This window comes from Colius striatus, chromosome 8, assembly GCF_028858725.1.
Source record: "Colius striatus isolate bColStr4 chromosome 8, bColStr4.1.hap1, whole genome shotgun sequence".
Classification (NCBI taxonomy): Eukaryota; Metazoa; Chordata; class Aves; order Coliiformes; family Coliidae; genus Colius; species Colius striatus.
The window spans coordinates 35,971,459-36,106,615 of NC_084766.1; the positions used below are offsets into that span (position 1 = coordinate 35,971,459).

Here is a 135,157-nt window from a genome sequence, read left to right on the forward strand (position 1 = left end):
CATACCCAGCGGTTTTGCTGTAGCAAAGCAGGCAGTGGATAAGGGCCGTGGCCGTTCTGCTCCCTGTATGGTCTCCTGCTCCAGGCAACTGCCTCATTTGCCTGAGCCTAGAGGGGAATGTAGCTCGGTGTTATTTTCAAGATGTCATAAAAATAATTTATTCAATACCAAAATGCTGCTCAGTCTGATCAGACTGACAGACATTAGAGCATGGTATACTCCACTGCTTAAGTTGCCCTGGTAGAAAGCCAGATAAATGATGCTCAAATAACTGAAGTGCTATGGATTGCACTAATGAAACATAGTAGAACTTGATTCTGTAATTTGCCATGGATAAACGAGCTTTTTTTCCCATTCATACCACATCTTTGTCAACCCTACATTTTTTGAGAGCTGAATCTCCATAACTATAGGTGAAAGAGATGAATTTAACTCATGGAATGTAACATTTGAAAAAGCATGTGTATAACAACGTGGTTATCCAGACTCAATATATGTATTGATGGCTTGATTTTTCTACATTATCTTTCTTGGGTTTAGAGGGAAAAATAAGAAATGCAGAGCAAAAGTGAACTTGTTTGTGTCCTGCAGTGAGCACACACAGGGGAGAGTACAGCTCACTTCTCTTTTCTGTGGCTCCAGAGCCATCCTGTCCTCACTTTTCTGCCCTTTTCTCCCCAAATCCTGTTGAAGTTTCTTTCTCGACTTTGCAACAGCTGCTTTTTTTTTTTTTTGGAGTATGAATTCTAGGACTAGGACTCCATCCACCCATAAGAAATCTTTCTTTCTGTGACTGACTTCTACCAGATACCAGAATATTTGCAGTGAGCAGGACATAGAGAAAATTGTGGTATGGCCTCACTACCAGGGGCTATTGTCTCTCGCACTTCAGGGTAGTCTCAGATCTCCCTGAAGGCATGTTCAGTGGAGAAACCAAACATGGTTTAGAGTTGGTTTTTAAATGGTTTAGGGTGCTTTTTTAAATTTTAAGCTTTTAATTGTATTAATATTCATATTATCTATGTTAAAAGTTTTCTATTTCTGCTTTATTGCACTACACCCCTATTTTGGAATCTCAGACACCTCTAGTGTGCAAATTAAATCCATTTTAAAGTTGGGAGAGAGGAATTATATGCCATTTGCTGGAACAGGTTTCACACCAAAATGGGAGTGTGGAACATGCTTCTTCCTCATAATTACCATGGAATTTGTGCAGAAGGAATCTGACACAATCAACAAAAATATGAACGAGAAGAAATGTGTGTTAATGAAATATCACGTACTTGGAATCGATACAAAGATCACGACAACTCCGAGGAAGAACACACATTTCTGGGAGCTGGAAACTCCAGCTGCAATCATGCTGAAATGGCCCTATCACTGAGGCAAATGGCATGGTACAAAGTGCTAATCTACTGAATTAAGACAACTTTTGGAAAGTGATACTAGGGGTTCTTTTCCTAAATGGATAGTCATGTTTAATTAGGCTTAAGAGAAAATATGGCAAGGGATCCTCACACAACAGAGCAGAGTGCTGTTAACTTTGGCTGCTTCCTGAATTTTCAATGAGTTTTCTACTAGAAAAACTAGAAAAATGTTGAAAACGTTACAGAAAAATTACCTTACTGATCAAAGAAGGCCCCTGTTTGGAACATCCCTCCAGGTAGGCCATTAGGTACTGCATCAAGGCAGCTCTGAGCACCACAGTCAGGGAATAAGTCTTTTTTTTCCTGCTTGGAAGATCTTGCTGTGATTAAAAATGGAGTTTACTTCATGCTCTAACTCATAGACATATTACACACGCAGCCTAACGTTAACCAGTACTATTTAGCATCTGGCAGCCTATCGGTGCTCCAAGCCAGTTGTTTGTGTCATTTGCTTTTCCTGACCAATTTTATAATTCATTTCTAACTATATTGATTTTCAGCATGGCATGAGCTTCATTTCAAAAGCAGCAGCTACTAAAAGTTAATGATCCAAAAATGTTACTATTTTAAGCTTTTGTTGGACCAACCAATCATTTCTAACCACAGAGTTAAGGGTTTTGCTCACAGCCTTGTGAGAACACAAAATCTGAAGGCTGCAGCAGTCACATTTCCCCAACCTCACTTCCCCAACCTCTCCATGCTCCACTTGAGCAACACTACCTAGCTGTACTTGGTACTTGACAAGTTACCCCTCACATGTGAAATACAGGCTCACTTCAATCCCAGCTAAGTAATACCTGCCTTTCCTCAAGGGCTATCACAAGGAATTTACCCAGGATCTACACATAAAATCTAACAGATTTTTGCAGCTTGAAGGCAATACACACATGTGCTTTGTAAACGGGTGAAAAGTCAAGGAGGACCACAGGCACCCACACATCCTGGACTCTCCAAACAGCTCTGCAGCTCCCATACCATGTCTCTAACGTTCTCTGACTCCACTGCCACAGACACTGCAGGAGGAGCAAAGGGAGTTGTTCTGCTCCATTCAGGATCTTTGCAAGTAGGTGCCAGTCCCTTTTTTTCTCTACTCTATCTCCAGTTTCCATTAGAGAAGAGATGGGAGCTTCCTCCTCCCAGTCTAGGACAAGGTATTTCTCAGTGGAACAATTGTTCAATGAGAGGGGAGCGTAGCAAGGAGGGGGCACTGGCAATCATCTCTGGCCTTTATGAGGGTGAGAGTGACTGACAGATGAGCCAGAACTAAATCTCTGAAGACAAATCTTGGGGCTTTGACCTTTAAACAATATAAAATCCCTCAGAAAAAAAAAAAAAACCAAACCCAAAACAACAAAACCTTAAATTCAGGGCTTAAACTTCTGAGGAGCTCCTTAGACCATTTCAGATCCAAGGGTCCAATTTAACAGCAATTCATTTCAGCAACATTTTGTTTCTGCTGGGAAAAAGAAAAAAAATCGAGACACTACTTTTAGACAGAGAGTTAAGAATAGGAAGCAATATGGGCACATTCTAGCAGCTGGAAAAATTATGCCTAGAATTAAACAATATAAGCGGACAACATAAAGCAGGGCTGTTCTGTCTCATTTGCTTTTCTTTTTACAGCACCACATTCCACCTCGAGCCATGGATGTCCAATTGCATCTCTTAAGAAATACTGCTGAAACACATTAACGCTGGAATTAAGTAACTGGCACTATTTGTTGCCCTTGATTTTTGAATTCTCATTGGCTTTTATTGTTTTCGCTCCCTCCCCTCGACAGAACAAGATAATTAGACAGAAGCAAATAAGATGTACAGAGCTAGAAAACAGAAGAGGCTGACATGTGTAGTACATGCTGTCAGCCATATGGCATTCTATATATATTGTTACAGATGAAAATTGTACCACACACCGCGCTGTACGTTAACACTGGAATGGTATACAGTAATTCATGTGCAGAAACTGATACTATCCGCTGTGTTGGCTAATAGATTTTTGAAGTTTTCTCCATAGCATTTTATTTTAAATGACAGTGTTTTCCATTAATGGGTGGGCACTGGCAGTTTGTTGACCCCGGTCGGGAAGGATGTCTTTTTGTTCAAATGGCAGCCATCATTTCTGTGAAGTGATGCATGTAAAAAAGCCAGTAAATGCAATTCACCTCACACGCGGCTGTCACTCAATTTGACATCTACATGTTGGAGTATTTTCTCAAAGTTTTCTCCATGTGACCCGCAAGTTAAAGATCAGGGAGGTTACCTTCATCCAGCCCATCCATGTGTCAATCATCCCTACCTAAAAATGAAAGTTACAAATAAACTGTGGCTACTATTTATACTCTGCTGCCTGTCCCATCTTTTTCACGTCAATCTTGCCGTTTCTCATTATGGCTCCATCACGCTCCCCCCTCCCAGCTTCTTCTTTGTGTATCCCAGATTAAGTTTCTTTGTTTTTCTGCTGCTGTCCTCCTGAGCGTGTAAAGTCTTTAATGCCTTAACTCTCTTTTTTTCTCCCCTTTATAACTTTGAAAAGAAGCTTAGAAAGATGTTAGTGGTCTCTTTAAAGCGATGCGTGGCTACAAATCACATACAAACTCCTTCCTCCACAGGGACTCACAAGATGCCAAGGAAGGAAATACAGCTCTGCAGTCACCTGAAGCTGAACCATCCTTTCAGTGTGAAGGGTGCAAAGGCTGTTAGAGGAAGCTGAGAGATCTGCCAAAATGCAGAGCCAGAGATGCTGCATGGACCATCCGTGGGGCTCTCACACTGCAGCATCCCTCTGCCTGGGTCAGTGAGGATGGACCACCTACTCACACATTGAGTAGCTTAGTAGCTTCTCCTGCTCCCTTGCAGGTCCTCACACCAAGGTTTTGTGTGCAAGAGAAGGAAAAGGTTTATTGGTATACTGGGAGGGATAAGATTAAATTTGACCCTAATTGGGAAAACAGACAGATCAACAGTTCAACAGTTCAAGATTCCTGAGACTTAGAACTGCATTTCAAGATGCTAAATGAAAAAGGTGTTTTCCAGTGTCTATAGTGTAGTATTTCATTGTCCATTGGAGATGAGGCATTTTGCACGTGCTGAAAGTTGAGTTGAACAGAATTACGCCAAGGAACAGAAAATATTACTGAAAAATAAAACTGAAAGTACTCCCTGTACCTTGAAATATTGCTTCATAAAATTATGGCCTAAGTAACATGGTCAACTCTGTTCTCCAATCCCTGAACACTGAACTGAAGAATAACCCAGAAACTGCCCAAGAAATCCTGAATAACTTCAGCTAAAATAAAACTCAATGGGAAGATAAGAGGATGCTCCTCCACACCCAGCAGCTTGGCATCAAGCTCCTTGTGTTAATCCCACAATCAGGCGAGAAAGAGCTTGGGAACAGCTTCCTCTCAATTACAGAGCAGGACCATTTAATTCTTTATTTTACTTATGTTTCGTTACAGAATATCTAGCTTGAGTTTCAATGTTTTCCTTGTTTCCCCGGTTAAATCCTGGTACATGCTGGAAGATAAGGTGATCAGGGTGAGGCAGACAAATGCAGAGCTTCCTTTCCATGCAGGCAGCAAGCTGACTCACAACCCTGTTCAGATATGGTGCATGAGGTTTTCCAGCCTTGAACATGTCCAGGGAATCCAGAGACAGGAGAATTTTTTTTGCCTGTCTCCAAAGGAGCATATTTACAAACACTATCTTGTGGGAAGTCCCTTATTTGTCAGACAAAAATAAGCCACTGTAGTGCAAAGAGCAGAAAATACTTTTTGGCTTGAAACATTACACCAGAGAGTCACTCTCACAGTCTCTCTCTTCTGCTCCATCAATATTTGAGTACTTCCTAAAAAGTAGAACTGGCTTAACAAAAAAGACCCATGGCAAATACACAAAAATATCTCCATATAGGCTAACACAGCTCCACATCTCAGTACTTGGGTTATTTTCCTTGATGGTGAGAACCGCAGCTTCCAGTCTTCTCTGGCAAAAGGGGATGTTGCTTCATTTTAGACTAGCAGTCTGACTCTTGAATGTAAGCAGGTTGGGACCATCATTTACTTCTGTGCTGTCAAAGATTTCATTTGAAAAGGGGGAAAAAAGCCAATTAAAAAAAAAAAAAGAAAAGAAAAAGAAAAAAGGTTTGATCAAACCTAATATTTCCCAACATCATTTCAGTCTGGCTGCCAAATTTGGGGTGGATGAGGAGGTCACCCAGCCAGAAGCACAATATGTTCAGTTTGCAGAGCAGCTCTGCTGCAGGCTCCCAGTGGATATGCTTCTTTGGACCTGACAGATGGAGCTTTGCACCCTCCACTGAAGACCCTCATCCCATATGCCAGGACTTACCCTGTAGCTGTACACGGCCCCAGTTCTGCTCTTAATAATAATCAACGGCAATATTTTCATCCTTTATGCCAGAGCACCCCTACAGAAGTAGTTCTAACCTGCTTCATACCCTAGAGCAAGAAATGTTGCCCAGACTTTTTCTGTTCCTCTGACTTGTCATATTCTGCATGAAGTTGAATTTTTTCTCTCAGACTTGCTGACTCTGTAGAAGTTTAGCAAGACTTCATCACCTCATTGACATGGCATGGTTGCCTTGCTGGTTTACAAGCACTTCTCCAGCCGTGCCAAAAGACAGATAGTCCTTTGTAAATCATGTTCCCATGGCCACACTATGCAGTAATAAACTGACTAGATCAAGCCATCATTCACTCTTTGGTCACTCTCACCTAATTGAATGGTCTACAACTTGCAAAGCAGCCCCAAAACCCAGCTGTCCTGAAGAGCTTCCAGCTATTATGAGCTATCTTTCTGGAGTAAGTGCACACCCAGTGTCTGCTGAACTGTCTCAGCTCCTCTCTGGTACAGCCTGCTCCTAGAAATCCAGAGGGGAGGTAAAATGTCCACTGCTTCAGCTTGTCTCTCTTGAGGGCAAATCTTCTGGGCTAAGCTACAAAATGTGAGGAATTCCTTCTGCTTTCTGACACAGCTAACCAGTGAGGAGGTATTTGCACAAGGTGGGTTGTAGGAACCGTCACTGTATTAAATTACATATTTTACAGCTATTTTGACCACACTGCTGTTTACATTTCAGACTTTCAAACTTACATGAAGTGGTCTGAGTTTACCATTTAATTGAAGAATGGCCCCTGGAAATTTTGATTTAGGAGTCTCAGCATTTGAGCTCACATTTGCAGCCCATGCTCACTGCCCAAGGAGGTCTGTGCTCCCCTCTGTTCACAGGAGGGTTCAGGCACAAAACTCCCTGGCATGGTGACTACCCTCATCATTTTCTTGTGTCTCAGCTGGAGCACAGAGGAATGGACTGAGAAACAGGAGGAGTAAAATATTGCAGTGAACTTTTAAACTAAAATAGCAATAGAGAGTTAGATAATTAAATGGGAAACCAGACCCAAATGTCAAATAAGGAGGGAGACATCAAAGAGAAACAGCAATCTCTGATAAAGATCAAGAGAGAAAACTAAAATTTTTATGGCATATGCTGACAAATGGCTGAAGTAAAATATAACAAAGTAACTTGGTTTAGCAATATTTCTACAGATTGTCTGAACTACAGTGCTGCAGAGATCAAAGGATAGAGCTGGAAACAAAATACCAAAAGAAATGACACACTCCTACCTCCTCACCACTCCCCCCGCCTTTCCATTCATATTGCAAAACTAAGACTTAGAGGTTGGAAATTTGTAAGTTTCTGGAAAGGTCACTCCATCAACTGAACAAGTGGGAACTTTTTATTTGAAATGTCTTTTTAGTTTTGGGGCTTTTTTTCCCATTAGGTGTTTAGAAGGCAGGTCTGACCTGTCTCTAGCTCGGATCTTCTCTCAGCTGAGTACCAGATTGCTCTCTGGGTTGCACAGTTCTCCTCTGCATTTCTGTGTCTGACTCAGTCACATGTTTGCAGCAGATGGGTTTTCTGCATTTTCCCCAACAATGCTCCCACTGTCATTATTGAAACTTTTCCTCCTGCTTTGAGCCTAGTCCTCATTATGTGCAGATTAATCTGCTGGTTCTGATGACTGTTCTTCTCTATCAACAGTTGCAATTCACGTGCATCCTCTACAAAGGGAATGCTCTCTTCTTTTTTGCTTGCTTTGTTGACTTGCTCATCATTTTATCATACACTCTAGTTAAATATATTTGTCAAGTGAGGCATTTTGAACATTTTGTTAATAAAAAAGCCATCTGTAATGTATTTAAAGTTTATTTGCAGTGATCACAAATGCATGACCTCCTCCAATTATTTTTTGTTCATTTTTTCCAATTACTTCAAAATTAAAAAGTGAAGTTTCACGAGGAAAAAAAAGAATCTCTGATTTTTCCATCCTACTTGAAAGCCAGCTCTCGAGATTGAGCTTCTTTTCTGTAATATCAAGAGACCGAGAGACAAAGATTATCTCTGACTATATTCTCCTCCTACATGAGAACAAAGACTGTTTTAATAAATGGAATTTAGATTCTTCCTCCTTGATGAAAAATGACTGCACTCAAAAATAAGATAGCCAGGTGAAATCCTGGGTTATACATTAGATGCAAGACTAAACTAGATATAAGGACCCTTTCAGACTTCACTGTAGTAACAGACTTGCCAGAAGTAGCCTATGGGCCATCCATTTTCTGCAAATGCCTGATAGCTAAAGGGAAATTGCAAATACATTGGAGGGCAAGGTTTAACCATTTGACAGGAGGCACAAATGTTGACAGATAAAGTGGTTTAGTCAGTTTAAAATGTCTACTTAGTTTAAATACAGAATTACTCTTCAGTCACTTCTTGAAAGCTAGAATAGAGTAAAACACCATTCTGTACCATAAAATGCATGTAAAATGCTGTACTGGTGGAGCTTTTGTAATTTTCTGCCGCATCTCAGTGTTTCACCTCATCTGCAGAGTTAGGAAATACCAATTGCCATGGCCAGCTACCCAAGGGTAAGACAGCTACAAGCTCAAGATAGATCACGGGGCCAAACTCTTGATAGCAGGAAGAGGATAGTTATTGTTATCCAAAGCATCTTTATTTGCAAAAGAGATTGACTATATGTAACTCAGCTTAATATTTAAACAAAATCTTGGTCACATTGAGGGGGTTGTTGAGAATCACGACTGTTAATTGCTATGGTTAGAAAACGTACGTAGGTGAAAGAAGAGGTGATGAACTGAACCGGTGGAAACTCACCATAAATTCACCAACTCAATCTTTATTATCAGATGCTAGCAGAGATAAAGTGCATTCTAACTCTTTCATCCTTTAGCTTACATGTTTGCAATGAACCAAGTTCAGCAAAATAAACTGTTGATTTTTAAGCACTGTTTGTCTCCTGTGTATAATAGATGCTGACGTTTCCTTCCTGTTAAATCATCTTTTGCCATTCATTATACTCATCCACTATGTCTTTCCTCTGATGTCCTTATATTTGTAGTTCTGTGGTTTTTTGCCTCTTAGGACTGTGGAGACAAAAAACAACCGAGGTGCCAGAAGAGATAACCGTGACTGGATTTTTCTGGGACTTCCTAAATTGTTTCTTAAACATCTTGGTATAAATCCTTATCTCAGCGGAGTAGCGTGAACCTGGGTGGATACAAGATACATAGGAGAGGAAACTTTGGAAACCTACTGTGTGATCACAAAACCATGGAATGTTGAGGGACTTTCTGAGGTGATTTGGTTCATCCCAAGCCACAAAAAGGATCATGACAGCTAATGACTTCAGAGGCCAACCTGCTTCCACAGATGGAGACACCACAGCCTCTCTATAAGATCCCTTCCAAAGCTTTGCACATCTCCTATCCAATAGAACCCTTCTAGAGTTAAAATGACTTAAAATAAAGCTTCAAGTGAAGATCTTCATTCCAAAATACACAAAACTCCTACTAATTATAAAAGAAAAATGAGGGGAAAAGAGGGAAAGAAAGAAAATTACCAAAAAAAGGGGAAAAATCTGGTCTGTGTACAAACTCTTCATTCATGGTTGTGCACTGGCAGAGATTTTCAAACTCTAAGAGCAAGCAAAACATCTATTTTTGCTGATGACAAGCAATAAGCATTCTTTGTTACACAATAAAGCCTTTTTACTTTAATTCCCTGTGAATTCAAGACAGCGTATCAAGTGTTTTTGGTTTCACACTTCACTGCCATAGTTTGTTTGGAAACAGAAAAGGCAGCATACAACAATGCCCGGTATTACAAGATACTTCTAACAAACAGAAAAATCCAAAATACCTGTCTGAAACTATGGAAAGTTTTCTACTTAATTTCTACATTGAGCAGGGAGTTTAGTAAGTGCATTGTGTTAGGGAAGGATAAATGGTGGGAAATTGTTTCTCAGTGGTAGTAATTAAGTTTCAAGATTATAAGGCAAGTGATAATGAAGTGTTGATTGTTGCAGGTGAAAGAATGAGTATAGCACTGTATCTAACTGGGACTTTGGTTAACTGAAGCTCTAACAAGCTCAAAACTTCTTTTCCTTTTTTTTTTTCTGCCTAAAACAATTGGAAGAAACCCAACCAAGTTGAAACAGATATTGATCTCAGTTAATACAAAGTGAAATCATTTTCATACAGTTTAAAGCAGCATCAATACTGTGCAGACTGGTCATGAGGCCAGTTTTCTGACCAAATTAATCACCAATGCCCGTCCATCTACACACTTCCTCATTCAATTCAACAGTGATAACACCACAGTCTCCCCTCTGTTTTAACCAAAAATTTTAGGCCGAAAAAAGGATTTTTCAAGCAGCTATGTTTCACATGCTGGCTATTCTTTGGCTAGAAAAGAATTTGTGATTCCTTTTACTGTCCTTCAATACTCAAGATTATATTTGCAAGAACTGTATGACGTTTCAGAAAGAAAAAGTAGCCAAAATTGATCAACTTTAAGTAGTTTATGGGGAAAAAACAGAGAAGGGAGAAAGGAAGAGAGGAGAGAAAAACAATACATTGAATTTTGGTGATTCCAGTAGATCTCATCTAGGGCTTAGGTGTTGTCTAGAGTCACAGTCCATCTGTCTGTGTTCAAAGTTCGCCTGGGAACTTCCAATGCAATGGAGCTGACCCCACCTGTAACCAGCTATGCCAAGTTGCATTGCCAGCTTGCTTTTTTCCCACAGAACATGTTAAGCCTCAACATATTCAGGATACAAGCAAAGGCAGTTTGGAGGCAGGAACTGTGACCCCTACACAAAGGGTCCTATCCAGAGATCACCTCCCCAGCCTGAAGGAGGGCTGGACACAGAGCAGGGCAGAGCAGAGAGCAGAGGCTCAGCAGCATGCTTTGGAGCATAACCTCTGTGAGCTGCCTCCAGGGGCAGGAGAGAAAGGATCTAATGGCTGCACTGTATCATATACACGAATGCACAAACGTAACCTACCACTCTGGCTGCTATGTGACCCTTCTGCTGTTTAATGTGCTGCCACTTCAGGATTGCTTTTCTCGTATTACGTGCATCCATCAGCGATGCACAGACGGAGACGGGAAGAAGAAAAATAATGCATGGCAAATGTTCCATTTCAGTTTAGGCAATGCTTTTTCTGGTTACTTGTTGTTTTTAGCACTGGCATGTATGATAGTCACCCACTCACAGCAGAGTGCAGTGAAGGGCTGGCTCACTGTGACACGCCCCACTGTTCCCCAGCATCTTATTACGCGCAGAGGCAGATTGCCTCTGCAGAGGGCCCTCCTGCCCCAGGTCAGGCACACAAGCAAGTGAGGGTGGGGGACTCCTCTACCTTTTATAGAGCTTGTGTGCATTCAAATCAACATAATAAGAAGTATTCACTCTCATGCTCCAGGCTGTAAGATGATTGCCGACAGGTCTCGGAGGAGAATTTTCCCACACAGCCATGCCCAGAGCTGGTGAATAGTTTGTGCACACTGTGGTTTGCTTCTGGTCTCTCTTCTCCAATTTGAGATGTAAGCTGCAGGTAGGGATTGATTAGCACACTACAGTCCATTCAGTACAGGCATCAAAGACATACATTAAAGTTGGGGGTCACAATTATGTAAGCTATTAAAAAAACCCTCTGTGCAAGAAGCCACAGAAGAGCTGTGACTTATTAATTACTGATTTGATAAATTCAGTATGTCAGGAAATCAGCATACACAGGCACTAGAGAGTTATAATTAATCTCCAGCAACTATTATCAGAACCACTAACCACTGAACAGTTTAGCACAGAGGACTTCAATGAACTTGTTCACCCATGGCAAAAGAGGAAAAGCCTTTGCAAACACCTACGTGTGCATGTGCACAATGTCCCTTTTAATCACAAGCCACTGTAAACCAAATGTGAAGCTATTAAGCTAGGAGTATTCAAAACTTCTAAATCAGGTCTGCAAAAACACTGGACTGAATCTGGAGTTCTTTCCTTTTTCTCTGGTTTATATGACTTCATGGTAGACCTCTCTCCCCAGTCACAAAGACTTTATTTCCTCTCATTTTATTAAATAAAAGCTGAGACTCACAGAAATAAAGAAGGAATCTAAAAATCTGGAATGTGAGCAGTGCAGCAAATAGAGCAAGGCTTGCAATGAAATGTGTAAGTGCTGCCAGTGCTGTGTCTTTGAAAACATAAAGCCAAGCTGCTGTGCAATGAAGAGGGCACTGAGGCAAACTCAAAGCATGTTCCTTGAGTCAGAAAAACCCACTCAAAAAGTAACAATATCAATTTTAGGTCAAGAATTGGATCTAAAAATACAGAAAATAGTTCATAAGGAGAAAAAACCTAAGAGATATTAAGAGAAAATCTACAGAGGAATGCAGTCTATAGTAGGATTATAGGCTTTTGACTCCAATTCTCACCATGAGTAAGGATTAGCTTTGATTACACAACGGCTCTGTTACTATTAGTGACTTGCTCACTTGCCAGTGGCAAGAAAAGCAATGCAAAATATATTTAGCTAATTTTGACACCAGAAATGCAGCCACAGGGCAGTTATTTAACCACAATTTTGGGAAAGGAGTCCCAGTTTCTGTTATCTTCCAGAAGCAGTTCAGTTTGTACTAAAATCAACATCTTTATGCACATATTGCCATTCCTTATAAAACCTCCCCTATCTTTACCCCACATAAATAAAACCAACCAACTCTCTAACCTCAATCTCTCAAGCAATGCTTCCAAAGCACATTTGCTCTTAAAAAAAAAAAAAAAAAACCACTGTTCAGATTGAACCAAACTTTCTTTAAGCAGAATCAACCCAAACTATTTCTGTACATGCACTTCTCACATGGTTTTGCCTGAAACTTTAGATTTCCATCTGTCTGCTGTCCTGGTAGGTGTCTAATTCGGCTACAGTGCAAATGCTTACACACACAAGAACAGAAAGTTAACCTACAGCATTCATTCTGTCCAAGGGCTTGCTGTATTCTTAGTCAGATGATATCACCACAGAGGGCACTAAAAAGACAGAGCTCTACACTGATGCACAAGTTGTGATCCCTCAATAAATTACGTTAAGGTCTTAATAATAAATTATGTTTAGGTCTAATAGGATTTCATAACTTCCTAGAGACAGAGCAACCTAATATATAACAGATTTTAGGCTGTTTTTAGAGCATCTCTCCTCTGTATGTCAAGCCAAAGAGTTATTAGATTTAAGACAGATACCATCCAGCTCTTTCCCTTTCAAAATGAGTACCCTGTGTACTGGGCTGTGGACTCCTGTTCCTATGACTGTTCACTAAACTAATGAATTTTGAACAGGAAAAATTAGTAGTGCTCCTGCCTCATCCATCTGTAACTCAAATACTTCACTTGAGAGATGAGATTTGAATTTCTCTATTCAAAGAAGGAAATCAAACATTCATCTCTATTTATACAAGTCAATGTAATGTGTTGCATAAGTACTCTGATCACAGTTATTTGCAAGACATTTTGGTGTTCAGATCACTTCCCTCCTTCTGCTGTCCTTTCATCCATCCCCAGCTACAGCTCTGAATCTTTTTTTGGATCAAGTTTGAGTTACGCTTGGAGCTCTTCACTTGGTCTTGTCAAAGCTGATAGATCAAAGAGGATTCTCAGGCAGTTAGCCAACATGGGTAAGGAACAGAAGCATTTAAAGACTTGAGCAGCTTCAGGTATACACGAAGTTAAAAGTTTTTGGAAACTCCATTTTTTATTTAGCCAGTAAATTTCACTTCATGTTTCAGTGCCTATGGGTACAGTGTGGCAGCCAGCTGAAGCCTCCTTAAGGTGATCCTGACTTTCTTTTCATCCTGAGTGCACATCTCCAGTGCTTCTTCTCTTTCGGATTTAGCAGTTCATGCAAGATACTAAACTCAGATATATGTACTTTCAGTTGCATCATCTTGTTCATCTGAGTATCTGTATAATTACTCTAACATTCCTGTCAGTGCTAGACAGACCAGTACCATGAATCTGAGAACCAGGAGAAAGCCCAGACCCTCCTTTTGGCAGAATTAAATCATTTATATTTGATTAAATCATTTTAACTCAGTTGCAAAATGCATTCTGATCCAACCAAAGATAACCAGGAAGACAAACACACTGGCTCTGCCTATCAATGAGTGTTATTCCGTGTGGGCAGGTTTCTGTTCCCAGGTCTCGATGCCATTCCACACAAACTTTTCCGCTCCCAAAGGAATGACCGTAGAACTCTAAATCAGGAAGATGAAAGTGAAAACAGGACTGCAGATTTTGCTTTTTACTTAGTAGCCCTTATTGCAATAGGCATTTCAGCAGAGAGGTGAAAGTCCAACTCAGTTCCTGATAGGAGGTTTGTTCAAAGTGAGGTACAATGGGGCCTTAGCTGTATTCATTTAAAAGTAGCATATCATGCTAACTTTATCTACAGTAAGTCTGATGCAGGCAATACTTTAATCTATTACTAATCTTCTAACTGATAAATACTTCCCTGGTTCAAATCCAAATTCTCTGGGGGCTCTAGAAGGAACAGGATTCTGCTGATTAAGGACTGTGTTAACACCTCCATTGACTATCCTGGTTTTTAAGAGAAAGGTTCAGATATTGAATCCAAAGTTTAACTCTTTTAAGAGCACTTTCCTTCCTCATTATTTGTGTGGCCAAGATGGAAGTTTTCCATTAACATTTTCAGAGAAAAAGCATTCAGGAACTTACCTATTTGTCTTTCTAGATCATTATCTTTACAGAAATCAGACAAAAGGATTGTTAAGTACAGATATCCTTCAAGCCCTCTACTGGACTTTTTTTCTACACCACATTATAAAGATTTTCTGGTACTATAACCAAGTGAAAGGGAGCATGCATAGTGCCTTCTCTCTTTTTTTGTGGTACACTACTACACGTTTATTAATTGTTTGCTTCAATTGATTCAGTTCCTTTTTTGGCTGGTAAATGAAGTCTCTTTCTTTCAAGGCATCAAGGCTGACATCTTTCTGATCTTAAACGCTGGAGCTGGTCTATTGCTCAGTAAGTTTTTGCGTTGCCTTATTTATTAATTGGCACACATAGCTGTGGTTATGGAGCTCAAAGCACACTATGCTGTGTCAAGGCAGCTATTTTTCCTGATGTTTTTTCAGGTGGAAAGGCCTCCTTGAGGACTTCGTGTTGAACATCCATGCCCTAAGACGATGCATAGACACGCACAAACTGCCCTCTTTTGTATCTCCCGAGTCCGAGTCGTGTGTTGTTATGCAAAAGTTTCCAGCAGCACCATCTGCCGGAGAGCCCTTCCTGCTGCGCCGCGCTGCCGGCCCCTCCTGCGCGCCCGGCAGCCGAGAAAGCAAACCTGTGACAGCAGCTTCAAGTGGTAGACATTGTCCAGTGTTGTATGTGATGCTCAGAGGGCTCCTTGTGAAGTCAGCGCTACTTAAAGATCTCTCTTCTTAGGCTGTGGCACACCATTGGATGCTCTCTTGGCTCTTCATGTTACTGGAAAGGAAGAGACAGGAAACACGGTCTCCATTCCCTGCAGAGCGGAGCAGACGCAGTCCTGGCTTTAATGGTGGCCTGATGCAGTGGAGGTATGTGTATGTTCGTGAGTGGACACGAGAAAGTGTGGCTGCATCAGATGGTGTGGAAACATCTGCCCAGCTCTTGGCATTAGCTGAAGGTTTGGTTCTTTAAGCCTACTTGTGCTGTGGCTTCCCTTTTGTTAAACACTATATCCACTTTTCTTCCTGTAATACTTGTAAAACTCCATGAGATCACAGATTTTTAAAAAACCAACAAACAAACAGTAAAACCCCACAGCTCTATGGAGAGGCCTTGGGAATGAGCCACAGACTTTGATTCTTCTCTGGCTCCCCTAAAGACATTGTTTTAAAACATCTCAGAAAAAACACTGAAATTACATGCCTAAAAAAATGTTTAATGTGAAAGAGCAAAGGCAGTAGGACAAAGGAGTAGATCTCCAAACACTGCTCGTTGTAGCTTTGTCACATAAACCAGGTTACTAACAGGCTCTTATTCCAAAGGATCAGTCTAAGAATTAAGATAGACCAAGGAATGCGAGTTGGAGATGTATTAAAAATTCTTACAGTGTATACCTATAAATGTATCACTAACATATAACCTAAGGGATCTAATTCTGCTGAAAATCAGCTTGCATTCTTCTAGGACAAACTGTCCTCCATCTAAAGCTCTACCATTAAATTCAAAGGCAGGAAGGCTGCTCTTTAATGACATTCATCTATTTATAACTTGGTTCTTAAATAACTGTAGAAATCCCTTTATTGTGTGAATAGGAGCAGACTACAGAATATTTGTAAATGCATGCAAGCAATACAATGCATAATTTTGTCATATGCTTCCTAGAAGTGCCATCCTCTCAGGTGGAATTATCGGGATTAATTTAAGGACCATTAAAGGACAAAGCTCTTCTTAAAAATGGAACCAAACCAATTTATGTCTGGGTTGCCAAGAAATGCATTTAGGCAAAATCAGCTACTTTGCATTTAGAACATGAGATAATTTAGTAATGTCAACATCCAGAAAAATGGACTGAAGCACTAAAGTGACTACTGCCACGGTGTAATTAAGGCTGGTGTCTCAAAGGTTATACAGCAAGTATACCTGTATTCCACTGGGCTTGACTCCACCACACTGCCTAATTATTCCTTAAGAACAATGGCAAACCATGCCAGACATCTTGCTGCTGATTTAATAATATTAAGCTACTAGGAGACAACCTCTCTTTCAGTTAAATGTGAAATAGCAAATGGGACATTTAAAGAAAGAACAAATTCCAGCTATTCACCTTTCCTCACACAAATACCTCAAAGCATATCACACAATCTACAAAACATCAAAGAATTCAATTTTGAGAAGTTGAAATACACACACACACAGGAAAGCACCATCAAAACTTTTAGTAAATTTGCAAGGTTTTAGCTCAGTTATGTTGAAGGCTTTTGGTTTACATCAGTTTATTATTCACCATCCAAATTCCTTGGGGTAGTTTTTTTTCCCCATCAGTCTAACGATATATGTTAAGCTCTCCCATTTCCTCTAAATCTATTCTAATACAGGATGATCAGAATCAAGCAAAGCAATTCAGGTAATGCTGTGTGTAGAATTGATACAAGACATTATAACAGTTCAGTTTTGTGCCTTTCTGAAAAGAGCCTTATATTTAACTACTGGAAGTTACACATCTGAAAGACTATCCATTAATCTTCTCCCAGAGACTTCTGGATCTTTTTTCCTGAGGGCTTGGAATGAATTTAGAAACTATCTGTGTAATACCTGTGTGGTTAGTTATAATGATTCTTTTAAATATGCTTTAATGCAACTTTAACACCTAATTTCATTCCTTTCATGATGTCCAAACATCAATGTATATTGGCTCCCTCAAAGATTCATCAGCTCCTCTAGTCTTCAGTAAGTGGCTGATTTGATTCACCTGTAACATTTTAGCATCATTCTCTTCACATTGGATATTGGATGTTAAGATGCTAAATGAGATATATGGTTATATGAATCCTTGGGATACGTTCCTGCTAATTTCTGTGTCCAGATTTAAAAACTGAAGAAAAATTAGCACTCTCCCTGACAGTTTAGTTCTTCTACCAGCTTCTTCAAATAGACATTTGAAAGTCCAAATTTATTATCTTAACTAGTTAATTGTAACAAAAAGAAAACTCTCCTAGACCAGAAAGGCATCATTTCAAAGCAGCCATGGTTTCCCCAAGTGTCTTACAGTGCAGTTATGGGATCTGGTTGGAAACAGGAATATCCTCCAAGAATTTCTTTCATTTTTTCTAAAGACAGAAATATGGACTTTTCATCTAAAACCCCCAAAAAATCCATTTTCAGCAAATAGGATCTTGACAGTGCTATTAGGAAGGCTGGCAAGAGTTGAAGTTTTCCAACAGAGAACAAACTGCTTCAGCACACATACAGACAAGACCTTCTCAAAGAAGAGAAGGAGGCAATTCTTCATTAACAGAAAATTTTACATTGCTCCTGCTCATCATTTCAAGTGACATCTTTATACCCAAGACAGGCTTACCAAATCATTTGGGTGTTTACTCACAGGTGCACAGAACTTTTACTGAATGCCCATGATGTAGCATTGTACCCAGCAGGCAGGAGAGGCTGCGTATTTTAGGTAATAGTTCAAACGTTTAAATGTTGAAGTCCATCTAGCTTAGCTTAGCTGTTCTTTTTCTGGTTTTTTGTTTCTTTCAGCTCTGTCACTTTTTGACATACCAATATCCAGCACTGCCTTTGTCGTTTACTCCCTGCCACTCTTGCTTTTGGTATATTTGAAATAATTTCTTGTTTATCTTGCTGTCTTCAGTTGTTGGCTCTCCAATTTCCTTCTGAGTCTTCCTTAATTTTCCCTGTAACAGTTTATTCCTTCTTTTGGATCCATTTGGCAGGACTTCTGTTTTTTCTTTCTGTTTGGCTTCAATAACCTCTTACACTTTACTAGCAGAGGAAAAATCTGCTGCTTTGATTGAGCAATTAAGATTCTTTATGTATGTTAATGAAAGGATACTGACAAGTGACTGAGCTATATAATCATGGCCTTTTAGAGAGAAGTGTCACCAGAAAACCAGTAAAATACATTCACTAATACTAGATCTTTTAAACCCCATTAGAGAGCAGAGACTATGAGACAGCCTGAACACATCAGGTCATCCAGGTTCTTTTCTGGTTGTATCTTCATGATGAGTATCTCATTGCCATATGTGAACTTTCCAGATGAGATTCACTCATCTGGTTATTTCCCTGGAGGATGAGAAGAGTACAGCCCTAATTAGCAATCTACTTTGATATGGAATAAATATTAATTGCCTTTTTTAATCTGAAGGTGTCTACAACCTTTGTTTTATACTAATAACAAAAACAACGCTCTTTTACTCTTTTTTTCTTTTTTCAAACCCAAGATGCTTGTTTTCCTTTTACTACTCAATAGGCCTTAAACTTAGCCAGGCAATAGCTCATAGTTAATTGTGTTGTTATTGAAAAAGCACTGTGGTTTTAGTTCCTTTCACGGCAGTTTCAATGTGACGGTGCAATACTGTGTCTCAGACTATACAATCAGGCATTAGATTGGTTTTTTATGTCTTCCTTACCTATTATGCTTTCTATGTTGCCATTAAAGAGAGAGAGTTTTTCTAGCAATGATAAATGCTCTGCTGAAAAACAGATGCAAAGCTAGGAAGCATTCAGACTGGAGGCATCCCTCAATCTACCATTCTGATCAGCAATTCAGGATCCAAAGTTCATCACACACTTCATGGTCTACTCTCAGTACACAGTATGTGGTTTATTTGCCTGGTGAGTATATTTTGGGGGGAAGGGGAAGTTCTTAATTAAGGCTGTACCAATCCAAAGTATGAAGTGCATAAACAGATCTCCATAAAAAGACACGTGAAAACTACTGCAGATGTCAATTATGTCACTTAAATAGTGACTTGAAAACACTCAGACACTGGTAATTCCTATGATCTAAACTTCACCAATACACAAAAAATCAAATTGTCTGTCTGTCTTAGACAATATTTTAAACTAACATTTTGTGGTGGATATCTGTTACTTGCTATCAAAAAGGAAAGGAAACCTGGCATCTCTCTAACCAATAAAGCTTTCTTCCTTCTTCTGTCTGGTTTGAAATAAAACTGTAACATGGGATGATATTAATCCTGTATTTTTCAATATTCTGCTTTCTAGAAAAATGTGTAAGATTTTATTTCTAAAATAACAACCAAACTCACTTAAATTCCTTAAAAGTAGATAAACAAGAGTAGATATTAGATAAACTATCTAATTTTTACAGTATCTTCAAATATTTTAAAAATGTTTAAGAAATATGGAGTGATGCCTATAAAATCTATATCTGGAATCGATCTAACAAGTGACTGTTACTATTGCTCAACATTTAAGGGATAAGGCAACACTTAGCAGGAAGGCAGAGAGATGGCTTTCTAAGAAAGCAATTGGAAGTTATCAGTGCAGGAGAACGGTTTCTGTTAAGGACAGGAAATGGGGCATGGGACTCCTTGTTTTCCTTTTAAAAGCGGTAGTTTCCTTACAGAACATCCATAAAAATCATCTTCCCATAAGACACCTCAGGAATACAATGCTGGCTCTTCAGCAACTTCTCTTCTGGCAGAAATAAGAGGCAGGCATGAAAGCCTAGGGAGGATTTTTTACATTGTTATCACACTTTCACATCTGAAATAATGCCAGGATTCCAGCCAAGATCTTTGACATAAGTATTTGTAATGTTGAGCTAAAATACCAAACCAAAATGCAGTCAGGCTCTATTTCCTAACTCAGAAATCCTCCTGTGGAGTTTCTAGTTTTACCCATTTACAGGGAATCAAAGAAAAACAGAAATCCAGAAGTTTTCCTGACTGATACAGCTTCAGGATTAAGGGTGATCTGTAGACAGAACATTTTGCAAGGCTTTTTATCTCTGACATGGCAGCCATTTCACTTCAGTGTTCTGTTTCTGTAGCCACAAGGGACTTTAAAGTTTGCTAAACCAGCTGAACACATCCTTAAAAACAATACAGTGGGTCTTTCTTGTGAAAGCAAAGCTAATCAAATACAGCAACCTGTGCTATTGATGTCAGCCAGCAAGCCGCTCACAGCACCACTAGATTCTCTGCTTTTAGGCCAACGGGCATATTATGGACTGTTTTCTCCATCTGTTCTCTAAGCAAATGCCAAGATGGTCAAGGTGTCAGAACATCCCACTGAAAACCGGATCAAAGAATTGACCTGAGCTGCTGTGCCAGGACTGGAGTCATTGCAGAGACAAAATCTGTAGAAATAAAATGCAACAACACACCTCGAAAATATTGATAAACTAATTCAACAGGAACAATCCTGGATGGACTTTGAGGCATTCAGCAGAGTTTACAACCCAAATGAATCAATTAAAACAAACAGTGGAAAGAACTGATCTTTTTACAAGGCAAACTTAAAAAGAGAAATGGTGTGCTTATCAGAGATGATAAGCAAACTTGAGCTCTTAAAATACATCTGTAGAGCTGGTGTTGGCCTGCTGCAGAGGCAGCACGTGGCCTCAGTGAAGACAGAAGCTGAATACCGTATTGAAAACAGCATCAGACAACCACCTGTGGCATAGTCCCATCTAAACCCCCAAAGTCCTATCCCAATATACTAGGTTAAGGAAACGCATATGTGACCCAAGAGCACTGGTTATTGCTTTGAGAAGTCTGTTAGCCTCCCATATGGCTACAGTCACCTCTTTCCAACCCAGCATTAAAGATTTTCTCATTACAGAAAGAAAGAAGAAAGCTGTAAGGAGAGATATAAACAGGATGGGTAAATGAGGTAGCTCAGACCTTGAGAGGCTGGAAGAAGAGTAAAGCAGAGGAATGATGAACTGAACTCTCGGCACTGAGAGCTCGTGCTTCCATCTGATCTGTTACCTCTAAGAACTTGGGCACTGAGCATATCCTGGCTAAGTTTTGCCTTCCTAGGGAGCCCAGCCAGCTCAGATGAAGCTATCAGAACAGTTCCTATCTTCCCCTGAGTCCAGGTGTCTGGTGCAGCTGCCTGACAAAAATGTCCATGGCTTAGCCAGCTTTACTGATCGAAACTTCATTGCTATGGAAAGAGGCATCTGAACAGAAGTGGCAGCTACCAGAGGAGGCCACTTTCTTTTTAGCAAAAGCAGACACCACATCACTCCCACTCCACCAAAGATGGCAAGAACACCAAATCCAAACTTCTAGGGCTCTCCATTTCTCTCTCCTTGCTTCCTTTCACTCCCCTTACTGTAGCTGGAGGGGCCAGCCTCTGTTACCTCATCAGAGATCACAACATTCAGCTGCTGAGAGACCTGAAGGAGTTCTGGACTTCTATGGCCAGAAATAAATTTAAACTGGTTGCAAAGTCTAGATCATTCAAGGAAGCACTGAAGTTTTCAGTGAGTTTTCATCTATAGCAGTAATCAGAAAATGCTTCTGGATTCAAAGCTTCCACTTAAATGTGAAGCACTGCATTTCCCTGAATGACCAGAATAGGCTATTACGATTTGTGTATTAAAGCCTTGTATTTTCCACCTATCGAGTGCATAAACAACAGTTTAACCTTTATCCCAAGGCAGGTACACCCTTCTACTCCTAGAAAAATGAATTCATGTTTAGCAGTCAAATCAGTATCAACCTGACCTTTAAACACATCAGTGTTTCTTGGAAAAATATTATGGCTGAGATGCCTACTGCGGTAAACAATATTAGTGGCTCCAACCCATTGTTGAGCCATGCTGTGCAGAGCCTTATCAAAATAAGGGGGTGGAAACCAGCAGGGACCACAGATCCTCTGACAAACTCCACAGGATATGAAGAACAATGTAAATGTAACGGTACTGGCAGATATATTTCTATATTACTGTTCCAGAGATAACAGCTAAGGTGAATCATTTCCCACCACCTACAGTACTGAATTATTTCAAATTCTGAAGGGACCATATTTATTTCATTGGTAGGTAGCAATTTACTTAGCTGAAGATCATTATATTTATGTGTCTGTGAAATCCTCACAATAATTATATATTTGAGCTGTCTCAGAAGTGCTATATATATTCTCATTAGTCATGTACTTCCAAGGATATTATCATTTTTTTTTCCCTTCAACAACCTTTGCAATTGGAGTGTGAAGTACTGCACTGCATATGAACCTCAATTCTTATAGTTTTCTTAAACTCCAGTTTAATCAAACAGCAGGGTGGCCTATATTCAAATGCAAATGCTAAGCGTGCTACGAAATATCTTCATTTCCTTAAATGACTGCACTGTAGAGCTTATTTAAAACAGACCACACTGCAGCAAGACAGAGGAGGACATGGAGAAAAAAAATCCCTCTCTTTGAGGACTTTTCCCAAAACTTTTCCAAAAAAGGTCATGCAAATGTTTAGAGCAGGGCAAGGAGATAAAGGCGAGGGGGTTTCTTTGGTTCCAATCTTGTCTTTGCCAAGTAGTTAATGATACCTCTCCAGGGTGGAGAGTGATCCATTTATTCTCTTGAATGCACTTCAGAAGTCTCATGTGAAAAATACTTTCAAAACACAAAACATTGTATGAGCCTAAATGCACATGGTAGCTCCAGATTTATAAACCCACTGAGTATCACTCCTTTGAGCTACAGCATACTCTGGTACAACCCTCAGGCCTGGAGGAGATCATGCTTTCCCCTGCCCCACAGCTTGTTACCCTCTGCAATGTTCCTGCAAAATCACCAGGTAATTTTTTTTATTCCTTTCTTTTCCAATGCAACAACGGGAAGAGGGGCCAGGCTGACAGTCCTGGAGAGTGAAGGTCCTTGCCTGCAATTTATGATAATACTCCACCTTTTTGCAGAAAGTTCAAGCCAAAGAAATCCGTAAGCTTGACAAATATTAATCACTCCCATCACCGCTTTCATTCTGTCTAGTTTCTTATTTATTTGAATACCTTCCCCAAGCAATAAGGAAATGGCCTCAGTTGTATTTTCCTCTACCATCCTTGCCAAAACCAGATAGACTTTGTAGTTTGTTTCTCCTGGTTTGGCTGATGGGTTTTTCTTAAAATAACTGAGTACAAAAAGACATAATGTAGAACTTGTGTGCAAGGTACAGCAGGTCATAACAATTATGCATTAGCTTTAAATCTATTGAAATGACAAATTACAGTTAAAATAAACAACAAGCATATGTAGAAGGCTCAACATTATACCTCATGCATTCAATGTAGTAAGTGGTGGTGGAAAAAGCCAACACAGCCACTGTAAGCTTGTTATAGTCCAGTAGCAACACACTACAATTACTAAAATCAGGAAGGAAAAGGTTAGAGGTTAAGTTCTGCCTCAGACTGTATGAGCAAAGGTTGAAACAAAGATAAACAGTTCTCACTCCTTTTACTGGTTTGGGAAATGAGTAGTGAGGGAGATACTGAAGAATATCTCGCCACATTCTCTGAAACATTGCTAGAGTACATAGTTATCCTGGCTGAGCGCACTGCTGCCAGAGATCACCCTCCTCTGAAAAGCAGCATGGTTAAGGCACAGAGAGGTAGACAAATACATACCAAGCACTATCAAACACTATGCAGCTGCAGTAAAGCAACGTAAGTGAAGAACATCAAGAGATGTTCTGGCTTGAAACATCAGTTCCTCTTGATCATCAACCCATCCCTGCAGTAACCTTTCTGCTTCCCCTAAACAAATACCTTCCTTAGTGCAGGCACTTGCCAGGAAAATTAAAACTGTATCCTATTTTTAAAGAAATGTTTCAGACCAGATCATTAAAGAATCAATTTAAAGACACACAACGTGAATATATAGAGGGATACACATGATCCTGTTGACCTTGGGGGGTTGTTTCCCTAAATAAAAAGTGCAGTCACTCAGAGGATCTACCACTTCTCTTCAGGTGAGCACCTGTTTCCACCAAAGGCAGGGGAAATTCTTATGTATTTATTTAATTTACACACTATGGTTGTGAAAAAAAGCATTGAACAGATGTAAATAAGCATGACTTGGCAAATAGACATACTCATTGTGAAACTCATCCACAGCAAATTAATAAGCCTAAAAGACTCTCACAGTTTGAAACTGTGCTTCCTAATCTATGATCACTGCCACATTTATTTTATTAGGATATAAAATAAACATCACACCTTTAAACTTTTCACATTGCTAATAAATCAGCTCGGAGGGGATGACTCTCACGAGAGGACCGTGCCATGGTTAACAGAGTCCCACAGATACACAAGAGATGCAATTATGCTGGAATAGCCAATTCTCCAGCTCTGACATGGCTTATTATTTGACTAGCAAACAAGGAACTTTTTCAACTTAATTGCAGCCTGGCTTTTCTACCACTGATCTTTTTCATCCTTCTTTTCCTTTAACTTTGGCTTTCACAGAATTTCGCTTTATTTTAATCCTACAGTTGATGATCTGCCCACTTCTTGGATCTGTGTTCTGTACTCGCTACGGATGTGCACAGCTTGAGAACGAGGTGAGCAGCACTTGCTGGTAAGATTTAACCCGTCACAGCGCACTTGTTAGAAATGTGTAATTCAGACTAAAGGAATTTGCAGCATTAATTCTGCGCTACAGGGAGCAGGTCGAGGGAGGTTCTCCTCCCCCTCTACTCTGCCCTGGTGAGGCCTCATCTGGAGTCCTGTGTCCAGTTCTGGGCTCCTCAGCTCAAGAGGGACAGAGAACTTCTGGAGAGAGTCCAAAGCAGGGCCACCAAGATGATCAGGGGACTAGAGCATCTTCCTTATGAGGAAAGGCTGTGGGACCTGAGGCTATTCAGTCTGGAGAGAAGATGACTGAGAGGGGGATCTCGTTAATACTTACAAGTATATAAATGGTGGGTGTCAGAAGGCTGGGACATCCCTTTTTTCTATTGCATCTAGCAACAGGACAAGGGGTGATGGGATGAAGCTGGAACACAAAAAGTTCAATTTAAACATAAGAAAAAACTATTCTACTATGAGGGTGAGGAAGCCCTGGCTCAGGCTGCCCAGAGGAGTTGTGGAGTCACCTTCCTTGGAGGTCTTCAAGACCCTCCTGTACGTGTTCCTGTGTGACCTGATCTAGGGGAACCTGCTTCTGCAGGGGGGGTGGACTGGCTGATCTCTATAGGTTCCTTCCAACCCCTGCCATTCTGTGATTCTATAATTCCAGCCATGTGCTGACAGAGGTTCTTGACTGTAGTGGTGCAATGCTCCTGAAACCTACATTATTGAGGTTCTTGTGGAAGAGTTTATTTCTGATGTATGTTTGGATGGTAACGTTCCTTGCGTCATAACGTCCATATGTTTGACAAAGAATTTAAAACTGGGAGGGCAGCACTAAAGGCAGATCAGTAAGGAAGTGCCTGCTCTGCTGGCGTGGGAGGAGAGCCGAGCTCCCATCACTGTTAGAAGCAGAGCTCATGCCCCCAGAACAGAGTCCTCACTCTGTGGAGCTGCCAGTGCTGATCACTATCTTAGACACACACCAAGGACACGAACTTGTCTTGAGTGAGCAATGTTTCTGTCCCCTGTAACATAACACTTCGGGTGCCCTACACGTAAGGAACAACTGATTTTCACTAATTAACAAATGGCCCTGGCAGAGGGCCCAGGGACCCGGCTGCCTGTGCTCAGGTACTGACCAGCAAGTGCATGGCAGAGAAACTGCTTCTGCAGAATTAGGCCTTTAAAGGTCAAGTAATTACCAGCCTTTTGGAAGCATAAACCACCTTTAAAGTCAACAAAGTAAACAAAAACTATTAGAGGATTCATCCAACATTTATCTTTTGACTCGTTATCCCCAATATATGAACTCATTCTTACACTGTTTGCATTGAAAGGCATAAAATATTAAAATTAAAAGGCTCAGGGACTTCTAAGAGAAAAAAAAAAAAGAGTGAAACTGGTTTAGATTCAGAAATATTTCATCAATATGTAGTGTATTTGCATACTGGAATCAGAGACTCCTGATTATGCATGTTTATTGATTTTGGCTTTGTTTTGATTAATGATCAAACTGCTCTACGTCTTGCGAGGTTGGAAGGCTTGAGGGAGCTTAACACAATACAAATGGTTTGTATTTGAAGAAATCCTATTTATGCAAATAAGAGGACATTCACATGCATTTTGTTCAACCATGGTTGTAACAAAGCTCTAAAAACATTCTCTTTTATACTCTGGATAATTTGGGGAGGCATGTTTAATACAAAAATGCTGCATAACAATTACTTTTTTCTTCATTATGAATGACTTCTATTATATCACCTTGGACAAAAGAACAAGCTTAAATTCCCACTGCATCTAATTTATTATTACTGCTGAAGATATTGTTTTGTGTCAGAGTGCATATAATATTTCTAGAAATGTATTGCAAAAACCCTACTGGGGAGAGTTAAAGGGGAGAGGGGAGAAGTAGGGAAGAAATAGCAAAACATAGCTGGCTGTAAAAGTTTTTGCGTCTTTGTAGAAGAGCAATGTTGTCAAGTGAACCTACTGTCAGGAAAAGGGAGAGAGGGTTTCACTATACTAAGAAAGCTGTAGATACTCAATATTAGAGTGCAAAGAAAATGCGAAGACAGACTTTCTATGTGTAGTGTACTAAGGACATCAATAGTTGTGACAACTAGATACCAGCATTTAAACCATACACTGGGCACTGGGCTGAGATTCTGCTGAATTTATCCAACAGGACATCTGCACACCAAGATAAATAAAATTATCAGATGGCCTGTGTTCTGACACATGAATTATTCTTACAGATTTCAGCAGGATCTTTGCCTATGTGACAGCTGCCATATTAGCTTCTGATATCCACTTTGGCAGTAAGATCAGAATCTAGATAGTTTAAATATAGGAACAACCAGAGAAAAAGGGAGAGAATGGAGATGAGGAAGTTCTTCCTCCTTAAATTATCACTCCAAACCAACTTGATAGTCCAAAGCTGTGTTGTAGAAGGATATGTAACAAAAGTGTCCACTTTTGTGACCTATCAGCTTGCAACAACTTATTTTAAAGAACACAGTGGATTTGCCTTCTGTGTCCCGTTGGGGCTGGGGACAACAGAACACCTCTTTTCCGCATCAGCCTCCTGTGATCTAAGAATATTTACTTCTGCAGCAACTTAGAGCTGCCTCATGCTGTAGGAAGTGTGGTTGAATTCCTTCTGCAGGTGCCAGTCTGAGGGAAGAAGTGGGGTCGGTTGAATGGCAAGAAGGGTCAGGCTGTCACACGGTCATTCCTGCATCTGAAGGACTGGATTTGTCTCAGAAATTGTGCCTCTTAATGCCTTCACTGCATAACAAGCCCTCTTCTACTTCAGGGACTTCATTATGTGAGATGGATGAAATGTTCATCTTCCTCTTTCAGGTCAAGATGCTGGAAATTTTTTCTCCACTTTCATAAGAAATAGCATTGCCCATAAAAAGCCTTCATTCTCCAGTCATTACAGGAATGGAGGACTCCCAGGTTTCAGGACAGCCTCTGCTTAACTCAGCAGGAATCTCCCTTTTGCGATGCTTAGGGGTTGGGAACCACAGAACCAAATACAGACTGGGGAGATGACAGCTATTTTCCAAGATGGTGTTTCTGAATGTAATCTCGTGGTGAGGACCTCGGCGCAAGCTCAGTGTGTAGGAACACATCACAGTGGTGAGGTCCCTCCAAAGTACTCTTGCAAGATGGGATCATCTAAGCCATGAAAGTACACACACACATTTCTTCCTCTAACAAAAGAGGCTTCATTCATTTTTCCACTTAACTTGAAAAAGGCAAATATAGGTTGAACGGAATTTCAGATTTCATAAGGAGTTATTTAACCCAGAGGCTAAAGCTCTTTTATATTTAAGCCTGAATTTAACTTGAGGCATAAAGAAAAATTGTAGCATACATTACTACATATTGAAAACCTGACACTACAAAAATAAGAAGTTGATTTAAATCTAAGCAGTAAACTAAAAAACTAGTTTTGTTAATTTGATGGATATTGTCAGGGATTAAATAAGTAACTGTGGTCAGATTATAGACTTTGAAAGGCAAAACAAAGTAACTGTGGATTGAAAAATCTTTGAACTTTGTAAGCATCAAAATGAGCAACTGGAAAAAGATATTTAAATCCATAAACCCCATGAGACTTACATGTTTCCATTTGTGTCTGAATCCAGTGGTTGCATTTCTCTGACGCGATTGAGAGCTCACTGGTACCAGTATAAATCCAATAATTCAACTCACTATGGTAGATCTTGCACTAATGTTAACACATATCGAAATAGAGCTGTTCTACACATCTGCCCTCTTATGGCGCCTGGCTGTACTGCAGCTTACAAAATATTTTTACAATTGAACGTGAATTCTATTCCAAACGATTCTAAGGTTATTTTAAAATGAAAATTTAAGCCACGCTTGCACGGAAAACCTTCACTGTAATTCTTAAAAGCTAAAAATGTACAATTTAAAACCAGCAACAAAAATAGGATTAGGCATTTTTGATGGAAAATATTCTGTTTCTGTATCAACAGTCTTCTCCCCACCAGTCCTCTTTTTTTTTAATAAGTCTTTAAACCTGGTACTTAACTCCATCCATGAAATATTGTGCAATATGTTGATCATGCTGGTTTTTAATTTCAACTCAACTGAAGAAGCATTGTTAAAAAGAATCACTATATCCCAGGGGAATCAGGAAATTAAACTTTATTTATTGGGTTTTGACTTTCCCATAAGTAGATACAGCCATATACCATCTGATTACCATCTGAGGGGAGGCACAGCTTGAAAAAGAGCACTGCCAATGTGCCACTGGGCCATTGATTAATTAAGCAATAAGATGAGAAGGTCTGTCGCTTAGGGTCATTAATGCATGCCTAAAATGCCATTTGAGGCATGAATGTCTGGTTAGTATTATGGAGCCTGAGCCCACAAGAATTTACATCTAAGCACTGTACTTGATACTTCTGTTGGCCTGTTTGCATAGCAGGCAATGCCATTTGTAGGTATACTGGACAATCTAAACATGATCTTAGTCGGGGGAGGAGTAGTGAGAGCAGAGAGCTGATGTTCATTTGAAATTTAAAAAAAGGCATCCATTTCAGAAATAGAATGGTTTGAGTTACAAAATTTGTCTCTCATTCTACAGCATATTAAAAGGGATCATAAACACATATATACCCCCATTAGTTTCTTACAATAATACACCGGCAGGCAAGAAAGTCTCTAATGAAGCTCTAAATACTCTACAGTGAATCTATCCACGGGAAAAGAAGAGCTGGTTACAGCAGAAGTCTAGGAGTCAGGGCTCCACATCCATGGCTTTGCTGCTGACTGAGCAATCACCCTCATGCCACTATGAAGTCATCTGCAAAATGTATACTACTACTTAAATACTTCAGGGGGTTACTACAAGATTAATTCATTGCTATTAGAGAAGTGTTTCATGATCATCATATCGCTATTTCTAGACATCCCACAGCAAGGAAAACTAAAAAGCACCAGTATTCCTAAGATTCTTCTGATAGTAGTCTGGAGAAACAACCACTTTGTACCCCTTCTGCCAGACCTGCTACTGTACGAAACAGTTAAACATTGGACTTGAAAGCAAGCACAGGGCTTTCTCTAGTTCAGTGGTCTGAGCACTCATCTGTGAGCAGACAGACCTGCGCCCTTGCTTCAATTAATATTTACTTCAAAATTAACAGTCATACAAGGACCTTGATCTGGGCAGCCTGGTCATGTCCTAACCCCTGGGCTAGAACATCATGCTCACTCATGTATACATGTGAAATTCTTTTGCCGATTTAATGACCATTTGAATATTCTATGCACGAGACAGCTTCAGGAAGAGGAAAGAAAAGAAAACTTGCACCACTGAGTAATAAACCATAACCCTCTCCCTGAAACAATACAAGAACAGAATCTATTTCAAATGTATATTGTAATAATTAAGCTTATACACAGAGACATAATAGCTGCTCTTCATATACCCTTTGTAGAACACGATCTAGCAAAAAGTAGGATGCTCAGAGGCAGATGACTTGTGAGGAGAGGCTGAGGAAAATGGTTTTTCCTGGTGTGATGAGGCTAAGGTCAGTCTGTGACTACTTGAGGGACAGTTACAAAGGTGATGCAGCCAACCTTTTTGCTATGCCCGACGAAGCACTGAGAGGCAGCAGTCTCAGGGCAGACTGGGAGGTTCAGGATGGATATTAGGAAAATGTGCTCAAGAACTGCACTGTAGTGCTGGCACTGGCCACCTGGAGAGGTTGTGCAAGCTCTCTCTTTGGAGGCTTTCTAGACTCAGATCAACTAAGCCACAGCTGAGCCAATCCTATGCTGACAAGGATCTGGCCTGAGCAGAAAGCTGGACCAGGTGTGTCCCAGAGTTGCCCTCTGAGTGGCATGTCTTTGATTCTCTTTGGCTGTAATTTACATATTTCAAACTGTGTCACCTTAAGAAAAAAATAATCTGAGATATTTCGCTTTGAGGTGAGTATACTGAAGTATAACAAACTATGATCAAACAACAGAGAAGGCTGGTATCACACTTATTCATGAATGCTACACAACTGCCTGCCTGAATCATAAAACGAGTGCTTTAATGGTTCACTCACTATTGCCATACATCCAAATGAAGGTCACTTAGGATTACTTCCCTGTTGAACAGACTTCAATTTAATTAGGTATTCCAGAACTAATGTTTTAATATCTTGTTATTTTATTACTTTGTTTGGGAAGCAGGCATAAACCAAGAAATTTGGGATAAGGCAGCTCTGTCTGCTCCTTTCCCATTCCAGAGTGGAATGAGTCTCTCTACTTGCCATCTACTACTCATTAGATAACACAACAACAGCAGGGAGGTTAAGGAATATTTCAAGTGTCTACTTTGGAGCTCAGAAATTCTGTTTCTTGTCAACCAGCATGGCCACTGGATCAAATGTGTTTCTATTAAATACAGGCCTATACGTCCAGTTAAACCTTGGCACCATCACAATTGTACCAACTTTTTGCTCAGCTAGGGAAAAATTAATCCAGTACAAGAAAACTGATAAAACCTTAAGATTATCCACACTTGAACCATATCACTGTAATCAAGTCAGCACCAGTTTTGGGTTTAAACAGATCAACAACAGTGTTGGTACTGTGGAATCATGCAGCCCCGCAAGTGGTTCATCATCAGTGCAATATTTATACCAAGTTACTTCACTCAGACTAGCCTTGAGAGTCCATGCTAAGAAACAACATTTCAGCTATACAGAGTGATTCAGTTATGAACACAGAATGATTAGATTAGGAGCAGATGACAGCAGAAGTCAAGTTGCTGCATCTCCATTGAATTGCTAGCTCCACTAGCAGCAGCATTCTTCCTTCCATCCAACTCTCCACACAGGCTGAGCAGTTCAGGCTTTATGCATCTCTAATTTAGACACCAAGTCAACAAAAGACAATATTTAAATCTTGCCTCCTATTTCACCAAACTGAATCCGCTATCATACAACATCAACAGTTTGTCTATCTGGCTCAAAATTACTACTAAAAGCATTTCATAAGTTGCATCATTTCATAAATGAAACATATAAAAGCTGACATCCAACTTACCAGGAGGCCACATGCTCCAAGAGACAGCAGCTTTGGGTGATGTCGTGTTCTCAGATCTAGTTATCAGCAACCAGGGCAAAGAAAAAAAAAAAAGAAACAGATTTTAAGCAAGTGAACATCACCATGCAAACACAAGCACAAGACAATGCACTTCAATGCAGTTGTACCGTTGCAATCTGAGATGCAAGCTATCTTCAACCGAGGCATGGAAAGTTCAGTGACAAAGCTGCTGCTTTCAGCTTAGCCACACTAATCACCAAGCTCAGCTTGTTATGGGGTCCAGCTGATGAGTATCAACTCCTTAAACCAAAGGAACTTTTAGCCACCTGCGCAGACCCTTAGTTTAACATTTTTTCATCAATTTAGCTTGAGTTCTGTGACTTTAGCTAACATACTGAAAACACTTTTAAATTAACACAAAAAAAGTTTGTTAAGGAAGCTGTATAGACAGTCCCTAAACTGATGTAGGCTCAGGATTAAAAACAGAGGGCACTGATACCTGCTCATTCAAAAGGATTACAGTATGAAGCCTGTTGTTTCTGTGAAGTGGTTTTGGCTGTGTTCAAGGTGTTGATAACAATGTTCTGGGAAATTTTGCAACAAAATCTCCTGGAGTTTCTATTTTTTTATTTTATTTTTATATTTTGGGGTTTTTATTGACAAATCAAGGTACAAAAAAAGTCCATATTTATCAGCACTGCCTAGAGCACACTCTCTATGCCTCCAGAGCAGTATTTGGCTGAGTTAACCCATAGTACGTTCATTCTACCAGGCCTCCCTACAGCCATCTGACCCCAACTACTGACCAGCTGGAAGCACCTTCCTGCACTGACTGGGAAACCTTTCTGGGAGTTACCAGCTCTCCTCCCCTCTCTTCCATCTGCCAAGCAGCAAAAAAATGCCTTACTGCAAAAATATTTTAACTCAGTAGAGCACTCTTCTCAGAGACATTACCACAAGATTAAGCAAAACTGATGGTTTCTATCCAAAGTATGCAAGGCTATGACTTTCTGGAACTTAATCTGGGGCATTTGTCATTCATTTGGATATTCAGTGTATTGTATCTCATGTCATTTATCCAAGAAACCCAGTCAGAGCATGGGAGATGTGGGAATCACCTGTTTTGTTTAACCCATGGTGTGTTTCAGTTTGTATAGAGGTTTCACAATCTCTCCAGTTTCTCCTCTGGAATCTTTATCACAATAGAATTGAAAACATGTTTAATCCACAGTTCATTAAAAAAAAAAATCCATGGTTGGGTCCAAATGTGAAGGGGGGAAAAAAGAGGGAAAAAAAGAAATCTGGAATCTTTCTGTCTGTGTTTTAGGGCATAACAAACTACAGCAATTTATTTTGCCATATCCAGTTGTAATGCTAAACCACAGATAAACATTACTAATGGAGCAAGAATGTGTTTCTTACTTCTGATGAAGGTCCAAGATTGCCCTCTTGAGTATGCCAAACAGCATGGGGTACTTCATTTACCATGTGATTGGCACACACTTTAGTTTTGACTCAGTTTGGAGATGAAATTGTTGGCTAAAGCTCTGGAAATTCTGACTCTAGAGTTGTCAGGCAAGCTGCCTTTACTTTGAGAAAATAGAATTCTTTTTAATAACACTATGTTACTTGGCTTTTTATCTGTTTTTACATTGTTCATTAGTGTTTTGCATTTCTATGGGTTGTGTAGCACCCCAAGAACTTCAGTAGGGGGAACTTTGTTTATTATTTCAGCATGTGCTAATAAAATTGCTACACGTTTGGGGAAATATTCAAATTCAATCTGTTTTGATGGCACACGCCATCACATTCAGCCATTGCATGCTAACCTAAAAAAAAGTCTATCTGTTCACTGACAAGCTGAAAGCATTTCTGAACACAGCTCATTTTTAAGGCATCTCTTGCAGTGCAGGGAATTTTAAGGTTTATTTTTCCATTTATCTTGTAAACAAAGGAAATTACCTCATAAACTTATGGTTAAATTTTTTTAGTCAGCATTATTTTACACAGCAACAAACTTATTTCTAGTATATTTTAAGACACACAATTTGGTTTAGTATTTTATTCATGTTGATGGAAATGATCCATTTTACATCATTTGGAGGTCTGACTCTAATGCCTTCCATACCCAAAGGCCAGTAAGTGTTCTGGGAGTGCTTGGATGACTGGTTCTGAACTCATTTCCTTAGGAATACAAGTTCCTAGGAAGTACAGGAGTACTTTGCAGATCCAGTCCACCTCAAACTCAAACCTTCACGCAGCCTTCCACTTCCACTTGAGCTTTTTTTATCCCTTACTGCCATGAATGACATCTCATATTTTGTGAAAGCACACACAGGCATGCAAACACTGTTTACCATTTCCTTTCTTTCTTTACTTTTGCAGCTGCTGTGCTATAACCAAACATTACAGTTACTTGGCACAGCAATCTAAAGTGCAGCTTCTGTTTTATCTAATTTCTCTAATGGCTACTAACCTGCCTTCATAAACATGAAACTTTTTAGAAAAGCTATCCTCTTACCCATTTGGCTCCCTGTTGTGGTAAATCCCCATGGATCCAGTTCCATTATATACTTCTGTCAACACAGATGCCTGAGGTGCAGCCGTAACACTGACCCTGAAGCTGAAGGAGCTTTTGTATTGAGATGAGGGTTGACTAGTATCAAATAACACAAGTACAATCACTACCTCTGTTCCTCTAATAGAGGTATTCCTAATGTACAATCATGCTTTTCCTTACAATGTTCCTCTTCATTAAAGCTTTTATAGTAATGGATGTCTTCAGAGTAACAGGTGATTGTTGATTTCAATGAACTCTCCGCTGTACTACCACATTCACTTCACACAAATGTTTATTTCATCTTCCATTTGAGCAACAAGTAGTTCAGATCTCAGGAAAAGGCTCTGATGATGACAAGTCAGTGCTACAGAGGTGTTTTTATCATTAAGATTACTTGTCTGGCTGCAGGGTTTTTTCATTCTCAGGAACCAGTTTTGCAGTGCAACATTTTTTCTGAGTGGTGTTTTGGATACCGCCTGAAAAATGTGCTCTTGGTATTTTGATCTTTCACAAATGATGTCTGATAAATGGTTAAGCCATCCTTGCTGCTAGGAACTGATTCATGAGCCCATAGGAAGAAGTTCTGCGAGTTCTGTTGCTGTCTCTCTGGTTCCACCTTCCTCAGTCCCAAACCCTAGAAAAAAGAAAGAAATATTCATAGGACTTGCAAGCCCAGTTTCACAGATGCCCCACTGGGAAGCTGAGGAAGCTGTTACCACAGTGATTTCAAGAACTCATGGTTGATCTTTAGCAAGTTAAAAATAATATTATGAGGCTTGCCTCTATGAACGTTTCTGGCTGCATATGTAACAGGAAATCTGTTCACCTTTCACCTCTTAGTACTAATAAACCACTTAGCATACTATATACTTGAGGCTGTTTAGCTATACTTGGCTAAATTAATCGTCAGAGTAACCCAAAGAGATAGGTTAATGATTTTACATTTAGGCTGAATAAAGAAACTGAGACAGACCATGAAATCTTCAAAGCTATCTGATGTGCATCCAAACACAGAGAGAGAACCAGCCAGATTTTCACACTCCATAGCTTGCAGGAAATTTGTTTGAAACTATGGTTGATTGGTATCTCTAAAACTATGAGACACTGCCCACGGTACACAGAAATGAAGGCTACTCAGTGAATAATGAATACCAAAAAAGGGAGCCCAAAGTCAGACAAACTTTCAATACCACAAGTTGCTGCTTCCTCCTCTTCTCATTAGCTCATAAACCGCGCTATTTGTTTTGCTGCCCCGAAAGATGGCAACATTCGAAGTGTTAAAACGTGACATTGTTGCATGTACAGAGAAGCCCAAAACAATTTATATTCTAGTCAAAGTTGTGGTTTCTGCAACATATATTTAAATAGGTTTATTAGAAAGTGATGTGGGTTGGAAAATATATTCTGGAGATACATAGTGGGTGTCCCATAGCTTTTGGTTAAATTTATGATAAAGATGAGTCTGAATCAAACATGTGGGACTGTGAATTATGAGTGGCTCAGAGCCCTACTAAAAGTTCATCACAAAGCCAATCTCTTTTAGCAAAGCAATAGAACATGTAACTGAGTACAAAACCACATTAAGACATAAAAATCAGGACCACTAGGAAATGCCAGTTACAGACTCAAATCATGGAGTTTTTTTCTCCTTGAATCCTGTCACTCTCAATGACCATGTGTGCTGTTGTGTACATCTGCCAGTCCCAGAGAAGTCCCAGCCCTATACTAATAAATGTTAGGGGGTGTTCTTTGCTGTTTACATTTTTGTCTTCTCACAGTTTTTAACACCTATAATTTTTGCAGGACAAAGAACAGGTACTGTGTTTAATCTCCATCAGACTGAGATACGAACTTGCTTAATTTTTCTCAGTGCTGGGTACTTACAAAATCAAAATACTCTCCTACGTTCTGTAGACAATGTCTGTTATCATGAGAGGAAAAGGGGAAATTGTTGTTCGTTGCTTTCTGAAAAACAGAAATTACAGCAAAAAACCCATGAATTTTCACATACCTTCTTTGTAGTCTACTAGTCTTATTTCTTATATTCTGACAGATGCTGAAATTACAGCTGCCTCTGTCGTAACAAAGAAGTCATACTTGTGTGTTAAATCTCCAACTGCACATCATTTTATAAGGAATAGTGTGGACCCCCTGTATTTTAATTTCTTTTTAACAAAATCAAGAGGATTTGCATTCCCTCAACTTGCTGAATGTACACATGATTAATATAAAGGTGTTAAATATCAAAAAAGAAATTATCCATTCTGTGTGCAAGCAGTAAAATTCTAGACACATCAGGATTGCCTTGTTTGATTCACTAGTAAGCCTAAAGCTAATTAAAATGAACTACAAAAGGGACCTCAAAACTGAATTAATCTATGATTTATGTACTGAATGTCGTGTACGCTGCTTGTTGCAGGGGAAGTAGAGGAGGTATTAATTGCATAACTAATTTATAATCTCATTTAACACAATGTTCATACAGTCTCCAAAATGGAACTAGAGTTTTAGAAGAAAAAAGGACAACTGTAAAAGAACTATTTTAAATGTAATTTAACTGTTTGGGGGGTTTTTAAGTTTGTTTATATATAATTGCAGTATTATTAAAATAGCTGAAAACTGAAACACCGAAAACTCTTTTGGACTACTAGATTGCCTCTGTTCCTCCCAGGCATTATTTTCCTGCCTCATGCTGGGAACTTTATGGTTTTTCTTCTGTGAATGCTCTGGCAATTTTGACTTTTAACATGGTGGAATATGTTTTTAATTTCATCTACAATATCCACCTCCAAACAGAAAAGCAAGTTTTAACGTAACACAGTTTTCAAAACATGTATCAAGAGTAAGTGAACCTGAATCAGTTCTAAAGAGGAATGTCCATCAAGAAGAGCCACGACATGCAAAATTTATCTGCATGGAGTCAGCTGCATCATCACGTCTCAGGGTATTTGGTACACTCGGCAGATTCTCTACATCCTCTACCTTGTTTTCTCATACAGATTCCACCAGACTGTAGTCCAATGGATAAGTAAATTCAATGTATACCTTCTCATGCATGTATTTTTAGAAATAAGCACCTTCTAAGTCAGTAAAATGAAAGACTTACTAAAACATCCTACTGCAGGTACATGTCAATCTTAGCCTAAATGTATCTTCATACTCTCACTGCTGACCTCATTGCAATCCTTGATTTATGACAGGAATTCCACTAAGTTAACAGCTAAGGGCTGATGAATATAAGCCATGAATCATTAGGTGAAAAGTCATACTAGCGTTGATTAAAGGTCCATTCTAACCTGGTTCTCCTTTTCAGACAGAAGCTCCACAGAAAGGAATATGTAATATCCACATAAGGTCTACTCATGTTACAGTAGAACCTTCTCCTTTTTACTAGTCCCCAGCTTTTCTATTAAATGTTCCTAGACCATTTCTGTTCTTCATTATAGCAAAATCTATGAAATGAACTCAATATAACTGCTACACTTATACAAAATGAAAACAGAAAAGGTTTTGAGCACAAAGTGGGTAGATAAAGCAAAGCTCAGTGTGATGATAAAATATGGACATCAAAATGCACTTATAAAAATGTAACATTTTAAATACTTCTATTTACTGTATTTTACTTGTTTCTAAAATTGTCTCAAATCTTCTCATTTTTAAGCAAGCCTTAAAAATGTGTCAAATGGGAAGCTTCTAATTTTTTAATGACCAAAAAAATAGTCCTTTGCCTGAATACCTAGAATATCTGACATTCAATTCAAAACAGATTATTAAATTTCAGTGAAACATTCTTACGAGGCTTTACACACAGGTTTTGGACTGACATTGATTATCATATATTCTGACACATAAACATATCTCAAATGGTTATGGTAGATAAGAAAAAGAAAAAGTAACTGATACTGGAAATCAGCAGTAATTACAGCAGGACTTTAAGTATCCAAAACTATAACTGAATAAAAGTGAAATATGTTTCTTCCTCAGCACAGCTAACAATTTTACTCCCCAAGGCACAAAGTCTGCCAGTCTGCTCCAACTGCTAAGTGTAAGTGCTATTCTTACTCTATAGCTCAGCAAGTGATATCTTGCAAAAAAGAGCTCTGTGAATTGACTGCATTGCCACAGTAACTCACCTGTTCCCGAGTTCTGTATGCTAGTGGCAATTCATCTTTGAGATGCTGAGCTGCTCCCCAGCTCTGGACTTGTTTTAGTGCAGAGCTTGTAGTTGACATCAGTTGACCCTGGTGTACTCCAACATGGACAAACTAGAAAGGAATGAAAATTGAAACCCATTAAAAAAATAGCCAAGAAGAAGAAAATAGATCAGAAATGTGGTCAAAATTGTTGTTTTCCCAGTCATTTTTTATTATTTGGATTGCAGCAGCATCTAGTGGCCGCTGGAGAAATCAGACGCCTCCTCCACACAACTCCTACCATAAAGACCTCCTGATGTAGATTAGCAAAACAGGTACGAATATTATTTCTCCAGGAACTTTCTGAAAATTGTTTATACAGTGATAATAACCATCTACCAAAACCACTTCTGATTTAACTTTTTTTCCCCCCCCATGCTGCTTCTGCTGTAGTAAAACTGGGGAAAAAAAGCCTGCCAGAGTTTGCTTTAGCACACTTCATCTCAATATGAAAGGCTCTTTTTCCTCATAAACATCAAGAATGGAAAACTTTTTTTTCTGGCTGAAGGACGAAGTCCCCCTTAGAACTGTGCTATTTTGAGAGCTGAAGGACAAAAAAGCCCCATGGGGACACTGGGGCTCCCACCAGACCCTGACCCAGATGCCAGCGTGCTGCTCGCTGGGGTGGGACCCCCTGCCCTTGCGCATGGCTCCAGGCCACAGTCACCCCTGCACCTCTGCCTGGCAAACCCAGGCACCCTGGTTGCCATGGTGGCCACTTGTCCCACCCTGACTGTGTGCCTAAGTGATTCTGGTGTTTCACTAAAATCCAGACCAGCAAAGGCAACATTGCTAAAAGCAATCGATTTCAGAGAAGAAAAAAAAAAGTAAAAGTCTTGAATACTATCTCACAATGTGAGAGAAATGGAGTTCTGCTTAAAAAATAATTAGTTCTGCACAATTAATTCAATGACACTTTACAATCCAAAGGGTAGTATCTGAAGAAAGGAGGGTCATTTTTTAAGAATAAACAAGGGCACTAGGTGTATTATTTTTAAGATGTAACTCCATGCTCTTTTTAAAATCAGTTTACACATACCCACATCTTAGTTACATACACAAACAATATTTGTTAAAAAACAAAACCTGACAGCAACTTAAGGATAATTTTGCCTTCAAGTTTGAGCATTGACCTGTAAATATCTAAGCTATTTAACTGTCAGCACACCCTGCCAGCAAGCACTACTCAGGCAGGGATTCAGGGTAACATACCAGGGACTGTGTCCCTCAGGGAACTGGGAGGTGGCTGCCCTGCTGGGTAGCAGGCACCACTAGAGCATGGATGCCATCTGCACCAGGAAACTTGTGTGCTGGCCAGGAAAGTCCCCAGTCTGTTCATTTATACTACAGACAATCCCTAAGATGGATGGGGTAGACTTTTTTTTAATGTATAACATGACTTTTGTTTAATGTGTAACATTCTGTAACGTGTTTTTATGGCTGGGGAAGTGAAGAAACAATGAAAATGTAAGGGTTATTTCACAAAGGCCTCCTTTACTGTGAAAGAAGCCCGAGGCTGAGCTGTAGACAAGGCAGAACTTCTCACTAAACCAAGCACAAACCAAGACTTTGCCTCCCAAGTCTCAACAGGCTGTAAAGAACAGGATACTTCTAAGTTGCTTTTTTGATATTCAAGGCTAACCTATGTGAGAATTTGACACCATGGTTGGCAAATGGAACAAGAACAGTTCTTGCATCAGTTAGATAGGAATGATTCAGAAATAGCCATTTACAAAGGGCAATTACGAAGTTCCTGTGGGAAAATCTTGTTTTCCATTTTACTATGGGACCTAGGTAGTGATATTTGGGAATACTAACTGCCATCAAGGAGTTTTCTGAGGCTTTCTTCTAAATGACCTACTTTGTGTAAGTGTCTTTAAGTTGAGCTTTTGACAATATAGAGAAGAGTGATGATTTGGAATTTGTTATTATGAATGATGCCAGGCTGCAAGTTACTTTTAAGAACAAAAATGAGTAAATGGCTTTTGTGATAATTTACAGCAACTCATGTAAACCTTGTTTATGAAAAATAAGTTGTTCCAGATAATGAAATTTCAGTTAAAGAAAAAAAACCCAACACAACTACCAGTTGTAAACAAGCTGTAAGAGCAACATGTTTTGAAACACTTTTATGACTGTATTGTCATCTCAGCCTTGACTGTAATGAACTGCACTGATGTCTGAGTGTGCCAGGATCAGAGTGCTTGTGGAGATAACTCATGCTATTTTTAAGACTGAGTAAGCCAGTGACAGAAACAACTGGAGAAGAATAAAGAGTGTGACAGGCAGAGGAACTTGTAGTTTGTTTTCATTTCCTTCTACTTGTTTTCAGATTCAGTAACTTGGGGTCTGTTATTGCAAACTCAACCACCACTCTGGCTTTTCAAGTATTACTGCATTAGAATCTTTTCTTTTCTTTCTCTAAAGGGCTGGAACAAGTTTATTTGCTGCTGTTTTCCAGTGAGACATGGGTAAAGCTGGAAAGGTTAAAGAATGAAATTTAAGAGTCTCTTCCTAACACCACAATATGATTCTAAAGGAACATGGGTAATTAAGGAGTTGTGTCAGTCTGCAATGGCAGTCAGCATAGGACCAATATAAGTTGGTTTAAGGCTGCTTTAAAAAGCTATCTTAAATAATTGTGTTTCTCACATGGATTCTATGTGTACTTTCATACCAAAGTCTATTGTAGTATTTATAATATTGTTACTGCTAAAAGACATGTTTTGTGCTAGTAAAAATATGCAAAACTGGAGTATTTTAGCTTGGTTTACAACAGGAACAAGGCTTATGCAACTAGACTTTCTGTCTTTGAGATCCTGTAATAATTTTCAAATCTTCAGGCTATTTTTTATCAACTTTGACAGAGGAAATTTCAGAAATGGCCAGGATCACGCACCTCCATGAGGATTGGTGGCAGGATAGAAAAGTATCCTTGTAAAGAAAGGCAGGCCCTGATTCAGTTGCTATATATATTGTCTAGAATGATGACAGGCAGCTAATATTTATAGGTCCTGACCAGACACAAATTGTACTGTGTACTTAGATGATAATGAATATCATCTAAGAGGGAAATAATATTATAAATCCTCTGGGTATTACTGAAAGCCCCATTTGCTTGCTTAGGCTATCACAGCTCAGCTTTTGTCAGCTGTGTATAAGCAGCGCCCAGCACACAACTTTTGATACCCTCACACTCTTGAGGTGCCCCATCACTAAGTCTTCACTGGTTTCCCTAAGGTTACAGTTACTCAGCATGTCTGGGTACGAAATCAATAAACCTTGCTGGCCCATTATCTTACCTAAGCTATCTAACTCGGCAGTGTGCCAGCCATTTCTCAGAACAGGGCTGGGACAACGCCGGCCAGCTGGGCCTGGGAGCGGGAGCCATGAGCAGACCCCAAAGGCTCAGCAGCTCCCCGACACACAGCAAGGTGCCTGGGACACCGCAGCACCTCGCTCTGCTGGTATGAAGCGCTGCGGCCTGCCTGTCTGCCGATAGCGCTGCCCCATCACAGCCCCCCGCTTCAGCTCAGCATCCCTGAGGGCGAGAAGCCGCTCAAGAAGCTCAAATAAGCACCTAAACCGGCCACTCCCCAACTAACAACCCCAGACACACCCCTCGCTACCACCCGCCCCTTCGCTACTTCACTCCGCCCCTCACGACCCCGCTCCGCCCCTCACTACTCCGCTCCGCCCCTCACTACTCCGCTCCGCCCCTCACTACTCCACTCCGCCCCTCACGATCCCACTCCGCCCCTCACTACACCGCTCCGCCCCTCACGACGCCACTCCGCCCCTCACTACTCCACTCCGCCCCTCACTACTCCACTCCGCCCCTCACGATCCCACTCCGCCCCTCACTACACCGCTCCGCCCCTCACGACGCCACTCCGCCCCTCACGATCCCACTCCGCCCCTCACTACTCCACTCCGCCCCTCACGACTCCACCCCGCCCCTCACGATCCCACTCCGCCCCTCACCCCGCTCCGCCCCTCACGATCCCACTCCCCCCCTCACGACCCCACTCCGCCCCTCACTACTCCACTCCGCCCCTCACGACTCCGCTCCGCCCCTCACGACCTCACTCCGCCCCTCACGAGCCCACTCCGCCCCTCACGACCCCGCCCTCCCGCGCTCTCCTATTGGCCAGAGCGCACCCTTCCCGCCCCCGGCGCCTCCTGGGACTTCCCGAGAAGCTGCGCGAGACGTGGCCGTTGCCGCGTCCCCGGCCGCGGGCGCTGAGGGCGGCCTCCAGCCGCCGCGCGACGGAGCGCTCCCGCCTCGGCTCGCCCCAGCCCCGGCGCGCCCCAGCCCGCCCGGCGCCGGAAGGCGAGCGGAAAATGGAGGAGCTGTGCGCTGCCGGCGCTGCTGCCCCTCCGAGGGCAGACGCGGAGGAGCCCAAGCAGGTAACGGCTCCGCGAGGGGACGCGGCCGTATCCGGAGAGGGTTCCCGCGGCTGAGGCGCTGGCCCGCAGCTCTCTCCGGAGGGGCAGCCCCCGCCTCAGCCCGCCGTGTGGGGCGGGTGATGGGCAGGCGGAGGGGCGGGAGGCCGCGGGGCTGTAAACACAGCCCACAGTAATGTTTCAAGTTGCCTCATAGGCGTGGATCCTCCTTCCAGTTTGGCCAGTAAGGGAATGCTATTGTGAGGGCTGGAGCACAGTAGGGAGCGTACTAATTATGATTAATTGTAAGCAATGTTTCAGTTGTTACGCGTAAGTGCGGTGTGCTGCATTGTATTTACATAAATAGTGTCCTGTGGATCTGTTTTTTTTCCCCTTAACATGTATCGGTTCAGAGCTTTTAACACAAGTGTGTCGGCGGATCTGCCTTTCCCTTAACACGTATTAATTCAGAGCTCTCAACACAAGTGTGACAGCTGCATGTTCTGCTGTGTTGTGAAAGAAATACAGTCATAATGCTCGCTTACTGAGGCAGAAACGTGTTTTGCTGTAGAAGTTATATTTGTTAATGAGCATTTTGCAAACTTCTGTGGTGTTTACAGTAGTTACACTTTAGTTCTGGCCTTTCAGAGTAACTTCACGTTCTGTGGGGAGCTGACCTTAATAGCATTTCAGCTTTATAACTCACAAAGTGGAGCGTACACTTGGCACAAGTGGTGAAATCAGGATGACTGAGATACTTGTGAGTGTATGCAGGAGAATGTTGTAAGTGGAGGCAGGACAGGGCTTTGGTTGCTTACCATTAAAAAGAGCTTATTGAAGAGCAAGTCTGATAGAGTTAATTGCTATTGCTTTATAAGTGAGAGACTAATTCCTTTTTGAAAACCAGGGCTCGATGTTGTTTCTTGGAGGCAATGAAGTGAAAAGCAGTGCTGTGGTGAAATACTCCTCTGCCCCACCACAAGCAGCATTTGCCCGTCTTCAGGAGAAAACAGACTTGAAACTTCCACCTGCCAACTGGTTACGTGAAAGTGCGAAGCTGGGACCAGCAGGTACAACCATTCTTGGCAACAGCAAAAAGAGCAAACCATTTTCAAGGTAAATAACAGCAGGCTCTATTTTTTTCCAGGCCTTTAGGAATAATTCTAACAGTGAACTTGGACCCTCTGTAATTTGAAGTGTAGGGACTTTACCATAGCAACTAGCTATTGCTGTTTCTTAACCATTCTGCCTGTGCTTTTTTTATCCTTAGTTCTTGTGCGTGTGCTAGAATTGTGTCTGCTTTGTAAGTGACTTGATGCTGGTGTTGCTGTTGATTGTTATTTTTTATTAAATGCCTGTGGACACCTTTCCTGAGACAATCAGACTGACTTCACCTTCTTCTCTGGTTGGCTGTTGTTCGTTGGTCAAAATCAGACTTGACTGGTTCAGTCAGCCATTCTGCTTTTGATAACAAGTGGAAATAGAACAAATGTAGTTCCCCTTGAAAGTTGTGGAGCCAATTTATAGCTCATCAGGATCTTCAGAAACTGGAACGGGCTAACTCATTGTAAAAGAAACATCATAGTCATGCTGAGAGTGAACACAGGTGAAAAATAAGGGGCAAAACCAAAAAGCAATGTTACTGTCAATGTAGGTGTTTAATAAATAGTTGAATGAGTTGAGTTCAGAGTGTTTATAACAGGAGGCTTAAATCCTGTGCTGAACAAGCAAATTTGTGCTCAGTCAGCTAGTCTGTGAAATTTAACAGTTTGCAAATGGTCTGTGTTTAAATCTTCATAATCTGTGGTAGGAGTTGTACACTTTTGAGCAGAGTTAACGTGTTTCTAAGGGCTTTGAATTTCTTGAGGTTATTTTAGTAATTATATTTATCAAATGGATGCTGACAGTTTAATCTCTCAATCTCTAGTGTCAGTATTACAAAGCAAAAGTGTAACTCCAGACACTTGCACATCATGTATTTGTTTGGGCTACAATAATGCCTGTTTTAATTTTAAAGGACAATCTGTAGGTTAGAATATTCTAACTTAAATATTTTGTCATTTAGAGAGGTCTTAATGAGAGTGGTTGAAGATACAAGGACACTGTCTTTAAAACATGAAGGCCAGTCTTAGAAAACATAAAGAAGTAGTAAAATGAAATGAAAGTTGCTAAAATGAAAGTAATTAACATTCTTAATGCCTTATAAAGAAACCCTTTGAGAAATCTCTTTTTTTGGTGTTGAAAAAAGACTCCAACTAACTTCATATAGCTGTTTTAAACAATTCAAATGTACTTTATTTCAAAAGAATTTAAACTACCTTTTAGACTGTCTTGAAATTGGATCAGAGCACTTCCATTAGTATCTTTGGAAAACTTGTGGAATGTCAGAATGATTTAGTTGATTAACTTTAGATCTCATTACATGTGGTAATGTTTAGTTAGATTCTTTGATAAAGAAAAAACTTTCAAAGATTTAATAAGCCATGGAGAAAAAAAAAAATCTATATTTACTGTCATGCTGCATTTGTCTTAATTTGGTATATTTTCTAAATAGCTTTGGGATGGCATATGACTTCATTGACTCGGTTGGAAATGATGTCGATGTCGTGTCTGATTCAGAGGTATGTAGGACTCCAAGTTCCATGATTCAAACTCTTATGTTGTATAATCCTTATTTTAAGATACTGTCATGACTTCTGTCAGCATCTTGCCCTTTGAGGAAAAGTAAAGGTTGCCTGGTGAAACACAGAAAAGATCACCTAGCTTTTGCTCTGGCATTTGATGGACTGTGATCACAGAATAAGAAATACAGAGATAAAATAATTTCTACAAATAATCTTCAGATAAAACATGCAGTTAATGCAGCACATCAGTCTTGCAATGTAGTTGTGTGTTTGAAATTAATCATTTACATGAAAGTAACCACTCTCAGGATTATTTTGGTTTTTTCTTCTTATCCTGAAATGGTAGCTCCCCTCAACCATCTTCTTTGCTCTGATTTTTGCCACCTTTTTTGGTGCTGGTACTGTCTGTAGAAGACTGCTGAGAAGGGGAAACATACATACTCACTTACTGTCTCAGTGTTGATGTTTGGCAGATTCTTGTTCAGACTTGGGTACCTGTCCGAATGCCTTTGGATATCTGGATAAGTCTTGGTATTCCTGTGAGAATGATAAAACTTTTAAAATCCAAACCTTTCTCTTCTTTTTCTCTTTTTTTGGTCACTTTTGACAATATCTGATTGTGATGATCCAAAGAGATCATGTTTAAGCTGTGTATATGCCTGGTACTGACTTTTTGGTCTCTTCATCACCATCATTCGTGTTCTCTGGCCTCAACAAGGGCAACTTCTTGTGGAATGGCCTTAAAATCACTGGTGCTGTGAGGTTCTATCTGCCTGCCTGTGATTCTCCAGTGTTTGTAGTGTATTCTTTGTGTACAAGCTTCCTAAGGATGTCTTACAATGCAGTATAATATCTGTTTTCTTTTTTTTTTCTGCTAGAACATTAAAAAACTTCTGAAGATACCTTACAGCAAGTCCCACGTGAGCATGGCGGTACATCGCATCGGGCGGACACTCTTGTTGGATGAGCTGGATATTCAAGAACTCTTCATGAGATCATCTCAGGTTAACCCTTTGGTTTTTAAGTATGTCATATGGTCAGAATGCATTAGGTCAAGACTAGTGTAGCAATCAGGAAAGCATTTATGTATCAGAATTCCTGAGAACCACATGCGAGTACAGAAGGTCTACGTGAAGCATATGCTGCTATTCTGCAGCAGTTGGCTTAGCCACAGACTGCATCTGATGTTCATATGGTATTATAGATTTTTTTCTGTAATTACTTCAGTATTGCTATGCTATTTTGATTAATTTTATTAATAACTACTTGTTACTGTGTATTCTCTTACCGTGTATCTGACTTTCTAATGAAATCACCTTTCCAATAAGAACATAACTTGTGTAGAAGGTACCTTTTCAACAAATGACCGGTTCAAAACTTTAGCTGTAAATTTGTTTTGTATTTCTTCTTTTTTTTTTTGTTGTGGATGAATATTCATAAGTTAATAAGGCACTTGGTTTACTTTTCAGATGCATCTTGATATTAATTTTGTGTTTATGATATTGCCCAGACAGGAGACTGGACGTGGCTGAAAGAGTTTTATCAAAGGCTGATCGATCAGAAGTGGCAACGAAAAAAGAAGAGTAAAGAACACTGGTACCAGAAGGCCATACTGTCTAAATTTTTGTATTACAGGTAACTTTGTCTTCATAAATCTTGAATTCTGTACCTCTTGCTTTTGCTTGTTTTAATGTTTTGAAGTCAATTTTAAATGCTATTATGATCCATCTTGATTATCTACTGACTTAGAGTAAATTGGGGGATGAAATAAAGAAACTAGATGTAAGTGTTTCTGACAGAAACTAAGGTATTTAAAAGTAAAGAGATAAAGTATAAAATAAACCGTGACTTAATCAGCTGCATATCTTGGTATTCTTTGTGAAAATTTGGTTTGAGGGAAGAACAGCTCACCATATGCAAAATAGAATTTGACACCTGCTGCGATATTGTAAGAGTTTGAGGAACTTGTCAGTATTGTGATCTTCTGGCTTATTGGCACAGTCCTTCTTTGAGAACAGTGCATCAAATGTAACGATTCTAAAAGGGATTCTGTTTGCATATTGTCAATGGAAATTTTGTATATTACTTTATCAGCATTAATGGTGATGGAGCTGCCCAACCTGTTCCTTCCACTTCAAAAGAGCACCAGGAGGGTCCTGTTTCAGGTGAGAGTGATGATGCAGGAAGGGCCTCCTGGCCAGCTCCTTTTGAAATGCCCTCTTCATTGTCTGAAGACCCAGGTGCCTCCAACCAGGTTAGTGTATATAATATTTTAAGTGGCACCTTATTTTTTGCAGATACTGGAAGATTTTCAGAGGTGCTGCTGCAGTATTCTTTGCTGAAGGAAATTAACTAAGGCATTAGAAGGCCATGGCAGCCTCTGTGGTTTGTGCCAGTGTTTCAGAGCTCCAAATTTCAGATATCTTTAGTAGTACAGCAACAGAAGAAAACCCCCCATATTTATCTATACATTTTTTAGAGACAAAATGTTTGGCTAGGAGTAGTCTTCAATGACTTTATCTAAAAGTAGGAAAATCTGTTATTCAGAAGGTGTGTATGGAAGCCTGAGGCTCTGGCCTTACTTTTTAGATCTGCCATTAAAGTGAATCTGTTGTTGCCCTGAATGTATTAGGTAAAGAGGAAAATGCAGGTCTAGGAGGATGTTTGCAGAACAGTTAAGCAATATTTACAAATAACTTGCTGTGAGATTACACAAGTGGAAGGGGGAGATGTTTATAGTAATTATGCAACCAACTATGATTGGTATGAGGCCTCAGTCCAGGGTTTCAGTGTGTGGCTAAACTCATTTATGAAAACTGCAAGTTTCTCTGGGTTTTGAATAATGGAATACAGGAATTGATTAAATTTTCGAGAAGTTGAAAGGTCTGTTGTATTCCATCTACGTTCATATCATAATGGTGCTACAGTTATGCTTACACACTATTGCCAAATGACTCATCAGTTAATTTATGAAGGTTTTAACCTATGCTGTCCATGAAATCTAACTGCCTGTGGTATGTAGGAATGTTCTAAAATGGAGAAATATTTCAGTACTTGAAAGATGTTGGAAAAAGGACTACTCTCTTCTACCTTCTTGAGCAGCTATTGCCCAATACAGCAAACTGTCATTAAGAAGCTGTATTGCAGTTGCTGGCCCTGGGGTAATAGAGTTTCTATAAAAACTTTGTGATTTCTTTCCAATGCCTCTGAGAGTATAAAGTGCTGGTACTAGCTGTAGAAAAGAAGCTTTTTAGTCACAGGCTAGAGGCTTTTTGTAGTTTAATACACATTAATATACCAGAGGTGAAGGTTTTTCCCTTCCATGCCTTTGTTCAGATGTTTTCTCCAATGGCCTAACGTTACCTCAGCAGCAGAATCACTCCTTATCTGTGTGCTTTTCACAGGGAAGTGTGCCTCTTGAACCCTCATATGTAGTGGGGCATGTGGCCTCAGCCCCCAAAGAACAAAACCTGACTACTTTGTTCAATGACGGGGAAAACAGTCAGGTATGCTATATGTGAAATTTGAGCTCAAACACTGAACCTCCAATTTAATCACACATTTTAAAATTTGGTCTGAATTGGAACTGAGAGAAGAGAAACTTCAGTCCCCTGTAGAAGTAGCTTCTGTGGCATCTGTGGTCTTGGTCTTTTTAAGTTAACGTGAACGCGTAGCGTAGTTCATCCTGTGCTGTCTTTTATTTGCTGCTTTTGCTTCTCACTTTCTCATAATTCCACAGAATGTCACAGAGAACCAGTTTTATACTAGTGATTTATGGACCATTGTTTTTTTCCTCAATGAAGGGCCTTAAAAATGACTTTGTTCGTAATATCCTGTGGACCTTTGAGGATATCCACATGTTAGTAGGATCAAATATGCCCATATTTGGAGGTGGGAGATACCCTGCAGTGAGCTTGCGTCTCAGGTGAGTTTTGAAGTGCGGATATGTGTGCCAGCCTTGACTGATTTGTTGCTTTGCTTCCTGTTTAGCTACCTGCATCTTATTCAATTGACTCTTTAATTTTTATGTGTAGTTTCGAGAGTAAAAATCATGTCTCAGACTGAAAAGGGTGATTGCATTGTAAAGTGCAGAACAGAAACAGCCCTGGTGCTGTGCCCCTGCACTGGGATTTGAAATGCTCTGCTGATTTTTCAGGCTTTGTAACTTTATCTTAATTTGCAAGTACTGGCAGCTTGCAGCCTTTCCTGACTGTGGTGTGTAAAAGACTTCTGTACATCTTTCCTTAACTTCACTCTACTGCTCTTTTTATAAATGAGGGCACTAATATTTCTCCCACTGGGATTCTGAATTTCAATAACTCCTTGTTGAGCACAAGTACTTAAAATTCGTGACTGTAGTAATCTGACTGTCTGAACAGTAAGTTCACGGATACTTTAGGTCAATCCCTTGATTAGCAGCCCTTCTGCTCCTGCCTATATGTAAGAAAAGAGTGAGCAAAAACTTGAAACTTGCTTGGTGTATTTGTCATCGTGAAGACACATCTAAGAGTTAACAGTACCCTGCTTTGCAAGGAATTTTGGAAGGTGTGATAGAAGGCTTATGCTATAATTAGTTTCAGCTAGTGCTGCTGCGCCTTTAGAATGCCTGAAGTACTTACTAACTTGGTAATAGTGTGACATCTGAAAGTGTGGGCAAAAACTCAAAATTGCTGAGGGAACGTGAGTGTATTCCATTGGAGATCAGTACATCTGCTTTGTTTAATGTTTACCCCTTTATAACGATTTGTAAGTAATTACTTCGGTATCCATCCACTCTCAGGTGTCTTAAGTCTCAATCCAATGAGTAAGCATCCTTAGTATTTTCTGAAGAATAAATAAAGACTTCAATAACACAAGAAATCTTTGGTTTCAGGGATAACAACAAGCCAATAAATGTGCTAACAGGAATTGACTATTGGTTGGACAACTTAATATGCAATGTACCAGAGCTTGTGATGTGCTTTCATGTTAATGGAATTGTTCAGGTAAGTCTGACTCTTCACATTATGCCTAGTTAATCTCTTCTTCAGTATCTGAAGTTGCTCCAGTTGTAACAGATCTGTTTCTAATCGTACTGTTCTGGCAAATATTACAGAAGCATCTGCACACTTGTAACAGTCATCCAAAAATAAGGTGTTCTCTTTTTTCTCCCTTTTGTGCAAGATTCCTCCTTCCCTTCATGTGGAGTGAAGGCAAAACCAAAAAAACCAGCAGAAATACATCATTTACTTGCCTCTTAAAGTTTGTGGTGTTTATGTGCCAACATAGATGTGTGCTATTTAAACTCTTACTTGTTTTTACTGTCTTATAGTAGATCACATACTATCTGAGTTTCTGTTGTACCTGGTAGCATACACTTGCTTACTAGGCAGGCTAGGTTTCATTGACATAATAGTTAGGTGTTGCATCTTCACCACCTTTTGTTCTCTATGTACCATGTTTGTCACAGAATTGAATCCTCTTTAAAGTTTGTATTGAGTAGTGTAGTCAAGATCTGTTTTCTTTAAAGTAAACCGTAGAGATGAGTTCAATTTATCACAATGCTCTGTTGCAATAGTGTTCTTTGTTTCTTTCAGCATTTCACAGAGACATTGATGTATAGATTTTGGGGAGGTGGGTAGCATAAAATTCTCCTAATCTTGTGTTTTAACATCTGTTCCTTGCAGAAATATGAAATGATCAAGACTGAAGATATCCCAAATTTGGAAAACTCCAATTTTTCTACCAAAGTGATAAAAGATATTGCTCAAAATATCTTGTCTTTTCTGAAATCAAACTGCACCAAAGAAGGACATACTTACTGGTTATTTAAAGGTAAGGAGTTTTTGATCAATTTGAAAATATTTATATTAATGTCATGTTGATTAATGAAAGGTCTTGCCTTGCAGCAAGTGGGAGTGATATAGTAAAGCTTTATGACCTAACTACCCTTTGTGAAGAGACAGAAGACAAATACCAAAACCCTTTTACAATGCCAGTGGCAATTCTTCTATACAAGTAAGTTTGTATCCTATTTGTAATCCTTAGTTTGCATCATAAAGTTTGAGCTGTACATTTCATTAGTATAAGCTTTTTGTTCTAGCAAAAAGAAACCATCCAGAGTTTTACTATATTGCTCAACTTTCTTCTAGAGTTGCTTGCAATATGATGCTGAAGAAAAACCAGAACAAGAAACACTATGGTACTATCAGAACATTGCTCCTTAATTGTCTTAAGTTACTGGACAATGGCAGACATCCTCAAGTAAGAATTACTTGCTTTCTTTTAGCTTTGTGTAGATATAATAGAAATGCTGTCATTGTAATACACCTGACAATATTTTGTGTGGTACTTTTTCTTCCCTCTTCACTCTGCATTTGCCTGAAGCCCTGCATGTGTCTGAATGGAAGTCTTTTGACAGGCAGATCCTTCTTAAGGTGCCTAAATTCAAAAGTTCAACCCTTAATGCTATTACTTTGTGTTTGCATAATGGTGGGGCTTCACAAGAGTCAGTAATTTAAGGTAGGACTTAAGCACTCAGTATAAAATTGTTCATTCCAATTTGAGGACCAGGTGCCCAAGAACAGGTCACTGTAAGGCATTTGTACGTGCTGTGTGTTTGTTTTGGTCTTGAAGTAGATCTCATCTAAACTTCTTTGCAGATTTGACTTGTCTCTTGTCTCAGAATTCCTTGTGATAGGAATGAGAGAGCTGTCTGAGAGAGTTCAGTCTTCTAGTAAGCCTGAGGTAGAAAGCTCTCTTGGGCTTGGGAGGCCAATATTCCCAGTTTTAATTGGAGGTGAAGCCAAGAGTGGGCAAGCTTGATTGCAGGGGCTGTATTACAATCTCTAGTGATTTGTTTGTGAAATACTGGTAAAAGTTTAGTACTCAAACATGTGGTCTTATAGTGTGTGTATGTGTGTACAGGCTATATTTGCAGGTTATCCAGTATCTATTTGCATGTGCTGTTTACTTCTTACTCTAAAACAAATTATATTGGGTTTGCTTCTCAAAATAATGACTTGAAAATAAATCTCTGGGTTTTTTTTCTCTTCTTTGAAAAGATCATTGCTTCAGCCAACTACATGTTATCAGAGCTCTTCCAGTTGGATGAACCTAAAAAAGAAGACAGTACAGACTTCCCTATAAATGGAAACTCTGATGAAAGTTATAGTGAAGAAGAGGAAGAAATGCCAGACAGTGATGAAAACGGCTCGTACAGTAACAGTTCTGATCCCCCAGATGACAATAAAGCTGTGGCTATAATCAAATCTGTCGGAGAGTTATCAGTACCAGAAAAATACAAGTCAGTTCCTCGAATACGTGTAAGTGAGGCTGGGGAATTTTTGAGGGTTTTCTTCAGAGATTCAGTTCACTCAGTAGCAAGGTTTGCTATAGAAATTCAATTACCTGAATATCTATGTACCTGTTAGTTTTCTCTTCAGGTTAACTGAAGCATGAGGCAGTAGGGAAGAAAGTTCTGTGAGCTCCCCATAAAATCTGAGGTTTTTGAGTTCTACAGCATAGCAGGTTTAATGTAGCTTTTCCCCTGCCATCTCGCACCTGTCCTTCATGGTGTGGTTCTGCATAGCTGGCTACAGAAAAACTGTTCCTCTGATAGCAGCTGGGAAATTATTGCCAACTGAGGCCATGGGTAAGTGTGTGTGGATACTGAGATTATCTTACTTTTAGGTTTCTTTTCTGGAGCAACATCAACATTTGTGTTGGGTTTTCTTTTTTTCTGGGACCATCAGCTACTTCATATCCACACAGTTAGTCTTTGATTTGTCTCTTTGATTTCTCTTTGAGGTAACTGGCCAGAATATGGCAATTTGATTTCCTTGAAATTGTAGTTAGAGCTGGAGCTTTACTCTGCACAAGGATGTGTTGTGTTCCAAGGGGACAGCTGGGTGCATAACTGTAGGATTCCTGAAACTTCATTGATGTAGATGTGCTTCATCACACTTCTGCCTTCTCTGTGCATAATTATTGAAAGAAAACAGGAATATTTAGAGATATTTTGAGAAACTGGGAAGATCAGCAAAGAAACTGTTCATAGCAGTTTACTTCTGATGTTTTGCTGGTCCTGTATAGGGGTAGGATTATGAAATGACTCTCACTGGTCAAAGCTAAACCTTTTCTCTAATGTCTGTGCTGAGTAGCAAAGAACAAGACATCCAGAAAAACCACAGCTGTTATTACTGCCCTAATTTCTAACACTTGTATAGGTGCAGAAGCACTCAATTTCCCCTTTCTTCTCCTTCTGCTTTCTCTCAGGAGAAAATAAAAAATCTCCTCTTCCAAAAAAACCCAAGACATTGAAAAGTTCACAGGTGATGAAAGTGTAACTGACACATAGGCTGAGGAAATTGTTTCTATGTAGTGAGTCTACTTATCTTCCTGGGTCTGCATTGGGACCATTTGTGGATGCTTTTGTAATTACTGATTCAGAATAGTCATCTCTTCTCTTTGCATTAGCTTTGGGATTACCAGGAGAGCCCAAGTGTAGATGACAAGGTACATAAATTGCTCAGGAGAGAAATACGGTGACACTTGCTAACTTAAGAGTTCAGATGTTCTATTAACAGGTTTTCTTAATGCTATCTCTCATTTGCATCTTCCAGACAACAATTTTGACATTTCATGTGTTAAATATTTATTCTCTTCTTATTCCTTCCCTGCTGCCCCCTCAATGAAGCCCAGCTGTACATTTCCTGTCTGCCACGGCACTGAGGAGCGCTGCAGGCTAGTGCTCAACTATGTCCTGGAGGTAGGTTTATCATCAACTTTCTAATGGTGTTTCACCTAGTACTCAATTCTTGATGTCTCTATTGTCTTCAAGGTGAACTAAATGATTTCTTCTTGCAGGGCTTGAAGTCTGTTGACAGCAGTGTTAAAAAGGAGGGTGACCTTCCTGCAGCTGACCCCAGCACACCGATCCCACTGAAATACGAAGATGAATCCACCAGTGGTGGTCCTGAGTGTCTGGAGAAGCAAATGGCACTGTTTTTAGACAAAAGTAAGTTGCACTGTTGTGCAAATAAGACCTTTCCTGTGCCAACTGCTGCTACTTTACTTTGATTGTAAAAGCAGTGTACTTGTAATTACACTATTGCATAAGCAGAGGTAGTATACCAAAAATTGCAAAACAGTCTATTCCTTTTTAACTATGAAAAGACTAGCTCATTTGGGATCATTTGCATATCAAAGCATCTCTTACTAGTAAACACATAATTTTACTGCACCCTTTTAGATGTGGCTTGCAGATGACTTCCATAAGGGATTAGTATTTTGAGGTTTAGTGTGTGGAGCACTGGAAGCTGTGTGGGCTGTTTTGAAACCAATCTTCATTTTTTTATTAGTGAGTTAAAATTTTGAGGAATAACTTACTTGTGGGTGTGTTTTCCTACATTATGCTTGCTGCTAATTGCATATAAAATGTTAACTAGGATTTTGTTTTTTCCTACCTCTGCAGTTGCAGAAGGAAGCAGCAAATAAAGGATGTTTAGTTTGCTTATGTACTCAAATTCCAGAAGTTTCAGACTGTAGTCTGTCTGTTTTACTTTTCTCTGGAGCACCATAAAAGGATATAGGGAAGACTCTTCTGAAAGCATTAAGAGTTCTTTACAGGGCAAGAAGCCCTGTAAGCATAACCCAGAGAAACAATTAAGTCTTGCATATTTTTGCAGTTCCTTTTGTTTCCCTTATCCTCCCTTCTCCCTTTAAAAATCTCCAAATAAGAGGCAAGTTCAATTTCGAGTTACTCATTTAAGTGTTGTCTGTCTACCAGTTTCATGCTGGTCTGTTGAATGTCAATGACCTGGAGGTGTATGCATACTTTCTTAGTTTTATCAGATATACGACTACAGACTTGAACACCTCTATCAAAGTTACATTGTGTTGAGCTTGCATATTTTGAGGACAGTACTGTTAATATGGACTCTGAGGTTATTTTTCACCAAGATCTACAGAGAGATCTTACCTAGGTCAACTCAGCAAGCACAGTGTGCTTATTTCAGCTCTCCTGCAGCCAGGCTTTTGCCTTCACAATTTGGAACTGATGACACATTGCAGCTGTTTGCCAGCTGGCAGGGAGAGCTCCTGCATGTTGACTTCTGCTGTTTGGAAACAAGTGTTTCCTGCAGGATATGAGAGAGAAGTGTTGCACAGCTCAACCCAAACTTTAGTTGATTTCTGGAGCTGTGCTGGAGTTATCCCGTGAAGTAGCAAAGGTGTTTCTTGTTTAGGTCATAAGGGTTGAATTTAACCTAGAGAAAAATAGTACAGACATAAGGAAGAAGCTTTTGTTTTGCTGGTATGTGGATTGGTTTGTTTCCTCTGATGCAAATTATATTGCTTGCTGCTACATGTGTATCTTTACCTACAGAAAGGAGAAGTGCTCTTGATTCTCAGAGAACTACCTCCTGAGCATTGCATAGAGACAGTATCTCTGCATTCTGTGTCTTTACCTGCATGAGGTGTTACTGTATTTGTCGTTGTCTGAACATAAACATGTAGTTCTCATAGAATTTGTTGAAGATAGTGGATTTGCAAGTCAGGTCTTGTAGATCCACCTGTAAGAGACTCATTTTTGTGTGCAGATACTGTCAGGACAAAATTCTGTCCTTTGGTATAACTGAAGTCAGTGGCCTGTTCTTCCTGTGGTTCCATAACTGCTGCAATATCAAAGAAGGAACCTTCATCATCTTCTGTTGAGGATGGCTTGGAATGGGCACGAGACCTTGGTTTCTCCTTGTGAGAAGTATCAGGTCATCCAGTTCCTTCTGTGCTGGAAACTAGACTCACAAATGGAGGCTTTCTCACTTTAAGGCTGTTCATACAGAAAGAGAGCTTAGGATTTGTTGGAGAACATGACAAACTGTGTCTGTCTTGTTTTCTACTGATGCCTAAGGAAATAGTCTTGGCAACAGCACCTGTATTTCAAAAGCTGTTCTTAAGATGTTAGCTGCATTGTCGCTGTGCTCGCTGCATTTCAGCATCCCACTCTCAGGTAGAGTACATGGAAAAGTTGCAGTTGTTGGGTCCATGCTGACAGCCGAGTTGGTGTACCTAGGCTTGTGCAGAGCTGCAAGAAGGCACTTTGCATTCCGCCTGTACACTGATTAAACTGTGTCTGACCTCTGGTGTGTGTTCCAGAGGTGAGATTCACTGACGAGGTTCTGTTTGTGTTGCAGTGGGCTCGTTTCAGAAGGGTAAGCATTCCAGTCAGTCAGGAATGATTCCTGGATCCTGGCAGTATAAAATGAAGCTCCAACTCATTCTGAAATCTTCAAAGGCTTATTATGTCCTGTCTGATGCTGCTATGGTTCTGCAAAAATATGGGAGAGCACTACGGTACATCAAGTTGGCTTTACAGTGCCATGGTAAGTTGTTGGAATGGATTTGCCACCTGTGCCACTGCCTATCTCTGCCTTCCACAATATCCAGTACATCTCTGTGTGTAGGATTAATCCTAGTATTGTGCAGTGACAAGTCTGCCAACCATGTGTTTAGTTAAACTGTCTAGCTCATTATTCAGGAGGGACCTCTGTAGCAAGAACTGCTTCTGCTGCTGTCAGGGAGAAAGGTGCTCCCATTTTGACAAACTAGGAAAGCAGATTTGGAGCTTCAGAGCAGTTGTGGTTGGGAGACTCAGCCTCAGTGCCAAGATCAAGACAGTATTCTGTGGTTTAAGTGCCATCACTGCAGGCAGATTTTTGTTTTCCCTGGAAAGGCTTGGTGATTCCCATTTCATTTAAATGTTCCCGACTCTCAGAAATACCCAATTTGCTTATCAGCTGACTTGGATACTCCTCTAAATACATCTTCAGGAGGTAAAATGAGGCTGTTTAGCATATGACTACCATAATGAGGAACTAATTGGAAAATGCCATTAGCTTAATACTGGTTTGCTGCTGTTTTGCTTCCATATTTGTAGAGTGTGAGGTGGCATATAAAGCAAGAAGACTTGATCTTCACAGAAAGCATCAATATGCTTATCTATAACTCAAAGCATTCTTCAGCTTTCAGCCTCTTAAAAGCTTGAGAGTTGAGTACAAAGTGTACCTTTTAGAAGTGAATTTCTCAGGCTATATCTTATTTGAGTTAATCTGTAGAAAGTCAGTTTCCCATTAGTCAAATCTAAGGTTGGTATTTGAAATTAGCAGATTCACTGCTCACCTTGGATGACATAATTGCTCTTTTGAAACTGTCAGCTGTGTAGAGCAACTACAGTTTTGATATAGGTTAGTTCTTCTTAGAACATGTGTTGTCTGCACAGAGTGTGTGTGACAGGTAACATGAGAACCAATTATATTGTCAGTCTGTGTCAAACCTCTTGACATTTAATTCTTTTCTTCCTCCCTCCCTCACACATGGGATTGGTGTTTTTTCCTCACAGATACCTACTGCTGCCTCTGTGCCAGCATGCTCCCTGAGGTGTTGGGATTCCTCTGCCAGTGTTTAACCCTTTGTGGAGACATACAGCTAATGCTTGCTCAAAATGCAAACAACAGAGCAGCATATCTTGAAGAATATAATTACCAGACTAAAGAAGATCAGGAAATACTGCACAGTCTTCACAGAGAGTCCAGGTGCCAAGGTACGATAGCGATACAAAATCACAGCCATGGCTCGCTTATGTGGCAGACAGGAGCCATCCCCTAGCAACGTTTCTGGAGGAAAGCTTATTACACTTCAGTTCTGCTTCCTTCAGAGAAAGCTCATTGTGCCTGCCATACATAAGGAGCTTGCCAAGATACTATATGACATGCTTGAAGCTGTAAAATCACTGAAGACAGCAATTGTTTAAGTAATGGGTAAATCTTGCTTACCTGTAGAAACTGTGGGATTGTTCTGACGTGCGTCCTACGCTTGGTCATCTTGTGGGGCATCTCCTAGGGTACCACAGATTGAAGCTTGTCTGGAAATACTGTTTGACATGAGGCTTTGCATTGTTCTGTTTTGCTTTTTCTAGTGTTTGCCTGGGCCACAGACTTGTCTACAGACTTGGAATGCCAACTCTCTGTCAGCTGTAAATGTTATGAGGCAGCTTATGAAATTTTACTTTTCAGTAACTTAAAAAATCAAAACCCAGAGCAGCATATCCAGGTCATAAAGAGGATGGGTAATATCAGGAACGAGATTGGAGTCTTTTACATGAACCAGGCTGCTGCAGTGCAGACAGAGAGAGTGGGCAAGTATTCTTTTTTCCCTTTGTCAGTATTTCATGGAGCTGCAATAATGGTGTTCACTAATGGAAGTCTTGAGTGTTTCTGATAAAGCCAACATTTGAAGAAGTTCCTAGCAAATATTCTTCTGTAACAGATGATATGCAACTTCATTGTTCATTATAGATATCTATTTACAATAGATTACTGTAGTTTGTCCCTTGTACTTAACTGAGCCTAAACTGAATGGTGGAATCCAGAGTTTTGGAGAAATTCTTCTAAAATATGTAGAATATCCTCAAACATGGTGGAAGCTTAAACCAACTTGGTTGTAGAAGGGAGGGCACATTGTGTTCTTGATGTGTTTAGCGTAGCCCATCACGAAGAAGCATAAAATTAAACATAAGAAGAGTTTCAGTGAAGTCAGTCTACAAATTTTCTGGTAAATCAAACTCTGGAGCATTTGCTTTATCTTTGGGTGGTTTTTTTCTTTTATGAGGAAATGGAGGTTGCCTAAAACCTCCTGAGCTTCCTTGTAGGGTGTTTGGTGGGCCTTAGTTTCTTGAAAGCAAAACCATTGATGTCTTGTCTGCAAGGAAGAGTTACAGAAAAACTGGATGCCAGTGGCTCATTGTAAAGATTGCAATTTTTCATAATCTCTGCTTTTGCAGAACTGTTTAGCTGAAGTCAAATCCAAATAGTGAATTTCCCTTGTCTCTGAAAGTCACTCTTTACTTGTTTCATCCTTTAAGTTCATAGAAGTAATTACAATACCCTGGGTATTGTGGGGGTGGAAGTCTGTGTTTTCTTCTGTTAATTTCCCCTGGATTTTGTGTACCACACTATCACAGCCTTTTGAAAGTATGTGTAACAGTGCACTTCAGATAATAAGGTTTTCATACATTTGAAGTTTTACTAGAAGTGTTGTCATGAATTGGGTGTTCAGAATTATTTGCCACCCATTAAAAAGTCATAAGATTAAAGATGATACAGTGGAAATGTTTGTTCAGTATCTTTCAAGGATTTGAATGAGATGCTAAGCCTTGTGTCTTAACCCTAGTGAGTAAAAACGTATCGGTGACAGAGCAGCAGCTATGGAAGAAAAGCTTCTCTTGCTTTGAGGAAGGGATTCAGAACTTTGAGTCAATTGATGATGCCACCAATGCTGCTCTTCTGCTGTGCAACACGGGGAGACTGATGCGAATTTGTGCTCAAGCACACTGTGCAGCTGAAGGTGACTTCAAAAGGGAGTTTTCCCCAGAAGAGGCCCTTTATTATAATAAGGTAACATCTAATTGCCTTTTGCTGTGGAATATTTGTAAATACCAATTGTAAATATCTGTAAATGTGGCTGTAATGACTTTGGGTACCTCTTCTGCTTTCATGTTACCCTAATCCTCAGTGTATAGGCTTCAGGATAATTGCTGAGGTTTGATTTCACTGCTCTGATACATAAAATGCAGCCATGTTCAGATCTGGATGTTTAACACATTGCAATAACCATGCACCAGGGAGATAAAAATCTGTGGTCAGGATTAACATCATGACCAAAGCAAGTGTAAGGAAAATACTGCACAAGACTGCTGGGAATGCTGCTTTGAGAATGAGTAACAGGGAGTTAATTTCTATTTGTAAGGGACTTAAGCAGTAACTAAGTGTGTGTGTGTTGGCTTACAATGTGTAGGCTATTGACTACTACCTGAAGGCCCTGCGGTCGCTGGGTAAGAGGGATGTGCATCCAGCTGTCTGGGATTCTGTCAACTGGGAGCTCTCTACCACCTATTTCACCATGGCAACTCTGCAGCAGGACTATGCTCCGCTGTCTCGGAAGGCTCAGGAGCAGGTAAAAAAGAGCACTTGTGACAACATCTGGTAAAACAGGCTGTTGTCTTCCTGAAAAGCTAAACAGTGAGCAAAATTGGTGTGGGGATCACTTGTAAACCTTCATCAGACTGAGGAATTTTTGTGAGGCAGTTCTTGCAAATCATCAGCTGTTTAGTCACTTGTGTTTTTAAGGTTTTGCTCAATGGGGGAAAAAAGTGCTGCAAATAGAGATTCAACCCTTACCCATGCACTTAATGGTGTTCCAGTCTCAAAGTAATCACACTAGATCGTTTTGGTTTGTTTTGTAGATAGAGAAGGAAGTTAGTGAAGCCATGATGAAGTCCTTGAAATACTGTGATGTTGATACAGTGTCTGCACGACAGCCTCTGTGCCAGTATCGGGCTGCAACCATCCACCACAGGCTGGCTTCAATGTACCACAGTTGCCTGAGAAACCAGGTATTGGTACAGACTAGTTTGGGCTTCTGTGCAGGTTCCATACTGAGCATGTCCCATGTGTGCAGAGATTGGAATGTACCCCTCTACCTCTTGTTGGGGTGTCGTTTCTTGAAATGATTTAACCAAAGAAATATGATGTGGTTTATCTCCAAATCCCTGTGAAATACAATGTTGCCTTGAAGAGCAGTTTCTCCTTTATGGAGTGTGTTGAGCTTTGCCATTCTGCCTCTTCTCAGTAGTTCTGTGCTCTCAGAAGCCATTGATGAAAAATACTTTCTTTGGCTTGGTTTTTGCACCCAAGCCACTCTTCTGACACTTAGGCAGGCAGCCTTCTGCACAACATTGTTTCATTCATTAAAGCCTTAGTGTACAGTTGCATGTTGCCTTCTGATTTTTTTTTTCCAAAGTAGTATTCTTTATGATTTAACTTGTTCCTAGTTGGTGGGGATGTTAGCACTAGCTATGAGATTACAGAAGCTTCAAAGATGGGAGGCTGGTGATGTGTTCTATAAACACACAGACCTCTAGATGAACTCATTATGATCTGGGGAATGGTGGTTGGGGAGTTCTTGTAGTTGGGTCCACAAGCTGCTATTCATTAAGTTACCTCACGAGCATACAAACTGTGGGATTTACTGTGTACCCTCCTCTGAGTGCAGGTTGGGGATGAACACCTGAGGAAACAACACCGTGTGCTTGCTGATCTGCATTACAGTAAAGCAGTGCGACTGTTCCAGCTGCTGAAGGATGCACCCTGTGAGCTGCTCCGTGTGCAGCTGGAGAGAGTGGCCTTTGCAGAATTCCAGATGGCCAGTAAGTCTTCCTGCAATTGCTTTCCAAACTATCTTTACCTGTTAAATTTCACTTTTAGATTCTTCCTGCTCTTGTATACAAAGTTACCTGCTTCACAGAATAGAACCTTCCTCCAGAGAGAAGAGAACTCTTGAAGTCCTTGACAGGAAGAAAAAGTACAATGAGTGATATGACCCATCTGTCTCTTTTACCTTTTTATTTTTAGGTCAGAACAGCAGTGCTGGGAAACTAAAGACTTTGTTTGGGGCCCTAGATATAATGGTGAAAACCAAGGGTGCATTCCAGCTCATCAGAAAGGAGCTCATGGCAGAAAGTGAGCAGGTAAGAGGAAGAAGTGGTGGGATTATCTGCCCTGTTTTACTACTTGCATCCAGGTATAATAGGTCATTTGTCAGTTCAGATACTCCTTGGTTGCTTTTCTGTAGGGCTGTCTGGCTGCTTAAGCAGAGTGGATGGGGTTTGAACCTGTTTCAGTGACCTTCTGGCCTTTTAAGTTGAAGTGGATTAAAAAACCCAAAAGGAATAAACCTTTAATCTGGAGATGGGGTAAAAGATGTTTCCATATGAGTGGTTACTGACTGACTTAGGGTGTGGGGCTCTGTGCAACTGTGTGTTAGCCCTTAAAAGTCATCTTGAGAACTTGTGTGTGTATATGGCATAAATGATCATCCTCACAATATAGTAGATTTGATACTGAACTATTAAAATGTGGAAGGTTGTGTGTAGCTGGTGTTAACAGGTTCTTGATGCTTAAATGAGTAAGTGCAAGATGTGCTGATGAGTGTTCATCCCTTGCTGGTAATTTGAGCAACAGATGGAGTAGCCAAGTCCCTGTTTTGCTGTTACTTTTCTAACTAAATACTCCAGTAGATTGGTACAGCGTGGGTGGCTCTGCCCCTGGGCAACTGCCCTGTGTTGCTGGAGGTGAGTGAGTGAGTGACAAGGGGTTGGGTTTCTCCTCTCCTAGATAAGCAAGGAGAACAGTCATGCTGAGAATGTGTCACCTAATGAATCCTCCCCTGGGCTCAACAAAGAGGAAGTATTGAAGCTGCTTAGTATTTTTGAATCCAGAATGTCATTCCTCCTCCTCCAGTCCATTAAATTGTTAACTTCAACCAAGAAAAAAATTGGGTAAGTGGAACCTTGGTGAGGGTGTTGTAGATGTGATTCTCACTCATAAATCCATCCAACTGTGCACTCTTGAGTGCGCAAGGAAGTGGGATTCTTGTTTTTCTTTGTGAAGGTGACTCTTCTGTATGGAGCATGAGCTGAGATACCCCTTCATTATCTGTATTGTGCATGTTGTCTGTGGCTTTGCATATAGTTGAGAGGCAGGCTAGTTCAGCAAGCAGGCACAGCAATAATGCTGTAAATAGAAAAGTCTTAAAAGAATCTTCTCAAGCCCAGTGGAGGGCACTGAAGAAACATTCTGCCTTGCCCTTGGATTCAGAACAAGTGTGGCTTCTCCTGGGTGTGTTGGTGGGATTAGGTGTGGCAGTGCACTGTTGCTTCTGGGGGTGTCACTTGAATGTGTGGGGAATTGCTTTGGGGAACCAGAAGATACTTTCTATTCCCTCAGCAGCAAATGTGTTTGGTGGCAGAAGCTACAGCCATGTACTATTGCCATTTCTAATGTTCTACAGAATTGTTTCAGTTGGAAAAGACCTTTAAAATCCTCAGAGTTAGTTTATGAAACTGTCATTAGTTCTTATCTGTAGTTCTAGAGAGTTCTTGGGAGGTTGTTGATAGCTTTTCAGGTGGAAGCAGTGCTGCTGCAAGTGCTGTTGTGCTAAAAGGCAACTGAAATGAATTTGTTCTGCACAGTAAATTGGGTGCTGATAGCAAAGAGGGGTCAAAAGGAAATCCTGAGACAAGGAGGCAGCCTGTTGGGTGCTTCCACAAGGTGGCAATCAGAAGGTGTGAAGCAGAGGGTGACAGCACAACTGGTGTGTGACCAGGAGTCGCCCCAGTAACAGCCACAGAGCTCAGGAGTCTGCATGTGGCCAGATCCTGCCTTAGAGGCTGACTTAGAAGTGCAGGGCTTTGGCCGAGAGCCCTGGATTCAGAGGCTTTGTGGTGTGACTTGGGATTACAAGTTAATAAAATGACCACACAGGAGAGGAATAAAAACTGGAGCAGCTTCTCCTTCTGTCAGGACAGAGAGCGGTGCTGGCTGCAGCCCTGTGATGTGGTGGGAAGGGCAGGAGGAGACTCACCTTGGGGATTTTGCAGGGATAGTCATTGATGTTCTCACTTCACAGTTGTTTTGACAACTTGCACAAGAAGATCCTGTGGTCAGGTTAATGGTTTGTACTATCTGCTTTCTTTCCAGAGGTATTAATGAGGAAGAAGCCGTTCTTCAAACCAACAAGCACGTGTACTCCCTGCTGCTGCGTGCCACCGCTAACAAAGGCGTGCCCCTGGCCCAGCGAGTGGAGCTGATGGCCAGTCTGCTGGAGCAGCTGGCCCAGGCTCTCCCAGCCTCACATGGAGGAACAGCCTGAGGGAGCAGGGCCCTGCACTGCCTGAGGTCAGTGGTGTCTGTCCCCAGGGGCTGTTTCTGCTCATTGAAGGGCACTGAGATGGTCTCATCACCACACTGCACGCCTGGGAAGGAGCAGGGGGTCCTGTTAGCCCAGGGGCCTCAGAGGTTGGGTGTTCAGGCTTCTGAGTAGAAACAGAACAACTTTCCACATAAGAGAAACTCACAGGTCTCTTTCAGGAAATGGGCTCTGCAGTGATGGAAATGCCTTTCAGAAAAATGCCACCTCCCCATTGCTCTGCTTGGGTAGTTAATGAGATGGGCTCTGCAAGTCAGGCTGCCCTCAACACTTCAGCTGGCACCCTGAACTGAGGTTGCACAAGGAACTTTCTCTGGAGCCTGTGGACACACAACCGTGTACCACACAGCTCCAGCTCTGCACAAAGCCATGTGCCTTTCCAGCTCTGCTGCCAGACTGGCAGGTGTTGGCCACCACGGCCTGGGGCCTCCTCTGCCCCAGCAAGTGAGTGTTTGAATTCACCCAGAATAGTGTTATCTTTTTCAGACTTGAAACTGTGAATAAATGAGAGCATATTTTTAAGTAAAAATTTATTTATTAAATATAAACCGGTTGTCCTGTGTTCATGGGTTGTGACTGTTGGACCCTCATCTCCCCCAAGGCAGGAGCTTACACAAAGCTTCTCACTGCTGTCAGCTTCAGCCCATGGGAAAGGTGAGTGATTCTGCTGGGGCCCTGACCAGCCTTCTGCCTCCTCCCTGGGCCATGGATGGGCTTTTGAATGAAGAGGTGAAGGGTTCAAGGCTACCAGCCCAGGCTCCATCTGAATGCAAAGTCAGCAGTGGCTGTGACACTGCTCATGGGGCTGTGTCCCCTCCATTCTACAGCGGCTGCCTGGTACTGCTGTGACTCTGGGACCCAGCAGCATCATCTTCAACAGTGAAAGGATTCCTCCTCTTGTTCACTGCTGTCTCCCAGCAATTAGAATCTCAAGCTTACTATTTCACCTCTAGAAACTGAACCACTTTATGAAATGCGAAATGCTGGTTGTCTTGTGCCCTGTCTGACTGGGGAATCCATGGCCACAGTTAGGAATTGCTTCAGTTGATATTAACAGGGTTCACATTAACTCATCTGTGAGGGACAGAGCTCCTTTCCCTCATTGTAGATTCAGGTCATAGATTTAGACTTCAGCAATACAAACTTGCAGAAAGTGAGGATTTCTCTGTTATTCTGTGAATCTCAGCACTCTCCTACCCCCACCAATGACTCTCGTCAGGATTATAATTGAGTATATTACAATTTAAATCTTCTCTGAATGCCTTGGCATTAGCAAAGGTAGCATTAGTGCTAAATGGGATTACCTCTTCTCCTTTCACAGCTAAACAATAAACCATAAACCCCATCCAAAACAGACAACTCCAACACTATTAGTGATTCTGCTAAGCCAGTTTATTTCTCTAAGAAATCTTCCTTCATTACAGGAATAGAAACCAAAGCCTTGTTTTTTAAGGCTTGGTGCTGTTAGGCTCAGTGCTGCCTGAGCTCCCCACAGTGCACCCTCACTGCAGGAATTGTCCTGTCACACTGAGAAGCTACAGTCATCACTTTCATAGAGATGCTTGAAAAGCAGAACAAGGACCAAGCAAGCTTTACCCTGCAGTGGAAGCATGTTCTTATGCAAAAGCAGCTGTGCACATACACATGCCTGCACTGAGAAATGAAGGCCAGACCCGTGTGCCAGGAGGTACCTGAGGTGACTCCAATACTGCTCTGATGCAGAGGAGCCTCACAACTGGCTTTCAAGGAACACCCACGTAAAACATGTACACTGCAGCTGGGACAGAAGCTGAGTAGGTAGATGTTGGACACATTCCAGGCTGCTTAGCTATTCAGAGGTAAGTTTCCCTCACCAGCCCCCGACCAGGCCAGTGGTGCATGTTCCTGACACGTGCTTTCTTGCTGGACAGGAGTGCTGCGGCTGGAAACGCCTCCTACAGCTCCGCAGCCGCGCCGTGCTCGGGCGCAGGGCCGCCGCCGTCCCGGGAGCGCAGCGCAGCGCGGATGCCAGCGGCCAGCCCGCCGGGGGTGGGACTAGCGGCCGTGCAGCTCACCCGCAGCCCCGCCGCTTCCAGCGCCTCCGCCGTCGTCGGCCCAATGGCAGCAAACTGAGAGCAACGAGTGACAGGTAAATCGGCTCTGCCCCGTTCCCCGAGGCCACGTCCTCCCCTCCTAGCTGATAGTGCCGGGCTGATAAAGGGCGTGGCTGAGCTTACTGAACTACACCAGCCAGCTCGGGCTGGCCACAGTCAGTGTGAAAAACTGCCCCTCAGTGCAGCTCCTGAGGAATTATTTTGTATTTATCTCAGCATTACACAAGTTTCAAGCTCTTGGTCCCACAAAGCAGGAAAAGTGAGAGGAATTCTAACATGCCTCAGCTTAATTACTGATCCAGGAAAGAATTATTCATACCTTCCCATCACTAAGAGAAAATAAAGTCAAGACCCAGTGGAGAGAGGGGAAGTTAGCTGGGGAGAAAAACTTGAGATGAAAACAATTCCTTTTGCTCTTCTTAAGAACATCAGTATTTGCTATCAAGGCATTTGCCACAACTTGCTTTTTCAGAGAAATAAACACCAACAAATGAGAATAAGAAGGTTTGGAATGGCTCTAACAGCTTTTCATTCGTCCACCCCAAACTTACTCCCTGTTGTACATCAGCACTTTTAAAGAGAAGGTACCTTGATATGATTGTTAAAATCCCCTGAAAGCTTCTGAATGTGCTGGAGGCAAAATCTGACACCAGATGGGCTGAAGAACACCACACTTGCTGGGATTCCCTGAGTGAAAAGTAAGGGATGTGGTAGGTTAGCACACCTGTATGCTGTCATGGGAAAGCCTGTAGTTGCTATTGGGCTGTGCAGTCTTGTTGCTGCTGAGAAACAGCAGTTAAGCCAAGAGAAAGGGCTCCTGTAAAGCAGAGCCTTCCACCCCCCATTCTGCCCCAGAGGGCTGAAATGCAGGCATGACTACAACCAAACATTGTCACACAAGCACTTGCTGCTCAATGTACTGACTAGAGCTCTGCTTATTCTCCTTTTGAGCAAGGAAACTCAGCAAGCTCTTTCCCTAAATCCATCCCCATCTCCCCCAGTTCTGCACCTACTCTTGTTCCAAGCTCCTGTGTTTTACCCTCAGGTCTACCTGCCCTGAGCTGCTCTGACACAGATGAGGTGTTGCCTCAAAACTGCAGAGCCCTGGATGAGCTTTCCCTCTTAACAGCAGCAGAAACCTTCAGCAGCCAAATACAACCACAAAATTGTCTCGCCAGTTCTCAGATTACATGAGCATCCAGTACCTGCTGTGAGAAGTAAGTGCTCAGAGATTCTTGCAGGTCTGCATGTTGGGCTGTTTGATAAACAGTGAGGCTTTCCAGAGGTACACCTGGAACCAGGAGATACAGGCACAATTAAACTGGCATTCAGTGACTTCCATTATTTCAGTAACACACTAATTGCACTTAAGTGGACTCTTTTAGGCTAAAAAGATAAAGAGTGCAGCAACCCAACCTCCCCCTTTTTATTCCCATCCTCTAACTTCTGCCCAACACAAGAGCAGACTCAATTTTTACTCAGTCAAATTTCACTGACAAGTTTAGACACACCACTTCTCTAACTGACTAATTCAAACAAGGCTCCAAGGGCTGGCCAACCTTTTTCTCTAAGTACTGTAGGTAGTACTTCTCTTTTCAGGGCTCCACAAGGAAAAAGAAGAGCTGAGGAATTGGGTTTCTCTCCTGTAAACACACAAACAAGAACTTTCATTAACTTGTGTCTTTAGTACAGGGTAAACTTGATCCATGTCATACATTTTAGAGGTATCAAATGTTGAATGCTGCAGTAGATGCCTCCTGCTTCATCACAGGCACAGCCCTAAGGTGATTGAAACCATTTGCAGTGCAACAATGCAAAGGACAGAGGCTGCTTAGCATGTAAATGAAAAAATATTCCATAGCCAACGTGTTCATATTATGCCTAAGAAGATCTCACAGGAGATAAACACCATTTCTATTCCCTTTGCCATTCTGCAAAGCAAAACAAGTAGCGTGCAAGTTCTCTGCTCCTCCTCAGAAACACAACCTTCCTCTATGTTATATCTAGAATCTCAGTGCAGTCCAGGACAGCTCTCTCTCCCTCACACAACAGTCAGGCAGACAAAGAGAAGGGCAGAAATACTTTGCTGGAAAGTTTCAGTCTGTCTAAAAGTCTTAGACCTAAGGGAAAATGATTCTCATCCCCCTGCTGGAGTGAGTGTAGATATCCTCACCTGCTCTTGGCTTGGGACATGGAAGTGACTGCTGGTGGCACCATCCCACAGGGCCTGCAGCCACCTGCCCCACACCTCTGGCTACAGCAGCCTCTCAATAACTTGCTGGGTTTATAGCTTAAACTCTGTTTTTATAGAGTTCCTCACAACTAGATTTTAGCTGATAGAAGGGAGTGTTAACACTGCAAAAGATACAGAGCATTTCAGTCAAGGCAGAACTGGGCCAGACTGTTTTTGCACCCTTTGCCTCTTTTATAAACAACAAATGCAGAGGAAATGTCAAGTGGAAATTCTACACCCAAGCTTGCATTTGTCTGTCAAAATAAATGAGGTCATGTGCATGTTTAAGAGAGGATTACTAGAAAAAGAATGGTCTTTTAAAAAATGGATTCTTGGCTTATAGTAGTAAGCACCAGAGATGCCTCAGGGAAAAAAAACCCAGAGGGGACAGCATAGTAAAAGCCAAATGGAAAGACCCTTGCGGGAATGAACATGGATACATTTGACTTCCCTCCCTGTCCACTGTAGAGTCATTAGAAATCATAGATAGGCTTGTAATAAGTGACAGGAAGGAAGAATGAACTTGGGACAGAATGTAAGAGAGACTTTAAAATCATAAGATAAAACCCACTGTTTCAGCATTAATCCTTGTATAACTCATGTGAGGCAATTGAAATGTCAATGGCATATCTGTAAAGAAACACTGATCCTTTTTGACTTGTGTTCACCAAGCACAGAAAAATCCCTTACTAGCCCTGCACAATGCAAGAAGCACTGTCCCTAATGGTGTCCCCCTCCTCCTGTCACCAACACTGTTACACCACAGCAAACTACACAATATTTGCCTTGAAAAGAGAGTAAAGTAGCTAAGGAGTAAATTCCTTTATCTTCCCAATCACTTAAGCTGAAGTGGGTACCAAAGCACAACAGGGGAATAACAAAAGGATGAACATTACTTCAGATTTTATCTGACAATTAATTCTAATGATACCAACAGTTCAGAGCTGTTCATTTACTTGCCACTTTATGCAGAAATATCTGTGTAATAGAGAACATGATGTAATTTAATCTGCCCTTCAGGGGTTGTTACAAACCACTTGACAAACTGAGAGCATCTAAACATGCACAATCCAGTAAATCATGGGGTATGATCACATGTATCAACAAGCAGCAGTGTGCAGCCAGTGAAATGCACTGGGGGATTACCACAGCTGAAGGGGATGCAAGGGCAGTCGTTTCTGCAAGGGTAATGGGGCTGCTACAGCATGGGGTTAATCCCAACAGGCTGCTGGTGTTCAGGGCTGAAATCTCTACAAAGGCTGGAAACACACAGATCTCTCTAGCAGATGCTGCTGTCCCCAGGAAGCTGCCAGCTCCCAGCAATGCAGGAGTGTCAGGCTCAGGGGAGGCACTGAGAAAGAGAGAGAGGATCCTTAGCAGGACTGAGCAAATAACCAGAGGAGGTTCTGAGGCATAACTATGCCAGTTGCAGGCTCCCAACAGGGAACTTGGATACTACATGCATTTTGTTTTCTTCACACCTGATCCCAGGTTTCTCTGACACACAGACACCACCACAGACAGGTATTCTTCTCATCTCCCTTCTCAGAAAACCCCTCCATCTGCACACTGGCAGACACTAATTCCTTACCAGAGGTGGATTCCTTAGCACTAACAAATCAGCTAAAGCCTTTCTTTGTTGTACTGTATCTGTTGGAGAGCACATATGGGTTGTTCTTCACCTAATGACATTTTTATGCTGAAAATGTCTGTCTTCATTTTCAGAATTTATTATTCAATCTTGTGTTGGCAACAATCCTTTTCGTCATGAAGTATTCCCTAGAGTTAAAAGACTTTGTCAATTAATTACAGAGCACTCTGCCCATAAAACACAACACTTTCCAGTTCCAATCCCATTCTTCTCTTTACCTATAAATCTCTGCTGTTATGCACACTCTGCTAATCAACACTCTCTTTCACATCTAATGTTAACAGCCAAAAATAGCAGTGCTGGGGTTCTTGACATCATTTCCACTGCTGAAGCACTTAACACCTTACTCAGCAAGTTCCTGAAGTGTAGTCAGCAGGAGGGCTTTGAAACCAGCAGACAGAGTAAAATTCACTCAGCATCTGGAATAATGGCAGGGATTGTCACTTGTTTCTCTGACCAGGGTTAGCCAAAGGCAGACCAGTCACCTTGGCTGGCTCAATGACAGGGCTGGGGCATTCTCTGTTCAATCAGTGGACACTGCCAGAGCCTCTAGACAAAGGTTTGTGTTTCTCTTTCAAAAGTCATTCAGCAAAGGCCAGACCTTTGTATCAGACTGAAAGCTACCCTCTAATTTCACTGCACGGCCCTCTGCTTTCTCACCTTTTCACCCATGTTCTACAACCCAGGCAGTGCCAAACCACAGCCTCTATTTTCACAGCTTGCACTGAGCCATCCACTCAAAAAATAATCAGCTCCTAGGCCTAAAAATCTCTAATATTGGAAAGTGTAACAAATTACAGTAAAAAAAAAAAAGAGGAATTAGACTTTTAAAATTACCCAACAACCTGATAATACATTAAGAAGCAGCAAACAGATCAGCATTACGACTTCAACCATAATAAAAGAGGTAAATAAAACACAAGGCAGCATTTTAACTTGACTGTTTCTGCAGCCTCTTGAAAACCACTCTCCTTTGGTGCTGCAAAACATTCCCCTGAAACCACATGTTCATTCTGAGGAAAGAAATTCCTCTTATCTCCTTCAAATGACAGCAAAGTGAAAAGTCCCCAGCATCAACTGTTTAGCACAAAAATACTTTTTTTCCTGGATCATATAGTAGGATTAATCAGAGAGTCTAAGATTTCATGGAAGTGAGTATTTGCTATAGGTATGTCAGGTTCTACATGTAAGAGAGATGTGCAGTAGGTACTTCTCTGCTTCAGTGCATGCTCCATTTTACTTCTAGGAGATTCTGAAACACTGGGAGGTACATTACCTTATTTTAAGTAGATTTTGCATACATACTTGAGCAAATATATTCAGCTAGTTTTTCAGCATTTCCAGATTTTTCTCCCTGTGGACTAAGGCCAATTTCTTCCACTGTAACCAAAAGGAGCAAAGACAGACATTGAAACCCATGAGAGCAATTCAGATCTATCATGGAAACAAGGGTTGAAAAGGGAGACAGGACTTGATCCACACACACAAACACTTATTTGAAAGGCAAAATATCAGCATACCTGAAGTAGTAACATTCTGTGAAAGATTCCACTTTGGCTTGAAAAAAGGACAAAAACTTCTAGGGCTAGCTAGGGATTTTTTGGGGAGTTTTTAATCTCTCATTCCTGAAGTGGTGGAACAGAAAGCAGTGTCTGACTACACTGAGTGGGCTGCAGCTCCTGGCTGAAATCCTAATGGACAATCCAAGAGTGCAACACTGGTCTTACTGAAGCAAGTAAAAGGGCATGAGATGAATTCCTGAGAGGTTAATTAATTTGGGACTTGACTGAATCACTGGTTGGTGATTGAGTGTTGTTACCCACCTGCCTGAAAAGGAAAGGTTTTTATACAGGTAAGCAGTGCTTATCCCAAATAACTTTGGACTAGAAGCAGAAAAACATGAAGACTCTTGGAATTCTCAAATGCCAGCCTTTTCCTAATATCTCCTGTGTGGTTCAGTGGACTCTGAAGCCACAATGCAGCTTTACAGTAAGAAAGGCTTTTATAAACTAAAATCTATGTTGCATTTTTGTTATGCATGAAAAACACGTGTGGTATCAGATAAGAACCAGTGCCAAGGCTGACAGAGCAGCTGACCCACTGAAGAGAACAGGATGGGTACAGCTGACTTGTTGGGAAATGCCTCCCAGGAACAGCAAGGGCAGGAAGGGCCAGTGCCCCACACTTTGTACACCACCAAGCATGTTACAATCCACCCCTTTTCATTTCCAAAGTGAACGACAGCAACACACACATTAAGAACAAAGGGGTGGTTTTTTCTTCTTCTGACCAAATTTCCAAAGTACTTACCTTCACATCACAATAAAAGCAATGAAAAACCATAAGCTAGATCCTTAGCTGGAGTAAGCACAGAGAGTTCTAATGTCTAGACACTTACATTTATCAAACTTCCCTGTATTTTTTCCTCAAATTGTACTCACAAGGAGGATTTACCTACAAATTCTTTTTTTTCAACCCCAGCTTACCTAGAGAAGCTGTAGCTTTTCCTACCACGTACACTGGTTTAGTATTCCATCTTTCTTTAAGAGATTTTGACCAGGCTGGAAAACATTAAGCACATGACAAACAAAATATGAATGCTGAATGAATATTTGGGCTTCTGTTTAATCTAGAAATACAGCACCATCATAATAACTGATACTGCCCTACAGATTGCAGCAAATCTGGATATACAAAATGAATTTTTAATGTACTTTTTTCATAGAGAGCAGCCTCCAACATGTTTTTAAAAGCCTAATTTGAGTAAACAGTTCTTAGGTGCTTTCCTTCAGCAGCATTTTTAATGCATGCTTGCCCTATGCCAGCTCCCAGGCAGCTTGCAATGTTCATTTCCATCTTGGCATTATCAATACTCCCAGAAAAAAAACCAGCACATAGGACAAAGACATTTTATGTTCAAGACAGAGAAAGCTTTTTCTGTAAGACTTCATATAAATTACAGAGGTACAGGAGTAGCAGTGGCCAGTTTCTATAACATGCCTCTCTCTTTAAAGGAAGAAAGTAGTTAAGAAGCCAAACTAGGCACTGCAGCAAATTATTCTTACATGTTCCTATGAGACCTGATCTAGGTGAACCTGCTTCTGCAGGGGGGTTGGACTAGATAATCTCTAAAGGTCCCTTCCAACCCCTACCATTCTATGATTTTCTGATTCCTTATGCATGAGATAACCACAGCTGGAAAAGCTCCCACTAATTAGTCATTTGCACCAAAAGCTCTTTTAACAACAGCAAAACCCAACCCTTAAAAGCTCAGTTTAGCCTGAGGCCTTTATGATGCCAAAAGAGCTATGAGACAAAGCTTTGTTTTTAAGAAGGTATGTTCCAAACACCTACTGGTGGGTGAAATGAAATTACAAGCTTCACAAAATACTGAAACAGAAAGACCAAGGAATATAAACATGTACTTACCTTCATTTTTACTCTTCTCTTTTAAACATATCTTGATGGCCTCCAGTGCTCTTGGACTGGTAAAAACCAGGCCTCCATAACAATCTGGATGAGAGAGCTACACACAAAAAGCAAATATAGGAAGTACAGTAAATAAATGTGAGTAAATAAATGTAAGTATTAAGTCAATTGACACTTTATAATCCTGTAAAGAGCAAAACAGCTTTAATAAATGAAACTGGAATGGGTATTCAATTACTACCAGTAATATCTCTAGTCCATCAGTCTAACTCTGAATTTTACCTGAGCAACTGAACTCTTTAACAAGTATGGGCAACCTGCTTGATGTCATATACAAAACTGGGATATCTACAGCTGTGCTTGTGGAAGCACACAGAGAGGTACCACAAAGGGCACTGTGACATGACACAGCACCTTGGCAATCACAGCCTAAATTCTCTTGAAATGTAAGTCAACTGAAAGAATTTTCAGCTTACCTTTTCAAATAAGCTCTCTAGAGAGATGAATTCAAATGACAAAACTGGAATCAAAGTGGCTTCGAACCCATACAACCCTAATTCCTATGAAAAAGAAGGTTACAGTTCTTGGAAGAGATTTCAAACAGCATTTTTTTTCTCCCAAAGAATTGTCTAAGTTAGCACAAATCTTTCTTTTTAATGAAGTGAAACATAAAGGCATCTTCTTTGTTTTTACTAGTGCATCTGCTTTGGTTTCATTAGTTATTTAGTATTACAACATAACACCAGCCAGCCATGGAACTGAGGCCTCCTTACAGCTAGTGAATAGTTACAGTATAGATCAGCACATCACTCTCACCTTCCCAAGTGACAATCACCTCATCCTGACAGTGTTCTTGTACATCTCTGCCATTCTTTAAAGCCAACAGAACTGCTCCTATGAATAACTCCTCCTCACATGCCTACATGCAGGAGCAGAAAGGACCACAGCCAACCTCTTTTTAATATTACACTCCCAGTAAGACCACTGACATTTGTTGTAATCTTAATTCTACCCATGTGAACACAATCAGTATTAACTAATGGAAATGAAATTGCTTTCCTATCAGTACTGTGCTGAGAGCTTTAAGGAGTTCAGTATGAATGTCCCATAACTAAAACAATCTTCTCAGTACCAGCACATTTGCTAACAGACTTTGTTTGTAGCATCATTTCAGACATGCCTTCCAAAGGTGGAGTATTTTTCTTCGAAAATACCATCATTTCAGACATGCCTTCCTAATTTTGATTGAGCACCCTTTCCACTTGAAACAGTTCCATTCATCTATCTTGCTGAACACAGATACTGTTGTTTACTGTGAAGTCACACAATTGTTTACCTTTTTAACAGTTTACTTACTTTAAGGTAGGGATCTGGTCCTGAATCTTTGTCTTTGGGATCCTTCAGCAACAGAACCTTCATTGTTTACCAAATAACTGCAAAGAAACTCTGAAATACAATAAAGGAATTTATCTAAATTAGATCTAGAGGACTTGCTACTGAATAGTGACTTTAATAGCTCAGCTTCAAAGAAACTGGGCTGCTAACAGTTGCACTGCTCTCCACACAATGAGTAAGCACTTAATGTACACTCTCTGGGCATGAATACCCACCCTGATAAGAGCAACAAATAACATGCTGTCTTTAGATAATACTGCTTAAGGGAGACACTAGAATGAAAGTCATCAAGGAGAGTACATTTTAAAGGAGAATATTTTGTACACAAAGCTTTAAGTTCAGCAATGTAATAAGCTGCCATCTGTACTTAGCTCTTTTCATTTCCATGCAAGGGCTTGTGCATCAGGGGATATCACATGCATGGTGCAATATTTTTTTAAACAAAGCCACAAACTGCTGCAGGTGTTTATATTCACATGTTTAGAACTCTGAATATAATGCCTTGTTTCATGTATCTATTAAAATGGAAGATGTCAGTGCTCAGTTCCTTGAAAGTTGATTTGGGTGCTGAATTCAAAGCCCAATACAAGATGTAGGCAAATATACCAAGCATCAAAGCAAACAAATACAAGCAAACAGATATCCATTCTCTAACTGCACATTTACCTCAGTTATCTATGTGTTACTTCCCTGAGAGCTTACATACAGCAAGTTCTCTTCAAAATTAACTGCATCTTAAATTTTATCCAGTTGCATCAAATGCATTGAAATCCTCAGAAATTCAAAGGCAAAAAAAAAGCCCTGTTCAGACAAATATGAAAGGAGGAAAGACAAAAGGCAGCTTTAGACAAGAGTGGACAAAACGGGATCTGGTTCAAGTAACCAGAGCTCGGTGTCACACCTGCTCCTGGAGCTGGAAGCACTGTGAAACAGGAGTGGTGAGAAGGGCACCCAAAGCAAACTGGTGCCAGGAGCTCTGGCAGCATCTGACTGTGTTAGTTTGGGGGATTTGAAACTGTTTTAAATCTAGGTTTTCAAACTGAGGTTTTAATTCTGAACATCTTACTACAAGACATGGAAGGGGACATTTCCACAAGACCTGCAGCACTCAATACTGACACGGATTGTTGTTCTGGTACTGATTTTCCCAACAACTTTGTAAGCCCATGTTCAGTGCTTAGGCTCTCAGTACGATACACCTACATTTCAACTAGTAACTCTCAAAGAAAAATGATGAAGTCTAACCTCTCACATCTCCCTGTTTCCAAAATATACAATGATTAATGGCATAATAAAGTCATCAAAATGTAAATGTAAGGGTTAAAAAACCCAAATAAATCCTTCCAAACTGTATAATACAAGACAATAATACTTTCTGGAAAGAGCAATTTCCAGAATGATTGTAATAAACCCCACAGATGATGGGAGAGTCAATTTAGGTACACCTGGGGAAAGCAGATTTCTAATTAATTACTTCAGGTGGTTAGAAAGGAATTAACTTCCCATCCTAAGCCTTACTGCTGTGTCAAGTAATGAATAACAATAAGAAATGGGTAAAGATCCATGCTTAACAAGGTGACTTCTGATAATCAAATTGTTTTGTTTAGCTCCTGCATCCAGAATTTACACTGAAACCAAAGAATAATTGCAAATTCACAAAATATCCTGGACTGCTGCAAGATGCAATTACCTGTCTGTCTCCTCTACAAAGAAATCATACAAGCTGTATTTTGGACTCAGCCATCTGGCTCTCTTGTACAGAGAGTAAGGGCTGCACAGCTCTGATGCTCCCAGAAGCTGCTGGCTTATTGTCAGTTCTGCCAGAAGGCAGCTCATTTAGTGACTCCAAAAAAGGGCTGCAAGTGTCCAAGAGAAGACCAGTTAGAGCTAGGGAATCTGTAAGTCTGTGCATTCATTAACAATGTGTATTTTGGTCTGCAACTACCCTCTGACTGCTTTTAGTTTTACTGCTGAAAAGAATTAGTCTCCTTCCCCCCAGCCCTAAACACCTCAGATTGTTCTGTTCTGCTGGACTTGGTGACAAGTGTGACCAAATGGAAACTGGTGGAATACACCCATGTCCAAATGCCAGCTCCTCACACCAAACACTTGCTTAGCAAGCATGCTCTACCCCTGCTGCCAGGGGATGGAGGCACAATGCCATCTCCACAGGCAAACAGAAGGCAGGTGAGATCCCCAAAGAGGGACAAGCACCCACGAGCACATTTTCAAACAAAGCTATGCCCATGCACTTTCAAATGGTGAAGAAGTTAAAACTCAGTTATGGATTATTTTGGGGAGAAAAATATACAGACAACTTTTCATGAGTTGCTACAATTTCGCTGTGTGATGCTGTGAATGGAAAACTGTGCAAAGATACAGATTGCATCCCCACAGAGACAGTTTGACTGCAGCAGCACAGGGCTTTGCCAGTGGATTCTTTCCCTGTGTATCAGTATTCATATCTGGAGATGTGCTTCCAGTGCAGATGCAGCTCTCAGAAAATAACTTAGTAAAATCCCCACAGACACGTTTGATGCTTTAAAGAGACAACAAGCTGTGACCTACTTGGGCAGTATTCTAAAAGCCACAATCACATCCCAGACCCTTTGCTTTGCATTTGTTTTCTGGCTGGCAACAGCAAATGTCCAATCCTCAAATGACCTAACTCTCCATTAACTCAAGGTGAAGACTTAAATGGAACACGGTCTGCATGAATGAGCTCAGACATTAATGTCCACTTCCACGCTTTCTGTGCTTAGCATTTTTCAGTATGTTTTTCTGACCAATTTATTAAAAAGCCCCACAATTATATTGTGCTTGCTGTGTTCTACCTCACTGCCTTCCCTGTCCTGTTTGTCTGGAATTATCTGTAACTAATCTGGGCATTAAATGCTGAAGTAGTGAGCACCTGATTCCTCTGTACGTTCGACTTAATGGCACAGAAGCTCAGGCCAGGTTTTCAGACTCCAGACTTGTATTTGAGCCTCCGGTTGGCTCTTTTCTTTACAGCAGTGTTATCTGTCAGGTTCAGCCGAGACAGCCCACGCACAGAGGTGGTGAGGGCGAGAGAGGAGCGAGGGCACTTGCTGCACGGGGCAGGTCCTTTGCCGGCCTTTGAGCGGAGGCTGTTCAGCAGGACACGGAGCTCTAACAGCTACCACACACCTACACTCCCACGCACCGCTCCGAATCCCAGCACGGCCCGGTTCGCTTTCCTAGAACGCCCTAGGAGCGGGTCTTCTTCCAGAGGAGGTGACGGTAACACGGAAAGGGACTCCTCGGTTTTGTGTGGCATCCCGCGATGTGTGTCCCGGCTCCTCAGCCGGAGCAGGCTCGGCCCCGCGGCGGCCCCGTCCCATCTTAGCACAGCGTTCCCCCGCTACCCCAGCTCCCGCAGAGCTCCGCCCCGGGCAGCCCGCACCCCACGGCGGCGCCGAGGCCGGGCTGTCCCCGCGCTCACCTGCAGCAGCGCGGCCGGGCGGCCCCGAGCGGACACCGCGCCCTGCGCCCTGCGCCGCGGCCTTCCGGCTGCCGAGCGCCTGCGCGACGCTACGGCATGGCCACGCCGGCCAAGCGGCGCCCGCAGCCTCCCGCCGACGAGCGGGACTCGGAGCCGGAGTCGGACGAGTCGGGCTCTGAGGAGGATGATGATGAGGAGGAGGAGGAGGAGAGGATCGATGAGGTGAGCGGGGGCTCCCCCCGGCGCTCGCGGCCTTCCCGCGGCACGCGGGGCCTGCGGCCGCCCTCCGCGCCGGGCCCGCGGTTCCCCGTCGCACGGCCAGCCCGCACCTCCGCCCGAGCCTCTCCCTCCTCTGTGCCCCCGCTGTAACGAGAATAAGCCGTAAAGCGGCGAAAGGAAACAGCCGTGACCGCAAGCGTCGCGCGGGGGCTGTGGCCGTGTGAAGCCGCTTGCCGACCCCCGGGTCGGGCGCGGCGTGGCGCGGGGTGTCAGCGCTACACGTGTGGGTAACACGTTGGTGTATGCCGGGCATCGGTGCGGTGAACGGTGTTTCGTTAATGGTCGAGAGTCGTGGTTTTCTGGGGGGTTCTCCCTCTGCGGTCAGTCCCACAGGCGGGGCTCTGGCGTGGGGCCCCTCAGCCAGCGCTGCTGCGTGGGACTGCGTGGGGTAGTGCTGTCAGCGCAGGGCGTTTGCTCTCGTTTCCTTTCGGTGTAAGAAAGGAGGAAAAGAAACCCGACCCCAAACCCACCAGACCTCATGGAAATCAAACCGTATCTTCCTTTTTGTATCTGCATCTGGACATGAGTGAAAATGCATCGCGAAGTTGTGAAACATCACCCCGAGTCCCCCTATCCCGGAAAGGGTGAAACACGCACTGGCTTTGAGCTCTTGCTGAAATCTTACAGTGAGAGGCAATCTGTCGTTTTCACGGGTGTTACAAGAGTGAGAGGACGGCAGTACCTGTGGGTGTTAACTCTGTTCATTTCAAAGTAAATATTTTGATAACTTGATTGTCTTCAGCAGGAGACGGCTTTGAGTTAAATATCTTCCTTTTCTCAGATGAGGTTTTAGTTAGCTTATGTTAGTAAAGAAAAAACCCCTAATCCTGCCTTTTCTGAAAGCGATGTCATGATCAAAACTGTGGGTTTGTGTTACCAGTCATCCTCCCGTGTTGGAAGAGCACATCTGCCACTTGAGTGTGTGCCGCTTCATCTGAGCTGATCTGTTTAGGACGTTCCTGACAGGAGTGCTTTGTGTACTGTCGAGTGTTTGTAAACTGGGAAAACATTGCACTAGTATCTAGACTGTGAAAGGAAAGCTAGTGGCAATAATCAATTTCCCCTTTTTACTTTGAAGTGCTCAGCATTGCTGTAAACGTTGGCAGGACGGTGCTTTCTGTTGTGGTGTTTGTGGACGAGGTTTCTTGAGTCTTCAGTGACGGGTGCTGAGGATGCTGTCTGTATGTCCCGCACTAGTGTGCACGACTGTGTTCCATTTGCAACTGTTTGTGCAGTGGATAAAGTTTGCAATGTAATGCTTATTTTAATAGCCCAGCTTTTGAAGATAGTGTATTGCTTTTACATCTGTTTCACTTTGGGAGCCTGGATGCAGAGATATATTGAGTTTCCTTCAGCTCTTGCATAAGATGTCAAGATGTGCATTGCTGGTGTTAATGCACTGAACATTTGTAACTGTACAAACTTAGACATTTGTAAAGTCATATACTTAGGGGCATTTGTTTCTCTATAATTCTCAGTATCTTCATTTTTGCTGTATTAACCTTTTCCTTCACCACTTAAGGTGCAAGCAGGAAAATCTCTCCCTTTATGCTGGTGTTTTCTTCATAGAAGGGGCCACGTGGTAGCTTTGTCAGTCTGAGAACAGCAGCATGATTGCCACCTAAGGCCTGGGTGATGAGAAGGAGCTTTACTCACTGCTGCATTGTACATAGCAGAGTGTGGCTGCGTTTAACGGCTCGCTCTGCAGGCTGTTGCTTTGCTTTGGATGCAACATGGGGAAGAGAACAAGCACACAGGACACACCAAAATATATCACGAGTCTTTATTTGCTTTATTTTTTTTCTAATAGATAAAAGATGAAGGGTTTGTAAACTCTCTCGTATCAGGCTGTTACTTAGTGGAAAAGCCATGATACAAGACCTGTGCTAGAACATCTAGTGCTCCCGTGGTTTATATCATTTTATTGCTATGATTTGCACAGTATTCATGACCACTGTAAACTCTGTTTTCTTCGGAATTTACTTGCTTAATCATTCAGGGAGATATTGAATTTTAAAGCAGTCAGGAAGGTGCTGGTGCCAGGAGTGAACGTTGTATACCTGAAAGACACAATCTCTTACATAGGTAGCCTCTCAAGTAAATAATGTGTTCTCAGTTGCCTCTTTAGATCTTCCTCGCTTTACTAGACCATAGAGAATATCTGAGCCTGCCTCCTGATTTTCAGTACCCCCCTAAGTAGTTGTGTACCTGTTTTCTACGTCATAAACAGGCCTTTAAGGCTGTTCTCTCGTAAAGACCATGACCTCAGTGTGGGCTTGGAGGGAGTTAATTGGTGACAAAAGTGAGGCTCAGTTGTTTAAATTGCTCAGACGATTAAACTGACAATTAAAAGGCAGAAGAAATTTGGATGATCTTGAATGGTGGTTCATGGAAGACTAGGTTGGCAAGGCAACCTTGGCAGGCATTGCTATTAATATAGAAGCCCAGTAAAAATGTTTGGTGGATGCATTTGTTCTGGAAGGAGAAGCGGGAGTTCACATCCTGGTTTTGCTGTCGTGAACTCATTGTGTGCCGACTGAGCAGGCTGCCACACTGGCATTAACAGTACCATTAGGATTAGAGGAAATAGCAGAAGTATGGGTTTGCATGTAATTATTTATATGTCTACAGTAATCTTCATCTTTAGCCAAAACATTGCACTGCAACCCTGCAGTTTAACAGAGTTTAACTGCTGGGATCAGTCTCTATGTGGCTGCAGTAAACATAATTATGTGAACCAGACTGCAGGAACAAAGCATTAAACGTTTATTCCCAGCACAGTTTGTAAGGCAGTTTTGAAAAGTTACTTTCACAGATGCCCTTTAAAGATTACAGAAGAAATAAACATGACAGTTGCTGAGATTACTGAAAGGTGGAAGTAAGTTCCGTCTCTGATGTTGACCATTTCTTGTCTTCAAGTTTCTTAGAGTTTATCTTTGTTTTGATATAGTCTCTTCCAAGTGTGTTTGATAGTCTCTATTTTGCTTCTTCGTAGGAAGTGAATATTGAATTTGAAGCACATTCCATATCAGACAATGACTACAATGGGATAAAGAAATTACTACACCAGGTACTTTGACTTCTTGTTTACTTGGTTGATATGTTCATTGGTGAGTAGTATCTAAAGAGAGGTTGTGGAATCCCCCTCTCTGGAGGTTTCCAAACCCGCCTGGACGTATTCCTGTGCCCCCTGATAGAGGGGAACCTGCTTTAACAGGGGCTAAAATTTCATAGTACTTGTTTCTTATTTTCCAGTTGTTTCTCAAAGCTCCTGTTAACACAGCTGAATTAACTGATATATTAATACAACAGAATCACATTGGAAGTATTATTAAGGTAAGAGAATTTATGTTTGGGAATGAAGTACAGTGATTTTTTTAGTGTTGAAATGGTGTAACAGGCTTTCAGAAGAGGATCCTGTCTTTTTGTGCTTTCTTGCTTTTTTACTGAGAGTAATTCTTCTATTCTGAAGAGCTGAAATTTCCTGTACCTCCCATCAGCTGAACAAGGAATTCAATTTCTTGTTTTGGTTAATTTCTTTTTACACATGGAAGGGTTTTTTTTGTTTTAGTTCTGAATTTCTGTGTAGTAGAATAATAAGGCTGAAAGTACTGTGGAGGAGTTTCTTACCATTGCTGTAAGAAACAAGACCTTGTGATTCAAGAAGCAAGAATCACAAAGTCTTGTGAAACAAGACCTTCCCTGCATTCTCAGAATGTACAGAGATACAGACCAAAAATATCCTGCATGCAGTTTCCTTCTCTGCAGAGCCCTTTGGGTATAGGAAAGGCTCCTGAAATGAGTCCTGAGCCACTCTGCAGAGGCCTCTCAGTTACCCTGGTTAAGGAAGCTGTTCAGCACTGTATAGTGCTCAACACATCATGGCCACATTGCTTTCAATCCAAAACAAGCTGCTTCCACAGGGCCTAGTTGTGCTGTTGTACCCCGTGGCATGGCATCACTGCTATGCATTCACTTTTCACGCTGTGCCGACAGCTTTTCAGCCCAAGTTTAATATGCTCCTTACCTTATAACTACAGGACCCTCAATTCTTTCCTCAAGTTTTTCATTGTTGAGCTTTGTGTTTCACTCTCTGTCAAAGCTCTCTTGTTGTCTGGTTTGTAAGAATTTGTAGGTTTGTTTCCTTATGTTAGAAGCTGAAGAAAACTGGGTTTGCTTAAGAAGTTGTCATCCCTTGTACCCAGATGCTGCTTGTTATTTGTGAGCTATCAAATTTTAGTGCCTTTCAGATGATCCTGCTGTAGAAGATACGTGACCTGTCTCTCTATGTAGCTGCCTCTGAGTACCCAGAGATGTTCAGTGATGTGGCACTTTGATAACTGTAACCAGAATGTGTAGGTTGTGTGTTTGTACAGGTTACCTGTGTGGTTGTCATCTGCCGAGCAGCTTCTGCAAAATAAAACAGTTCTTGCTGCAGAGAGCAGAAGTAGAATACCAACATGGATTGTTGCTTTTTCTTTCCTTAACTAGCAAGCAGAAGTCCAAGAAGACAGTAGTGATGATGATGAAGATGATGATGAAATCTTTGGTTTTATAAGCTGCTTAAACTTAACGGAAAGGAAGGTTGGTGTTCCTCATTAACATCTAGACAATGAAAAGTGAAGCTGTGTCCTGCTTTTCTGCCATGTATGGTAAGCCTAGACAGCTGAATCAGGATTCTGAGTCCCACTACGAAGGACTAGGGTCTTAAAGTGGCACATCCCTTAGCTTTCTTTTGGATCTAGCCCTACCCAACTTGCCGAAGGTCAGACATAAAGCAGAGTGGAAGAGACAGTTGAAATTAGCTCTGGTAAGTAGTTCCAGGGTAACTGAGCTGTCAGCCTCCTGTATTTCTTTCATCTTTTGCAGCTTTTGAGTTTTGCTGTTGAGTATGCTGGTGCTGCAGCTCCTAGCTGTGTCCCTATCAGATGAGAACACTTGTTTGCCCTCAGCTTTAGGGTTGGTAAATAATTTCAGAGAAATTGTCCAATGCTTTAGAGGCAACTTAAGGAAATTGCCAGGAGGGCTGGAGGTTAGTCCCGTGAATTCACATGAAAGGTTTTCTTGTGTACATAAGTGTTCTGTAATGTATACAAAAAATACACTTTTTGATTCTAGGGTACACAGTGTGCTGAACAAATCAAAGAGCTGATTCTAAGTCGGTGTGAGAAGAGCTGTGAGCAGCAGGTGGTTGAACAACTGAATAAGCTCCTAAACGACAGCGCTAAGCCTGTGGGTCTTCTGCTAAGTGAAAGATTCATTAACGTACCTCCCCAGATTGCTCTGCCCATGCACCAGCAGCTCCAGTAAGTTTGTTTGGGGTTTTTTTTTTGACATGATCTTGAATAGTACTTTTTCTTCCTCTTGTTCCAGAAATCTGATGTACAGGCAACTATTAAGACAGGTATTACTATGGACATAAGTAAGACATGAACAGAAGAAAACCATAAGGTCTTTAGTTATTTTGAATTTTGTTGGATAAGGGACTCTAGTAACCAAAGAGTGTTTTTCATCTTCTGGGTTTTTTTCCTTTTCTCTCATGTGAGGTATGGTTAGAAGCCAGATTGATTGTTGTCATGACTCATTTAGACTATAAAACAGACCTTTAAGGAACTGGTGCTTTTATACGAAAGAAAACATGTAGCTAGAGGTGGTCAGGAGAGTTTCCAGAGAAAGAAATGAGATGCTTGAAGGCTTAGCTTTGAGGATTGCCACTAGCACAGTGTTTGTCACAACTCAAACTCGGATCTCAGCCTCGTTGTCTCAAAGGCTGTGGAGCATTGCAATGACAACATGTTTAACACAAGAGTGAGCAAGAATATCTTCTGTCTCTTGAGTTACACTTCCATGAGGGAATGTAACTGAGATGTATTTTCAGGACAATTACACTTAGAATCACTTCACTACTATGAGCAAGATTCTGGTGGAGGAGGAGGGAAGAGTTATATTCTGATGTGTGGCAAGACGTCCATATTTTTATTGTTTTACAGTGCAAATGCTGTGTTGAAGTACTAGGAATACATATGCAAGAGTTATTTTCTGAGACATGAAAGAATAGGTTGCACTGTGAACATCCTTCCTGTACTAATTCATTGTAAGGTCTGCTTACATACTTGTTGAGAGTTTAAATGGTGCATAGTAGTGGTTGATAGAGCTGGGACAAAGGCTGGACTCGGTGATCTTAAAGGTCTTTTACAGCTGAAAGGATTCTATGACTCTATATAAATGTATTTTTGAAGTGTGTGTATAAACATTTCTTTATCTTCAGGAAAGAGTTGGCTGAGGCTCAGAGAACAAACAAACCTTGTGGAAAGTGCTACTACTATCTTCTTATCAGCAAGACCTTTACAGAAGCCACAAAGAGCAATTCTAAGAGGAAGGAAGGGAAAAGACAGCAAAAGGAGGAATTAATGTTTGCAAATGCAGAAGAAGAATTTTTTTATGAGGTAACGTGGGGTTTTATATTTCAAAACTTTTCTTTTTCCTTACATATCAGAAAAAAAAGATGATTCACCTTAAATTCAAGAGGGTCTTTGAAAAAGAAATGGCCACATATCTTCTAAATTAAAGGCAGCTTTTTTTAGTGTAGTGTTGAGACGTGAGCAAGCAACATGTGGGAATAATGGGAAATGCTGTGAGAATAATGGGAAATGCTGTGAGAATAATGGGAAATGCTATGAGAGTAATGGGAATATTCCAAGAGTCCTTGAAATAAGCAGAGAATTTAGGGAAAAAACAGCTATTACTTTGAGGCCAGCATCTCAATTAAAAAACTTTATCTCTTTTTACTCATACAGCAATGCTGATGGGATTGAATTGAAAGTAACACTTTAAATACTGTGAATGACATGTGCAGAGTTTTAGGATGAATAAATGGTAATAAATCCAGAGACTGGATTTAGCAGCAAGTCCCAGGCCTTCTGAGTTTACCAAAGTCTGGAGTTGCTTTTGTCTCTGGAGGAAGGCAGTTGTCTTTAATCTGAATAATAAGGAGTGTGAAAGGTTTGTTAAGTTGCTGTGTCAGCTGAACAGAGAAGACTGACTGTGGGTGTGTGAGTTGCAGGAAGTGCAGGTTAGCCTCAGTATCTGTCAGTGAGACTCCACTTAAGATGATTTACATGGCAAGTGTTCAGGAGTGGCAGCTCAAACAAGAGGTAGCGACTTCCTCTTAACTTAACCACATGTCCCAGTTCAAACACTTGGAAGAGTAAAGGTTCAAAACAAGCCAGAGGACTCTGAGCCTAACTCAACATCAGCAATGCATATTAATACTTCAGTGCAGAGATGTTTTTTCCTTGCCCCTACATAGTTAGTCCTGCTCCAGAAGAACACATCTGCTGAGGCTTTGTTTAGATTTGACAGAGCAGTTAAATGCATTTCTCTGAGATCTCTTCCCAAGAAACTTAACAGATCCAAAGCATTTGTGTCATGGTTAGTATTATGTGGAAAGCTGATTTATCTGTTGCCTTGTGGATACCTGTTAGTTGCAAACAATGCACAGAATAAAAACCTTTTCAAGATGTGAACAAGTAGCTGTTACTTCCATTTTCTGTCTCTGTTCTACTCGGGGCAAGTATATTAATAAAAAGGGCTTAAAATACTGAGGTGAGAATATGACTTCCCGTTTCCTAAGGCAACGTGTGTGCACAGCTCTGCTGGTCCCAGGCCAGGTCAGGCAAGGAGAAGATGCAGGAAATCAAATTAAAAATGTACTTTGAAATGCAAAGAAATTGTTGTTGGGGTTTTTTTCCCCAAGCTTTAAAAATAGTATTTTCCAATGTTACTGCTTTGTCAAGAGACCTTGATTTTGCTTTTCTGGCAGGGCCTGCAGGATAAAGCAGTTGCACATGCATCCTGTGGTTACTGGCAAAGGCTCCTGGGTGCAGTCATGACGTTCTCAGTTAGAGCTGTGATATGGCTGTAATTTTATTTCCTGGTCAAGAGAAAAATATAAGTGGGTGAATCCATTGTTAGGCACAGGGAAGGAACACTGCTGCAGCCTCTGTGCAGTAGCAAGTTTGGGAGTTTCTTTTTGAGTTCCTGCTATAACTTTACCAGCTGAACTAGAACTCTATCTAAACATGCTGCTGAAGAGCAGGAGGGAAGCATCCTGTGATACCCATGTGTCCATGGGTGTTATGTTCTAGAAGGCCTGGTCTGTATTTGTCTCTGTTTTGTTAAATGGCATTTGAAAGACTAATTATGTGCTTTTAATCTAAATGGCTGTAATTTTCAATGAAAATGAGTAGACTCAAACTCAACATGTTCAGTCTTTCTAGTGTTTTTAACAAATTCATGGATCTCTGTACTTATTGGTTACTGTACTTACTGGTGCATGTGTTCAATTAGTATTGGAGTGTGCATCCTTCCTGATCACACGTAACATTAATTAGATTGCCATAAAACCCTATCAGATGCAGTGAGGCAAGCACTGAGAGCCATATACAACAGAGAGGAGCCTTTTTGCACTTGTCAGTTCCCTGTGCTTTATTCTGTTCCTTAAAATGTTACTGAGGGAACAGAAGAAAAGCTTTGTTATAACCAGACTTGGAATTGATGAAAGGTTTAGGACTTGCATTGCTCACACTGGTTGTTGTTGAGCAGAGCCACTCGATTAATGTGATGGTTCTTCTAAAATGAAATTTACAGCCTTGAGGCACTGTTAGTAAACAGCAAACCTAAAAGGAGGCTGGATCTTAACTTTCCCTGCAAAGGGAACACAATAGATACGTTTTCCTACTTAGAAGTTCAGTTAATATTTTTAATCTGATGTGTGTGAGAACTAGAAGCATTTGTCAGGTAAGTACCCAGCAGGCATCTTGTCTGGGAAAGCTGGTGAAAAGGGACTGTTCTATCTGAATGCACATCACTGAAAACAAAAAATGCCTGTTGTGATCACCTACCTCTTTGGACAAGCATGCTTTGTGCCCTTCAGTGGCTCCAGCCATCTAGAGACGCTGCAAGAGCCTTTTGAAATTCTGCTCAGGATTCATATCAGTGCCTATCACCTTAATGTTTCATTCCTGCTGGCAGTGTGGAAGAGATTACCACATATCCTTACAAATACATGAACTTTTAGGACTCTGAGCAGTTTTAGAGTAGACAGTGAAGAGAGCAGAGTGTATTCATTGCCACAGTCCTTCCACGTTGCCCACAGCAAGCTATTGTCTTTCATGCATGCTCTACCCTACCTGCACTCTCACTGCTCCTTCTACCTGGGTTTTGGCTGATCTGCTCATTCTCAAAATTACACTAGTAGAGAAGGTCTGTTAAGAGCCTAATATTCCTGTTACTGGTCAAAGACCCCTGCTGGTTGCCACAAGAGCTTCTAAGGGTTGGCATTTCGTGATGTGATCTAAAGTGATGTGCAGTAAGCATGTAAACGGAGCATCAGGGGTCTGTTTTCTCCTAGGTGTTTTTTCTGATACCAAACTAAAAGGATAGCAATCATTTTAGAATTTAATATGAATGACAGAAATTCTGTGGTAAGCAGATAGTTCAAAACCCTTAGTAGTGGGTTTTTTTGGTGAACCTTTTGAGAGGAAGAAAGTAACTTCTTCATAAGCAAGCCCATAAGAAAGTCATTACTTTTACTTTGTTTAGATGATCTATTGTCTTCATGCTGATCACAGGTTTAAATTAGAAATCCTAATGCCTTTGTTTGTGTTTCTTAGCAAGCCCTTCTGAAGTTCAGCTACTCGGTGCAAGAGGAAAGTGACACCTGTTTGGGCGGCAGATGGTCCTTTGACGACGTCCCGATGAAACCTTTGCGGACTGTCATGATAGTTCCAGCTAATGGAATGAATGGAATTATGGAGAAACTCAAAGACTACCTGTCACTGTGAACTTGCCTAAAACCAGCTTTTTTTGCAGAAGCAGCTGTGCAGAGCTAGGACTTCACAATACTTCCAGGAGACTGCTGTTGGGATAATGCTTTTGTACTGCTCAAACGCTTCCTTTGTACACTTAGAAGACAAATAGGTGGTACAACAGATCATAGCCATCAAATTCATGTTTCTGAATACTGTATCTTGTTGCACTTTGGTATCATCATTAAGCAGTCAATAAAAAACAACCTGACAAGAAAACTTGAAGATCTGCTCAATATGCTTCTAAGCAAAACTAAATTGTGTGGTTTCTTTACAAAACAACACACACAACAAAACAATGCAACAAGGAAAATGTTTCTTCTATATGCTGCTGCTCTTCAATGTTGATGTTAAAAGGCTGAAATCATAACGTGGGTTGAGATGGGAATGTGTACTGCATGTACTGCCTTTATTTATATTCATCCAATACGTGATAGTTCACTCCAAAGTCACTGAATAATGCATCTTTGTTCAGTGGGAGTTTGGGCAAGTTTTTCATTTTCTTCCTTGTCGTTGCTAGTTTTCTGTTCCTCCTTTGTGGCTGGAGCAGGTGACAAGTGATTGATCACCTCCTGCAGGATATCCTTGCTTTCACTGGGAGGAAGGTTGCTAAAATAATACTGAGGTACCAGCTCCACAAATCTGGTGAGGAAACAAGACAAAACATGATTATTTTTTTTTAATTGAATCTGGAAAGGGTTGAATAGCTGTTTGCAGGCTTCTGCAAAAGGCAGCAGCAGCAGCATACTGATGCATGCAGCTACAGCAGCGCTGTTTCAACCCAGAACTCTCTGCAAGATGTAGTGTGTGCCTTCCCTGGGCTTGTGCTTGATGTACTCAGGCTGCACTTCAAGGGATTGTTCAGTTCCCAGTGCTTCATGCAGGTTGCATGAAGTAGGATTTTGTTCTGTCTTTGCACATGCTTTTGGTTCAATGAAATGCTGAAAAAGACTGTCATCTAAGCATTGGAAATAGCAGATGCAGGACAGTGAAATGTGTGTTCTTGGTGTAAAGAGATTTTTTGCAGAAGGCAAACTGTAGCCTTTTCTTGGATCCACAACTGTTGATGTGGCCTGATTTAGCTGGCTGAGTACATAAATCATGTCGAGAAGAAGCTTTTCAGGGAACAAAGACATTTCCAGCCAGATTAATCTGTGAGTATGCTGCTGTGTTAACTTTTCCTTCACTCTTTTTTTTTTCTTGTATCTTTTACTTTGTAAGAAACTTTTGCAACCTGTTGGGTGTTTTTTCAGTGGGTGAGCTGGTTGTAGTTACAGTGGCAGACGTTGAGAGTTACGTCAGTACCTGAGCAGATCAGCACATGAGGAAATACAAGAGGCTGACTCAAATGATGATTTGTTTTGCATGAAAAGAATAGTGAGGGTGTGAGATCACAGTTCTTCCCTTTTTAACTAATTGGGAGCTCTGATGCAGGGAGTGTTCTGAAGAGGAAGACATCAAGCAAAGCTACACATAGTGACAAAACAATACCAGCAACAAAGGAACAGAGTTTATCCCCAGTATATTCACTGGTGTGTTTAAAAAGTGTGAAAAGGAACAATTTCTTCACCCTTCCAGTGATGCCACGTCCTCTTGCTTGACTAGGTATGAAGATTGTCCTTTTCTTTTACACCTTTTAACTGATGTTTTTATTTTTTACCTTAATTTTAAGCCCACATCTGCACCTGGAGTGAATCAGTTACTCTTGCAAAGTTTTCTCAGCAGAACCAGAAGACAGCTGGTTTTGTGACAGAGATAAAGGAAAAGGAGCAGATGACTGGAGTTGACTTCTCCAAGCATTGCTCTCAATGTACACACACATGACTTAAATTATGCTTTTGTAGAGGTAGAGTGAAGAAACGGTTTGTTAATTGTTAACTTACAGGTCGGGTGATACCTCAGAGACGACTCTGATGGAATTGTCTTCTGATACACTGAACTCGTGGAACAAAACCCACTCAGGAGCCCTTCTGGTGTTGTAATATGATGAGAAAGGGTGAAGCTGGGCCACTTGTCTGTGTGTTAGCATTAGGTAGTTACCTGAGCCATCTACATCACGAGCAATCTAAAAAAAATGTAAAGAATTAGTCATTATTTGAATAAATGTAGCAGACCCATAGATCAGTCTTGACTTCTTGTGTTAAGAATAGGAGTTAAACTTGTATGGAGACACTTTCAACTGAAAAGCCTAAACCTTTTCCCAAATTTCTGTGGGGATGCTAGGAGCTTGATACCATGAAATATACTGAATGTATACATTTGAAAGGAAACTGCAACAAATGAGGACAGGCTTATGTGGTAAGTATCTGAACTTGGCTTTGGAGGGTCTGTGTGACAATAGATGTTCTCTTAAAGAGTTACAAGACTGAAATAATAAAGTGTGGCAGGGCACTTGCAGTGTAATTTGGAGGGGTCATTCTCATGTTTGGTGCAGTGCAGTGATGTGAAGAAAGGCACGTTTTCAGGTGGGAATAAATGAATCCTGTTTATATTTGCAGTTACAGTTAGAGGACCTCATTTGGTTGAGATGAAGGAAGCTGTGTATTATTTATACCTCAACATACTCATTTGTTTATAGGGTGTTTTCACAAAAATGTCTCCAGAAAGAAACTAATGTCTGAGAGAATGTTACAAGTTACAGAGTTTTTCGAGGTAAAAGAATTCTTTGAGTGAAAGGCACATTGACAGTTTTCCTCTTGTAGTGAAGTGTGTGGACCTGATGCTGTGATAGCTGAACCCCAGAGAGAAGATTGGAATTGGCAGAAGTCTTTGATACACTGAGGAAAAAAATGACCTTTATCCTTTCTGGTGATCAAGAGCTTTCTCTGTGTAACTTCTTTCCATATAACTTAATGCAGTAAGATGAAACCACAACGTTTTTCCTTACGTGCATAAAGTAACCCGATAAGAGAGATTTCTTAATGCTTAGTATGTTTTCTTTTGATCCAAAGGCTGGTTCTGAAATTGGCAGTTCAATCCGCTTCATGATCTCCAGTAGTTCAGCTCTGATGGTTTCTGCCATCCTCAGCGCAGAACAGCTCAGAAAACAATCACGACACCACTTCTCGTTACCGCAGTCTGTGGAGGGAAAAGCAGTGTTTTGACTTGAAGCAAAGTCTTATTGATGAGTACTATCCACAGAGATACTGCTCTGTAAAATGCTTTTTTGACTGGTGCAATAGATGACAAACATTTTGGTGGCTGTATCAGAGCTGTGTCTGATAGCAAAGGCCCTATGGACAGCTTGGACTCAGCGGGGTTGCTTGTAAAGAGAGTGAGCGATACTTGATGGCCTTACTTAGTTGTATACAATTTTAGCTGTATCTGTCTGCATGGAAATGTTCAAACCCCTTTATTTGGTCAGTAATAGCTTCAAATAAAAGGAGTAGCAAGTCTGATTTTCAGGCTTTCTGGATTCAGACCAGGCGATGAAACTGAAGTCACACCTGCTGTGCTGATGATCCTGCATGTTGCTAAAGGACAAGTTCTCTTGGACCTCTCCTCACCATTCAGTGTGTCTGAATATGAAATGATCCATCCTAAGACTTCACTTAGTATATGCAGGTTTATAACTCCACTGTGTCTTAATACTGGACTCAGGCTAAGGAACCTGAGCTAGGTGTTTGAGCACAGGAACATGCTGTGAAGAGCTTCTGTCTGCTCTCCAGTCCCCTGGCCTTTATTTGGTTTCCTGTAAGGTGAACTTGATTACTACCATTTTTTCCCCCCCTTAAACATTCCTTTTAGCTGACAGCTATCAGAAAAACACCAGAATTGTTCAGCTGTTGGGGTAATCAAGTCCTTCTTCAACTGTGTTTGTGTCGTTTTCACACCTTAAACCGGGATTATGTGCTTTGTGATATGGTTTTGTACAGTGTCGTTTCATGTGACAGTTGCCTTTGTTGGATGAGGTGTGCTGCCCTAGGTCATTTCCAATTAGTTAATAAGCTAACAGTGATTTGCAGTGGCTGCTCTGTTAGGTTTCTCCCTGCAAATCACTCTGGTAGGAACTGTTCAAAAAGGATTTGTAAACTAAAAACGGCTTTTGTGCTGTTTCTTGCCAATTGGTTACAAGGTGCTTCACTTTATCTGGTGTGGATACACTTACATTGCCTTGCAGAGTCCCCACGGGCTTCCTTGAAGGCGTTGAAGACATTGATGAGAGTGAAGTGATCTCCTGCGGGGTGCGAGAATTTGCGCCAGCGAGTGAGAGCGATCTCTTCTGTTCCAGGAGGTGTGTGTAAGAAGCAATTAGGAGCTTAGGGAAAAAAAAAGCCAGTGGTTATTAAGGCACATAGTTGCATGCACAAATAGTAACTGCACTGGTGGTGTTTTCCTGTCTCAGTTCCCTTTAACCTACAGCGTTTGCTGCTGGAGAGCCGTGTCTGTTGCATTTGCTGAGGTTTTATTTATGTGGGTGTGTTTTCAGTCTCTTGTTTACATCATGTGTGCTGTAAACACAAAAAGGTGAGCAGCTTTCTCCTAGATTGATGCCAGAAAAAGCTTCATAATGGCACACTCCAATTCACCCAGAATCCAAACGTGGTTTCTTTAATACAGAAAGAAACTCCATCAGTGGCTATAATACCTTCATTTGCTGCCATATGTCGAAATCTGTGTGACCTGCTCTAGGTGGGCCTGCTCTGGCATGGACTGGGTGATCTTTCAAGGTCCCTTCCAACCCTTAAGATTCTGTGATTCTGTTATAAGATCAGTAGTATAGTGTTCCATGGTTAGGAGGCAGCTGTGGAGAGGAGTGAGGCAGCCAAGCATTGCTGGAGCCAACATCACTATGTAACACAGACCAGCCCTGTTCTGCTCTATCTGATGGGCTTCTGTGAAGTTCATCATCATCATTTGCTGTTTGAACTCCTGGAGTCACCCTCCTCTCAGTGATCCTAAAATCTTTGATTCTGTGCATCTTTCATGTATTAAGATTTCAAGAGTAGTGTTTGCAGAACGAAGAAGTTTTAAATATCTGGAGTTTGTGTCTGGTTTGAAAGCTCTCTTACATCAGATGAAAGAAGTTAAGGCAGTTAAGAGCTTCCTAATAGAAATGTGTCCAGTCTTTGGGGCCAGCTGGTTAGTCTCACAGTGCCACGCAGGAGCAGAGTGATCCATCAGGACACAATGGTATGGATACTTAGATTAGTTCTATAGAATATTTGAAGCAGGGAAATAAGGTCACAAAGTAATTCTTGGTAGGTCAGCAGTTCAATATTGGTTGTAGTTATAACTTCCTCTAATTTGCTGCTTCAGTCTGTAACAGATGTATGTGAACATGAGATCACAGGACTTAAGGGTTGGAAGGGACCTTGAAAGATCACCCAGTCCAACCCCCTTGCCAGAGCAGGACCTCTTAGAGATCATAAAGTTCGTTTTGAAGGGATGTTCTGTGTCTGCTTTCTGACAAAAGGTTGTAAGCTAATGGTGCAGCTGAAGCATGGAAATGGAGAGCTACTTAGGAATTCATTGCTTGGGTTTCATTGTGTTCTTAAAGTCGAGACTGAAATGGCCAAAGATACCAATTTACTTGAAATAAACAGGATGTGAGTAACAAAAGTTTGCCTTTGGGTTGCCCTTGTGAATAGACTTTGAAGGAGTCTGTGAGGGTTTAGGAGGTGTCAGAAGCCGTGCAGTAAGATGTTGTTTACGAGCACCTGTCAGCATGGCTGCAATGGTGAGCATTTCATCAACACACTCAAATTCACACGAAGCCAGAATTGCCTTTGACAGCTGTGGATCCAGGGGAAATTCTGACATAATAATTCCAAATTCAGAAAGGTTTCCATCGTTATCCAGGGCTGCTAGATAATCAAGGTCTTCCAGTGCCTGCATCAGGCTTTCAGGAGCTAATAAAAGGGAAAGATAATTCAGATTGTTGAGAATGGCCACATATAAATGCATGTCTGAATTCTCATTCTAATACTGCAGTTGTGTATGCCCTGTGTGAAAAGGCTGGAAGTCAGCTGCTGTCATTTGACAAGGATTAAGGAGAAAAAGTAGTAAATGAGATGAGCAGGAGGCTGAGAACATTATGAAGAAAATAAGGGCTAACGATACACAGAGTCTCTCCTTTCTCATTAAGTACCTTGCTGAATTTCTCCTTTACCATCTTTACCTCCCCACACTATTTTCCTCTTGCTTTTCTGCATCTGAGGCAATGGAAGGCAGAATCGGCTGTTATATAGCCCTTCTGCTCTCACTGACAGCCTTTTCTGTGCATGGATGGTGCCAGCACCATTGTTCTTGACTTTTTTCCCCCCAAAAACTCTCCTCTCTCAGCCACACTTTGTTCTGCTGAAAGAATGGTGTAATGAATTCACACCCTCACAGTTGCACTGATAAGAGAATGTGCCTGAGAGGAAAAGATTAAGCAAATCCTTACTTAAAAAGAGAGCTTGAGCAGGTCTGTAGGAAAGCTGCTGGTGATGAAAGGAGGCCACTTTGGCAAAACAAGCATAGAAGAGCTTTATATGCAACCATAGTGGCTGCAGTTGTGGCGCTGGAGAGAGTGAACCCAAGAGATGAGTAGAAATTGGCAAGCCTACACTCTCCAAAAAGTAGTTGCTGGAGCCTGAGAGGTGTTGGTGGAAATGTGGGAACACTTGAAGTGTGAAGGCTCTTTCCTCCCAGCTCTTTCCAAAGGTAAGTTTCTATTCCAGCTCTTTTTTGTTGTAGTGCTCAGTGTCTTTTATGAGTGCCAGTTCATTTAAATCCATACCTGTTCTACCACTGCAGCAGCATTCCCCTTATTCCAGTTTAAGGAACTCTCTGATATTTTCTCTCTGTGTTATGAATAACAAGTTACATTCTAGTCCCCTTTAAGTTGGTGGCCAAAGATGCTGTTACAGCAGGACTCGGCCTCTTCCCCAGCCAAGCATACCCAGCACTGGGATGTCTCCACTGGCAGTTTTTCAGGCTGCTGTGGGCTGCTGTCAGTTTGCATATTAATGCTGAAAACAACCTCTAAATGCAAACCCCCAAACCCAGCCACAGCTAACCACACAGGCAGGATGTGTGTTTCTTCTTGGACCTTCCTTAGTAGGTGGCTAGAAATAATTTCCTGCTTGAATTTGTTCTGAAGTGGCACCTGTCCTTGGCAGGCATCGTGGTGATTAAAAGCAAAGCCAAACAAGCCTGGAAGTGTAAAGCTGCACTTCAGGTGCCCTGTCCTGCAAGAAAATCCTGAGCCAGGGTTTATACTTGATTGGCAGTGAACTGTTGGCTTATTGCCATCACTCTGGGATTAACCAGATATAATGAAGTAAAGAAAAAAGTGAAATGGGAAGCAAGTTAAGCACCTGTTGTTTTAAAACTTTTCTGTTGCTAATGTCTGCAGGGACAAAACAGTTTGCTAATTCCCCTTACGTGAGCTTTTGCAGAACTTCTCTAGAGTGCAGATCTGTTAGAGCTGTGGCTTAATTTAAAAACAGTTCCTGGGAGTTTTCAGAGACATTCTCTCAGGAGTCTGTAAATTCCTGTTAAAACTGCAGCCCTGTTTCATTTCAGTGTTGGAGTTCCAATCTCTGCCTGCACAACACGAGGGCTTTCTGTCTAGAGAGAATGTTATCAGACGTATGAGGTTTAATGGGATAAAAGATGAGCCCTTGCAGAAGATAAACCATCTGAGAAGGGAACACTTAGGAAGTTTAAAGAAATGAAAAGTAACAGCTGATGAAGAATAAGAGTGACAGGGAATACATATCAGGGACTGAAAACAGAGTGAAATGGTCAGTCAGACATCCAGTAATCACCAGGAAACCACGGGAAGCTTGTTTCCAGGAACCAGCAGCCGACTTTGTGCTAGAGCTGGCATGAGGTATGCTTATATGGCAGCCAATTTCAGTCCCCTGATAGCATCAATAGTTTGCATTTTTATGCCCTAGAATTAGTTGCCTTGGGATTTAGGAGAACAAATTACTTCCCTTTTTTTGCTATGAGTGTTTAAAAAACAGCAAAAAGATGTCTCCAGGAATTTTACTGTGCTAGAGAGGACAAGACAAGATAATCCAAAGATGGATTAGAACAAGTGAAGGAACAGGGGAAAAAGAAAGGGGAAAATAGGACTTTCTGATAGGGGTCTGCATTTTGAAGCACAAAGGCAACAGAAAGCCGTTGTAAGAACAGCAAACACTCATTTGAGAGTTCCAGTACAGTCCCTGTTTGAATAAAAGCTGTGATAAAACAACAGTGACGCAAAGGTTTAGATGTGGAAAGCTCTTCTGTAAACAACATAACCCTGCATTGTCTCACACTGACTTCTAGCAAGCAAGTGGAACCTTTTTTAGGGCTACTTGCCAGTGTCAACTGCTGCTGCCATTGAGGCTTTGGGACTTTACTGCTGCTTTCACTGGGAGCAAAGTTCAAAAGAAGCTTTCAAGATGTGTCCTGTGCTTTCAACAAGAAACTGGCACATCCCTGAAGTGTTTAAAAGGTATTTCCATAGCTGCTGTTTTCTTTCCTCTGGTCTTTGGGCACTTAAGGCTGGGTTGCTCTGGCCTTGTTGCAGGACATCTGACCAGTTTTATACAAATATTGATCCTACTGTTGATCATCCTTAGGCTTTGTGGAACTGTTAGCATCCAAATCGTTCCTCTGAGAGTTCTGAGCTGGCTTAGAATGAGATCCTCTGCTTCATGCTTTTTGTAAGGTGGACATCAGCAGAGTACATTATGTTTCTGAACATAGCTGTGCCTTTAATCTTTTCGGTATCACCTCCTGTGTAGCTGAAATTGAATTGCTGAAGGTGTGATAGGATAAATGCAAAAGCATTATTCTTGTTGTGTAAGGATGGAAGGGGTTTAGCAATTTGCCCAAAGTTCTGTACTAAGTGAATATTAGAGATGGGAAAGACATGTAGATGGAACCATTTTTGATAGTCCACCTACCAGCTCTATCATGTTTATCCAGAGGATCCACAGGGCCTGTGTTCTGCTCTCCTGCATACTCCTGGAGTATGTAAATGACTTTTTTCTTGATAGATCTTTTCTCTCTTTGGAAATAAGGGTTACAAAGCCAGAGCTGACATGAATGTCAAGTGAAGGGAAGTTGTCTTTGAGGAGTTAAACCTAAACCACAAGTTTTTCCAGTTTCTGTTAGGCTTAACAGCATGAAGAACTGCCAAAGTAATTGCTGCAGGGAGAATAGTTCTGGGGAATGGCATTTGCTGTTATTGTTTTTAAGATTGCTTCCTGGGTAGCAAACTGAAGATATGCAGGAATCTAGTGCCAACTTTTCTTCAAATTATGCAAAGAGTTTTCTTCTGCAAGGACAAGCTTCTATGTGCAGGTTTTATCTCGATTCTCCTTTTTCTCCTGTAGCTTCTAAGGCAGGATTTTTCTGTGAGTCTGTCACGCTCTGAAGCCACCAATTCAATAACTATTATTTTGATATCATAGTTCATCATTAAAAATTACCCTTCCAAGCTCATCATTTGAGGTCTTTCTATTCCCCCTTATGCTGCCTCTTCAACCCTCTGGGCTGACTGGTAATGGTCCAGCCAGGACAGAGCTTGACCTCTGCTTTCCTGACATGAATATCCCAAGTGATATCTGCACACCAGCCATTGCACTGGCTGATTAGTGAAAGCTGCTTCGTGTCATCCTCAAAGCACATACATGACAGTGCAGCATGTGTATTCACAGAGGGTGTCAGTTAAACAGTATGATATAATGGCCTGAAAAAGGCTTTTAATCAATTTGGTTGCTTTTGCTGCTCTATAGTAACTGACAGGAGAGTAGTCCAGCTTTAACAGTACTGTGCAACCCCTTCTCAGTTTTGGGATGTCCTTGGTGATACCAGCTCTTTATTTGAAGTGATTTGCTATATTTATTGTGCTGTATGCACATAGTGCCCTGACTGCCATTCCTCATGTTCCCAGGGTATGGGACTGCTGCTAAGGCTCAGGCTGTCCAGTTCCATACTTGGCTTCCTGTGTTTGTTCACTGTCTGGTCCTTACCTCCTGCAATTCCCATTATGCTTTTCCACTGATTTGTGCAGTAAGAGCTGTGAAGCATGTGTCCATGTCTATGCTGTCAGAAAGCTTTTCATTAGTAGACATATAGTACTATTTAATTGATTAAATTAAGAAAGTAAAACATCAAAGGATCAACAAGTGGACTTCAGATAATAAACCTGCCATGATCTCTGTTGAGCAAATTGAGTTTCTGCCTTTAAAAGTCTGTTCCTAATGAAAAAAACACCCAAAGAGGTTTTGTTTCTGAAACAATTTGAATTTCTATGTGTTTATACAACACTTGTTATTATGGCTATCCTAGAAGTATATTCTCAGTGGGGTTATAATGGCATAGCTCTCAAATATGATGGTATCCGTGACCATCAACACACGGAGAAGCTGCAAACTGCTTTCACCTTGATTTCTGATGAAAACTTCACATGGCTGCATCTTTATAGCAATTTGCATAGTTTAAATAAGGATTTTCCATCGAGTTACAGAAACACAGAATGCTGCTGCAGTCTCTGGGAGAGGAGTTCTCTGTGTCTTGTTATATAAGACGGTAAAGATCTCGCTGATTAACTGGTACAAATGTAAACACATCCCTATTATAGTGGCACAGGAATTCAAATAATGCACTTCAGATCTGCAGTGCCAAATACATTTTCACATGGCTCATGAATTCTAAAAAGGGGAACAAGTCTGCTGCATTTGCTCATCTCCATTATGGCGTGAATTACACGCAGCAGCTGTAAGCCTGACATGTTTGTTGCTCTCATAATGCAGTAATGAGTCAGAGTTAATCCAGGCTTTCCTTTTTCCTCCAAGAGCATCAGGGAAAAAGCTTGTGCACATTGTCATTGAGCTGAAATAAAATGTTTTGCTGCTGTGGTTTTTGTTTCTTTACTGATGTTCTGTATGTTCTCTGCTTCATGTAGAGGGAGTGGGCTGCGCAGTACCTCTCTTTGAACTCGTGTTATGAATTTCAGTGTACTTTTGATTTGTTTGTTCACCAGCTCACAGCCACACCTTCCTCTGTCATCTCAGGGAATGTTTAGGAGACATTCACCTTGGGTTAAAAAGCCCCCAAGGCTTCCCTCTGTTTCAACTGCAAGGTAAGCTGGAGAATGTTACCTGAGCATTACCATGGCACAGGAAAGCCGTGTCTGGCACATGGGAGATGCTGCAATGTGCTCACTCCCTTTGCTCAAAGGGATATCACATCCAAGGAGCTGAAAAGACATGGAGTAGTCAAACCCAGGACAAACTGGGGAGAAGTAGAAATGTTATGTGTGAGGTTAGTATCTGCATGCTCTGAAGAGCACTTGATTTGGCCAGACCAAATGAGATCATATAGAAATACTGCTGTGTCTTCCTGTTTGCTTGTTTTGGTTTGGTTTCTTCTTTTTTTGTCCAGTTATCTTGTGCATGTTTGGGTCAGGGGAGCAAATTGGCTTTGTATACATTGGTGGTAGATGTGAATAAAAGCTGTTATGCCCAGGAGTTTTCTTAGGCTCTGGAAAGCCACACTGCTTGTTTAGTGAGCTTTGTGGGTCATCTTTTTCACCTAAGTCTGCAGGTCATCTCAGAGACCCTTCCTCCTCCTCTTCCTCAGCCTGGCTCATGTTCAGCCACTGTCAACCATCACTCCAGGCAGCTTTCCAGCTCCTCTGCCCTTGCCTGTAGCATTGCATGGGGTGATTCTCATCACCTGATTTTCTGATACTCAAATACTCTGGTTCTCAGCAGTTTCTCATGAGGTACCGCTCAGACTGGCAATGTTTTGTCACATTTCCTTTAGACATGTTTCTGATAAACAGGCAGCCAAGGGGAAAACAGAATAAGTTCTAGTTACAAATTCCATTTACAATCTATCACAAAGTCCAACAGTGGGATTTAAACTCTTTATTACTGATTAATTACAGTGCACAGCACATGGATGACTGGTGATGGTTCTAATTTCCTGTATGTGCATGAGAGAAGGGAGGATAAGATAAGAATTCTTTCTATTATCATACATGAAGGTAGCAATAGGCTATATGATCCCTGAACCTGTGAAATCAGTGCCATTTCCCTCTAACTGACTTCAAATCAACAGCAGAATTTGCAGTGGTACTTGAGTTCTGTTGTAGGTCAGAACAGAGGAGAATCTATAGAAAAAGCCCTAAGGTATAAAGACAGAAAAAACCTGAAACCCAACCACTTTATTCACACTCTTACCTCAAAATTCAGACTATTCCCAGTCTAGTATTGAAAGTTTATTGTTTGTTTCATAAATAATATTATCCTTAAGTAACAGGCTATTGTAAATTCGAGCTGAGAGAGGCTGGAGGATAGAAGAAAGCTGATTTCCTCCAAATATATCTCCCAGGTAACAACAGCACTTTATTTGGGCTGTAAACTTTTGATTAAATGAATATATTTGGTTAGATATCTGTACAATGCCTTGCACATTGGGACATACATTTCCTTTGTGACTTGCAGGAAAATAATATGAAACTTAGATGAGAAGATATTTGGAATATTGATTTCATTTTTTTTTTATTCATTCCAATTCCTTTCAGATCCTTTATGGGCTTTTTCACACACAGTCCCATTTGTCCAAGTGCAGCTATTGCATTGTTAACTGTTCTAGCAGGCAATGGCAAAAGCATTGCCAATATTGTTAAATGTACTTCAATAAAAAACAGGACTGTGAATAACAAGACAAAATGAATCTTTAGGTAACTGCAAAAATAGTCATAAAAAGATGGAAGATTGGTGCTTTGTCATTACCTGGCCTGCTTATGAAGTTGCAGTGTCCAAAGCCTGCTATATCCATCCTCTTCAGGAAGAGAACCATGCTAGTTAGCTTCGATTCCTCTATTTTGGCTGGTAGATGAGGCTTCATTTCTTTGTGTGTGAATTCCTCAGGATACAGGCAGAAGAGTTTCCCTGGAAGAGATTGCAGGAAAATCACCTTTTTTTTCTAAATTTTGCATTGCCACATTGGTTCTGTTAATCATTTGAGCCAATGGATTTAAATTTTGAGCTAATAATTCTACCTGATGAAGACATGCCCAGAATTTGTTTATGCATCTCTGCTTGACTTTTGCTGATAGGCTGCGTTATAACAGAGTCTGCTCTGATTCTAGGATTGTACACCTTTAAATGAAAGAGATATTAAACATCAGAATAGTAAGTGAAGACTGCAAAAATATTAATGGTCTGCATTGAAGTTTTGTCTAGGTCATTGTACAGAAAGTGTAGCAGCAGATTCATTCCTTCTTTTATGCCATGTATTTCACCAGCTTGGAATTGGCAGACACCTTTTGCAATAACTCTGTAAGTGTATTCCAAGATAAATGGCTGAAGAAATGTACCTTGCTAAAGCACAAAATGTATAGCTATGGTGCCATCAAGAAAAGCATCAAAAAAAGGAGTACTTCTTCCAATGACAGAATAGCTGTACCTCATCAGGTAACACTTCGTTCTGTAACTGCAGGTTTTTGTCTTCATTCTGAAACCTGTCAGTTCAGTACAGGGGACAAGGACTCTATCAAAGATGCACAATGCCTCATTTTATTTTCTCCTTAATTGCACTTGATTTGGATTCAGCTGAAGAGCTGATTCACTCACTGTTCTGACCTCCAGGTGATGTCCATAAGCTTCCGTACTACACGGCGAGACGTAGGACAGCTGGGTAAGGCAACTTTCTACTCATGTCATCTGCATTGATTGTGTCTACTTTAAGCAGGGCTTTAATAAGAAAGGATTAAAAGTGCTTCAGTGCAGGAGACAATTTTAATTTCCTCCAGATAAATTTCTGATGTATCCCAACTGCAAGGCTTAGGTGGGATTTGGACCTGTGCAAAGCTTTGCATGTTCCCTCTTTGTTCAACTGACTTTCAGTCTCATAGATTGAACGTGAGTTTGAACTCCTGAGGAGCTAAACTACACTTCAGAGGACTAAACTTCAACTGTTAGGACAAAATAATTGAATTAAAGGGTAAAAGTTGCATAACCAACAGAGGTGATTTAATGGCTGTCAGAACTGTGTTGGAACCAATTTGGTCCCGTTGCTTCATATTTCTGATTCACGGATGTCTGGGAGCATTGAGTTTGACTTTGGGTTTCAGATTACCATGGAAGGGAAATTCATTTCCATCATCAAAGACAACTGAGGTTTCAGAAATAAGTTGAGTTTGTTTGAAAACTGCTTTTAGACTTTTGTTCATTTCACACAAGAGTATGACTTTATTTTACCCCTGACTAGAGGTGAGTTACTTTATAATCCCCACTTGGGAACTTTTAAAAATGACAGTGTTAGGCTCTAGTTTATTTGCAATGAAAATGAAAGGCAGTTCCTAAGCTTTTGCCTGAACTTACTTTAAGGCTAATCAGGATTTGGATCCCTGATCCAAAATTTTAGGAACACTTAACTTCAATTGTGCTGATTCCATTCTCGATTATCTAAAGAAACTATATTATATATTATATATATTATATTATCTATTATCTTATCTATTATCTATTATATATTATATACTATTCAGTTTTGTATAAGTGAAAGAGAGAAGTGTTTGCACACGCTCTAGTCCTTCAGGGGATGGGGTGGAAAACAAGACCTGGGGATGCAGAATGAACTGTAAATGGTCAAAGATTAATTCAATAGATTGCAGCATGTTGAGGCACTTGGACAGAAACATGTATCTGAAGGAGCACAGACAGCTTTAGAATGGGAGAATCATTTGGCTTGGAAAAGACCTTTAAGATCATCAAGTCCAAAGTGAACTCCTTTAAAAAGGAGCGGTTCCCTTTGTGAGCATCCCTTGGCATTAGATCCGCTGTGGCACTATGCTGATTGCTTAATTGTTAAACAAGGGATGGGGTTAACCTACTAGAGCAAGTCATCTGCCAATAGCTAGGCAAGAACTGATTGTGATTTGCTCTAGCCATAAGATACTGAAGACATAATTATGACTGATAGGCCAAAACTAAGGTGAGAGATAGTTTGCAAACTGTCGTTGATTTGGTGCCCAAATGAGTGTCAGTTTCAGCTGGAACTGTTCATCTGGCTTTAGGAAGTTGCAAATCTAGTTTTCTGACTGAATTGAGGACGTAACTGTGAGTTTTTAACTTGGTTTTCACATGAGATGTCCAGGAAAGTGATTCAGATGTTATTAACTTGAATGTTAAAAGTATTTTAGAATCTTATTTATTAAATAATAGAAAAATATTGAATCCTTTAGAAAATATTTGCATCAATTTATTAGCTGCACATTTCCCTTTCCCCCACCATGAAAAAGACCTTCTGCAGGGTTCATTTTTGGCATACCCACTCTGGTTAACCGTACTAACCTTTCTCCTTTCCACGCCGACGTCAATGACAAAAGTTATGGTTTTAATCCAAATCAAAGATTCCCCAAAGCTTGTGGTGAGCAGCACTTTTCTCCTGTATTTTGTGCAGCATTTCTGTTTGTCTTGATTTGGTTTGGGAATTGGGTCTCGTTTTGTGGGGTATAAAGGAACTGGGATGAGTTCTCCGAGGTCAGGGTTTAAATGAGGCTGTTCCTGTCTGATGATTTGGTGAGCTTTTTCAATTTCCTGTAATCAGGGAAAAAAAGGTTGATTTATGCTTCTTCCCCTCATGAGTATAAAACCCAAACATCAAGATTTGATTTTAAAGCAACTTGTTCATTCTAAAACGAATTTTAAGTAGATATAAAAGTATAACTTCATTTAAATCTTACCTGATTAATAACTAAATGGAAATAAAAGCAAACAGAACTATGTGTGAGAACTTACTGACTGCACCTGCTGACTGTAGACCAATGGCAAGCTGGGCTGTGCTTTGAAAGAAATGTCTTTTTCTCCTGTAATTCCCAGAATAGTCTTCTCTGGTGTTACTCGTATCCAGGGGTAGACAGATGTGCCAAAATATAGTACAGGAATAGCAAGGCTGAGGCATGATGGAACAGTCACTACACTGTATGTCTATGGGACAGGCAGGATGCAGCCACATCAGTGCTCCAGTGCCAAAGAGTCTGGTGCAAATTTATGTGTGTAGATACTCAAGTACCCAAAAAGGGCCCAAAATATCTTCTGCTGCAACCAAAGTTATTCCCATGAGCACCCTGAGTGGTAATGTCCTCTGAGAGACAGCTCTCTACGTGTGCCTGGGGCACCCTGTGCAGTGACCTATTACGTTCTTAGCCCAATTACCATACCTAAAAAGATCAAAGGGTGCAGAAACCTCCCTACTTTACCTTAATTACCACGTTTAAGACGATATAATTATTGTAAAGGTTTTTATTGCTTGTGGGCTTTTTTTTCCCTCTAGTGATTAATAAACTTTGTGAAGTATTGATGGAGTTAATAAATATGTCCCTAAGCTGTGTTAATGGCACATCACCTTTAAAGCAGCCCACATATTCAGAGGTTGAATGTAAATTGTGAGCCTGCAGAAAACTGATAGTTCCTTGCATTAGTTTGTGTCTATAGAAATACAGCATTATACATGTCATTCCTACAAGGAAAACCTGAATTGATAACAGTTGTTGGCAGTGTCTGGTGTCTTAGCTCCTGGTAACATGCTATTTATAGCTCATCTAAAACCACAGATGTAAATTGTTTCTTGATTCAATCCTGGAATACAGGGACTGGTTGATAACTTACTTGTTCACACGCCAGGAAGATCACGATGTCACCTTTCTCTCTTGTATGGTGTATCTCAAAGAGCAGCCTCAGTGCAGACAGAAAGTGGTCTTCCTGGACGCTGCAGGAGTACACAACCTCTGCCTGGTGCTTGTTTTCCACTCTTATCAAGGGGGTGCTGCCATAATGATTCTGCAGTTCGCTGGACATGTGAGGTGCAGTGAGTATTACCAGCCTCAGTTCTGGTCTTGATACCAAGACATCTTTAAGAAGGCCAAGCAAAGCATCAGTTGCAACAGTTCTTTCATGCACGTCATCCAAGACGATAACGCCGTAAGAGCTCAGGAGAGGCGTAGACATCATTTCCCTTTGTAGCACGTCGTCTGTGCAGTATCTGCAAGGTACAGACAGAATACAGGGCTGCTTGGCTTAGTCAGATTTGCTTGTAAGAAATTAATTCGGGGTCTTGGGGACAGCCTGGTGCTTTCTGTTCTAGCAAGGAAGATTTGTTAAGAGCACAGCACAGTGTAGACTACATGTTTAAATGCTTAAGCAGCTATAAGCTCGGTGACACTAAGCGGCGCTATGATTGGAAGGATGCTCTAGGCAAAAGAAGAGATGCTTCTGCCCTAAAATCATAACTTATGTTGCCTCTCACCTTCCAAACTATCTAAGCATACTGCACACCATAACCAATTCTTGAGCTAGGAGCTAGTACTTTTAGACAAGGAAAAGAAGGCGTAGGTGCACATTTGAGGCACTGCCAGAACCAAGATGAGAGATTCGTTTGTACCATAAGGCCCTCCTTGCTCTTACCTTATTATTCCTGCTACTGAAAGCTTTTTAAAAGGATGCTATTTTTTCTTGTGTTGTTCTTCAGGGCTTTGAATTCTTGGACTAGATCTCAACTTGAGAGAGGAAGGGATTTGTGTCCCTTTCACAGCAGGAGCAGCTGCAGGATGAGATTTACATAGTTCTCCGTGCAAGTCTCATGCAAAAGGAAGAACTTTTGAACATGATTTTCACAAGTGGTGAGTATCCTCTTCACTGGAACTCAGTGTCTGGCAAAAACCTTATCATCTAGCTTAATACTTTGTGCCTGCCATATTAAGGAATCAGAGAATAACCCTCCCATCTTTCAGACAGGCTCAGATTCTGAAACCCTGTGTTGCTGCTGTCAGATGCCTCTATTTAATACATCAAATACATCTCTCAGAAGTGCTCATAAATGCTTTTTTAACTCCTGTTACTGAATACAGCTTTTTATAGCACTGATTTTTGATTGCTTTTAAATTCCAGCCTTCTCATGTTCTCTTATGGTAATATACATTCCTGTACTGGAAAACACAAAGAAACAGGGGAATGATGTGGCAGTTACTGAGGTGCTTAATGAAGCTTTGCACAGATGGTAACTCTGTCCACTTGAATCTTTACTGCAGTTCAGCACAGAATCTCTCCTTGAGCCTTCACAGCTTATTGATTAATCACAAGATCTTCAGTATCTGCAATTTGAAATACTACATGCAACTTTAGAGAGAAGTGTTGAGGTGGGTTTTTTTGGTTTCCACATTGTGTGCAAAAACCTTTTGCAACTTTGCAGTGTTCCCAGGGGTTGTTAGGTTATCTGTCCTGCCCACCTTAGTGCAGAGGTGCAGTGATGAGCTAAGTTCAGTCAGCTGCAAAGCTTTTGCCCTTGCAAAAGAACTGTAAGCTCCATACTAGTTTGAAGGCATCAAAACCCCAAACAGCACAAACCTCAGGATGGTTTCTGTTGAGCAGCAGCTTTCAAATGGGACAGAGTAGCCCACTTCATGGCCAATGTTGACATCCATCTGGTCAGCTACACACAGTGCCAGCCACACCGCTGCCTGCCTGTGCGCCTGCGTGCAGACGACCCCGCCGTGTCGGTAACGGGCAGACAGGCAATGCTCAGCACACCACTGGGGAACCTGGGGGTAAAGAGGAAAACAAGGTGCATTCAGCATTTAACACTCTGGGCAGAGGCTGTCAGGCAAAAGAAGCAGGCAGAGTGGAGAAACTAAATGGAACTGAGCACCCGTTGCTTACCCTCTGCCTGACTGCTGACAGACGGGCTGCACCCAGCACAGGAATTAGCTGCTGTGATAAGTGTCGGGACACAGAAGCTCTTAAGTAGTCAAGAGTTGGAGTGATGTGGGCTCAATGGTTTACCTGGGAATTTCTCAACTGGATTCAGATTAGTTTGAATATCTTGCAGAAGGGACAGAATTGGCCCCTGGGGAGCAGCTAAGGCCGGCACTATCACTCTCAAGCGTCTGCTGATTGATCCAACAATGTTAGTGCAGTTGTTGGCAGGGGCTTCTCAGCTGGCTCGGAGGTAAACCTGTCAGTGCTGTATCATATTCAGTGCTTGACATGAGAAAAACATCCCAGGAAGGAAAGGATTTCATGCTGACAAGTGCCACAGTAAATATCTGTGGTTTCAGATTAATTGCTCTATAAACAAAGAAAACTGATAAATGAACTGCTCCAGAAACTTACGCAGTAGCTCTCTAACTTAGGCATTTGCAGTAGAAAATCAACACCAGAAAATATTAATGTGATTGTGATGAGAAAGTAAAATTACATTAATAAATAATATTAGGTTGAAAATCTTTTACTTAACATAAGTGAACAAGATGTACCAGCCACAGGAATTTTCAACGAGAAATATATTGTCTCTAGTTCAATGTGTGATCTCTAGCAGTGCCCAGCATCAAAGCCTCTGACAGGTGTGAGAGGTTCATGATCCTGCAGCTTGACCTTTCTCCTGATCCCAGGGAAAAACAATAGTGTTTTGGCTTCTTAGCACTTGCCTGAAAATTCGTTTCTGCTCTTTGTGGTAACAGACTTTGGTTGTTATATGTCGTTAGGATGGAATTTGATAGCCCTAGTGGATATTTCTGTGTTTAGAGTCAACTGAGATCTCAGCTTCAGTGATGTCTTTCAACATGAGTTTTGTGAAATAATTGTGTATTCTTGGAAAAAAACCATTTGCTTGTGGCTGAAGTGAGGGAAAGACCATTACATCTCCCTGAGAAACAGCCCTACTGATGTCAGTCCCTCATTTCCTGAGAACTTTCTTCACCTTCTCTGACTGCAAATCCACCGTATGTCTTTCCAGATATAGCGGTGATCAGAACCAAAACACACTTTCCAGGTAAGAATATGCATTGAATCCAACAGAGGCATTGCAGAGTTTACTGTTTCCACTGGGAGTTCAATGTGATGGTGGATAAAAAGAGGATAAAACAAACAAGTTTAGTCACTACTGAGGAGGAGGCAGTAAAATTCTCCAAATGAACAATGTGGTCACCAACTAAATGTAGAAGGAATTATTTATTGATAAAATAGTAAACCAACCTAAAAAAGAAGTCCTAAAGTATTTTCTACTTGGCCTTGGCCTTTCTGCAGACAGTAGAGATATAATTTCTGCAGGGAAGGGTTTTAGCTGGTGCATTCTGCAATACATTTGAAAGTGTGTATTTGATAGGTTCTCGAGTTGAGATGTGGAGATATACAAGCAAAGCAAGAATTTACAGTGCACACCCTGGTAAATACAGCAATATTTTATACAGAAGTTTTCTAAGGGGATGTGTGGATGTTTGGTTCTGGATTTTAAACTGTGGCAGTTAAGGCACGTGGCCTTCAGTGGTCAGAAGGGGCTTGATGTTTTCCAATTTAGTGTTTAGTGCAAAAGAGGCTGTGCTTTGAGATTGTTGTTGGTTGTTTATGACACTGTGTCAGACAATCACAGTCTGAGAAATGTTAGTCTTCAGTGCTCAGCTTACCCCGGAGCTCAAAACACATCATCACCCAAGTAAAAATGGCTTGTAATGGCCAAGCATAAAGTAAGTGTCAATCCTGTGTGAATATTTGAAGGGATGGTTATATATGTTCTTTTTAAACCTGTATTTGACTGCATTAATCTTTACTCACCTTCTATATTTCACTTTCCCTCTCTGGCCTTAATACCTCAGATGATGACAGATGGCTGCACACCTGCCTGTGCGCTGAGAACTGCTAAACTCAATACACCTCTGTGCAGGCACCACAGCTGAACTCTTCAGGGCTGGCTGTAGTTGTACTGCAATACCATCCAGCACTCAACAACAGCACACTGCTAATGCAAACCACATACCACTACCGCAGCAATCTGGGGGTTGATGTGGCTAATATAAGTAAAGGACAACAGCTGTGAGCAGTAAATTCATTGCAAAAAGGTTCTTTCATTTTAAAGACATGTAATATTAGTGAAATAGTAGCTCTGGGAATGGACAACAGGAAATATTCTAACAAATAACGAAACCCACCCCAACTTGGTGTGTTGTACTGACCTGGGAGCTCTTGCCAGTCTTGGCATCTCCTGACACAATCACTATTTGATTATGAAGCAAACTTTCCATAAAAGCACCTTTCTCTCTCCATACTGGAAGTTCTTCTCTTTCCTTCAGAAGTCTGTAATAACGAGAAGAGTAAGGCAAGCCATCAAAAGGATTCAGCTCCAAATCTTCTCCACACACTAGTATTTCCTCCTCATCACCGTCGCTGCAGTCCAGCAGTTCTGAAAAGCTGTGGGTCTCTGGAGAAAAGGTTAAAAACTCCATTTCCCTGACATGTATTGCTCTCAGCAGCACCACCTTAGCAATGGAAGGAGCCCTTTGTGTACCGAGCCATCAGGCAGGCCCCCGAAACCCGAGGAAATCCATCTCTGCTTGCTTCAGGATTAGTATTTCCCAGCTCTTCAGTTTCAAAGGTCAGTCTTTGGGTCCAGCTGACTTCTTTGTGGTCTGTTTGTCCCGCTTCAGGTGCTTTCATAACCCGACTCAGCCTCGAGAAAACACATTTAACAAATTGCCCAAACTCTTCAAAATAAGAGCGATTAACCCAAAAGATGTTAATCACAAGCTGAGCAGCTTTTGCAGCCGAGCAGCGTGCTAAAGCCACACCAGGAGCACCAGCCAGGGTGCTTGCTCTTGTCTGCTGCTGCTTGCCTGGGCTGGGGAATAGTTGGGAAAGAGCACACTGAGCCTGACCTTGAATAAGAGGCTACAGGGCATGATTGTGATTGCATAGATGGTCATGTGGCTGACTAATCCCAGCACAACGGGGCTCACCCCTGGGTGCAGCTGTGAGTGTGCAGTGAAGGGGAGGCAACTGCAGCCTGAAAGCCTCCCTCAGGAACAGCCCGTGGCTTCATTCTGTGGTATTAGCAGTGGTTTGCAAAGTCAGAGTAGTGAGGAGTCTCTGTATTAACTTGGAAATTCTGTGAGGCTTTAACAGCTTTTGCCCCAGTTAAAAGTCTAAAAGATCCTTGATGCATTAAAAAAAAGCAGAGGGGTGCCAATTCTAGTGCTTCAAGGGCACCAGAAGCGGCCTTGAAAGATGGGGGAAGAACAAATTGCTGACTGAAAGTAACTCCAACTCTTAGGACTCAAAAGTAACAAAATAGAGTCTCCTAATCCTGACTGATCTGTACTGTAACACCAATATTAAATAACGGCTTTTATTTTGGTTCCAGAGGCAAGTGTCCTGCTGAACAATGACACTGATAACGTCTTGATGAGCAGGCTGAGCACAGTGCTTGTGTGCTTTTTCTGTGTCAGGCTTTTTCTCCACTAAATAATGTCATAAAAATTACTGCCTCCCCTTACAAATCCTTCTTGTTTTGTAGCATTGGGCTGTGTTAGCTGCAATGCTATTAATGCATCCTCTGATGGCAGCAGCATAGAAAAACAACAAAGACAAGTAGGAGAAAATCTTTTGTTCAACAGTCTGAATATCTCAATCCAAATGGCACAAGTCTAATTGCACACTGCTCACCAAACAGGCTGATTATTGGCACTTAAAGCAGCTGGCAACAAAGACTGACAGACTTGCCCAGTCTCAGGGCCAAAGCCCAACGTGATCTTCTGGAGAAGCATCTCTGAAAGGCAAAAGGACCAGGGGACTTCTCTGCCCACTCTCTGGTGTTACAGTAGTGTGCTTTGGGCTAAGCACCAGTGGGGATGTACCTGTGATGATGACATATCACGGGATCTGTGAAGGTGCCAGGGCTTTTCATGCTCAGTGACACTGCATTAGGTCCCGTTCAGCTGAACTTGGAAACCACTTTTCCCGTGACCTTGGTGGATCCCTTGATATCCAGAGGTTTACTCGGGTTTGTGGTTCACATTTCCCTATTTACTGTTGCAAACTCTCTACCACTGGGATTTCTGCCTCTCCAAAATGTGGTTGAAATCACTTAACAAGGCGTAAGTGTCACGAGGGGACTGGAGCTGCAGTCCTACAGAGGGCTTTGTTTTGGTGAAACTCAGCTTCAAATGACACAAAGCAAACATGTGAATTGCATTTTACTTGTTTTCCCCATGCTCAGCAGCAGTGCACTCTCAGCTTTCCTTAACAGGCTCGTCTTTGAGGTGTGTTGGATGGACAGCAACGTTTTCTGGTTCAGCGAACAGATTTGACTGGTCATCCCACAGCATTGTTTTGGTTTGTTTTTCTGGTTTGTTACCTGTAATGGAAGAAAGCAAATTTAAATGTGACCAAATCCAGAAGATTTACTGTTTGAAAACCAAATATTAGAAAACTAATGTTCCTTTCATGATAGCAAATGTTGGAACAGAGAGTTGTTAACAGGCTTGGTTATTTCCCTGTGCTAAAACGGGCTGTGCGAAGGCTTTGTCCTGATCTTCAGCCAGGTATCTGATTGAGTACTTTGAGCCTTTTCCTGGAGCAGCAGCAGCCCCACAGCTCTCTGCAGACAGCTTTGTTGGCAACCCAGGAGGCTCATGAACAAAGCCAAGCACTGGGTGAGGAGTGTGATTGAGCATCGCCTTTGCAGATTAAGACATCCAAGCAGTAGCTCTCTGCTACTCAATGTGCCTCATTGCTGCAGCTCTGCTATTTTCTTCCAGAGTGCTGGTTGCTGGTCTTGCCTCCTTCAGTCCTTGATTTTGACCTCATGATGTCTGTCTATTCTGTCCTGGTCCCTGTCACTGCATTTGCTTTTGACCTTTCTGTTGGATGTCTCCCGCGGTGCCGTGCAGTTGTCCCTGGCTTTGGCTTTGCTGTTTAGCAAGATCTCTTCTTCCCTTTGTTGCACCCTTTTCTGATAAGGCTTCTTGATCATCTCTTCTGATTACTGTCATTACAGCAGGCCCTTAAGGATTTACAAGATATACTTTTTAACATAATACAGAAGGCTAGAATTAATTCTAATAAGTAACAGAAACACTTGCTGCAGATGAGTGCTTTTAGTAAATTAGGGTATAAGCTGCTTTCAAAGATGTCAACGAGGACTTTGCCAGTGATTTAAATTGCACATTGTTGTGCAAGTGCTTATGGTAATGTGCTGTGGGAAAGCAGCAAGTACCACATAACATAGTCTGTATCTTTAATAAAGCCTTTAATGTAGAGATAGTCTTTGCAGCTTTGTTAGTAAATCTTTCAGAGGAGGTGGGTTTTCTGTGTGCAGTTCATATGGAATTTGGATCTGTCATAGCAATGGTATTACAAAGTTCTCCTCTGTTCCATTTTTCTTCCCCTGTTTTGGCAGCAATAGTTTGCAATAGCAATGGGATTTCAAGGGTGTCACTTGTTTTTTCCCCAAGAGTGTTTAAGTAGAGGGTTTCAGACTAACTTTACTTGATAATGAAGCAAATGAAGACTATGAAATACAAATATGAAATGTATCATATTCTGAAAAACAAAATCATAGCTTGTTCTTGTTAGATGAAAACCAGCAGATGCTGCCAGGAACAGTTTCTCTTTCCACTCTTTCTTCCAGCGCAAAATCTTTTGATGCCAAATCCCTCCTGCACTCGTGTGTATGTCCAGTGGGACGAGGAACTGCATCTTTGCAGCTCAAAGTAGAGAGGCTGTTCCTAACCTTGAGCTGTCCTGAAGGCTTTGCTAGTTTTTCCCTTTTAACACTAAAAGAATGCTGCTGTTTGTGTGCCTGGTGCAGTGCCCGATTGCTCCCCTGCACTTCAGGCCAGGAGCTGACATCTGCTTGAACCCTTTGGGTTTCTTTAAACGAGACTAAGTGAGGGTTATGTGGAGCAGTGCAGTTCAGAAGGCAGATGGCCTCCAGAAGTAGATTTCTTTCTGGTTTACCTTCCCAGATAGCTTATATGATTCCCTGGGACTGGATTACCCTGCTGAGCCACCTCTATGGGTTCCTATGGCCTGAGGCTGGTGGCCTCAATTGTGAGAATCCCGGGCTCAGAACATATCCAGGACAAGGAGAAGCCCCAGGACCTGTGCCTCACCATCCCCAACTCCGTGGAGCCACCGTTGCCACGGGGCAGCCAGCCTGCCAAGGCAGCTGCTGCAAGGAGAGCTGAGCCACAGTGAGGTTGTGGCCCGTGTTAAATCCTCGTTAAAGAGCTGTCCTGTGATAAAAGTAGGAGAGGGGACAGGGACAAGGGTCTCCTTGTGTATAATAAAAGCTGAACCAGTAACCTGTATCCCTAAACCCACTGCATCTAACGGCAGGGGAGGCAGTGCCAAGCACCAGCAGAATCTGGAGGTGAGAACATCACCATGATTTATGGAGTTCTAAAGGTGACATTTTAATACTCTCCTCAGCACTGCTTTGGGGTGGGGTTTTTTGGCTGCTTTTCACACTACTGTGATTATGAAAGCAGTGCCTGGCCAACAGGCAGCACCCCCCTCCTCATTTGAAGACTGTTAGCTTCTGTGTTGGTGTACTGACAGCAGCATTTAACCTTGCTTATAACTGTATCACTATTTATTGAGCAAACTGTAAATCTCAGATAGAGAACTTTCATCATATGAGAGAGACAAGCAGCACAGATGAGCTACAGTTCTATTGTGGTTTAATTTCCAATGAAGGTTTTGTTGGCTGGTAAGATATTATTAGTTTTGCATTACTACTCTTGAAAATACTGGCAGCCAGTGATAGATTGGGTCAGAACAAAGGATTTCAAGTCAGCAGAGAAGAAATCCACTTGCCAAGTGCTGAGTGAGAGTGTTGTGGGTTTCCACCTGACATTGTGCATGTGTAAGCAGTGAATTTGCCTGCTTTTGAGGTTCTTCATTTTCACATTTGTCTTGTTTGCTAATTCTGGACTAAAATTGGAATCCACTGAAAAACCACAAGGTGATTGATTTACATGTTCAGTACTGTTGACAATAATACCAAAAATACAGTGGTTTAAAGTTCCAATCAGCTTTATTAAGGAAAGGAATTGTGGCCTAATAGCTAGTGACTTGAGAGGGTAGCTTCAGATCAGTAGAGTCCTACAAGCTTAAAACCAAGGAAATACTGTCTTTTCATGTGGAGTCTTTAATGGTCAGGATCTGTTTTACCATTCCAGCAGGCTCTGGGTACAAGGCAGACTTTATTCAGTTCAATCCTGGCAATAACAGTGCTTCAGTGTCATTTCTATCAGTGGGTTACAGCGAGTTCAGGACTTAATTTTGTTTGACATAAATTGACACAAAGTTTAGTCAAGTTTTAAAGGGAGAAAAAAAAAATCAAGTATATAGAATGAATATTTTATTAACCCTTCCATATCCCACCCATCCCAACCAGGTGCTGGTTCCCTTGGAGCTGCAGTTATGACACCTGCCGAGCAGGCCTGGAGCTGCTGGGATTTTGGTGAGTCTGATGAGCATGTTCATTTCTGTGATGGGTGGTGGGAAGAGGAGATGGTGGTGAAGAAAGAGGCTGGGAGGTTACTGCCAGGACCCTGTGTCCCCAGGTCAGCTCCAGGAAAGGACTGCAGGATGAACTGGCTTGGAACAGAGCACAAAGTGCCCTTAATGTTTATAACTTAAAAAAAGGAGAAAGGCAGCTCAAACCAAGTGTTTCTTGTATATTACCATATTCATCACCACCATTTGCTTAATAAAACCATTGGCTCTCTCATTATCTGTAGTGTAGCTGTGTTAGGACATTATCCACAAAATTGTCAGCCAGGCATCAGATCTGTTTGTTTACTCTTCATTTGAATGATGACATGAAAAGCAAACTAGTAGTTATCCGTGTCTTTTGCAAGTACTTTTCTTCCCAATCTGTTTTAGAGAATGTCTTTAAGTGTTATTTAAACACCTAAACATCTTAAGAAGACAGATGATACCAGGCCTAACTGTAATTTTAGTCTAACTTATTAGTGCTTTTTAATGTAATGAGACATCTTCATCTGTTTTCCATTCTCCTTGTGTTGTTTAGAAAAAGCAAGAGCAGCATTCTCTTTTCAACTCATTGCTATTATATTCATGAGTACTGCAGACTTAACGCTTTCCAGAGCTTGAACAGCAGGAGGAGGAGGAGGAAGAAACACAGATAATTCACAGGGAAGAGAATAAAGGATATTTTGAACTTGGGTTTGAAATGAGATGAAAAGTCAGCGAGACAGTGTTAGTACAGTTTGTTCCAGATGACAGGAACTACAGACAAGAAGTTTGGGTAGGGGCCAAAACGTCTGATGGGGCGGCGACAAAAACTGATGCTGCAGCAGTGCAGGGAATAGAGAAACATCAGGCTGTTTGTCAGAGAGTGCTTTTGCTTCAGAACCCGATGAGAAATATCCTCTCTCGGAACGAGTTGGGAACTCTGTGAAAATATTGGTGATGTGGTTGTATTTTTCTTTGAGTGAGAAACGTTTTCATGGCCTGGAATACTAATTTCTGGGCTTTGGGGAGGCAAAGTGGAGCAGATGGAAGGGATGTTGAGCCATGGAAGGGGAAGATGTGTGATGTAATGGAAAATGCCCAAGGTGAAGCGTTTACAGATAGTGGTAAATAGTGGTGGTGATACATTTATGGGCAGCTGACAAGGGATCAAGTGGAAGGCAAACATTTAGTCACCCAGCAGTCAGCAGGCTTTTGCAGCTGATGAAAAAGAGCCACAATTTCACCCAAAGAGTTTGGGAAGGAGTCATATGGGTTATTCCAATTACCTACCTCAAAATTAGAAGATGCTTCCAGCTATGGAAGAGGTTAGTGCAGAGACAAGCAGACCTGTCGTGTCAGCAGTGTCTGAGCAGTTCTTCGGTCAAATCGTGGCTTCAGTTTTCTTTACGACTTTTGGCAGCAGGTGTGAGCCTTTTAGAGCGGTTGTTGAGCTCTGAGGGATGATAGAATGAGAAGTCTCTTTACAATTAATTTTGTCTGTTCCAAGATATTCCAACTGCCTCTTTAGGCTTTGATTGATGTGGCCATTTTTTAACATTTGCCCAATGAAATATATGGCACCCACTCCCCCAAGTGTTTTTATGTCATGGGTGCCTGCCTTTCTCCACACTTGGGTTTATTCTGTTCTCTGTGAGTATGGATTTCTAATGCTGTAGATCATGCAGAGTGGGAAAAAAAGCAGGCATAAATTTAATCTAGTCTATTTCTTCCTATAAAAAGCAAGTATTTTGTGGCTGCTTTGTGGTAAGTACAAATTTTATTGATGTGTCTCACATTGAAAAAAACCCTTCATGTATTAGAACTTGTTTATCCTTTACTAACTTTTAAGTACTTTGTAACTTAATAACTCGTTTAATGAAGCATGAGATGTGAAAATGTGGCACATTACAGATGTCATCTGGGAAATGAATGCTGCACTCCTGCAAAGCACGATGCTGCAGTACTGCAAATGAAAACTGGGGCAAAAGGGTGAGAGCTTTGCCTTTGTGAAGGATTGGCTTTGCATGGAGGGGATTGTTTTCTAGTACTGTTTGAACTGAGCTGGAGTTGACGTGGCTGTTCTCCTCTGGTCACACAGTTACTGTCACTGGGAACTGGCAAGGATCAGTGTGCTCTGAAATAAGTTTGTTTTGTTTTGACATTAGGAGATGGTTTTCATGTGACGCTTCCCTGGCTCGCTGCCTCTCAGCTGCGTTTGGTCACTGTCACTGTTGAGTTTCATTACAGAGCTGTTGTAACGCTGTGATTGTTGACTTGAGACACAGACAATCCCATGTCATTTCCCTGGCCATCATTTCACGGTGATATTGCCTGAGGTGTTAAAAGATTCCAACCCCAACCAAGTCAGTAGGAGTTTTATTGCAGACATCAATGGATTCAGTCTTCATTCTTCGGCTTTTACCCTACGGTCACAGTCCAAGGCAAAATATTAGAGAAGTCCATGTGAATTGGCATGGCCACACTCTGCCAAATCAACTCCTTTGTGATGTTATATAAGCAGATAATATTTAGTGTGAATGTCTGCTTCATTACAGATGCAGAACTAAATGTTTGGCCTTTGGGTTTAATGGGAAGTTTGCCATTGATACAAATCAAGCCAAATTTTCTTCCAGAAAACGTTGTTAATGTATCTGTGAGATGTATGTGCTTAAAAGACTTATGGAAATGGATCTTATTTCCTCCAGGTGGAGTGATCCTTTATATGGGGTCAAACTTTGTTACAGTTTTCAGATGCAAGCAAAATAGTAAATGTTAGCTAATGAGTGATCTGTTGATCCTGAGTTTGTGTTTGCCTCTGCAGAAGGATGCAAATCCAGTTTTACATGTTGATCGTTACAAATACCTGCTTTATTGCTTTTCCTTCATTCTCAGTAACTGTGTTGCTCTTTTTGAGAATATCACCTTTTGTGTCACCTTCACTTCAAAAGCTTCCAGAAAGATAACTTGGACTTTTTCCTTTGCTAGTGCTAAAGCAAACTGCAGCGCCAGAGCCTTTCTGCAATATGCCACAAAGCGCTATATGGTCATGGTAATGAAATAGAATATAGCTTATGACAATAAATAGTCCCATTACAAACAAATTAGAGCTCCAAAAGCGAGGGGAAAATGCAGCATCTTTGCCTTTTTTAGGTGTGTACACATAGTAGTTTGTTTTATACATCAGGATACAAGTGGATGGACGGAATGATTTTGTTTCTTTTAAGGTACTGCACGTTTCCATGTGCTTAGATAACATTCCCTTTTCAGGTGGTGTTGCAAATGAGTACTGAGTCTTTCCTTTCCATTTGAATTAAATATGAGGTGGTAGTGGTAGTAAACTTCAGAGTCTGCTGGTTTGGTTATAAAGGCTGCCTGCTTTGGTCCTTTTGCTACGGCTGAATGTGTTTTCTAGTGACACAATAATGCCCTTCAAAAATTTACATAGGAAAATGTGTCACTAGGTGGCAGAATTAGACTGTATTAGTACTGACATTTCTAATGATGTGTCCACTTGGCTTCTTTCTGTTTCATAAACACCACTTTGACTATACTTGGCGTTTAAAAATACCTGAATGTTCAAATAAACTCCAGTAAACGCAGCTCTTCTGAAGGAGTGGGGTTGGTTTTGTTTAAACAGCAGATTTAGGATGCTGGGCCTCAGAATTGTTTTAAATATTTGATGAATATTTCACTTTGGATTTGTGATAAAACTAGCTTTTCTTCTGAAATCTTCACTCCCACGTTTTAGAAGTATTTTGGTGTTTAGATTTGCAGATGACCTGCAGAGGAAAGCACGTTGGTGTTACAAAGTTGTGTAATGTTCAGATATTGACCCGAGCAGATGAGGTATTTATATGTGGAAACACCTTGTCTCTAAATGCCATTGGGCACTGAGAACAGCTAATTCACAACCACAGTCAAGGCTACTTATAAATTAGTTTTTTCCCATATGGGGCAACTTTAAAACTCTTTAGCTGGGGAAAGAAGCGAAGCTGCAAAAGTTCTGCTCTAGTTGTAAAGCCCAGTGATTGTAGCATTTGTATCCTGGTCTTCATTTATGACTTAGCTTATATTGACAAAAGTCATTGTGTTCCAACACAGATTATATCTCGGTGCCTAGACTTGCCAGACGCATGGGTATGAGAGCAGTGGCGCAGAACGTGAGCACGTTTTGTTTTGAGGGACGATGCACGTGTTTTGAAAAGGTTGTAGAAACATCTCTGATCCCTTCCTACCTGCTGAAGTGTTTGCAAAGCGTTTGGAATGTTTGAAGTGACGTGTGAGACTGTCTTTCCTTTCTAGAGGGTATGCTAGACTGTGAGCTAAGAATGTCCGACAGATATCAATCAAAGGTCACTCGCCTTAAAGGAACTTCTAGTCCAGATGTCTCTGTGTTCCCTACTGGGAAGTAGCACAGGTTTTAAATTATGATCAAGTAACTAATTCAAGAAATGCTTAAAAAAAAGTGTTTTCTGAGCAGACATTGGGGAAATCTCATAATTGTACTTTAATACTCAGATTAATGGCCATGGACTGAAGTGATTGTGTCGATTATATTTCAGTTACAATGATCTCCAGAGTGCTCTCTAACAGAATTTTTTAAAATGAAGAATAAAACTTTACTCAATGCATTCCTTACTCTTCTATTTTGGAAAGTTATTTTTGAAAGCCTCTTTTCCTTAGCCAAGTGTTGGTCGTTGGAGGTGAGCAGGTGGAAAAGCAGCTGTGTACTTCCTATGTCATCTCCCTCATGCCTTCTGTGTTTAGGCAGAGTTTGGTTATGATGCCAGAAGGGTTTCTATCCATGAAACCATAGACATGCCTGTTCTTTCCTGTGGCTTCCATACACAGCTTTTTTTCTGAGCATAGAAGTTCTATGTGCCCTCGTGGCCAAGAAGCCAATGGCATCCTGGGATGAATCAAGAAGAGTGTGGGCAGCAGGTCGAGGGAGGTTCTTCTCCCTCTTTACTCTGTCCTGGTGAGGCCTCATCTGGTGTCCTGTGTCTAGTTCTGGGCTCCTCAGCTCAAGAGGGACAGGGAAGTGCTGGAGAGAGGCCAGTGCAGGGCCACCAAGATGATCAGGGGACTGGAACATCTTCCTTATGAGGAAAGGCTGCGAGATCTGGGGCTGTTCAGTCTGGAGAAGAGGAGACTGAGGGGAGATCCCATTAACACTTATAAATATCTAAAGGGTGGGTGTCAGGAGGCTGGGACATCCCTTTTTTCTATAGTAGATAGCAACAGGACAAGGGGTGATGGGATGAAGCTGGAACACAAAAAGTTCCACTTAAACACAAGAAAAAACTGTTTCAGTGTTTCAGTGAGGGAGCCCTGGCACAGGCTGCCCAGAGGGGGTGTGGAGGCTCCTTCCTTGGAGGGCTTCAAGACCCACCTGGACATGTTCCTGTGTGACCCCCAGGGGGGTTGGACTGGATGATGTCTAAAGGTCCCTTCCAACCCCTACCATTCTATGATTCTATGTGTTTTCAGGTGTTTGAGGCATCAGTTAGTGAATACCTTGCCTTCAACACATTGTACTTCTGAAGTTGTACAAAACTGCTGTTGGCGATGCCCAGTGGGATGAGACCAACTCCAGAGAGGGGGGTTTGTAAGCAGACAGAAGCTCTGTAAGTTGGCAGAGGTTCAACTGCAGTGAGGATAATATAAACACCGTAACAAGGAAAATAACAACTTTGTTTTATCCTAACAAACCTCCTCAGGCTTGAATGATGTCTACTTGGAATCAGGCAACTCATCTTCAGGCTTTTCAGAGGTTCTAATGTTGCATGGTTTTTTAGACACCACCTGATACGACTCCAGCAGTCAGTGTTTCCCCATCAGCCTTTTTCATTACATCTCCAAGTTGCCATTTCATATGTTTTTTTCCCCCAGTGAACGAGAGCTATCTCAAAACATGACCATACATTTTCATAGATGCTTTTGATAGTTTAACCTGATAGTGTTTAAGAATTGTTGCATGGAATATTTGAGAGTTAGGTGCAGTCAAATAAGCTTCAGCACATTCATCCATTTCCAAGCAGATCTTCCAAAGCTGAGAATTCTTCCTTTGTGCTTTTTAAACAAACCTTCAGCTTTTCAAATAATCAGAGCTTGCTTAAAATAATGTTTTTAGTTGGAAAGCAGGACTGTCCAAGTTCTCCAGATCGTTACAGACAGCATCTAACCTCTGGCATAACCTAAGCAATAGGATTTTCGTTTCAGTTTCTAGCTCGTGGCTGGACTGGGATAAGAGCAGGGAATCCACTACAGTAGTAGGTAAATTGTTCCAGAGATTAATTACGCCTGTTAAAAAGGTACAACTTGTTTCTGGTGTATACTTCATTAGTTTCAGTGTCCAGTCAATGTATCTTGCTCTGCTTTTCTCTACCACATGGAAGAGCTGAGATGCCATCATCAATTTTTGCTCCCTGTTTAGACACTTTCTGACTGCCTGTGTTTTACAGTTCATAGCTGCACAAAGCAGAAATCTCATTGAGCAGTTTTGGTGTGGGCTGGTTGCACTGTAGATTAGACCATGCTGGTTCACAGCAGTTCTCAGCTGGCTCTAACATCCAGAAAGTTTTAATGTTAACATGTTGGTTTCTGCTTATCTAACATATGTAGGTGTAACAGATATACGTGTTGTGTGTGTATCTCTGTAGACAGACACATGTGGACTAAACAGAGAAGTATGGTTTAAATCTGAAATGACTTGTTGCACCAACTGATTTTTATTACAGTTTATTTCTGCCTAACATTCCAAATATTTTAACCCTGACTTTTAAAACAGTGTCTGTGTATTATACACAGTGACACAGAACAGGTTCCTAATTTGTATTTGGCTGGAAAGGTGTTCAATAAATCAGAAAATAAGCTACTCCATTGGAAAGAAGTTTTCTCTCCCTCTTTGATAAAGTACAAGACAATTCTGCTTAAATGAAGCGTGCCATTTTAATCATTTGTACCCTAAGAAAAGAAGACAAACAGCTGCTGCTTGTTAATTGGTGAATGTCTTCACCAGTGGACTCATCATTTATTCATGGCTTTTGGTGCAGCCTCAAGTTCTGTAAATGAAGGTGTTCTCAGCGTGCCATATGAGTATCTGCACGTTTGCAACCCAGCAGCTCAGATGAAGAGTTTATTTCAAAAGACAAATACGTGACCTTCAACCTTCCAGCTTCACTGTTTTCATCTGAGAATTGCATTTCCTAGGAAAGGCCAGATCTCTTGTGTGAGACCAAGAGAAAAGCATATTTGATCTCCTTAGCTAAAAGATTTATTGCTTGTTAAAAATTACACCAAATTGTGAAGATTTCCCTGGTCTGAGAAAGGTTCTGGTGTAGAACCACAGATTCTGGGGGGCTGGAAAGGAGCCACAGAGGTCATGCAGCCCAGCCTTCTGCTCAGATCAGACCTAGCTACAGCAGGTTGCTCAAGGCCTTGTTCAGATGAACTGTGAAGCTTTCCAAGGATGGAGGTCCCCCAGGTTCTTTGTGCTCCAGTTCCAGTGTTTTACCAAGAACTGGTTTCCTTACATTGCCACAATTTCTCATCATCCAAGGTGAGTGTGTTACCACTCCTCTTCTGCTTTGCACCTAGAGGCAGAGTCTCTTTACCTTCTCTTCACCCTCTATTGGTAACTGAGGGCAGCATTACCTCTTTTTACCTCTTCCTCTTCTCTGTAGATCTTCCTGTAGCTGTGTTTATTTTCCACAGCTCTCTGTTACTTCAGTTACAGCTCCTCTGCATTTTGTCCTGCTCCATCTTGCTGACTGCTCACTTGCAGGTTTCCAGTGGAGCTGCAGAACTTTCCAGGGAAGTGTAACATAGTGAAATAAAACACTTCAACTTGACCAAAGTTTCAGTGGCTTTTTCTTCTTTCTTCCCTGTTCTTTCATACTGCTTCTCTCTTCTCTTTTTTCCTTTCTGTATCTCTTTCTTTTTGTCTCCTTGACAGTAATTTTTGCAGCTAAGCACTGTCTCTGTACTCAGGTGTTCTGTTCTTATCTTTTGTTTTGCCCTTCCATCTAGGTTTATTCCTCATATTTTGGTTTTGCAACTTGTTTCTTTGAGCCTTCATTGTCCTTCTTTCCTCTCTTCATGCGTGGAGTGGCTGTTAGGGGCCTCTCTACGTGGTTCTGAGAGTATTCCAGTGTTATGTATTTACCTGGAAAATACTTGCTCTGTGTTAGGTAATAAACACAAAGAATGGTAAAACTCCAAATTCCAAGCACAAGCTTTAATAAAAGGAAGTTCAATTGGCAAGCAAAAGGTTCTAAACATTTCATTGGATCCTATTTTGTTTCCTTTAGAAGGTGTTTTTGAGATAGACTCTGAAGCCCTTTTGCAGCCTCCAAAGAAGGCCATATCTGAAATACTTTGTCATATCAATGATATCAGATCTTGAATAATATATGACATGAAGTGTAGCTAACTGAAAATTGTGATGTGGGCTCTGCTGTTGGAGTAATCCACCTGGGAACTCCGAGGTATCAGAACATTGTCTTATGAAATGTGAAAGTTAATCACCTACCAGCAGTACCCTAATACTCTGAGTAAAATGAACTTGTCTAACTATTTCTTGGGCAAAATGGTTTCTGCTTTATTTCTATGGGAGAACCACTGAATGGAGAACAATTCCTTTGGCTGTTAGTGTAAATGATGTGGAGGCAGTTCTTTACATTCTTTAAGAAAGGTAAGAAAATGTTCTGGTCTAAAAGGACAGATTTAGAACTGCTAAATAGCATGATTATGTTGTTTAAATGTTTCAATAATGGTGTTATAAAATGTTCTGTAACTGCTATTTACATTAGAATTGCCATTATGATGTTAAAATGCTGTAAATGACATGCCATTGTACTTTCAAAATTCAATTATCAGTGTTATCTTCTTTTGTATGAGGCTGAGCTGTTATAGTTGCAAATTTCATCTAAAACTTACTCTGCAAGCATTCATACTGAAGCAAAAAGGGACAGAAGAACTGAAGTGGAAAACACTGGTATAGTGTGAATGTGTTTCCTGTATGGTTTTGATTTACAGTCTAGTTGAGATCACAGTTAAAAGATATCGTGTTCATTTTTGTCTTGGGTTGTCTGGTGCTTTCCAGATTTTGCTACAGGTGTTGAAGGTGAAAACAAATACTTGTGCAGACCCTGACTTGGGGTTCCCATTACTGCAGGTTCCCACCTGCCTAGTTTAAGCCACTTAGTTTAATATCCAGTGAATGTGGTCAGAGCTGGTTGAACTTGCACTGAAGTAGATTAGAGTTTGCTTGCAGACTCTCTGGAGGGGATGACGATTTCCAGACAGAGAATTGGTGTCAAGCAGCTGAGGGACAATAGTACACAGCTCTGTTGCTGTGTCTAGCACAATTGTGTGTCGATGCCTTCATGTCAGTCTTGTTCAGGGAACTGGGCTGCTTTGATACTCTGCTTTTGCTTCAGTTCTGAGCCCTGAGTGTTTTAGGTCATAAATGATGTCTTTTAGGTGGGATCTAAGGAGAGTAAAACTTTTGCTGCATGTATTCTTTGTGTATTACTGTATGCACTTGGCTTTAACTAACAGTGATTTTTTCCCTTCACTAATCCAGGTGGGTATGCTGAAACTTGCAAAGAAAGACATCAAACCAAATGAACATCTTTATCTTAAAACGACTATCCCAAGCATAAGTCTAGCAGCCTTCCACATAACACTGCCAGACAATCAGCAGGCATCCTTTGCTGTGGCAGACCTCATGTACATTTTGTGAGCGAGCTGCTTGCAGAAAACCTGTTTCTCCATATTCCAAAGCAAAGTCTGGCTGTACATCACCGTGCACGGCGCTGTGTGTCCTACCGATTGCCTTCCCTTGTACCCTGAAAGGAGTATTATGTTGTATTCACTGAAAAGCCAATATGCAGTCAAATGCCACTTTCTGTTTGTTGTAGTAGGTCAGTCTTTAAGTCCCTTTTACTGAAGGCTTAAAAAGCTGCAGTTAAGTAGCTCAGGCGGGTGAGTTCAGCATGCTGGTTGTGCAGAAGTGCTATTTAAAAGCATAATGCCAAAGGAAGAGGGAGGGAGCTGTGAATTAAACTACTCTGCATTAGCTTAATACTCTTCATTTACAGAATTCAAGGGTTTTTCTGTAGACTAGATGGCACCATCCAAATAATGTCATTTGAGGTCAAGGGTTCTGTGGGCTGGTAATTGTGTCTTTAATTTCTAGGCTGCTACCAAAGGCCACCTCCATCCCGTGTGTTAAAGGGCATCAACCAGAGTAGCCAGAAATTACAGAACCTCAGCATAAAGGCTTCTTTTGGGATTTGACACGTGGTTCTTAGTTAAGCTGTAAATCTATAAAACTCTTTCTGTGCTGATTGCTGCGTTGTTTGACAGCTAATCCACCTGATGGCTGGCAATCACCGACCTGATGGTGACAAAATTGTCGTTAGCCTCCAGCAAACACATGCTTCAAAACTGTATTCCTGGGATGCTTTTGTTAACTGCCTGTCCTGTATCTTCCTTGGGCTCTGGTCATCCCCAGAAGTCATTTCTCTGAACTGTAGCTTGACACTCCTTAGTAAATAACCCATGTACATGTTCTTGCAGATTTACTTACCTGGTGGGAAAGACACGTAACTTGTGTAGGTCTTTCCCTTCAAGCATCCATGGTTCTGTCAACCACCTTCTGCTGATTTTCCCATTGTTTTGGTAAACAGTGCTGGTTTTACTGGGCAGCTTTATGTCCTTTGGGCGTGGAAATGCATGTCCTAGATGGAAATGGCATGAATTGTATAGGAGGAAATAGCATTGCTTGATTTCTTTCATGACCTGCCCATCATTCTTGGACTGCTTAAAGTGTTTCCAGAACTGCTGTGCTCGTTCTCTCATATATATTTTCTTACACATATTGTCCCAAAGTTTTTGAAGCTTTCTTCTGCATTCATTGTAGTGGTGGATAATTTACTGTCTTTGCTTGAAAACAGAACAGCTTTGTGTCATGTTTTCATCTCTGCCAAAGTACATATTTACGAGCAAGGAGCCAGGGTTTGAAAACTTTCTCAGCTTACAGAGTATTTGAGGTTTTCAAGCTAAAATCACTATGCAACCCTACATTGGGTGGATACAGTGTATTGTATAAGAGGATAGTTGCTTTTGCCTGCTGAAATCATGTTTTTAGACTAATGTTCTGAACTGTGAGTTGCCTTTACCTATGCAGCCAGCTTGTTCAGGCAGGGTTTCAGTATAGCCCCACCTGCAGTTCTTTGTACAACTCCGTCTCACTGCAGTGTCAGAGGGACTGTGGGTCTATAGCTGACTGTTGGAGGAAGATGGACAGTGATCCTATTTGCATTCTGCTTTCAGCTTTATTTGCTTTATTTACATCTTTACTATCTATTCAGTAAATGTATTGATGGGGATGTAGGATTATATCAGTGACTGGGTAAGCCAGTGTAATACTGTATTTTGAATGACATTACACTTTGCTATATCTGAGACGACAAACCCTTTAATGTCAATTTAAGCATAGTGGAGCTGACACTGCATATTCATTTCCATGGCAGCTGGGCTGCTTGCTAGTGGGATTAGTGCATCCTAGTGCTTGGAAAAGCATGAATAAAAATGATTTCTCATTTAGAAATGAAAATAAAACCCCAAACCCAGAAAACTTTATCTATTGGTAACTGGAAGTTGATTTTGACATGATTGACTCAGAACTGTTATTTGGCCAAGCGCTGCATTGAAGACTCATTAGTTGAGAGAGTCCCACAGTTTTGTTAATTGTAACCTCTGAGAGATAAATGCAGATAATTAAGCACCAATCAGATTTGGGTCTGACTGCAGTAGACAGAAATGAAAAGAGAGAAGTGTCTCAGTAAAATAAACAAGATGTTCTCCATCAGCATGGTGATGGAATAGCTCTCCAGCTATCGGGGGGATTTCTCATTACATGCTAAATATATGAAAGGCACAAAGTAAAACGATTGCTTGTTATAGCAGGAGGCTGGACTTGAGGACTTGGGAGGTCTCTAAGTCCTGCATTCCGAGGTTTTAATACACAGGTCTATATAACTGCTATATATAAACGCCTGTTATCACACGAGAGGTGCTGTGGAACCTTACTGAGAGACAGGAGAAGTCTCATAGCAGAGGATGTCAGCTGAAAATCAACACCATCATCAGATATTTTAATCAGGTCATTTAAGAAAATGAGTAAAATAGTGATATTTGATGGTCTGTCTCTTTAGCTGTGGTGCTGCAATCTTACAGAGTCCTTTCACAGCTTGAGTTTGGGGGTTTTTATTGTATCTCTTTTCCTTTCCTGTTATGCTTAGAACTATTTTAAACTAAATGGTGGATCACTGAAGTTTCCCTGTCCTGCCAGGTACAGTCAATGATGTTGAGAGCACTTGAAGCACAGTATTCAATAAAAAGAAAGGATGAGATTGAAAATGCAAGACAAATACTTGTTAATCTAATGCTTTAAACTTCACCAGCACCTGTCTGTCTAATCCTACAGATGCTTAAAGTCTGGTGGTGACTTGACAACAGACACGAACTCAAGCAAGAGCGATTTCTGCCTGGATATGAGAAAAAGCTCTTCACCGTGAGGGCTGCCAAACGGTGGAACAGGTCGTCCAGAGAGGTTGTGCCCCATCTGCAGCCCTAGAAATTTTCAAGAGCGAGTTAGATAAATCCCTCAGCAACCTGATCTGACTTTGAAGCTGACACTGCTTTGAGCATGAGCTGGACTAGAGACCTCCTAAAGTCCCTGGCAGTTCTGATGATGCTGTGATCCTAGGTACTCGCTGAAGAAAAGGTGCAGAGTTTAAGATCTTTCCATTTGTGCCGAATATAATACTTAACTAGAGAGATGATGAATGTTAAATGGCAACTGGGAGCTGTCCCAGGCACACACCTGACTGGATTGAAACATGTGAAGAACTATCAGAGAAGCCTAAGTGCTGGCTTTATTTTAGTTGTTGCTACCACTGACCTCCAGCAATAGCTATGCAGTAAAAGGCTCTGCAGAATAAAAGCATCTTAAATACCTTTGCCTTTTAAGTATGAAAAAGGTGTTTAAGAACTTGCCCAAGAGAGAAAAAAAAAACCCTATTTTCAGAGCCTCACTTTGTCTCTTTTTGGAACAGGAGTATCAGTGCAAGTCCTTTAGGTTTCAGTAATTTCCAGCTGCTGTGTGCAAATACAAAGGTCACACCCTTGCACCAGAGTGGGGATTGAGAATTGGATAGGAAGAAGAATGACATTTGGTGTAAAATGGGGACGTTGGAATGACGTCTCCTCTCTGAACGGGCAGTTAAGGCAGCAGGAGAGTTGGGATTTGAATGTGGATTGCTCAGAGCTTGTTTCTGTGCTCTTGTCTGTGCACTTGCCCTCCTCTGAAGTGAGGCAACCCTTCAAGAGGTTTCAGAAAGCTCTTGGGAGGGCATCAAGATGTTAAAATGTCTTTCTGGTGTTACCCCTCATCATTACAAGGTTAGGTATTTTCCTTTCTCTCACATATTTGAGTTAGTTTACCCTCGGTATGTTTTTACTCTTATTTATCAGAAAGGTCCAGGGTAGGCAACACAAGTGTAACAGTGATGATGGTATCCTGGTTTTGCAGCAGGTTTATTTCATTTTCTACTGTATCTGTCATATTACAGCCTGATGGTGGCTGCTTTTGGAGGTGACCTGAGTATGGTGAAGTACCTGAGATCACAACGTGCTGCTTAGGGAGCTGGAGACCTGGGAGGCCCTACAGCTTTGCACTGGGCTGCGAGGTGGAGGACATGGTCTTGTCAATGATGATTGGCTGTAAGGTTGGTGTTTGATCTATACATCTTGTAGAGAAGCCAGCATTGTCCTAATGTGAAGAGGTTAGGGTTTTTTTATACACATCCTGCACTGATACTTTGGGCAATGGAGTGCTGCTGCTTAATGGAAACTTGTTTGCCAGAGAGGGTGATGACAATGGCATTGGTTCAGAAGAGTGAGGACTGTGACAATGACTGGAACATGGAGGAGTGGCTAAAACCTTACTAATGGGCTAGCAATAAATAAAATAACCCCAAAGTCTTTAGGACAGTGATGTTTGAATTGTAGTGGTTTTGTCATTAAATCTCTCCTCTTTAGCAATATTTAAGTGATGAGAAAATAATTTCTTCATAGGGGTGAGGGAATAAGGAAACTGGGAGTTGATACAGGGTATATTAGGGAACATTCTTTGCCTGTAATTTCAGTGTGATATTTTGTTCTACTTGCAAGTTCCCATGGAACAGGAGATGAGTCAGGATTGCCTGGTTTTGGTTTCACATCATAGAGAGACACAAATATGAGTTAGCAAACAAAATTGGACATATTTAGTAATGGCTCAGTAAATATTAGCAAATGGGTGGTGTAATTTAATCAACATGGTTGCAGTTGATAAGGTGTTGAAAAGCTCTGATTAAGACTGCTGGGAGGCTAAATGAAAAGCTGAAGATTCAGAGATAAGGATTGACGGGCATAATGTTATTCTAATTGAGAGGAGTGGAGAACCTAAAGCACTGAGAAATTAAATTGTTGACCTGTAAAACAAGCTTAGATTAAGAGAGAGAGAGAAAAAAACCCAAACAAACTGACAGAGGCTCCTGCAGGAGTGCAGACAGAGGAAGGAGCAGGAGAAGGCTGATTATGTGTTGGGGAAGCTTAAGTTTTGCCTAATGGTCTTAAAGAGAGTCAGGGTAATGATACGTGTTGTATTGCACAGGTGTCACTCCAAACTTGTATACTGTGAGGCACAACTTGGTCTGGTCTTTTTCTGATAGAACTGAGGGTGAGGCTGGGTTTTTCTCTTCCCTTACAAATCCCCTTTCTTCCCAGTGCTGTCTTGTTTGAGCGTTGTCAATTGTGATGAGATTCTCAGTCCCTCGGCTCACACCACTCTGCTCCCAACAACATATGGTTACTCAGTTCTGGTAGTTCTCTGGGCGAGGGAGAAATGCTGCTTGACTGTCTTTGGAAGAGGGTGGGAGGATGGAAACTGTGAGATGGAGGTTTGGTGCATGTAGCAATGACCCAGGAGCAGGATGGAGCAGAGCACCCTTGTTATTTATCGGGTGTTTCTGTCTCAGCCATCAGCAGGTTCGCAGGGTTTCTGTCTTAAGAGCTTTAATGCTGCTGGATATTTGTTATTTTACAGCCAAGATGCTTACACTTATACATTTTTTATTATCAAATGTGTTTGTAATGCTGCACAACCTGCTGTTCCTGCTTATGGTTTGAGGCTTTTAGATGAGAAGGAAGGAAAAGTTACTTACTGGGAGCAGCAGTTCTCTGGAAGCATTGCCCCTGGGCACATTCTGCTGTGGCTGAGCATGTCCTGAGAGGTGAAGTTTAGAAAGCTTTTTGTGTAGCAGTAGCTGCTGAGAGGCATCTGTCTTGACTTTTTTCATGCTGTTTCCAGAGTACAAAAGGCAGTAATGTTTTTTTGTTCCTCAAAAGAAAAGAGACTTTGAAGAGGAAGGGCAAGATGCAGGATAGTGTCTCTCCAAGAACTGTGTTGCACTGGGAAATAACCTTTCTTTAAGCTTTTGCCCATTTTCTTGTTGTACTGTGCTTGGCTTAGGGCTGCTGTTGGAGATGAATATTAATGGGGAAACTACCAAATTCAGCACATTGTCTGGTGCTGCCTTGCAACCATAATGTCTTTATTGCTGCATTCCTGCATCCTCAGCCCTTGGAATAGGCACATTCCATAACAAACACACTGAAGTTGTTTGGTACCTGGTGAGATGAACTCTCATCACCACTGATAAAACTGCTGAACCAATTTTGTACCTTGTAAGTAAAGCAGAGGTTCCTTAGAGAGACTTGTGGAAGACCTTCCTTTGTAACCACCTTTAGGTTTGGGATTGGCTTGAGTGGCTGAAAATAAATGGTCTGGTAAGAGAACTGTGCCCCAGCAAAATTTGTGCTGCTGTTCTCTAGAGTTGGAAGCTGACACTGGAAATTACTCAAGTAGTAAATCTGGAAATTGGCTTTATCCTGGTGTAGCAAATGAGCTGTACCCACAGCGTGCTTCTAGGCACCCAGGGCTCTCTTTACTTTCAGAAACACCAAATGTGCCTGTTGGAGCCAGACACAGGGCTGCTGTGGGAGTGACTTGAGCCTGCATGCCTTGGAAAACCAGATCATGCTCAAAGGACAGGCCTGGCTGAAATAAGAAGGGAAAAAGAAGCTCATTTATCTACAGGATTTAGATAAAGTTGGCTAGGGAAGCTGTAAGTCTGCCAAAAAGCCAACAGCACACAAAGGGGAACAATAAAAAGAAAGAATGAATGATAAAAAAGACCCCAACACGATACAAAGGGAATGTGTGAAGAAAGGGTATGCTGCATGTGGAAGGGCTAAGACTGTACAACTTTTCTTGAAGAGAACTGAACAGCAAAGTGGGAGTGTGATGTGCTTATTGCAGGGCTGCTGTGGAGCAGCTTTGTGCTCTGGGAGAGATGCTGAAGCTCTGAGCTCAGCTGCACTTTGCAGTATGTGCACTCCCTCGGGTGATGAGGAAGGAGACCCCTGGCTGAAAGCTTCCAAAGCTTTAAAACATACAAATCATATTAAAGCTGCAGCCCTGTAGTTTGTTATGTCTTATTGAATCCTTGAGACTATTGGAACTTCGTGTAATCTTTCTGCTCTGGTAAATCCAAAGGATTTTCTGTCTTCAGAGCTGTTCTTTTTCTATATTTGAGGTTTGTAATTTGAGGTAATAGGCTGAAAATAATTGGAAAGGAAGGAATAGCCCAGAGTTTACCCAAAATGTATTTCCCTAGGAAAGAATTGTAAGCACTGGCTGGATTTATTGTATGACTATATTTTTTCTCAGGTGCTCCTACTGCACTTCAAAATAATGCTAGTGATAAACAAGGAGGAGATGATTCAGTTTTGCATCTATTCCTGATCTATATTTTATATAAATATCAATATTATATTTATAGCATATGTATTTTCTATAAATATAAACCCAAATACAACTATAAATCTATAGAATGGTTTTAATATAAACACAGAAGTCTCGTGCAAACTCTTTGGGTGCTGCCTAAAAGATGTTTCAGCCTGTCTGCTGCAGTTGCTGAGTTTTATTTGCTGTCAGAATCAAATGACTGCTTTCTGTACCAATCTAAGGACTCTGTGCTGCATCTTTGTGTGAGCCATAAGCAGCAACATTAAAGTGCTTTGGTAAAACCTTAGCCCATACTTTAATGCCAGCCACCAGCGCCTTGGATTAGATTGGTACAGCATATAGATTAGATCCTTCAAAAAGGATTTAGGGTTGTTGTTTCAGTAGGTGAAACAGATTTGGGCTCCAAGAGGAATTACCCAGACCTGAAGCTGCAACAGCTGCCTGCTGCAATTGTTTTCTCAGGTGGTTTTTAGGATCTTATTTCTAATGTTGATAATTCTGTAAAGTATTGATTATCACTGTCCTCCTTCAGGTCTGTGTGGTATGAAGGCAGGTGGCAGGAAACATAATGGACTCTACAGGTGTTGGTGTCACATAATAACAGAGAACTTGTTCTGTTGCTGCTGGAAAGTGGAGGAGAAACTGCTGTTAAAAAATGAGATGGCAAAAGTCAACGTAGCTTTCTCTCAGTTGCTGTTCAAAGAAATCCAGTACTGTTTTTGCCCTTCAGTATTATCACAGACTCCTGTAAAGCTGGAAGTTTTCACAGACAGATATGAGTCATTTCTATATATTGAAATGGTTTCTTAAAATGCATCTCCTGCTCCATTTTTGAGGACTTTTGGTTGTTTGGAGCTTGGTTGATTTGTTAGAAGACAAGAGGAGATTACTCAGAAAAGCTGTCTTTTCCTGATCTTCCAGCCCTGAGATGAGTGACTTGGGCACCTTTGTGTTTTACCACCATGAAGATGGAAATATGAGAACTGAGCCTCAGTTCAATGCTGTAAGTTGCCTGTTTCACATCTAGTCTTCCATTTCCTGAGCCCTTGGCACACTGAATTGTGGAGCTGAGCCTTTTCTTCAGCGTGTCCTCCTGTTTCTGTGGGATTTACAGTCACACTTTTCTCATAACAAAACCAAAACCCTCTTGCATGGAAAGTTATATATTGAGCAAGAAATTCAAGTAAACAAACATACTGTTTGACATTCCCCTGAGGATGCTGAAAACTCCTTTTAAGCTGCTGGAATTAAATGCTGAATTATTTTTTCTCCTTCTCTACCACTTCCCTCTGTTCTTCAAGACCTTTTTAACCTTCATGACTGTCCCTTTTGTAAAGAAAACATAAGGATTTCTTACCCAACCTTGTTCAGATGTTCCAAGGAGGTGTTCCTTAACTTCAAGTCACGAGCACAATGTTTGTGCAGCCAATTTAACCTGACCTCTAGAAGTGAGGAATATGTTCAGTGTGTTAGGGACTGTAAGAGTCTTTCAGAGAAGTGTATTAGGCTGCAGCTAACCTGGTGTGTCTTTAAAAAAAATACATACCTTAGCTTTTAGCTTTCAGAATTAGAGAGTAGTTTGCACCGTTGATAGTAAAAGAATCTGATAGAAATGAGATGGGGTGTTTTCAGACCTGTGTGACAGTGAGACTGAGGTGAAAATGAGTTGCCACTGTTTCCTTCTACTCAGAAGAAAGATACTTTGCTACTCTTTAAAGGTGTAAAAACTTGGATTTTTGCATTTGACTCATCCTGGATTTAAATAATGCCTTGATTTACTCTTGTGTGTAGGGTATCATTGTGTGCAGCCTCTTCTGAAAGAGTCATTGAACAAAAGCATAAAGGAAAGGATATTTTTACATCAACATGTTTTTGGTAGGAGGCTGTTCTGATTGCACAGAAAGAGAGAAGTGGTGGTTAATTGCTAGAGACTGGTGAGAAACAGTTATGTTTTTTCTCAATGGGAGGATGATGTGGAAGGTAATAAGACACCTTAAACTTTGAGAACAGAGTGTAGAAATTATATGGTAGCTCATCTTAACCACAGCTGGCATTTGGTTTTACTTTACTGGGGAATATATTTGTATCTCCCTGTGATTATACTTTACCCTCTGCTCCTAATGTATAGATGGTTTTAGAAAAAGGACTGTATTTCTAAGATATTCTTAAATCTATTCCTTTTTGTAGGTAATTTAAGCCACAAAATAGTTGTGGAGTTCCTTCGAATGTGGGAAAGTATCTGCAAGGCAAACTGTGACCTCAGCATCTTTAAAAACCAACCAAAGAAGCCACATCAAATTATGGAGACCAGGGAGGTGCTGGTCTGAAATAACCTACATTGTCAGTTCTTTGCTTTCTCTATAGCCCTGCCTGCTGTCTAGCCACAGTGGGGAATAACTGGAAAGATGACATACCTTGATACTTCCTGAGATGAGATGGGAGTTTCTCTCAATGCTTTTATTTTTGCTTACAGAGACAAAACGGACAAAGATTGATGTAACTAACTTACATAAGGTAAGAGCTCCTTCTCCCTCTGTTTCAACTGGTGTTTGACATTTGGCTTCGTTACAGCATAGGTGAAACAACTGTATCCAGCAGTGCTACTGAGAAGGTACAGAAGAGATCAGCTGTAATGCTACCACAGAGCAGATATGAATGTTTTTTCCCCCACATCTTAGGATAACCAAAGTCTATCTATTTAAAATATGCATTTTGGTATGAAAATTAAGAAACCCAGAACAATATCATCTTAGAAGTTACATACAAAACAGTAGTAAATATGCAAAAATACAGGTGATAAGCAGAGCAATGAGGCAAAAGAAATAAGTATAATAGTTGATTCTTAAAATGTAATTCTCTGTACTGCTTGGCTTCCCCCCCACCCCCCTGCAGGTAATGTTTTGTCAGTCTAAACAGGACAGCTATGCAACATAGTGAGATGGTACTACCTTGCACAGAACAGTTGGATTTCATTACCAAACGGGAACCATGACACTGGGAGGCCTGATATCTGCACCAATATGTACTAACC

General features: G+C 41.2%; 5 protein-coding genes across 10 annotated transcripts; 2 read left to right on the forward strand and 3 right to left on the reverse strand.

Moving 5' to 3' along the window:
• Nucleotides 1–34,912: 34,912 nt before the first annotated feature.
• Nucleotides 34,913–39,363, reverse strand: TEX36 (testis expressed 36). The gene is given in 5 exon segments (XM_010195460.2): nucleotides 34,913–34,966; nucleotides 34,968–35,156; nucleotides 36,407–36,487; nucleotides 38,656–38,787; nucleotides 39,313–39,363. Coding segments are annotated over 5 exon segments (507 nt in total).
• Nucleotides 39,364–42,930: 3,567 nt separating this feature from the next.
• On the forward strand, nucleotides 42,931–65,038 carry EDRF1 (erythroid differentiation regulatory factor 1). Its single transcript, XM_062001615.1, has 25 exons — nucleotides 42,931–43,125; nucleotides 44,009–44,217; nucleotides 45,656–45,722; nucleotides 46,604–46,729; nucleotides 47,236–47,360; nucleotides 47,820–47,979; nucleotides 49,130–49,231; nucleotides 49,529–49,650; nucleotides 50,599–50,710; nucleotides 51,392–51,539; nucleotides 51,614–51,722; nucleotides 51,857–51,968; nucleotides 52,769–53,029; nucleotides 54,403–54,474; nucleotides 54,573–54,723; nucleotides 56,900–57,088; nucleotides 58,105–58,305; nucleotides 58,681–58,899; nucleotides 59,934–60,157; nucleotides 60,558–60,716; nucleotides 61,006–61,155; nucleotides 61,815–61,968; nucleotides 62,174–62,289; nucleotides 62,936–63,099; nucleotides 64,301–65,038. The coding sequence occupies exons 1-25, from the start codon at nucleotides 43,060–43,062 to the stop codon at nucleotides 64,470–64,472; spliced, it is 3,690 nt and encodes a 1,229-aa protein (XP_061857599.1). The 5' UTR covers nucleotides 42,931–43,059; the 3' UTR covers nucleotides 64,473–65,038.
• Nucleotides 65,039–65,903: 865 nt separating this feature from the next.
• Nucleotides 65,904–79,125, reverse strand: UROS (uroporphyrinogen III synthase). Of its 6 annotated transcripts, none has more exons than XM_062001611.1 (10): nucleotides 78,794–79,125; nucleotides 75,292–75,381; nucleotides 74,412–74,495; nucleotides 73,936–74,032; nucleotides 72,993–73,067; nucleotides 71,812–71,886; nucleotides 68,182–68,265; nucleotides 67,828–67,913; nucleotides 67,211–67,309; nucleotides 65,904–66,637 (listed from the first exon to the last, which is right to left on the reverse strand). In XM_062001611.1, the coding sequence occupies exons 2-10, from the start codon at nucleotides 75,352–75,354 to the stop codon at nucleotides 66,464–66,466; spliced, it is 837 nt and encodes a 278-aa protein (XP_061857595.1). In that variant the 5' UTR covers nucleotides 75,355–75,381; nucleotides 78,794–79,125; the 3' UTR covers nucleotides 65,904–66,463. The 6 variants fall into 6 exon arrangements, with proteins under 6 accessions (XP_061857595.1, XP_061857596.1, XP_061857594.1 ...); XM_062001612.1 differs by lacking the exon at nucleotides 78,794–79,125 and adding an exon at nucleotides 78,515–78,760; XM_062001610.1 differs by lacking the exon at nucleotides 78,794–79,125 and adding an exon at nucleotides 78,242–78,759.
• On the forward strand, nucleotides 78,845–89,160 carry BCCIP (BRCA2 and CDKN1A interacting protein). The gene is made up of 7 exons (XM_062001607.1): nucleotides 78,845–79,015; nucleotides 82,068–82,142; nucleotides 82,328–82,408; nucleotides 83,564–83,656; nucleotides 84,191–84,378; nucleotides 85,341–85,518; nucleotides 88,747–89,160. The coding sequence occupies exons 1-7, from the start codon at nucleotides 78,890–78,892 to the stop codon at nucleotides 88,915–88,917; spliced, it is 912 nt and encodes a 303-aa protein (XP_061857591.1). The 5' UTR covers nucleotides 78,845–78,889; the 3' UTR covers nucleotides 88,918–89,160.
• Nucleotides 89,161–89,390: 230 nt separating this feature from the next.
• DHX32 (DEAH-box helicase 32 (putative)) lies at nucleotides 89,391–110,161 on the reverse strand. Its single transcript, XM_062001541.1, has 11 exons — nucleotides 109,892–110,161; nucleotides 107,292–107,485; nucleotides 105,558–105,930; nucleotides 104,241–104,486; nucleotides 101,945–102,044; nucleotides 101,676–101,834; nucleotides 94,602–94,793; nucleotides 93,050–93,199; nucleotides 91,829–92,019; nucleotides 90,825–91,006; nucleotides 89,391–89,583 (listed from the first exon to the last, which is right to left on the reverse strand). The coding sequence occupies exons 1-11, from the start codon at nucleotides 110,159–110,161 to the stop codon at nucleotides 89,391–89,393; spliced, it is 2,250 nt and encodes a 749-aa protein (XP_061857525.1).
• Between the last annotated feature and the right edge of the window lie 24,996 nt (nucleotides 110,162–135,157).

Excerpts from the sequence above, each read along its gene's own strand:
- DHX32 (XM_062001541.1), bottom strand. The coding sequence starts at position 110,161 with ATGGAGTTTTTAACCTTTTCTCCAGAGACCCACAGCTTTTCAGAACTG. Across the intron at positions 94,794-101,675 it reads CAACTTCATAAGCAGGCCAG|CTCCTGAAAGCCTGATGCAG; the intron begins GTAATGACAAAG and ends CCCTTTTATTAG. Across the intron at positions 89,584-90,824 it reads TCTGAGGTATCACCCGACCT|ATTTGTGGAGCTGGTACCTC; the intron begins GTAAGTTAACAA and ends TTTCCTCACCAG.
- EDRF1 (XM_062001615.1), top strand. The coding sequence starts at position 43,060 with ATGGAGGAGCTGTGCGCTGCCGGCGCTGCTGCCCCTCCGAGGGCAGAC. Across the intron at positions 47,361-47,819 it reads TCTAAATTTTTGTATTACAG|CATTAATGGTGATGGAGCTG; the intron begins GTAACTTTGTCT and ends TTACTTTATCAG. Across the intron at positions 62,290-62,935 it reads TCATGGCAGAAAGTGAGCAG|ATAAGCAAGGAGAACAGTCA; the intron begins GTAAGAGGAAGA and ends CTCCTCTCCTAG.
- UROS (XM_062001611.1), bottom strand. The coding sequence starts at position 75,354 with ATGAAGGTTCTGTTGCTGAAGGATCCCAAAGACAAAGATTCAGGACCA. Across the intron at positions 74,496-75,291 it reads GACCAGATCCCTACCTTAAA|GAATTAGGGTTGTATGGGTT; the intron begins GTAAGTAAACTG and ends TCTTTTTCATAG. Across the intron at positions 67,310-67,827 it reads GCACTTACTTCTCACAGCAG|GGAATCCCAGCAAGTGTGGT; the intron begins GTACTGGATGCT and ends CTTTTCACTCAG.
- BCCIP (XM_062001607.1), top strand. The coding sequence starts at position 78,890 with ATGGCCACGCCGGCCAAGCGGCGCCCGCAGCCTCCCGCCGACGAGCGG. Across the intron at positions 83,657-84,190 it reads TAAACTTAACGGAAAGGAAG|GGTACACAGTGTGCTGAACA; the intron begins GTTGGTGTTCCT and ends TTTTGATTCTAG. Across the intron at positions 85,519-88,746 it reads AAGAAGAATTTTTTTATGAG|CAAGCCCTTCTGAAGTTCAG; the intron begins GTAACGTGGGGT and ends TGTGTTTCTTAG.